Source organism: Onychostoma macrolepis, chromosome 11 (genome assembly GCF_012432095.1).
Source record: "Onychostoma macrolepis isolate SWU-2019 chromosome 11, ASM1243209v1, whole genome shotgun sequence".
Lineage (NCBI taxonomy): Eukaryota > Metazoa > Chordata > Actinopteri > Cypriniformes > Cyprinidae > Onychostoma > Onychostoma macrolepis.
Window position 1 is genome coordinate 7,670,685 of NC_081165.1, and position 124,761 is coordinate 7,795,445.

Genomic DNA, 124,761 nt, shown 5'->3' on the forward strand with positions numbered 1-124,761 from the left:
TACACAGCATGAGGCAAGGGATTGTTGTGTGTTTGTTTTCACTGAAACATGGCTAAACGACAACATCCCGGACTCCGCCATTCAGCTGCATGGGCTAACCTGCTACCGGCGGACAGAGATTCATCACTGTCTGGTAAGACTCATGGCGGTGGCTTGTGTGTGTATATCAACAAAGAATGGTGTAACAATGCTGCGTTAGTATCAAAACACTGTTCATCGCTGGTGGAGTTTATGGTTGTGAAGTGTCGAGCGTTCTATCTGCCGCGGGAGTTCACGGCCACTGTTATTGTCGCGGTTTACATTCCCCCGTGTGCAAACGCTAAGGACGCGCTTCGCGAACTGCACAGTGCCATCAGCGAACAACAAACAAATAACCCCGACGGCTTTTCCATCATAGCCGGTGACTTCAACCACGCAAACTTAAAGACAGTTTTGCCAAAGTTCTACCAACATGTGAACTTTGCAACAAGGGGAAATAACACACTGGACTTTGTTTACACAACAGAAAAGAACGCTTACAAAGCCGAACCCCGCCCCCACCTCGGGTACTCCGACCACATCTCTGTTATGCTAATCCCAGCATACAGACCACTTCTCAAACTTGCCAAACCGGTTCAAAAACAGATCACGGTATGGCCAGAAAATGCTACCTCAGCACTGCAGGACTGCTTCCAGGACACAGACTGGAACATGTTTAAAGAGGCGGCCACCTACAACAACCACACAGACCTGCAGGAGTACACTGAAACTGTGACTGCTTACATCAAAAAGTGCACTGATGATGTGACAGTCACCAAGACCATCACCACACGCGCCAACCAGAAGCCATGGATGACAGCTGAGGTTCGTGGGCTGCTAAAGACCAGAGATGAAGCTTTCAGATCAGGAGATAAAGCAGCCCTCAAAACAGCAAGAGCCAATCTGTCCCGCAGCATCAAAAATGGAAAACGGTCATATGCTCAAAAAATCAATAATCACTTCACAGACAGCAGAGACACACGGAGTCTGTGGAAAGCCATTCAGACCATCACAGACTACAAGCCCCGCCACAGGCCTGTGATGACACATCCCTCCCAGATACACTCAACCACTTTTATTCACGGTTTGAAATGCAGAATGACACACCTGCACAAAACTGCCCACACCTCCCAACGACCAGGCGCTCTGTCTGTCTCCAGCTGACGTAAGGAAGACCCTATCTAGGATCAACCCACGCAAGGCTGCGGGTCCCGACAACATACCTGGCCGTGTACTGAAAGACTGTGCTGAACAGCTGACAGATGTCCTAACAGATATCTTCAACACCTCGCTGAGCCAGGCAGTCGTCCCACATGTCTCAAATCCACAACAATCATACCGGTACCAAAGAAATCACCTGTGTCCTGTCTAAATGACTACCGTCCCATAGCACTGACTCAATCATAATGAAGTGCTTTGAGAGGTTAGTCATGCACAACATCAAAACCAGCCTCCCCAACACACTCGACCCGCTCCAGTTTGCATACCGTCCAAACCGCTCTACGGACGATGCAATCTCCTCCACCCTCCACCTGGCTCTTACCCACCTAGAAAACAAAGACTGTTATGTTAGAATGCTGTTCATTGACTTCAGCTCAGCATTCAACACAATAATTCCACAACAGCTCATAAATAAACTAAACCTGCTGGGCCTTAACAACTCCCTCTGTAATTGGATTCTGGACTTTCTAACCGGAAGACCTCAGTCAGTCCGTGTCGGCCACAACACCTCGAGCACTACCACACTGAGCACAGGTGCCCCACAAGGCTGTGTGCTCAGCCCGCTGCTCTTCACGCTGCTGACCCACGACTGCACTGCCAAGTCCAGCTACAACCACATCATCAAGTTTGCTGACGACACAACAGTGGTAGGTCTCATCAGCAACAATGATGAAACGCACTACAGAGAGGAAGTGGCACAGCTGGCTGAATGGTGTGGCACTAACAACCTGTCCCTCAATGTGAGTAAGACAAAGGAGGTTGTGATGGACTTCAGAAGGAACTCCAGTGATCACCCCCACTGACCATCGACAGCTCGCCTGTGGAGAGTCAGCAGCACTAAATTCCTGGGGTGCACATCACAGAGGATCTCACCTGGACCACCAACACCATGTCACTCTCAAGAAGGCACAACAGCGCCTACACTTCCTCCGCCGGCTGAAAAGAGCAAGTCTCCCTCCACCCATCCTCACCACTTTCTACAGGGGCACCATTGAGAGTGTGCTGACCAGCTGCATCACTGTCTGGTACGGAACTGTACCGCAGCAGACCGCAAGACCCTCCAGCGGACAGTGAACACAGCTGCAAGGATCATCGGTGCCCCTCTCCCTCCATCCTGGACATTTTCCTTACACGATGCTCCAGCAAAGCAAATAGTATCGTGAAGGACTCCACATCCCTCCCACAGTCTCTTCCAGCTCCTACCATCAGGAAGGCGGTGAGCATCAGAGCCCGCTCTGCCAGACTGCTCAACAGCTTTTTCCCCAGGCTGTAGAGCCCTGAACTCAAATCACCCGCCCCTCTCTGAACCCCCATACAAACCCCTACCTCCTGAAACATGGACCATCTGAAACTTATGGAACTTTTTTTTGTGCAATCGAAGTGTGCTACACACAGGTGAGTGGGCCTGTACAAACCACCTGTAGTAGCACACTCTCCTCCTCTATGCGCACTAGTGTAGTGAATGTGACATACATAATTCACCTTTGTTGTTAAGCGTAGGTCTACACACTGTTGATTATAAACGCAGCACTTTGTTCTTAGTGTGTTTATTCATGACTACTGGGATCGCGGTCCCTTTAAATTGCGTGATGACGTGAACGCGGTTCGGCGCCATTGGTTTTACCTGCTAAATAAATGACACACGCATTCGTGTGCTCAAAGTGAGAAGTTGTCACTTGCGAATTATTGCAATTTCCACACTGGTGACCCCGACATTAGTCTGCTGGACGTATCCAGAGACACGACACGACCATGACCGTGAACGCTGTCACCTTCAAACTCCCCGAATTCTGGGAATCGTCAGCATCGGCATGGTTCGCCCAGACTGAAGCGCAGTTCGCGTTGCGTGAGATCACCGCGGATACAACAAAATTCTACTATGTTGTGTCGGCTCTCGGAAATTCAACGGCATCCAGAGTGGTGAGCCTTCTAACAAATCCTCCAGCAACTGAGAAGTATACAGCGCTCAAAGCCCACCTGTTAAAAACGTTTGAACTGTCGGACGCTGAGAGAGCCAGCAGGCTTTTTTCACTTCAGGGACTGGGTGACAGCAAACCGTCCGAGCTCATGGACCGTATGCTGGATCTTCTGGGCGAGCACAGACCAGATTTTCTTTTCATCCAGCTTTTCCTGCGTCAGCTGCCTTCTCAAGTGAGAGCTGCATTGGCCAACACCACAATCACTGACTGTCGGAGCCTGGCTGAAGAGGCTGATAAATTTTTCCTGGCGAGTCAGGAACATTGTGCGGCCGCGCTTTTTCCCGCGCACATCGCTATGGCGACGCGGGACGACTCCACACTGGTCGCGGCAACCACTTCTCGTCGGCAGCAGCCTTCTGGCCCCCAACAGCCTTCAGGCTTGTGTTTCTACCATGCAAAGTTTGGAACCACAGCTACCAAATGCCGTTCACCATGCAGTTTCGGCGGTTCAGGAAATGTCAGGGCCGGCGCTCAGCAGTGGCCATGAGCGTCGCCCGCGTAGGCAGGCTGCTTTTCATCCGCGACAGCATCTCCGGACGCCGTTTTCTGTGCGACACGGGGGCACAAAGGAGCGTCCTGCCTGCATCCCGTTTGGACATGGTGACCGACAGCCACGGCCCCCCTATGGAAGCTGCCAATGGTAGCCCCATCCGCACATATGGAACAAGGTATGTCGAATTGTGTTTCGGAGGACAGCAGTTCGGCTGGGACTTTGTTACAGCAAAGGTCGCCGTCCCCTTCCTCGGCGCTGATTTATGTGCACATGGACTGTTGGTGGATGTAAAGAACCGCCTTCTGATTGACGCCGTCACGTTTTGTTCTTATATGTGCACGCTCAGCGAGGCCGATCCCATACGACTGTCTAGCATGCTCTCAACGTCCGATGATTTCCACCGTCTACTTGCCATGTTCCCAGCCCTCACACAGCCCACTTTCTCGGCATCTGCCGTGAAGCATGGTGTGGAGCACTATCTCGCCACTACTGGTCCTCCTGTCTTCGCCCGAGCTCGGCGCCTCAACCCAACCAAGCTTGCCGTGGCAAAGGCTGAGTTTGCCAACATGGAACGCCTGGGCATAGTACGCCGATCCGACAGCCCGTGGGCATCACCCCTCCACATCGTCCCCAAACCTGGCGGCGGCTGGCGCCCGTGTGGTGACTACCGGCGGCTTAATGAGGCAATGGCACCTGACAGATACCCTGTCCCAAACCTGGCTGGCAAGGTGATTTTTTCCAAGGTGGACCTCGTCCGGGGATATCATCAGGTGCCGGTACACCCACTGGACATTCCCAAAACGGCAGTGATTACGCCGTTTGGTCTATTTGAGTTTCTGCGTATGCCGTTCGGCCTGAAAAACACCGCCCAATCTTTTCAACGCCTCATGGACTCTGTTTTGCGGGAGCTGCCTTTCCTTTTTCTGTACTTGGATGACATCCTTGTAGCGAGCATGTCCAAGTCTCAGCACCTGGTGCACCTTCGAACACTTTTTGAGCGGCTTAGCCAACATGGCTTAATTTTCAACCCCGCCAAGTGCCAGTTCGGTCTCTCCACTATTGACTTCTTAGGACACAGAGTCACTAAGGATGGGGCAGTCCCTCTCCCATCAAAGGTGGAGGCAGTCACACAGTTCCCACGCCCGCTCACTGTCAAATCCTGCAGGAATTCCTCGGCATGGTGAATTTTTACCACCGCTTCATCCCTCGAGCCGCTCAGCTCATGCTGCCCTTGCACAAGGCTTTGAAAGGTAAACCCAAGCACGCTGTGGACTGGACTGAGAGCAGAGTCGAGGCTTTTGCTGCCACTAAGGCAGCCCTAGCGAACGCCACCATGCTGGCGCATCCTTCTCCTACAGCCCCCATCGGCATCACCTCGGACACCTCGGACTACGCTGTCGGTGCTGTCTACGAGCAGTGGGTAGGCGGGGCCTGGCAGCCGCTGGCTTTCTTTAGCCGTCAGTTGTGCCCCTGTGAGCGGAAGTACAGCACTTTCGACCGGGAGCTGCTGGGTCTCTACCTTGCCATCAGACACTTTCGTTCCCTGCTGGAAGGCCGACACTTCACTGCTTTTGTGGACCACAAGCCGCTGACTTTTGCCATGGCCAAAGTGGCTGAGCCGTGGTCCGCCCGCCAACAGCGGCATCTGTCCTACATTTCAGAGTTCACCACGGACTTGCAGCACGTTGCCGGTAAGAACAACCGCGTGGCGGACTGCCTATCACGGGCTGTGGCAGGGGCAGTCCATCTGGGTTTGGATTACAACCGCATGGCAGCGACTCAGACCACAGACCCGGATGTTCAACTCCTGAAGACCTCGACTACAGGGCTGCAGATCGAGAACGTGGTTTTTGGCGACGCCGGCACCACGCTCCTGTGTGACATCTCCACAGATAGTCCTTGGCCGGTTGTTCCCTCAGGATGGAGACGACAAATTTTTGATGCCATCCATGGTCTCTCCCACCCAGGTTCGAAAGCGTCACAGAGACTGGTTGCAGCGAAGTTTGTTTGGCACGGCCTCAAGAAGGACGTCAGGGACTGGGCTAACACGTGTGTTGAGTGCCAACGGGCCAAAGTACACCGCCACACTAAAGCCCCATTAGAGTTGTTCTCTGTTCCTGAGAGGCGTTTTGACCATGTAAACGTGGACCTGGTCGGTCCTCTGCCTTCCTCTCACGGTTTCACATATCTGTTAACCATGGTTGACAGGACCACCCGCTGGCCTGAGGCTGTGCCGCTGACGTCAGTGGCATCTGTCGAAATGATACGGGCATTTATTGGCACCTGGGTTGCCCGTTTCGGCACCCCTTTGGACATATCCTCTGACCGAGGCGCGCAGTTTACATCTGAGCTATGGAATGCCGTCGCTCAGAGCCTCGGAGTGAAACTCCACCGCACAACCGCATATCATCCGCAGGCTAACGGACTCTGTGAACGTTTTCATAGGTCAATGAAGGCTGCCCTGCGTGCCAGCCTCAAAGACGGTAACTGGGTCGACAAGCTCCCATGGGTGATGCTGGGCATCAGGACTGCACCAAATGAGGATCTTCAATCCTCATCCGCGGACCTGGTTTAAGGACAGCCGCTGCGGGTTCCGGGGGATTTTGTCCCTAGCATTACGGTTCCCTGGTCTGCTACTCTCCAGCGTTCTGCTCTACTGGACAATGCGAGGCTTTTCGCACCTGTCCCTACTTCCCGTCATGGCCTCCCTCAGTCGCACATCCCCACTGGTCTTCAGGCGGCTGACTATGTTTTCATTCGCCACGACGCCCACAGGGGGCCGCTACACCCGCCCTATGAGGGCCCATTTCGGGTTCTGGAGACAGGGGACAAACATTTTGTGGTGGACAGGGGCGGCAAACCGGAGCGACTCTCCATTGACCGCCTTAAACCGGCTCACTTGGACGTGGCTAGGCCTATTGACCTGGCTCAGCCCCCACGACGCGGACGACCTCCTTCTCTGCGCCCACCCCTTGCCCCCCTCACTCCCAAGCCATCCACACTCCATGCCCCACACACGTGTAATGACGGGACTCCGCCTGCAGTGGGGTCTCCTCGACCTCCGGTACAGCGCAGCCGTTGTGGCCGACTGATACGCCCACCTCCCCGTTGACTTTTTATTTTATTTTAATTTTTTCTCTCTTCTGATATGGTGAATTCTGGGGGGACGTGTGTAGTGAATGTGACATACATAATTCACCTTTGTTGTTAAGCGTAGGTCTACACACTGTTGATTATAAACGCAGCACTTTGTTCTTAGTGTGTTTATTCATGACTACAGGGATCGCGGTCCCTTTAAATTGCGTGATGACGTGAATGCGGTTCAGCGCCATTGGTTTTACCTGCTAAATAAATGACACACGCATTCGTGTGCTCAAAGTGAGAAGTTGTCACTTGCGAATTATTGCAATTTCCATACTAGTCACTTTTCACACACACTGCTGTGTGTATACAAATCCCACAAAAAGACTCAGAAATATACATATGTTTACATGCTCATGCACTACAAATCATCCTGCACTGTTCCCCAGCCAGCTGCTGACTCACAATGTTTCTCTTCGCACATGTACAGTATTTATCTGAAGCACTCGTATAGTTTGTATTGTTTGTATTTTTTAGTTTATGTATAGGTAAAAAATTATTTTATATATAGCATATTTATAGTCAAATCTATCAGTAGGATAGTTGTGTATAGGTTTATATTGTTTTACTTCACTGCTGTATTCCTGTATTTATGTAGCACCGTGGTCCTGTGAGGCACGACATTTCGTTCCACTGTATGCCCCCGCATGTAGCGGAATCACAATAAAGCTCAACTTGACTTGACTTGACTTGAAATACCTCAAAATTATGCACCATTTATCATCTGTAATACCGTTGTGGAAACTGCTTTCAGTCATAATTATTTGTATGCATTAGGTTTTGCATTTGGATATACATTTAGGCATTATTAAAGAGTACTTTTTGTCAAAGTTTGTTTGTTTTTCACCCCGAAATGTTCATCTGAAGTGACCATTTTTTCTTTATTATTAGTCAAATCTGGACACAGAAAAAGCATGGTAAAAGGCTTTACATTGCCAAAGTTGACAGCACAGTGATTGACACCGCGATTGTAAAATAGCATCGTCATTGTCAGATACAGTACATTTAGGACTGTATATTACTCTATGTGCTGGGGGGAAATATGATCTAATTGAAGGCTGTAACTGTATGTAGATAACGAGGTCCAGTAATGATTGGACTAAATCAAGACGACTTACCATGAGTATCCTGATAAGGACGATGAATGATGATAATGATGATGATATCATTCGTCTGTGCTATTCCTAAGAAACCATCTCAACAATATAGTGTAGCAGCAGATAACTACTGATAAAATAATAATAATAATAATAATAATAATAATAATCCTTATATATCATTTTGTATCATATCAAACTTCAAAAGCGTAAACGAAAACTTTAGAAGCGTAAATTAAAATTCTGGAAGTGCATTTGTAAGTACAGATCAGCGAATGAGAGAGGAGAAAACAGTTGCAAAACATGCAGTGTATTAAAAACGAAGTCAAAGATTTTGCATGCAATTTATTTATTTTTTTCACTTTCAAAGATATTTTATTCAGTTTCAATTTATATTTTCATAAGTTTCTTGAAAAATTACATTCATTTTAATTGGCGCATAGGTAATTCCATAAAAATCCGTATTAAAAAATTATAATTATAAAGTGTGACCAGGGGCGTAAATTTCATCTAACAGTAGGGGGGGACAATAAACATAAAAAGAGCAATTTTTGAAGGGGACACAAATAATACAGCCAAAATTGTACTTGTAAGGATAGATGTGTAGCATATGTACATAGCATGGAGACTGTGTTTAAATATGAGTTCGGTTCATATGGTTCACCACGCGGTCATATTATAATTATTATTTTGCGTCCTCCATAGTATTTTAGGTTTCGTCTGGAACCGTATGTCTCTTTATATATTCAACCGCATTAAGCCCACTGATCTGCCACTTTACATCATATTGAGCAAAACCCAACACATCGGTAGGTCTACAATACTAGCCTAATATCAATTCACACACAGGCTTATCGCTGTAATTGTAGTGGGTGACGAGCTACAGTATTAAGCTTGGTAACCTTATAATAACTCATAGAAAATACATCGGATATCATAATTTTTTGTCATTACTAATTTATTAATGATCCAGCATCATTTGTATTAAAGAGAAAGAATCATTTCACCCGATGTTTAAAGAGAATAAAATTGCTCTCTCCCACCGGACTCTGTGTGTATCGGTAAAGAAACCAAACCACTGTGAGGCAAGGAAGGGGAGAATCAAAACATTTCTGAACTTAAAACGCTTTTTTGCGTTTATTTATTTTACTACTCACACAGTTATTTTAAGTATATGTCCATTATATTATTTTCAATACACAGAGTCGCTTTGTAATGATATTTTTAGGGGGGACAACCCTCAGATGGGGGGGGGTCATGTCCCCCCGTCCCCCCCGGGATTTACGCCTATGAGTGTGACTTCACTAAAATCCCTCCAAGTTGTTGCGGAGGACTGATTAGCAGTTACTGGAAACTTAGTTATGGTCATTGCTGCACAAGGCGGGGGCACACCGAATACTGTATATGTAATTCTGGATCCTTTTTCTAAATAAATAAATGACCAAGTATAAAATTGTATAAAAAGTACTGTATAAAATCACTTGTTTTTCGGTTTTTCTTTAGCCCTATTCAGATGGGACTAGTTTTCTAAACTGTGTTTGAGTTTCGATTCTTATCACCCGATGTCTGCGATTGTCATGTACCAATTTGGACGGGACTAACATCTCCATGGATGCTTCTCAATATCCCTCCTTGTTTCTTCGCTCCTCTGTCCTCCATCCTATGACCCGGAAACTGATCGAGCTCAGCCATCTTGTAGGACATTTCAATTCTCTAATTGCACTGCAAAGAGGCAAGGATCGAGGAGGGTTCCTGAGGAGTCATGAGCGAGGATACACAGTTGAATCCTTTGCGGAAGTGTTTTATCGACTAAATGTGATGCATGTATAAATTCTCCTCCCCCTTCACATCTGCACATGGCAGAAAATACAAACACACTTAAATGTGAGTATTAAGCATGAACTTATTGTAAATGTGGGTTATGTTTTGACGGTGCCTTTAATTTTAATGTATAACGTGTACTTTTTAGCAGAGTTTTAATTGTGTTAATTTACATCTCTTGATTTTAATGGATTATTGTTTTTAATTTTTTAATTAATGCCTCTTATATTGGCTAATAGATAATAGAGAATGACTTTAATGTAGGCCTATAGTTAATTCCTTTTGATGTGTTGTTTACACGGTATTTGTAGTTGAGGCCTGCAGGGGCTGTGTCAAATTACAACAACTGTAGTAGGACAGTTGCAGAATTATATCAAAGCACAAGAAAATGAAATAAAATTAAACAAACCATAAACTATACAACAAATAAAAAGCTGTTAATAACTGGGAATAATGCATTGTTAATAATAACTGGTAATATTAAAAAAAGGGACAAATGTGGTATTTTGTGGAGGTTGAAACTATTATCATGCCTGTTTTGGGTTTTGTTTCATGTACATGTTTTCATGTCTTTTATTTTGATATTTTGCCTTGTTTCATGTTCTAGCCATGTGATTTCCTTGCCCCTCGTGATCATGTCATGTGCTACTCTTGTCAAGTCAAGTCACCTTTATTTATATAGCGCTTTTACAATACAGATTGTGTCAAAGCACTTAACAGTATCAAATTGGAGGATAGAGTGTCAGTAATGTATAATGATAAGATTAAACACTCAATTTTCAATTTTCAGTTAAAGGCATTTCATTATTGAATTCAGAGATGTCATTGTCTAGCTCAGTTTAGTTTAAATAGTATCTGTGCAATCAAATCGGCGATAATCGCTAGAAATTAAGTGTCCCCAACTGAGCATGCCAGAGGCGACAGCGGTACACTCTTGTCTGTGTGTCATGTTGTGATTGGTTGTCTTAGTCATGTGCCTTGTTTCCCATTGGTTGGTTTGTGTCATGTGTCCCTCATTGTTTGATATACAGTAGGTAGTCAACCAGAATGCCTATTACCGCCGCGCTAGCCGCCGCGGTAATGCCGCAGCGGCAAATACAAATCACTCAGATGTGAAAGTCGTTCGCGAAATCACCACCAGGTGGCGCAAAGGGGCGGTTGACACGCTGGGGTTTTTTTGTCCTTCACCCACCTGCTCCCGCTATTCACTCTTTGTTCACCCGCTGTCCGCTTAATTAGAATAATTTCTTCCTGACCTGACCGTTCTCACTAAATTTAGATCTCGTTTCCAGAATCTCACATTTAAATTTCCGCTACTGAAAGAGAGATATAGGCTAACGAATAAAAGTGTAGCCTGCACAAAATTGTATTTGTTATTTTATTTGTCTTATCATTCGTTTAATATTTACAACACAATAGGAAAAAGTGTCGCAGAGAGAGAAAAAAAGTTTGTACAAAAAAAGTTGTACAACTTACTTTTTGTAGTAAGTTGAACAAAAATAGCCTTTTAAAATACTAAATTCGTTTGACATTTTTCCATTAACACGGTAGGAAAAGTGTCGCAGATAAAAATAAATAAATAGGACATCTGTCATTTAAAATGATAGGTTAAGCAAAATATAAACAAAACCGAGTTGATCGTCCTTCAAGGACAGCGCATCATCCACACTTTGCTCCGTCCTTACTCCACATATCTCCTCACTGGACGCGCCTTTAGAGAGAAATGCATCTTCATGGATTACATAGGCTAATGAAAGACTTTTTAATTTTCGATTTGAATTATTTCGTTGTAAAGTAGTATTTTATAGCATTCTATAAATATATTTATTATGTCAGTGAGGCAAGTATTTGCTGAGTTTCGGTTCAATTTTTGTGAAGTGTTCCTGCTCAAGATCAAGAGCTTGTTTGTTTTCTTTATTTTAAAAAGCAACACATTTTTTTTAATATTGTGAGTGCACACAAATAAAACTATTTGCAGCTTTTAATGATGTATACTCTTACCTTTATGAGGAAAAATTACAGCGCATTTTAATTTTCCATTCTTAAGAAAAACAAAAGCATAAGTGATCTCGCTTAGCGCCTCCATGTCCTTCAAAGCGCACTTCAGCTTCCACCTTTAGCACAAACGATTTTAGATTTATCACACATTTATCTGACATTTTTAAATGTATATTGTGAAATGCATGACGTTTTTTTTATGCCCCATATCTTGTTTATTTGAGAAGGCTAAACTGATCAAACATATGCTCAACTCACTGTCTGGCGCTGACCGCATGGTATTTAAAAAGATAATAAATACAACTTGAAATTAACAAACATAAAATGTTCCAATCATGTTTCTAAATTAACTTAATAAAGAAACGAAACGAAATATAATCACTTTGCCATTAAAAACCAAAACTGAACTCTTTTTAATGGCTGCAACAGCAGCTGTGTAAAGGAGAAGAGAGAGAGAAAGTTTGTCTCGGGTAGCAAGCAGCATTTTATAGACCTGCTTCAACACACCGGTCTGTAATTATCAAGCACTGAACACCTTGGATTCACCTTGGTTTCACATGGGCTACAGAGTGGGCATGGGCTCAAAATAGGCATTTTATCTGGGGCCCACATGGGTGAACCCATGAACAACTTTCTCACGAAATCCCATCCCCCACGACATCAAACTACCGCGAGATGCAGCCCTGCCTCGAGCTGCAAGCAGGGTGGATCCCGCGAGAATTCATTCAGCATTTCCCATCCCCCACGCGGCACGCACTGCGTCGCGCCGACGCCATTACTGCTCACTGACTTGTCACGTTTTATTTAATCTGTTCGTAAACAATGACGTGTGCAAACAGAGAGAGTTCAGTGCGCTGGCGTCCAGGTGCGGGTTAACAAATTAAACATTGATTTAATGTTATACACAGTAATTGTTATGGTTACATATACATAAACGTAATTTTTTGAGGTGCATTAGGCCTTTATTATTATTATGAAGTGAAATTAATGACTAACCATTCTCTTGCTTTGCGGACACAAAACCAAAGTTAATTCGTCCAGTTGTGGTCAGCAGGATCACTGGCACGGAAAAACTTGAAATAAGATCTTTATCAGACGTGTGTGTATTCTGCAGCTGAAAACACACTGCTTAATGTTACACATTATAATTATTTTTGTTTTAGATAGAACATGTCTATATTATGTTAAGCAAAAATAAAAATAGCCTCCAGCAGTGTGACTGAATTTTCATTTGTGTAATTCCAGTTGGGGTTTGGGAGAGTTGAGCTCCGAAGTAGGGGCTGCAAAGTAGATCTGCATTAACTGCATTAACGCAATAACTGCGGGACCGACCAGATTTCTTGCGCTGCGGGAATAACGCGGTAGCGGTCGGTAACATGTATTTTGTTTGCGGGGTCTGTGCGCAGTGATGCTCAGAGCAGGCTACCGATGGTGATATACGGCCCTCAGACAGAACAGGAAGGTCGATCAGTGACAGCAGAATAAGGATGGAGCAAAGCATGGATGATGCGCTGTCCTTGAAGGACGGACTCGGTTTTGTTTATATTTTGCTTAACCTATAATTTTAAATGACAGATGTCCTATTTATTTATTTTTCTCGACACTTTTCCTACTGTATTAACAGAAAAATGTCAAACGAATTTATAGTATTTTGACAAGACGAATAAAAATAGCAAACAGGCTTTTTTGTACAACTCTTTTTCTCTCTCTGCAATACTTTTTCCTATTGTGTTTTAAATGTTTTGTTAAAAACGAAAATTCGTTGTTAAAAACGAATTGTATCCTGACGAATAAAAATAAATACAATTTGGTACCCTTTATTAATTTTTATATTACAAATACTATTTCGTTATATAATGTATTTGTTGAATAATGAAAGAACTTGTGAGTTTAAAATTACAGACGTTTTATTAATTTGTCCGTATAGGCTATTTTGTTTAATTGTTTTGGCTAAATCCTGGCCAGGTTTTATTTATTCGTTTCTTGTTTAATAATGGGAATTAAATAATACAATGTGCTCACATTTTCACTAAAATTAAGGAAGGAATTAATTCTACGATTTCCTAATTTGGGCATGTCATGTGCAGGAGTTGTCTAATGTAGCTAGTTCCTGTTAAATAAGGACAGATAACAAAGTAGGTCCGTGACATGTAGAAACTGTAACGTTTATTGTACGAATTAAATGTAGATTTTAAACATTTGTATTTGTGAGAAGTAATGTGACACTGACATTTACTATGCTGCTTGAGTTCGTTCTGAATAACAAACGCACTAAAGTACAAAATTTCCTTCTGTGAATATGAATTATTTTAACTAGTTTATCTTAGATTATAGACCAACTGCAACCAATTTCGGCAGAGTGCTATGCAAAACGCGAGGGAATGTGCTCCAACGCGTTCAAATTCTTACTTTTCAAAGTCTGTGGTTAAAGCGCCACTTAGCGGTAAAAGGCAGCAAATACACTTCTTAAATGTTACACCAAGGAACGGCGGCAGTAGAAGTATTATTCTGGATGAGTAACATCTGTAAATAGCCCTCATGTTGCCTTTGTCCTGTGTCGAGTATTGATGTTGTAACCCTGCTGTCGGTTCATGCCAAGTCAAATCTGTTCAAGTCAAGTCTGTTCAAGTCAAGTCAAGTCTTTTGGATTATGTTTTGTCTTTGTTTAAATAAAACTGCACTTGGGTTCATCACTATGCTCACCTTCAGTGGACACTTGTTACAACAATATAAATAATTATCTCTAATTTTCAAAAATCCTGACGTGCAATCTAAATCCAGTGGTGTAGAGTAATCATTAATTAACGATCCTTTGAAGGGACGCTAAAGGGAGAGAGGATATCATGTTGCCTTTGTCCTGTGTCGAGTATTGATGTTGTAACCCTGCTGTCGGTGAGTCTGTTTATGCCAAGTCAAGTCTGTTCGATTCAAGTCTGTTCATGCCAAGTCAATTCAAGTCAAGTCAAATCTTTCGGATTATGTTCTTTGTTTAAATAAACTGCACTTGGGTTCATCACTACGCTCACCTTCAGTAGACTTTTGTTACAGAAGACTCAACTGCTACCATGAACCCAGCAGTTTCACACCTCCTCTGCCTTCGCCTAGGCAAAAACCATAAGGCAATTTGCTCTGGAATTATTACAGAGGGGCAACCTTAATTCAACCTTACCATGAAAAAATAAAGTTTTATCAAAAGAACATAACCCTGTTTAATGTTTACTATTCTGTCTGCCCTGCTTTACTGCCTTGCCTGTGTTCTGACATCTGCCTTTACGACCACGTTTCTAATAAAGTTGCAAATGGATCCCTGTCATTGTGATGAATCATTACAAAATGTATAAAAATGTTCTTTAAACTTTATTTTATTATTTTAATGTTAAAGTATTATACAGCACTGGTGAGGGTGAGTAAATGATCTTCACAGGTCTGCTTGTTCACTGCATCACTACACATTCACACACATTCATGTTAAAATTTATGATGTTATTCTCAAAATGTTACGACTTTATTCTCGTAATTTTGACTATTTTTGTTGATGATTCTTCATAATTTATTTTTCACTTGTGCTGAGATTTGAGTGAGTTTCAGTCTTGGGCAGCACTAGGGAGGGGCTAGCAGGTGCTTCAGCTCCCCCAAGAAAGACCAAAGCACCCCCATAACACCCCCACACACACACACACAAATGAAATGAAATAAAAACATTTGATTTGTTACGCATCCATGACATGACGTGATTTGCGCTGCACGTTTCGTAATGTCACAGCATTTTATTTAAAAAATAGTTCGGTTCTTTGTGCCAAGTAGACCTGCCCCCAATTAAAGATTTTCCTAGTCAACAAGTTTATAACTTTTACCGTTTATATTAAATTGATTAATATAATTACCTAATAAACCATCCTTTAATGTATAGGCATATGATCTAAGCATATATCCTATTCCGTGCTCAAGTGCACGCATAAAGCTTGAAGCAAAGCACCGACAAAAATCATGATTATGAATGTGTCAGGGAAAAATAAAACATTTTAATTATTTGTTATTTGTTGTCGAATTCCGACACTGACTCTGATCTCCACAGTAATGGATACGCCTTTAATAGAGAAATGTCAATGTCAAATGTATTTATATAGCACTATTAAAACAAGACATGTTGACCAATGTACTTTACATCATCTCAATATGAAAAACAATAATAAAAAAAAAAAATCACCTAAAACAGCAATAATAATAATTATAAAAAATTATCAACAAGAAGAATACCCCATGGCAAACAAATATGTCTTTAGCTGAACTTTAAAAACATGTACATAGTCAGCATCCCTGATATGTAAATTTAAGCTATTCCAAAGTCTTGGCGCAACTGCCACAAATGCACGATCCACTTTCTGGCTTAACTTAGTCCTTGGAATTGCACCTTTTCATACGGACTACATAATTAGAGAATATTTGTTTTTTATTTGAATTATTTAGCAGGCATTTCAAGCTTTCTATAGATTTATTTCTTATGTCTGTGTGAGGCAAGTAGCCGGTTCTTTGTTGTGACGCACTCCATTTCACAGAGACTGCATGAAACGGCAGAAAGCGCATCCTGTTTATTTTCTCCATTTTACAAAAGCAACGTTTTGATGTTATTGTGAGTGCACATAAATAAAAGCAATTTGTATAACATATTTTTATTGAATTTTAACAAAGTTTTTCAAAAAAAACAAAAACACATCATCCTTCCCCATAACTTACCCCAGATCGGTTAAAAAAAAAAAAAAAAAAATCCGTCAGTAATAAAATTCTATAACTTCACACATCTAAAGCATCTTCAATATCTCCATTTTTAACAAAGTCTAAAAACACCTCCCAGATATAAAAAAAAATCAAAGGGTTTCTTTCTAATTACATATGTAAGTTTTTCAAGAGCCAAATAAATATCCTTTTTTTTAGTTCTTTAAGTGGTGCTGAATATAAAAAGCTGTCAAGTGTCAAGCCTTTTGCGGCCAATTTTTCAACATGTAACCAAGACACAGCAGCTTCACTAGCAAACCAGAACAATGCAGCCCTCAACTGAGCAGCCCAATAATACCATAAGAAATTAGGTAGTTGGAGCCCTCCCCTTTCATAGGGCAGATATAGTAAAGAAAGTCTCAGTCTTGGCTTCCTGTTGTTCCAAATGAAATTAGAGAGAAGTTTTCTTATTCTTAGAAAAAATGTTGGGGGAGGGGGAAGCGGTAGTGATTGAAAAACATATAAAAATTTTGGAAGTATATTCATCTTAATCACGTTTATTCTTCCCATTAAAGAAAGAGGCAGTGTCATCCATCTAGTCGTATCTTCAGATAATTTAGTCATCAAAGGTTCATAATTAGCTGAACTAAGGAGGCTTATGTTTGGGGTTATTTTAATTCCTAGATAATCAAAACCATTTAGAGCATTTACAAATGGGTGGCTTACTTTAGGGTTTAATCTCTCTTGTTCATTGAGAAACATAATTGAGGACTTGTCTTTATTTACTTTAAATCCAGAAAAATTGCCAAACAGGCCAATAAGTTTTAAGAGGGAGGGGATAGATTTTCCAAGTTCTGATAGAAATACGATGGCATCATCAGCGTATAGAGCAATGCGGTGTTCTAAAGCTTCTGTAAAAATACCGTGAATGGTAGGATGTGATCTTATTGCTATTGCCAGAGGCTCCATAGCTAGTACAAACAATAGAGGTGAAAGTGGTGAGCCTTGCCTAGTACCCCGACTAAGTTTAAATGCAGGCGAAATTAGATTGTTAGTAAGTACCTTTGCAGAGGAATCAACTAAAAGTACTTCCATCCATCTACGGAAAAAGTCACCAAAACCAAATCTTGCCAGCACCTCCATTAAGTACGGCCATTCTAGTCTGTCAAATGCTTTTTCGGCATCGAGTGACAAAATGGCGTATCAGGGCTCCATCTCCTGCATGCACTAGATTAAGTACTCTCCTAACATTATGAAACCCTTGACGGTTTTAATAAAGCCATTTTGATCTATATGTATCAAATGAGGTAGAACCCTCTCGAGTCTCATTGCCAATGCTTTAGCGATAATTTTGGCATCTACATTTAAAAGCGAGATTGGCCTAAAGGAACCACATTCCACAGGTGACTTTCCTGGTTTTAAAATAAGAGTGATGAGGGCACCTCATCGACGGAGGAGATGACCTTGTCGAAAAGCTTCCACATACATTTCCAATAAAGGCGATATTAATTTCTCTTTAAATTCCTTATGAATGTCAATTGGAAGCCCATCCGGACCCGCCGCTTTACCACTCCTCATACTAAGAATGGCATTAGAAACCTCTTCCAATTCCAGTTCCCTATCGAGCTCAGATCTTGTTTCTTCAGTGATAGAGGAAAATCCAATCCATCTAAAAAGTTATTCTGATTGGAAAGGCTTGTAGGAATTTCAGATTGATATAAAGATTTATAAAATGAGATAAAAGTATCATTAATTTCAGCAGGATCTGTTGTAATTACCCTTTTCATTCCTAATTTCATTAATGGATCTTTCTGATATTAATTTCTTAAGCTGCCAAGCTAACAATTTGGTGGGTTTTTCACCCTGATCATAAAAAGTTTGCTTCAATCTTAATATACTATTTTCAGCTCTCAATGTGGAAAGTTCCTCATACTCCGCTTTAAGGGCTAATCATTTTTGTTTAAGTTGTTTGGATTTATCTATATTTATTAATTTCTCTAAATCTCTGATTTCGGTATCCAAATTAATCATCTTTTGTTTAAATTTATTAAATTTAGAGCTAGTATACCCAATCATTTGGCCCCTAATGTATGCCTTAAAGGCTTCCCATCTAATAGTCGAAGAAGTCTGATCAGTATTTGTAGCAAAGTACAAGTCTATTTGTTCACCAACAAACTTAATGAAATCAGGGTTCTGCAGCCAATTAGGGTGCAAGCGCCATCTAGGGGAGCCTTTTGTTAATTTTGAATCTATATAAAATAATGAAATGGGAGAATGATCTGACAAAACAGCACTATCATATACACAGCTGTCTATATTCGGAAGTAAAGAAAATGGAATTAAGAAATAATCTATTCGAGAAGAGGTTTTAGACAATGATGAAAAACATGAATATTCCTTTTTTGATGGATTTAGTGTTCTCCAGGGGTCACATAAATTTAAATCTTTCATAAACTGTTTAATTTTTTCCTGCTTTGAGAGTGAGAACTATCCAGTCGAAGAGCGGTCAAGCAGCGGGTCCAGAGTGCAATTAAAGTCACCTGCTATTATAACCATACCTGGAAGAGAGGCTAGCAATATAAAAAGTTTTTCAAAAAACGATGGGTTATCTTCATTTGGGCCATAAATATTAACCAGATTAATAACTTTACTCATATAGATTCCCTGTACTATCAAATGTCTACCGGCCTTGTCAGTAATACTATTATTTACTAAAAGGGTGCGGACTTATGAATCAACAACATAACCCCTCTGGAATGAGAAGAATAACATGAAGCCAAGACTTGACCAGGCCATCTTCTTTGCACCTTCAATAGCTCTTCTTTGAGTAAATGAGTCTCCTGTAAAAACACTATGGAAGATTCCAGTTGTTTAATCCTTGTCATAACTTGTTTAAGCTTAACCATTCTGATCATCCCCCTAACATTCCAAGAGGTGAACTTCAGCTTGTTTTGTGAGATTTTCTTTAACTTAGGTTAGATTGTACATCTTTATATACATCCATGTTAATCAAATAATATTTTGATGTGGAAGTTAACCAAAAGATCTGCACGACTAAGGTGTAATTATTAAAAAACAAGACCAAAATAATAACTCAAAACCTGCCATGAACAAATTACCTTAGCTGTCCACCCGAACAAGACAGCCTGACCCCTCCCTCCCCACTTTAACACCTTGGGATACAGTTATGTCCCAATACTGATCCAATATCAAAAAGGGAGCAGATAAATAAAACTAAGCGACTAGATAAAAGGAAAAGGAAAAACTTATTGGAATTGTGTGAAACTCCTGGCATCTCTAAAGATTTATGGGCATTCACCTCATAAAGGTTTTACAAATTATATAGTTGAACTTTTCAAAGAAAATAGACATTTACAATGCGTTTAGTTCTCTTATTCACTATCACATTGGCTACTGTCATTCCGGGAACAGTGAGAATAACCACCTTATACCCAGCAGAAAACAAGGCATATGTATATCAAACGTGAAAACTAATCATTTTGCTGGGCATTTTTAAACCGGGAAAACTGACAAACTTTCCTGTAAGTCCTTTATGCTTCGACTGCACTCTGTATTCCCTGTAGAAACTTTTCGGCATCAGATGGGTCTTCAAACTCACGGGTCTGTCCCTCAACTGTCAGACGTAGTTTGGCTGGGTAAACTAGACCATAGTTAATGTTCAAGGATCGCAGTCGCTGTTTAACACCGTCGAAACGTCTCCTCTGACGAAGCAGCTCTGCAGATAAATCCGGGAAGAACTTGACCTCTTGTTCCCCATACATAATTCTGCCTTTAGACCTGGCAGAACGCATCACTCGGACTTTATCTTGAAAGTTCAGAAACTTCATGATCAGCACTCTTGGAGATGATCGACTGGATTGTGGCCTACCAGGTAGCCTGTGCGCTCTCTCTATAATAGGCGGAGATGGGAAGGTTTCGGGACCCAGCGATTGTGCTTAGCTGCTTCTTCCAACTTGTTCTTTTCTGAATTAACCGCGTCTTCTACATTGCTAATGCGCTCTTCGGCCATATCCATGCGCCCAGAGAAGTCTCTTACATCCTTTTTAACCTCCTGTATCGCGTTTAGAACTCCATCGAGTTTTGTGGCGAAATCACTTCTCGTTAGATCCAGTTTTTGAATTATATCCAACTTTTGGGAAGCGTTGGCATTAGTTGCCCCTCCCTGAGGTACGCTGCATATGGTATCTGATGAGCTAGTGCTACTAGCATCCTCTTCAACGTCATGTTCCCCGGCTGGAGAAGAGTCCATTTTTGCCTTATCTTTCCGTTTTTTTGACGCCATCTTGATTCTTAAATCACCACAAAGAGTTAATAAAACAAAATAAAATCGTGTCGGTGAATAAAGAGGATGGTATTCAGGATTTTAAACGAACAACGCCAGGAGCTCACAGAAAAGCGTGCGCCTAGTTCGGAGTCATAACCACGCCCCAAATAAAAGCAATTTAAAAAAAAAAAAATATGAATGATGTAGCCTATTAGGCTACTCTTATCTGTATGACCAAAAATACCAGAATATTTTAAGTTCTTTCTGCAGGAAAAAAATGCACGGGATTACGCCAGCGCCTCCATTTGTCAGGCTTGTGTTGTGTTTTGTCTTGTGTTGTGCTCCCTCATGTGCCCATATATGGATTTTCCTGTTTCTGTCTTTATTAGTTAATTTGTTTCTAGCTGTGTTTGTTAATTTCTAGGTGTATTACGGTAAGGAAAGCTCTAGCGCATGTCCTGAATGAGTTACGGGACTTCCGGGTCTTTAGGGTGAGAATAGAAGACGATCAGCATAAATGGAAGGATCAGAGAAAATGTAGATCATATATAGATCATAGCCTATGTAGATCATGCTTTGACCATTTTGAATCTGATCGGGATGATGTAGTCAGTGAGAGAGATGCATTTACATACACAGAAACATCTGTAGTTGTAACCAATCCGTCAATCTGAATAGGGGTGTGTGTGTGTGTGTGTGAGCTCTATCTATCTATCTATCTATCTATCTATCTATCTATCTATCTATCTATCTATCTATCTATCTATATATCTATCTATCTGTATGTGTATGTGTATGTATGTATGTGTATGTGTATGTGTGTGTGCGTGTGTGTGTGTGTGTGTGTGTGTGTGTGTGCGCAGTATATGTATGCATATGTATGTATGTAGCCTGTGTGTGTGTGTATAATCATATGTATGTATATGTGTGTGTGTGTGTGTCTGTTTGTTCTGTTTATTGAATGCAATTTAAATTATTCATATAATTATTTACAGGTGAAAGAATATGACATCTGAATGTATTTTGCATGAAAATGCACTACTTTGATAAAAATGCATTTTTCTCAGTTTTTGTCCAAAATGTTGTATTTTTGATGGTACCCATCTGCATTCAAATGGTGATAAAACATGAACACATGAAGATGGAATAAAATAGTTTTTTTGTTTGTTTAAAAGCAGAGACTTTGTTCTTTATTTTGATATGTAATATATTCTTATATTCATAGCAGAAAATATTCTGAGGGCCGTCAAATTTAGGTGAAAATCATCAAAAATGCTGGCGGTGGCTGGCAACTTTTAAAAAAAAACGCTGACGGGAAAAGAGTTAAAGACTGTTTATGTTAAGTTTATCTTCGTCTCTGCGTTCCTTTGTTTGCCACAGAGCTCAACCGTGACACCATGTCATTCAGTAAGCGCGATAGGCTAGTACTCACTTTTCATACACTTTTCAAACACTTGTTATGCAAATATAGTGCATAATCATCTAAATTAACATCAGCATGAACCGCCGTATATATCTGGGAAACAGCTGTGGCAATGCCCGAAACAGCGGCTTGGCACATTTGGCCATCAATACAGAGAGTGAAGGCTCTGGTTTGAGATTTTAAATAACAAGTAAATATAGTGATGTTGATGTCGTATTGCCTTTGACTCCCATTCTGAAATGCTTGTTCAGTGAATTCTAGGCGGACTAAAAAATCTTTGGGAATTACTATTATTATTTACTATTAATTGCCCAGCTCCCTCTGTCAATGATCTAGCACCCCCTCAGTACCTGTGTACAAAAATTATCTGGCGCCGCCACTGGTTTCAGTGTTGAACTTCCTGAAGCGACACTTGCAGAAAACTGGCATGATCAGATCAGACCGATACTGAAAGTAAAAACATCAGCATTTCAGAGACTCAAACTGTCGTCAAACAAACACACACTTCACGGTAAGAACTTAACGATACACTTCACTTTAGTTTCTGATATAATGTCTTTATATCTTATCATGTTTTTATTACACTTGTTGTCATGTCAAATGATCTTAATGCTTATTTAAAACCGATGAGATGTTGAAGATCCAGACATAAGCTCGAGGATTATCATGAAATCAAACATCAAAGATTCTGCCTTTAGTTCACATCTGAAATAAATACATGTTAAAAGAGTTTATGTTGTTAAACTACAATATTAGGATTATTTACTTTGTTTTATTGTGTTATTGGGGAACTATTAACACAACACAGAAGTAAATCCACTATTTATACAGACACATTTACTTTCACTTTCACTCTATAGTGTGCACATGTCAGGACTCACATTAATACAGAAGAGAGACTAAAGAAATAAAAACACAGCAGACTGTCTATAGTCCTGATATAAAGTCATTTATTTCTGCTAAGGGCTAAAGGCTAGTCCCAGACTAAAATGAATGTTTAAGCTGTCTTAACTAAAAAATAACTTGCAATGACATATCTTAAAATATGTCAGTGCCATTGTTTTGTCTCAAGATGCACACCAGTAATGTATTTTTTCCCAAGGCAATTTAATAAAATCTACTTAAATATCCTAATTTAACTAAGGCATAGTCCTGGCTTAATCCAAGCCTTGTCTGTGAAACTGGGCCATAGTTGTTTGTTTGAGTGTTTTCTGTGTTTCTGTATACAGATCTGAGGTCAGTTTATCATTATGGAGAATGCAGAGAGCATTGATTCTGAAATGAAACAGAAGAAGAGAAAGAGTCAGAAAACATCCCCAGCATCTCCAGAACCCAGTATTGTGTCTATGAAGAGTAACCTATCGTTGCCTGTCCCACCTGAACTCAGTGATGGATCAGTAACATCTGAACCTCTGTGAGTATAAACATGAAGTTTTTGTATAAACTTTTTGTAATTCAGCCTGAGGGTGGCACTCTAATGTTGATCAGCAGGCTCTACAATCATATACACGTGTTTCAAATTATTATGCAAGTGACATATCAGTAGAATTTTTGTACAGTGTGGGAATATAATTGAAATCATTGTTTTCTTTTTATCTTTTATTGTATGTATAGGTATGCTTATTATAGTTGGGAACCAAATCAAGTAACAATGCCAGCCAAATGATAATGTAAGAGGATTCCTCCTAGTTCCTGTCTCATGGGCATAGAATACGCAGGGGATGCGGGGGACATGTCCCCCTACTTTCAGATAAAGATGCATCTGTCCCCCGCACTTTTTGACACACCACCGCCAACATTCCCACGAATATTCTCTGGTTTGTTACATAGATTTGAGTGAACTAACATTCAGCCAATCACAAGTGAGTGTTATGAGGCAAATCGTCTTTTGTGGACGCATATCTGCGTCAAACAGACGGAAACGGAACAGCGTACTGTTGTATTCTGTTGTAGTGGGGCGCTTGGCACTGATTAATAAAGGTATAGCCTATATACACATGTTAAAATCAAGCTGATATAGTACCGATATTGTATGCTAAGATTATGTGGAAGTAAGGGTACTATTTAGGCTGCAAATTTGCGTTTTACAGTATAAAAGTTACAAGCTGTCACTTTGCAGTTGAAGCAGGGAGAAGAACGGTGTCATCACTATAGTGATTGATTCATATGTTTACTTAGTGGCATAAACTTTTATCGCAGTTTGGGCATCTGTAACAAGAATGGACACATATTGTGCTTAAAAAGAGCATTTAAATTGCTGTATGTGCAATTGAAACCTGTCTGTTTAGCACGTCTTTCTAGCAATTAAAATTATATTAATAAATTTTAATGTTATTTCTCATAAATATCCTGGCTATACATTGTATTAGAAGGCAATCCACTGCTTTTAAAGTGGGGCCCTTTCAAAGGCTAACTGAATCAATCCTCTTTAATCCTCAACCAAACATCTTTAATATGTGATTGCTGGCAAATGACCATGGCATAAACGGGATAATCAACGGCTAGCTGTGCATTAAATGATTTGAATGAGGCGAAGAACCGCCCGACGTGCAGCGGAGGGTGGTTGTCTCCGCGAAGTGCATTCAAATCGTTTAATGCCCAGCTAGCCATTGATTATCCCTTACGTGACCAAGATGGATGTACATGTTTGCATTTTTTAGAAAAAAATATATTATTCGTAACCCTAACGTGGTTAGTAAGTTTTGGGGAAAAAAATGTAGCTGAAATAAGGCCATAAAACCCACACTAAATAGTTCTGAATAAGACTTTTGAGTAATCAGTCTTGTAGCCTAGAATATTTACTTCAAAATTATGTGAAAATCATTCTGCTTACTCATTCACAGAAAACAATAAATTGATTTAAATTTTTAAAGACATGTTTTGTGATCAAAAGTCTATATGCGAGGGAGTGGCAATGGCCTTGAATATTAATACACAGAGCCGTGGTTCACTGACAAGCTACGCAATATTACGTTCATAATCGAAGGCGATTCATCTGCGATTATGAATGCAATATTGCGTAGCTTGTCAGTGATCTACGGCTCTGTGTATTAAATGCCGCTCCATCTGAATGCACGTAATGGAGATTTGCTACTAATCACAGAACTGATTTTACTGACGAGATGCGCATGATATTTGATGCGATTTATCTTGCAGCCCTATGTCACAGGCAGTGGTACTGCAAGATGGCGGGGCCCTTGCTACAAAACCTATAACTTGAAACTACTGGAGTCTCAACATCCTCTCCATGCAGGCTGGCAGTTATGTGTAAATCTGTGTTTCAGCCGCCGCTAACCAAAACTCACACAGAGAACACAAAGAGTAGCTTCAAACACCAGTTTGCTGTTTAGCAGTGTTTTTTTTTTTTTACAGCTGCCCTTTTAATACATTTAATTAGTTGACAGAAGGGCAGTTCCATGCAAATGTCAACCTTACCATGAAGAAATAAAGTTTTTACAAAAGGTTTCTACTATACTTATAGCACAGATGTCAACATTTGGTGGTTCCAAATACATTTACATTTATGCATTTAGCAGACACTTTTATCCAAAGCGACTTACAGTGCATTCAGGCTATACATTTTCTTTTTATCAGTATGTGTGTTCCCTGGGGATTGAACCCACAACCTTTTGCGCTGCTAACGCAATGCTCTACCACTGAGCCACAGGAACAACATCTCTCTTAAAGTTTTTAAAGCATTTTTTTCGCAAAATATTGGTTGTTTTCATACCTTTTGCAAGACGTTGCATTGTTTCATGCTTTTTATCTTCAGAAAGATCTTTCTTCCTCATGAGAGAACTGAGAACTGCATGAGAACTGTGACTTGCTCAATAATGTGAACAACCTCTTTAAGTAGGTTTTTCATTTACCTAAGAAGGCCTGGCAAACTATTGAACAAACCTGTCTGAGACTGATATCAGTTATCTGAAAATATGTGAGAAATAAAACAAAAATGTGAGTGTTTATTGTACCAAAATCTTACTGATATGTTACTTGCATAATAATTTGGAATGCAGTGTAAAGAACATTATCTTAGAATGCATTTAATGAGTTGAAAAAACTCCAGGTTCATATAAACCCCCATACTGATCAAGGTATCGGAGCATCCCTAGCTTATAATAAAGACAGGCATATTGTGTTTTAAATGATTATGTTTTTATATGCTGAATTATTTCTAGACTAAAGCGTCAGAAAGGAGCTCATCCAGAACTCAGTGTTGTGTCTCTGAAGAGTAACACATCGTTGCCTGTCCCACCTGAACTCAGTGATGGATTAGTAACATCTGAACCTCTGTGAGTATAAACATGAAGTAGTTTATCAAACTGCTGTAGTAAAATAGGAATGAGACAGCCAAAAACAAACTTAATCTACACAGAAAGATTTGAGAGAGCTGAGATACTTTTTTATTTTTTGTACGTAAAATTCAAAAGAAAATTTGTAAAAGTCCAAAGGAATTCTTGAACGTTTTAACTTCACTAACGTGAAGTGAACCTATGGTGAGACATTGATAATACAGAAAATACACTTTTTACATTTACATTTTATTGATTTACTACATCCTTTACATTCACGTGTTTTTCTATCTGTTGTTTATTTTCTCTTGATAATTTATCCATAGATCAAACATTAGAGGTAAACATGATGTGAGTGCAGACGTGCAGCAGGATTCTCATCATGAATCAGTGGATGATGTTCTGCAGACAGTCGAAGACAAACACAAAACCATCATGAAGAACAAGTATGAGAGTTTATTTGAGGGAATCAAACAACAAGAAAATCAAACACTCCTGAACAGAATTTACACACAGCTGTACATCATAGAGGGAGAGAGTGAAGGAGTGAATGAAGAACATGAGGTTTTACACATGGAGAAAACAGCCAGAACACAACACTCACAAGACACTCTAATCTACTGCAATGACATCTTTAAAGCTCAACCATATCAAAGAGAGAAAATCAAGAGTGTTCTTACTAAAGGCATCGCTGGAATTGGAAAAACAGTCTCTGTGCAGAAGTTCATTCTGGACTGGGCCGAGGGAAAAGCCAATCAGGATGTAGATTTCATGTTTGTGCTTCCATTTCGAGAGCTGAACTTGATTCGAGATCATCGCTACAGCCTTCATGAACTTTTGCTGGTCTTTCATCCTGAACTTCAAGATCTGGACGCAAAGATTTATGAGGAGTGTAAAGTTGTGTTCATCTTTGATGGTCTGGATGAAAACAGAATTCCACTGATGTTTTCAGATGCTCAGAAAGTTTGTGATGTGACTGACACTTCATCAGTGGCTGTGTTGATGTCAAACCTCATCAAAGGAGAACTGCTTGCCTCTGCTCTCATCTGGATCACCTCCAGACCAGCAGCAGCCAATCAGATCCCCTTCAAATATTTCACGCGTGTGACAGAAATCCAGGGATTCGATGATGCTCAGAAGGAGGAATATTTCAGGAAGAGAATCAGTGATGAGCATCAGTCCAGCAGAATCATGTCACACATTAGAAGAGCGAGAAGCCTCCACATCATGTGTCACATACCAGTCTTCTGTTGGATCTCATCCACTGTGCTTCAAAAGCTCCTGAAAGATGACAATGAGAGAACAGAAATCCCTCAAACTCTGACTGAAATGTACATCCACTTCCTGCTGATTCAGATGAATATGAAGAATCAGAAGTATGATGCAGAGAGACTTCTGCAGTTCAACAGAGAAGTGATTGTGAAACTGGCTGAAGTGGCTTTCAAACAGTTGATAAAGGGCAATGTGATGTTCTATGAGGAGGATCTGAGAGAGTGTGGGATAGACATCACTGATGCCTCACTGTATTCTGGCATCTGTACTGAGATCTTTAAGGAGGAATATATCATTCATCAGAGGAAAATCTACTGCTTCATACATCTCAGCTTTCAGGAGTTTCTCGCTGCTTTCTATGTGTTTTACTATTATGTAATCAAAATTAAAGACACTTTACAGTTTTTTGATTTAGTTCATACTCTACATAAAGAAACAGTAGATAAAGCTCTTGAGAGTGAAACTGGTCATCTGGATCTTTTCTTGAGATTTTTGCTGGGCATCTCAATGGAGTCCAATCAGATACTCTTACAGGATCTATTGACACACACGGTGGACACCTCACAAACCATCAAGAGAACCACACAGTACATTAAAAATGAAATCAAGAATAATGATGATCTCTCAGCTGAAAGATGCATCAATCTGTTTCTATGTCTTCTTGAAGTGAATGATCAGACTCTCTACAGAGAGATTGAGGAGTTTGTGAGATCAGAAAAACACTCAGAGGAGAAACTCACTCCTGCTCACTGTTCAGCAATAGCCTACATGCTTCAGATGTCAGAGGAGGTGATGGATGAGTTTGATCTGAAGAAATACAACACAACACAGGAGGGTAGAAGAAGACTCATACCAGCTGTCATCAACTGCACAAGAGCTCTGTAAGTCTTTTGTTATATTACACTGAATGTTTCAACACACACAGTCAAGTTTATACACTTGTGAGGTTAACTTACTCTAATCACTATTAGAACAAAATGAACATGCATCAGAAAACTTGGTATAGAGTTGTTCCCTCACAAAACATTTATCAATATAGTTGTGAGCAGTCACAATCAAATCTTATATCAGAATTCAAGTCATGTATGCAGTTTTTTGAGTTTACGTGAAGATCTGTGTACATTTTACTAATTTGATATCCTATCTGAAAATGAATAAGAAATAGAAAGACAACTTGTGTTTAATTATATTTTAAGAAATGGAAAATGAGATTTTGTCATGATTTCTTATTTTTCCTCGCTTTAAAAAATATCATAGTATACTATACTTTCGTTTTTTATGTGTAGTTTCTAATTTGTAATATTTAAAGATTCTAAAACATCTGATAGAGTCATGCTGTAGTATAACTGTGTGAGTTCAGAGGAAGAGAGAGATGTGAACTCCAAACAGAGCCTTTATTAAAAGTGCTTTTATTGTGATAAGAGTAAAGACAGAGGGCCCTATCATACACCCAGTGCAAATGCGGCGCCAGGCGTGACGCAAGTGTTTTTTGCTAGTTTCAGCCCGACACAGTTATCATTTTCACGTCCTGCACCATGTTATTTAAATAGCAAATGCATTTGTGTCAATTTGTGCGCTCATGGGCATGCTTGTCTGAATACGAGGTGTGTTCAGGCACATTGTTGGCGCGTTAATATTTTGAGGAAACTGAAATAGACTGCGCCATTGACCAACTAAAACCTGGTCTAAAGTCAATGGCGCAGCATTTTTTGTTATTTAAAGAGCGCGTTAGTAATATGAGCCTATAGGCAGGTCCAGAACATGTGTACACTCTGTTTATGACACACACAGGGACGCGCAGCAGCACACAAACATGCCAAATATTAAAAATTAAAGGATTACAATGTAAAAGATTATTATTCTGTAGGGTACATGAATATAAAAATGCCTACATGTCATAATGGATAGTCATTGCATGTATCAGAATTAGGCTACCTATTTGCTTGCGCATGAACAGCTCTGTTTCCTCTCTGGAGATGTGTTCAGTCTTTGCGCTTGCAAATTCAACCGTGTAAATAGCAAATCTGCCATGGCGCAAGCGCAACTGGCTCTTAAAGGGAATGGTATGGAAGAAAAATAATGCCATATGTCTTTGAAACAAAAAAGCAAGTTGAATAGCGCTAACTGCAGGAATAGCAGTAGAGCACCGATGCATAATCTCCAGCTGCTGTCAGTCGCTCACCAGCAGGTGGTGCAAGCGGCTGTTGATGAAGACCAAAGCAACAGGTGGATTAAATCATTCATTCACAAAAACTGATCTGCAGAAATGGAGCAAGGTAAGTAGAAGTTTTGATTATCGGGACCAGTATAAAAGCTAACGTGGAAAAGCTGATTGTGTTTATGTTTCATTCAACATCTTCGCTGTTTCCTGTAGCCTACATGTAAGCAACTTTCTCTACCACAAAGGAGATTATAATGCTATTTTACCCAATGCTGAAGTACAGAACTAACATTACATCTGAGGAAGACATACAGTAGGTGGACAACCAAAATAACTACTTCCGCCGCCGCAGGGCCATGGCGTTAACTGCAAGTCAGTCACGTGCTGAAGTTGTTCACGAAACTACCGCCAGGTGGCGCAAAGAGAAAGTTTACAAACTGACTGAAATTACGATATTTCGTTTTGTAAATGGAGATCAAATAACGAAATAAAACAACAATAACATTATAATATAACATTATAACATCCTTAAAAATCATTTGAAAATTAGGGTTAATTTCAAAACGTGGGATAGTCGTAGGCTGCAGCCTAATAAACGCACACCAATAATAATAATAATTAAAATAATTAAATTTATACAAAGGCTCTTACTGCATGTTATGGTTATTAAACAGTTATTATGAAAGCCATTAAAATTACACAATTTACTTATGTCGTATTAAGGGCTTTCATTTTAATCTACAGGATAAAGTTTTTGAAAGAAAAATCCTGACCTTGGCCGTTTGTCCTCTGTACAAGGCTGCACGTGTCATGACTCGAAGGAAAAAGTCACGGATTCAATAGCAAGTGAGAACAGGTGTTTATTAAACACAATAGAAGAGGTAGTGCAGGTGAGAAACGAGGCAACAGTAGAATAACAGGCTCGGCAACGCAGGACTCCGTGGGCAGAACGCAACGGACGAACCGCAGACGATCCTCAGAACAGGCAGGCGAATCTCAGAACAGGAACACAGGAACTGGAGCGAGGGAGAGAAACTGTGAGTCGAACCTGAACCTCCACAACCATCTGACAAAGACAAGACGAGGTGACAAACAATATATAGGACATTCTCATTCAACACAGCTGGCGCTGATCAACTCATCAGCGATAACGAGCCGTGCTGATGAGCCGCGCCCATTCATACAACACGCACACACATAGCAAAGGCGAGTCAGTGAATCCATGAACCGTGACAGTACCCCCCCTCCTAGGAACGCCGCCTGGCGTTCCCAGACACCCTTACCTGTCGATTGTAATCATCGATAAGGGACTGGTCCAGGATGTCCCTAGCAGGAACCCAACTTCTCTCCTCCGGACCGTAACCTTCCCAGTCCACCAAGTACTGGAATCCGCGTCCCCTCCGCCTAGAGTCCAGTATACGATTGACCGAATAGGTAGGTTCCCCATCTACGAGTCGCGGCGGGGGAGGAACCGGGGCAGGCGGATTAAAGTGAGAACGAAATAGGTGTGTGTGTATGTGCACACACATACACACACACAAACAAACGTAAGCGCACACACAAGTGAGCACACTCCCACTCCTATTTGTAAATATTAAGCCGCAAAACGTCTATTTAAATATGACTTCTGCGTGTCTCTGTGTTAATGTATGGCGCAGACGCACGGGTTTGTTTACTCATACAGAAGCGCTTGCGGTGATATTAACGTCTGTCGTCTCACTAAATGAGGACATAAATACACGAACAACATCTCCAGAACTGCTCTGAGAGTTACTTCATGAGCATTCGAGCGTTTCATTTGAGAAAAACTATCCTCATATCATATACACAGAAATGTAAAGGTATTCAAGGCAACCCGTCAAAATAAAAGTTCGGTTTCACTTGAAGACATTGGGCAGAACGTAATAGACTACTACTACTAAAACTATTAAAACCTTATCTTTAAGGAATACAATGTCTTCAATGTTATTATCAATATTAAATCCCTTTATTTTTATGTAGGAAAAACGCATAAAAGCCTTTAGGTAGGCTACTTTATGTAATTTTAAATTACATAATTTAATTTAATTAATTAGCCTATTAATTACCACGACACCACGAATTACCACCATATTATGTTTGCTTCTTGATGACTGCTAGTTGTTTACATTTTTGCTCAAACAGATAAGACTAATAATTTATTCGGAACTGTAAATGGTCTACCCTTATTTTTGTGTGCACTCACAATATCAACAAAACGTTTTGCTTTTATAAAATAGAGAAAACAAACAGGATGCACTTTTTGCCATCTCTGTCTGCATGAACAGGGACGCGTTGAGCTCGGGCTGAAATGCCAAGCTCTAAAAGCAGGTGCAGTTTAACTTTGCCGTGTCCGAAACTGATGGTTTATATTCACAATAAGCTACAGAATACATGTAAGACTGGAACCATGAAGGGCTAATAATGACAGTAAGATGTTAATAATATATAATCGTGCTTTGGTTCATAGGAAATGACTTTTAAAAAGTCGTAGTTATTATTACAGCAAAAATGTGTTTTTGTTCCATTAATACTTTTTATGTGAGGTTGAAGAATAAACGGTGCTATAAGTCAGTTTTGCTGTAGGCTATTCATCAAAAGCAGAATCAAAAAGCAGCGTGCTCACCGGCAGTCCATTTCATTATGGAAAAGAAAATGATTAGGCCTATATAAAATCAGCATTTGAACACGGCTTCGTTGCACTATAATAAACACACAAGAATTATCTGCATGATGCCACTGTTATTTTTATTATTGCGAAGTGAGATGAATGAAGAGCAAAACACGCAATGGAAAAGGGAAGTTGGTTTATCAAGTTAATCCATAGTCCAGTGGTAAAAGGTTAGACAGTGATTTCAGGGACACAGGTTCAAATCCCGGATTGCTGTGTTTTTTTTAATACTAAAAAATAATATAGGCTATAAAATGATTAATACAGATGTGTGTATTCTGCAGTTCGCTGGTTTATGTTACACCATTTTTTTTTCTTTTTGATAGAGCATGTCTATTTTACACTGAGCAACCAGTTGTGTGACTTAATTCAGTCCAGCAGGAGGGGGGTTGGGGTTTGGGGGTTGTTCTGTATAGCTTCATCATGGGGGTTTGAAATAAATGTGTGAATCGCTTGCTCTTTCATATGGAGAGCGTCTGATGAGCGTTTCAAACTTGCAGAGCAGGTTTAGGCAAAGTGTCTGTTTTAGGATAAATGCCTCGTTTGGTTTGGCTTTTGCAATTTTTGCAACGGCAGAGTATTGTCACAGTGCACACAGCAGGGAGGAACGAGGAGACGAGGATGAACTCAAAACAGACAGGGCAATACAAGGCAAGGCTGGGACACACAGGAACACCGGGGAGTAACGAGTAGACCAGACAAAATCTAACTAAACAGGCAGGAACTAAATACACATGACAATAACAGATAATTACACACACACACACACACACCTGAACTGAATAAACTAATAATCACATAGAACAACGACAGGAACAAGACCAAATATGGACACAAGAGGGTGGGAAACACAAGACACACAACAGAGGACTGACATGACTCCCCCTTCCTGGAAGGCGCGTCCCGCGCCGTAACAGTACCACCGGGGAGGGGGGGTGGGCACTCTGGAGGCCCCTCAGGACAGACATGGACAGGAAGACAGGACGGGGACCTCCAGAGCGGAACACACAGAACGGTCCAAGGCGGAGCTGGGAGCTCTGGAGGCCATGGCAGGTGGTCTTCGTGGCCGTGGCCTCCTCCCTCGGGCCGGCCACTACAACCGGAACCTTTCTACCCCCACCAAAAAAATTCCATGGGGCAGTCAGGGGGTATCAGGAGCACTCAGGGGCGAAACAAACAGGATTAGGACAGCCCACAGGCCAAACACACAGGAACATGACAGCCCACAGGAACAGGAAGCCCTCCTGGACTAGCTTGGAAGCTGAGGCTTCTTCTGGGCATGACAAGGAGTCAGGGGCCCTCACAGGGTCCCTCAGCAACCGCCTCCACTTCCACGACAGGATGAAGCCCTCGACGAGTCTCAGTGGACAAGACATGACGTATGGATTAAAACAGTTCCTGTGGGCATGACAAGACTTAAAAATCCATGACTCCTGGAACATGGCACGGCACTCCTGGCCGTGATCTGTGGACTGGATCCACGGGAATGGGAACGGCACTCCTGGCCAAAAACTGGGGAACTGGATCCACGGGACCTGGGAACGGCACTCCTGGCCGAAACTGGTGAACTGGATCCACGGGACCTGGGAAGGAGTCAGCGGCGGCCAGTGGGCTTGAGCTCCAGGTGGGCTTGCCACATGCACTCCAGGCGGGCTTGGGTGAGCGGCGGACGGCGGCAGATCTCCTGTGAATGGCGGCAGACTGGAGGGGCTTGCGGCCAACAGACTCGCGGCACTCGTGGTGATCCCTCCGAACTCCCACGCCGACTTGCTGTGTGTCTGTCCAGCGGTGACTTCCATGGCGCGGGACAGACACACAAACAGGAACCAAAATAAAAACTTTCCAAAAAACGAAAAACAAAACGTGGTGAATGGGCACCGCTTACTTTGTAGGTCTGGTCTTCTGTCACGGTGCACACAGCAGGGAGGAACGAGGAGACGAGGATGAACTCAAAATACAACAGTCAAAACAGTGTCACAATGTCAAAACAGACAAGGCAAGACAAGGCAAGGCTGGGACACACAGGAACACCGGTGAGTAACGAGTAGACCAGACAAAATAAACTAATAATCACATAGAACAAGGACAGGAACAAGACCAAATATGGACACAAGAGGGCGGGAAACACAAGACACACGACAAGTCAAATCAAGTCAAGTCACCTTTATTTATATAACGCTTTTAACAATACAAATTGTGTCAAAGCAACTGCACAATATCAAAATAGTGTGTCAATAATGTAAAATGGCAAGATTAACCCTCGAAGCGCCAAAGTCGCAAAATTCCTAATATAGTGTAATATCTCATTTGTATTCCCTACCACTAGACATGTAGTACTTCGATTCTAGACCAAAATTGTTCGAGGAATTAGCAGAGCAAGTGAGCTATCGTGTCATTGATGTGGAAGCAGTTCAGTTCATAGCGTCTGAGTAAATTGTGAGAGTTGTCAGAGAAAATCGCCAAATGGCTAATAAAAAGTTGTACCGTGAGGATGTGTTGCAAATGTTATTTGCCTATTCTGACTCTGTAGGGGAATATTTGCCTTTTGGAAATGACGATCGGTCGTCTAATGTTCGCGCATCTCCCGGTACATCTTTGCAGCACATTGGTGCCGCCGTAAAAGGCGAGAGTGTTCACAAAGCACCATCAAGTGATCATTTAGACCCTTTGCCCAACGGGGATGGGGGTGGCAGGGGTGGACGTGGTCTTAGTGTCCATAGGAGAGGCATCACGTTGCTGATGATCAGTCGGATAGCGTCTTTCTGATCGCGCGCGCACGCTCAAAGGGCCGCCGGCAGACAGTACAGGTGCAGTCAGTGTGGGGTAGGTCTGTGTGCTGTGCCATGCAATGAGAGGTACCATACTCTCAAGAACTATAAACTGTCACCTAGATACCTGATTGGGCAGATAGCTGGTCAACTGATAAAAAATAGGCACATTTATTTTACTATGGCACAGTAATATAGTAATAATTTACTACTGTCTCCTGTTTTACTGTTGATTTCCTCTTTTCCTGATCATTTGGAATGAGGATAAAAAGACAAAAAAAAAACAAAAAAAAACATGCAAGTTCAAACATCCATTCAGTATCTATTATTTCCTGAATATTACTGATGAACTGATCAAAAAGTAGGCTACTGATCACATGCGTTTTACTACTATATAGTATAGTAATATAGTAATAATTTAGTACTTTCTCCTGTTTTATTGTTGGTTTCCTCTTTTCTGATCATTTGGAATGAGGATAAAAAGACAAAAAATATCAAATATCAATCCAATATCTACTATTTCCTGAATATTATAAAATTCAAGAGGGCCGCCCCCTGATGACATCATAATATGCAAATTAGATGAGTATATTTACACCCCACATAAACTTTAGGTCATGCCCAACATTTTTCTAATTTACAGAAGATCTGTACCTTTAAGCCCTTTCAAGCCACAAGCTTTTGAAATATTGATGTTAAAATCCAGAATTTTTCCAAAAAAACCCTGGCACCTAAAGGGTTAAACTCTCAATTTTTAGTTAAAGGCATTTCATTATTGAATTCAGTGATGTCATCGTCCAGCTCAGTTCAGTTTAAATAGTGTCAATCAGGTCAGCGATATCTCTGGAAATTAAGTGTCCGCAACTAAGCAAGCCAGAGGCGACAGCGGCAAGGAACCAAAACTCCATCAGTGACAGAATGGAGAAAAAAACCTTGGGAGAAACCAGACTCAGTCGGGGGGCCAGTTCTCCTCTGGCCAGACGAACCAGCAGTTTGTTCCAACTGCATCAAAGTCAGATTGTAAGGGCTCAACTGGTTCCAGTGGTCTTTTCCCGATGGATGTCTAGGTGGCGGGGTCCTCACCGGGGATCTGTCTCTGGGGCTCATCTAGGTGTCCTGGTCTCCGCTGACGTTCAGGGCTGTAGAGGTTGTCTCTGGGTGCTGATCCACCATCTGATCTGAATACGAACTGGATCTGATGACTGCAGTGACCATCTGGGCAGGATACGGACAATACTGCCTCCCGAACAGTGTCAGGTAGATTGTTCCAGAGTTTGGGTGCTAAATAGGAAAAGGATCTGCCGCCCGCAGTCGATTTTGATATTCTAGGTATTATCAAACAGACAGAGGACTGACCAGTATTATATACAATATAATTGTCACGATTATGTTTAGTTTAGTTAAGTTCTTGTCATGTTTGTTATGAGCTCTCATTAGTTACTATGGTTTCTGATTAGTTAATCCTTGACCAGCTGTTCCTGTTTAGTTCCCTCATTTACCATGTGTGTATTTATACTCCTTATTCGAGTTTCTCCAATGTCGGTGATTAGTTCATGTTATGTGTGTCAGGAGTCCGGGTCCTGCGTTTCTCCCTCTCACCACCAGAGGTCACTGTCTCCTGGATTCTATTCCCCAAACTCCACTCACCTCATTATTGATTAATTTGCCCCAGCTGTTTTCCTGATTGCCGTCCCTATTTAGGCTTCCTGTGTTTTCTGTTCGGGGCTCGTTTGTCTCACTTTTGTGCCAGGTATGCCTGTGACTTATGTCTGCCCTGTGCCTTGTGTATGTCTTGTTTTCAGTGGTTGTGTTTACTCTGGCTTTTTCCCCTTCGGGGTGGTTTCATTTGTGTTTTGGTTTATTTTGTAATTTGTAAATAAAGAAAATTCCTTTTGCCAGCATTTGAGTCTTCGTCTCTCCCGTCCCGTGACAGTACAAACGAGCCACTTGAAGACTCAGCGGCAATGGGAATTTTCTTAAAGAGGACAACTGTGTAGCCTGTTGATCAGTAAAATGTTGTTTTTGTAGGTTTTGCAATGATTGGATTTTATTTTCTAATTGTGTAAACTGGTGAGTTTTCGCTTTGGCAAGAGTAGAAGAGAAAGATATACAGAATCCTCGTATGACACACTTAGTCGATTCCCACATTATTTGAGGATCCACATCAGAGGGCATATTGATTTCAAGAAATTCCTTAATATATTCTTTTAGTGAAGTAATGAAAGTCTGATTACTTAATAATGATATGTTAAAGCGCCATCTAGGGACTTGGCTTTAACATCGGAGAGGAACACTGCACAACACAGCAGAATGATCAGATAATAAAATTGGTAATATAGAAATGGAGGAATTGACGAAATTAAAGATGGGCTGAGAAATATGTAGTCTATCCTAGAGAAAGTCTTATGTCTATTAGAAAAAAAGTGAAGTCCTTAGCTTTAGTATTCTGAATTCTCCAAAGATCGATTAAGTTGAGCTCCGTGATGAATTTATTCAGTAATTTAGAAGATGGATTGGCTGTTGTATCAGATTGAGATTTATCTAAAGCAGGATTTATGACAGCATTAAAATCACCACCCACAACTAATGGGCAGTCAGTCTGCTCAAGTAATGTTTTGGAAATCTCTGTAAGGAACGCACTGTCTGTCTCATTCGGACCGTAAATAGAGACCAATGCATCGACCAATATTTTGCATCGGATAAAACAAATCTACCCTTCTCATCACTACCAAGGTGTTCAATTGTTAAATTTAACTTTCGATTAACAAGGATAAGCACCCCCTTAGTTTTATTTTGAGCGCAGGAAAAAGCCGCTAATTTATAATATTTATTCTGAAAACGTGCCACGTCAGACTGTTTTAAATGCGTCTCTTGAATTAGGGCACAGGAAATAGACTTACGGTGTAAATATTCTAACACACGGGTTCGTTTAACAGCAGAATTTAAACCATTCACATTCAGTGATAAAATATTTAGAGTATGCATTGAATATTCATAATCCCAAAATTGTAATCAATAAATGAAAAACAGAAGCACTTCCATTCTGTAAGCATGTAAACGCTGATGTGCATTTTAGATACCAACCTCCTAGATGAAAAATCCCTTTAGAAATAAGATAAAATAAATAACAGTATAAATGTCTGTTGTAAAAAGTAAAAACAACATAAAAACCTGAACAACCAACAACCATAAACAAGGAACAACTCAGACCGCACATTACCGAGAACATAGGTCTGACTGAGCAACAAAAATAGTGATGGTTCGTGACTGCTCCACTCCAACGCAAGACATGTCTCCCGAAAGGCCCACACAGCCAAAAATATTTTTAATTAAACCTACTCTCAATTAGTCCCCTACAAAAAGAGAGAGAGAAAAAAGGAGTGTCAGTCTTACCAGCAACGAGATCGTTGTACCGGATATATAGGGACAATATCTCGGTAGTAGAGAGGAGAGAAGAAAAAGCAAAAAATTGAGTTAGCAAGCGTCCATGTCCATCCTACCACCATCCCCTACTGGGCAGCTAGGGCCATGTCCATCCCGGCCATCGAGTTCCTTCCGTTGGACCGGAGAGACAGCGGCCGCCGTTCCCCCGTCGCCGCCCCGCAGAGCCGTGGCATATGACTTCTGCTGAGAAAGGGAGTTGATAAAATCCTCCGCTTTCTGAGGGGAATCGAAGCTTTTCTGTTCCCCTTTGTGCCGTAGTTTAACCACCGCCGGATAGATGAGGAAGGGCTGGAGGCCAAGCGCTGTCATCTTCTTCAAAACCGGACCAAATGCCTTTCTCCTGATCGCTGTAGCTGGACTAAAGTCGGGAAAAATTAGTAGTGTGACATTGTTCTGTGCGCATTTCACCGGATAGGCCTGTCGAGCACCCTTCAGGATATCTGATCTGTCATGCCATCTCAGTACACGGAAGATGAGAGTGCGCGGCCGATCGGATCCTCTCCTCCGTCATACACGCGTGCGCCCGGTCAATCTCAATGTCACGGCCCCTCAAGGAAGGAATCCACTTGGGAAGATGAACTCTGAGGAAACCAGCCGTCGGATCCCTCAGCCCCTCTGGCAGCCCCACCAGTCGTACGTTGTTCCTCCTGCACCTGTCCTCCATATCCGTCATCTTCTCGGTGAGTCGCTCCAGCTGATTTCTTACGTCCGTGAGGGTATTTATTAATAAACAAATGTTTTCTTGTCGGCTGCAAGATTCACGGTGCTGACTATCATCTCCACAGTAGTCTACTGGACGCGCCTTTAGAGAGAAATGCAACCTTCATACAGATTACAAGATCAGGGAGTATTTGCTTTCTTTTGAATTGGTTTGTTTAAAAGTAGACATTTTAAGCTTTCTGTATATATATTTTTCATGTATGTGAGGTACCCCAATTTTAAGCTATTTCATTATCAGGAAAAAATTCAAGTGATCACTCGGGCGCCTCCCTGTCATGCATGCGCATTATTACTTTTGCGTACAAACACTTGAATATAAATAATAGAGCACATTTATTTTATGTTAACGCTACAGTATTGTCACACCCATGGACTGTTTTTGTTGTGTTTTCCCTCCCCATGTGCTCCATGATCCAGTTCTTCCCTGTCAAAGTAGTTGATTCCCCGCACCTGTCTGTTCCTCGTTATCCTGTGTTTAAAAGCCCCAGTCTGTTCAGTTAGTGTTTGTCGGGTCTACTTGTTGGACGTCGTGTGTTTCCCGTGTTCCTGTTGTGGATTTTCCCCTGTGATTCCAGTATTAAAGACTGTTAACGTTTCTCCGCATCTCCATCATTCCTCCCACAGCAAATCGTAACAGAAGACCCGACCAACACTGTAACCTCTTTGTTTTCCCCTCCGTTTGTTTTCTCATTTTATTCAGTGTTTTTTTTTTTTTTCGTTGCCCAGCAATCAGTGTTAATTTCATCGACGAAGACAAAGACGAAAAATATTCGTCAACGAATCGTCAAGACGAGACGTTGACGAGCTAAAATTAATATCTGATGATAAAAACTATGACGAAATTTATGCCGCGTCTTCATTAACAAGAAGAGACGGGACTAAAATGTTATTTGAGGACTACCGGACATTCAAAATACATCCTATAGGCTAAATTAACTGTATTGTCTTTCAAAATGTGCGTCTCTGTCATTGGATTGCAATCAGATGAGGGGCGTTTATATCTAGTCTCAGTATGGCAGCCGCAACGGACGGATAGGCTACCAAAACGCGAACTAGCGATCTGAAACCATGGCCTCAGCACCTGAAGGGTTTTTTTTAGGGATAGAGTGACCAGACGTCCCTTTTTCCCGGGAGTCACAGTTCGTTATCGATAAACTTAAAGTTAATGACGGCGGATCGGCGGAATCGCGCTGATAGAAGTGCTCTCTCTCGCGCACGCTCCACTTCTTCAGTTCTCATACAGCGCACGATCAGTTCTTAGCGCTCAAATACACACACAGCAGTTCAAATGTCTATTGTGTAGAGTCAGAGTATCTCACGTAAATACAGTCGGTTATGGCTTAAGTGAGCGTAAACAGGTGGGTGAAAACTGAATGTGTGTCAGTATTACATGCATGCCTTCCGTCTTAAAGGGACAGCATTCCTATCCATGTCATAAATGTTAACCAACAAAAGATGTTAAATAAATGTATAATTAAGTAAAGCTACTGTATCTGAAAAATTAGTTTAATTTGTATTTCTACCAAAAAATGAAAATGTATTCCAATTTTTCCAAATTCAATCCTTGATTCAAATTTCTCATAAGCTTAATTGATTTGGTCTGAAGAGAGAAGAATTGATGCCTATTTTTGTTTGAATGCTACATATAAAATAGCTACCAAAATAAATGTTGTTAACGGACTCTGACTAAAAGTAATGACTAAAAGTTGACAAAAAATACAATGAATTTTCGTCGACTAAAACTAGACTAAAACTATGAAAGACTCAAATGACTAAAATGTGACTAAGACTATTAAGCATTTTCATCTCAAGATAAAGACTAAGACTAAATCAAAAATGCCTGCCAAAATTAACACTGCCAGCAATCCAAGTTCAAGTACCTGAAATAATTTTTAAGCATGCTGTCACTATTAAGCCAAAACACTAAGATTGATCACACACACTATTTACTTATAACAGTAATTACAACCAGATCATAACTGAGACTGTTACCTACCACTTTTTATCTTGTTTCCAGACATGATTGAAGATCACTTTCCAAGGAAATTAAAGACCTTACGCCTTTAATTGGAAACCGTTTTGGACTTAAATGGTTAGATTCTGTGATGTCAAGAACATTGTTTGATTTGAGATCTTGCACCATCTTTATGATGTTCCTCTGCTGCTCCATAACAATTTTTTAGGGGTGTGGTGGCCTCCTCATCAGTGTCTCATTCATCCTGTAGGCGCTTGTTTCATCTTTAGATAAGGCAAGAAATTTAATGATTAATACATTTATAAAGCGAGGGTGTTATGTTCATGTGAATATACTATTCAGCAAAATATTCATTTTTTGCAGTTAAAAAAGAAATGTGCATGTCAATTTGTTAAATTGCACAATGATACAAAGACAGGTCTGTGTCAAGGAACTACATAATACACACAATCTTACTTTATTTTGCGTTTTGGTGGCATCAGTGAGTCTGACTGGAGATCGGTGTGTTCTGCAAGAGCTTCCAGCATGCTTCACTGTAATTATCTATGAAAGATAGAATGTAAAAATCAGAACAATCTGAAAAGTTTTCTACCATTTAGCCATTTAAATTAAACATACTGTATACAGAAAGGGTGTATACATACTTGCAGTATATATAATTTGAACTTTATATGCAGACAAACTGATTTAAGTGTTTGTATGGAGGCCATAAACACACACCATCCTTCACCCAGATTGTAGGCACAACCTCAACTTCTTCAGTGTCAACAAAGCTGACTGTGTGGCACATGATTTCTGCAAGCAAAACACAAATATGAATAAACAACTTATTTATAAAAAAAATAAAAAATAAAATATAATATAAAGGCCAATACAGAAAAGTAGTTATGAATGACTCTTAGTTGTCATACTTGTGTAGATTGTGTCCAAGCATAGCACACAATCTCCATTTGCAATACTTTTTAATTCCAATTAATTCCTTTTCCCCCAGATTCAAACATCTTATTGACTCTTTTAACAGCCCTTTTTCACGTTTTCTTCACTCACTGTAAGACCACGTGATGTTTTCCATTATGCACTGTAAATGGGGATTGAGAATAATTGTAGCACCTTAACATTAAAACAAATGAAATCCAATGACAGAAAAGAGTTAAATACGAACAAAAAGCCAATCAAGTGACGCACTGTAGAGGAATGGGTGAAATCTACATGTTAGTTGAGATTTTAAAAGAAGAATTAACTTTCCTTGATGTATTAAAACTCCAAAAGACCAAACCAAATCGCAAAAGTTCGAGCGGTAGTTTGAATTTCACCGCCAGACTGTGTCGGCAAATGTGATTGGCTGACTGACTGCTACGCAACTTCCGGGTCCTCTGGTAGGCGGGGTGTGCGCGTCTTCTTGTCTCGAGGTGTGCTCTGGGAAAAGTAGTCCTTTTTGTGAAGTGGATTTAACGCCGTAGATATAAATCAACTACTATTTCCAAGATGCATTTCAAACTACGTCATCGCATTTTAATTATAAAATTAGGAAGACATCTTACACAAGTCTGTTTTACTCTAAATCACATTCATGCCAGAGATCTTTTATTTACTCTTCGGCTAACCAAAACCCATTGAGATCTCAGCCGAATATTTTCCTTTTTCTGGCGGACCAAAATCCAGCCACAGCTCAGCCAAATAGACACAATTTGCTTAGTTTCTTTTGGTTGGCCAGACTCCAGCCAGAGCTCAGCCAAATGCTGTTTCACACCAGACTGTGATAAAAAAAAACTGCCAGAATTAAGACAAAAGTGCCGAATGTAAGCCAGATTTGTCCCACACTCTGTTGCTATCTGGGTAGCTCCCTCGACGGTGCGGATATCCAGATCTCCGCCTCCGCCTCGGTCGACAGAGCCCTCGGCTCCACCCTGGCCCCCCAGATCCGCGGCATCCCCCTGGCATCTGCCTCGAGCTCCCCCACCACCTGCTCCGCCACCGTTGGTCGGCACCCTGGAGTCGGCGGCCATTCCTCCTCCATGGCTCCTCACTCCGTCGGCTCCACCGTGGGTCGACATTATGGCTGGCCTGGGTCCAGTTGGGCTCCTCCTGCTCCGGGCCCCTCCTGTTTCCTCCCTGGCTCCTTCCTATTTCATCACCACCCTGGACTATGTCTGCCTGTTCCCCCCTCCCCGGTGGAATTGTTACGGCGCGGGACGCACCTTCTGGGAGGGGGGAGTAAAGTCACGCCTCTGGACTGTTTTTGTTGTCTTTTCCCTCCCCATGTGCTCCATGACTCCAGTACCCTGTTAAATTAGTTGATTCCCAGCACCTGTCTATTCCTCGTTATCCTGTGTTTAAAAGCCCCAGTCTTTTCAGTTAGTATTCATCAGGTCTACTGGTTAGATGTTGTGTGTTTCCCGTGTTCCTGTTGTGGATTTTCCCCTGTGATTCCAGTAGTCAAGTCAAGTCACGTCACTATTATTTGTATAGCGCTTTTAACAATGCAAATTTATATCAGCTTGATATAAAGCTGGGTGGCTTTATATCAGCTTTACAGTATTTAGACGGGGAAATTGTGTGTCGAAATAGTGTCATTCTCCTCTGGCCAGACAAAATCGGCAGTTTAAATCTAGGCTAAAGTAGAGTCAGATTGTGCAGAGGACTCATCTGGTTCCTGTGGACTTGTCCCGATGGCCGTCTAGGAGACAAGGTCCTCATTGGGGATCAGTCTCTAGGGCTCATCTAGGTGTCCTGGTCTATGTTGATGTTCAGGGCTGTAGAGGTCATCTCTAGGTGCTGATCCACCATCTGATCTGAATACGGACTGGATCCGGGTGGCTGCAGTGACCATCTGATCTGGATACAGTCTGGATCTGGGTGGTTACGGTGACCTCGGAATAAGAAAGAAATAGACTAATATTAGCGTAGATGCCATTCTTCTAACGATGTAACAAGTACATCGGGTGTTTTGGGAAGTGTTCCCAGTTCTGGTTGACCTAATTAATGCAGCCTAACAATCCTTTAACAGATTTGAGTTATAGAAATGCAATAGTGTATTATGTGTAAGCCAGGTTAAAGAGATGGGTCTTTAATCTAGATTTAAACTGACAGAGTGTGTCTGCTTCCCGAACAGTGTTAGGTAGATTGTTCCAGAGTTTGGGCTCTAAATAGGAAAACTATCTCCCGCCCGCAGTTGATTTTGATATTCTAGGTATTATCAAATGGCCAGAATTTTGAGATCGCAGCGGATGTGAACGACTATAGTGTAATAAGAGCTCACTCAAATACTGAGGTGCCAAACCATTCAGGACCTTATAGGTAATTAGTAAGATCTTAAAATGTATACGATGTTTAATAGGGAGCCAGTGCAGTGTTGACAGAACCGGGCTAATGTGGTCATACTTCCTGGTTCTAGTAAGAACTCTAGCTGCTGCATTTTGAACCATCTGGAGTTTGTTTATTAAACCTGCAGAAAAACCACCCAATAAAGCATTACAATAATCTAGCTTCGAGGTCATGAAAGCATGAATTAATCTTTCTGCATTTGACATTGAGAGCATAGGTCGTAATTTAGATATATATTTTTAAGATGGAAAAATGCAGTTTTACAAATGCTAGAAACATGTTTTTCAAAGGAAAGTTTGCTATCAAAAAGTACGCATAGGTTCCTAGCTGATGACAAAGAATTTACAGAGCAGCCATCAAGTATTAAACAGTGATCTAGGTTATTACATGCAAAAGTTTTTTGGTCCAATAATTAACCCCTCTGTTTTTTCAGAATTTAGTAGTAAGAAATTGCTAGTCATCCAGTTTTTGATATCAACTATACATTCTGTTAGTTTTGAAAATTGGTAAGTTAGCTAACACCATGTTTCCTAATGATATCTCCCAAGGGTAACATGTAAAGCGTGAAAAGTAAGGGGCCAAGTACTGAGCCTTGAGGTACTCCATACTGCACTTGTGATTGGTATGATACCTCTTCATTTACTGCCACGAATTGATGGCAGTCAGATAAGTACGATTTGAACCATGCCAGTGCACTTCCTCTAATGCCAACATAATTTTCTAGTCTATTTAAAAGAATGTTGTGGTCGATAGTGTCAAACGCGGTGCTAAGATCCAGTAGCACTAATAGAGAGATACAATCACAATCAGATGATAAAAGCAGGTCATTTGTAACTCTAATGAGAGCAGTCTCAGTACTATGATATGTTCTAAAACCTGACTGGAAATCCTCACATATATAATTTTTCTCTAAGAAGGAACATAGTTGTGATGATATTACCTTTTCTAATATCTTTGACAGAAAAGGGAGATTCGAAATCAGTCTGTAATTAATTAATTCTTTGGGGTCAAGTTCTGTTTTTTTTAATGAGAGGCTTAACCCCCTGGGGTTGAAGCCCGCACCAGTGCGGTCTGTCTCGTATTTTCTTTGTGACCACAAAAAGAGCTAAAAATATTCCATGAGTTTTGATCGTACAGATAAGAATGAGGTATCGTTTGAAACTGCAAAGGGTCTACTTTTATTTGTGTATAGTCATAATAACAACAAAACAATGTGCTTTTAAAAATACAGAAAATAAACAGGGTGCGTTCTCTGCCGGCTCTGTCTCTGTCAGCTCTCTTCACAGACACGTAAATGAAACAACATGAATCTCCGCAAATACTCGTCTCAAATACATGAGAAATATATGCATAGAAAGCTTGAAATGTCTATTTTTCAATGAAGTAAGTAATGTCCAAAACAAATATTCTCAGTTAAAGTAATCCGTATGAAACCAGCGCAATGTCCAGTTTTCCCGTCTCAACTCATTATATTTAATGCGGTCACGCCCACGCGCCGATCACGCTTTTCAAATTCAAAACATTCACGTGAGGCGTGCGCCAATGTAAACGCCCACATCACCTCTGCATGAACAAACAAAGTCCTTCCAAACAAAGTTCATCCCGGCTACTTTCTGTTTCTGGAAGAAGATCTGCTGAGAGAAATAACCCAGAATTTCTAAATGTTTTAATTTAATTTAATTTTTTTCTTCAGAGCACATAAACAATATACACTATGGAAATGCCAGGTAGCCTGTGTGATGTTCATCGTTGACCTAGTTTCCTTAGTTCCCTGATTAGTTAATTAGCTCACCTGTTTCTGTTTCCCCTTGATTACTTTGAGTATTTAAAGCCTGTGTTCTCCCCTGATTCCTTGTCTGCTATTATTTTATCTGTGTGTTTGCTACCCCTCGTTCCTGGATTGTTTCTGTTTCTTGTATGGATTATTATTAAAAAGACTCTGTTTGGACTTTACTCCTCGTCGTGTGCCTCATTAGTATAGCACACCGTAACAGAATAGCAGACCTTTAAAGTGAGTAATTAAGCGGCGTTTTTCTTTCTGTTTTTTTTTTTGTTTGTTTGTTTTTTGTTTCCTCTCCCGGAATGGCCTTGTCAGCCATCCAAGTCCTGTGCCTGGAGCAGATGGACCGTTTGCTGGAGGACCATGCCAGGGACTTCCTCGATCTGGCGTGCCTTACCCACTTCCCGGACCGCTCGCTCTGTGTTTTCTACATCTCCAGTTTGAGTGAGCGGTGTAAGGCACGCCTGCCAGTGAACGGTCCCAAAGAGGATTTCGCCGCTTGTGTGGAGTAGGTGCTGGAGAATAATGGACTGTTTTTCTCCGTCAGCCCCTCAGAGGAGGATATCTCCAACCCCACTCCCGAACCAGAGATCAGCCAGCCGTCACCCCGCTATACGGAGATACTGCCTGAGCCCACTGCAGACGGAGAGCCTGAGCCCGCTGCGACTGAGCCTCAAACATCCTCTAACCAAGTGCGTGAGCCGGCAACATCATCCGTCTTCGAGGGAGTTTTGGTGGTGTACGAGGGCATGGAGGGAAGCCTCGCCCACACTCCTACGACTGAGGGTGAGCTGCATCTGGTTTCTGGGAGTTATAAAGAGGAACTCCTGGACATCTTCCAGATGGACCTGATAGGCTGGTTTGGAGAAGTACTAACCTGTGCTCCTGAATCTCCTGCGTCTCCGCTGGTTCCGTCCAGCCCTGAATCTCCTGCGTCTCCGCTGGTTCCGTCCAGCCCTGAATCTCCTGCGTCTCCACTGGTTCCGTCCAGCCCTGAATCTCCTGTGTCTCCACTGGTTCCGTCCAGCTCAAGTCCTCCTGTGTTCCCTCCCAGTCTCCCTCTCCTGCCTCCTCTCAAACCAGCTGGTTCCTTGCCTCCAGCTCCACTGATGCCTGTCAGTCCCTCAGCTCACCCTCAGTCAGCGCCTGCCATGCGCTCTTTTCTGCCGCCTCGGGACTTCCAGTCTCTAGCTCCGCCTAGACATGCGGATCCCCTGTCTCCACTTCCAGCCTCCGAGCCTTGGACTACACTTCGGTCCTCCGACCTATCAGCTCCACCTCGGCTCCTAGCTCCCTCGTCTCCACCGTTGCCCGTCATCCCACTGGCTCCACCAGGCTCCCTCGTCCCTCCGGCTCCGCCTTGGTCAGTCGTCGACCATCCACTGCCTCGGGACTCCACTCCTCTGGCTTTGCCTCATCACTCCATTCCTCCGGCTCTGTCAGGCTCCTCCTTCCCTCCAGCTCCACCTTCATCCTCTGTCGCACCGGCTTCACCGCGGTCTTCCAGATCCCCGCCTCTGCCTCAGTCACCTGAGCCTTCAGCTCTGCCTCGGCCCTCCGGATCCTCAGTTTCGCCCCGGCTTTCCGTCTGATCCATTCCACCTGGGTCTCCACCTCCAGCAGCTCAGTCTCCGTCAGTTGGCCCCCAGGTGTCGTCGGCCCCTTCTCCACCATGGCTCCTCCCACCGTCAGCTCCACCGTGGGCCGCCATCCTGGCTGGCCTCTGGATTGTCACCTGGCTCCTCCTGCTCCGGGCTCCTCCCTGGCTCCTCCCGCCCTCCACTCCCCCATGGACTTATGTATTGTACGCCTATTGCTTTTGTCCCTTCCCCATTGCCTGCCCTTCTCCAGCTCCTCGGCCACCTCCAGAACCCCCACCCTCCCTCCTCTGTTGGACTGCCTTTGTCCGGGAGGGGGCGATATGTTACGTTGACCTAGTTTCCTTAGTTCCATGATTAGTTAATTAGCTCCCCTGTTTCTGTTCCCCCTTGATTACTTTGAGTATTTAAAGCCTGTGTTCTCCCCTGATTCTTTGTCTGCTATTATTTTATCTGTGTGTTTGCTACCCCTCGTTCCTGGATTGTTTCTGTTTCTTGTATGGATTATTATTAAAAAGACTTTGTTTGGACTTTACTCCTCGTCGTGCGCCTCATTAGTATAGCACACCGTAACAGTTCATTTATATATTTCAACATGACACACTACCAGTCAAACGTTTTTGAACGGTAAGATTTTTAATGTTTTTGTAAAGAATTGTCTCATGCTCACCAAACCTGCATTTATTTGATCCAAAATACATAAAGTTGTATTTGCTTTATGATAGCTAAATATATTCTAAATACACTACAAACAAAAAATATATAAATTTATTTTGTCCTCAAATTCTTTCTTGCAACTCTTCCCACTCAGTCACACACCTGACTAAATGGCTCATTATGGAGTTCATTATGCGGGCCTTTGTCTTCTCAGGTGAGAATCACAGCATTATCCAGGATAGTTCACACCCTCTCGCATAGACCCTTTCTACTCAAAAAGTGACTAAGAAAATTTAAATCAATATATTGTTTTTTTCTGAATGAGTGAGTAAGATTATATTCAGATCATTCTGAAGCAAAAATTCTAGGCTACAAGATAGTTTTCAAAAGTCTTGTGAACAAATGTTCTGTATGTTTTTTATGGCCTTATTTCAGTAACTTCAAAATTTTAGTTTTTCACTAACGACGTTGCTTTCTCAAAAACACAATCATGTACATAAATGCTGCTAACATATTATTGTAGCCTAGTTTGTGCTGATTACAGTATTATTAGACTTTAGCCATTTATATGTTTATAAGCAACTGAAAAAAGCACAAATGTCAGGGCATGTCAAAACTTCTCCGGGGCCCCCAAAACACCCTCAGACCCCAGAGGGTTAATAACAGTCAGTTTGAAGGTTTTTGGGACATATCCTAATGACAATGATGAGTTAATAATATTCAGAACAGGATCTATTACTTCTGAAAGCACCTCTTTTAGGAGCTTAGATGGAACAGGGTTTTTTATTTTTTGTTAATTTAGCCACTGTTTTGAACAAATATTTGGGGTTGTGTTTGTTTTCTTCTAAAAGAGACGTAAAGTAAGCAGATCTAGCAGTTTTTAAGCTTTTCTTGTAGGAGAGAGTATTTTCCCGCCAATACGAAATACCTCTAATTTAGTTTTTGTCCAGCTGCGCTCCATTTTCCGGGCTGTTCTCTTTAAGGCCCGAGTGTGCTCATTATACCACGGTGTTGGACTCTTTTCCTTAATCTTCTTTAAGCATAAAGGAGCAACCGTATCTAAAGTGCTAGAAAAGAGAGAGTCCATAGTTTCTGTTACATCATCAAGTTGTTCTGAGCTATTCGAAATGCTGAGGAACTGAGATAAGTCAGGAAGAATGTTTATAAAGCAGTCTTTTGTGGCAGAAGTGATGGTTCTACCATATTTGTAACAAGGAGTTGGCTTTACAGCTCTAGCTATATGGAATATACACAAATATCTGAGATATCATTGCTCTGCTGCAAAATTTCAATGCCACTGACATCAATTCCATGTGACAATATTAAATCTAGAGTATGATTTCGACAGTGAGTAGGTCCTGACACATGTTGTTTAACACCAATAGAGTTTAGAATGTCTATAAATGCAGATCCCAACTAATCTTTTTCATTATGAACATTATCAACATGAATATTAAAATCACCAGCAATTAGGACTTTATCTGCAGCCAGCACTAACTCAAATAGAAAATCAGCAAATTCTTTAATAAAGTCTGTATGGTGCCCTGATGGCCTGTATATAGTAGCCAGTACAAACATCACAGGGGATTTATCATTAACACTTGTTTCTTTGGATAATGTTATATGAAGTACCATTACTTCAAATGAATTATACTTGAAACCCGACCTCTGAGAAATACTGAAGATATTGCTATAAATTGTAGCAACACCTCCCCCTTTACTTTTTGGACACGGTTCATGAATGAATGAATGAATGAAGCATTTATATAGCGCTTTATTGTGTATTGCTGTACACCCAAAGTGCTTTACAATTATGTGGGGGGGGGAGGGGGGCTCTTCTCAACCACCACCAGTGTGCAGCATCCACATGGATGATGCGATGGCAGCCACAGGACAATGGCACCAGTGTGCTCACCACACACCAGCTACAGGTGGAGAGGAGAGAGAGTGATAGAGCCAATCAAGTGGATGGGGATTATTAGGAGGCCATGATTGACAAGGGCCAGAGGAGGGAATTTGGCAAGGACACCGGGGTTACACCCCTACTCTTTACGATGAGTGTCTTGGGATTTTTAATGACCACAGAGAGTCAGGACCTCGGTTTATCGTCTCAACCGAAAAAGAAGACTCTTTGCCCCCCACTGCCAGCAGCTTGCATTCCGGAGACGGGAAAACACAGCCGTTTACATTCAAACAGACGAGAGAAAATGCCTCTTGTGGAATCTACTTGCTGCATGAACTGCCACAGACTTCTACAAAGAATTGTGGTTCTTGAAACAAAGTTATTTGCTGGACTTCCAAAACAGGCGGAACACACAGCAGACGGTAGTCATGAACCCCCTCAGCATACAGCCGGTGAGTCCTATGAATCTCAACAGTTAATACCAAGTGACCGAGTCATCGTCCATGTGGGGAAGAATGATATTCGGAAATGTGTTCCTGTGGCTCAGTGGTAGAGCATTGTGTTAGCAGCGCAAAAGGTTGTGGGTTCAGTTCCCAGGGAACACACATACTGATAAAATAAAAATAAAAAAATGTATAGCCTGAATGCACTGTAAGTCGCTTTGGATAAAAGCGTCTGCTAAATGCATAAATGGAAATGGAAAGAGCAGTCAGCACTCCTTAAGAAGGATTTCAGTCAACTCTTTGAAAGACTTGAAGTTCAGTCGTTCATCAGTGGACCACTCCCAGCAAGGAGAACTAACATGTTTTCACGGCTGCTTGGGCTGAATGCATGGCTACAAAGAACCTGCAGTATAAAAGGAGTCAACTTCATCGACAACTTCAATCTTTTCTGGGGCCATAGACAACTGTTCAAACTGGATGCCCTCCACCCAAATAAACTTGGTGAAAGAGCGCTAAAGGACATTAGCCCCTTTCGCACCGCTTTAGTTCCAGAACTAAAAGTACAGTACTAAAGTACTGGGACGATTTTGCACGAACTATTTCTTCAATTCAATTCAAATGACTATAGCCCCATTGACTCCCTCTGCCAATGCATTGATGAAATTAACAGTTGGATGTGCCAGAACTTTCTTCAGTTAAACAAGGAGAAAACTGAAGTCATTGCATTTGGAAACAAAGATGAAGTTATCAAGGTGAATGCACACCTTGACTCTAGAGGTCAAACGACTAAAAATCAAGTAAAAAATCTTGGGGTAATTCTGGAGGCAGACCATAGTTTTAGTAGTCATGTCAAAGCAGTAACTAAATCAGCATACTATCATCTCAAAAACATTGCAAGAATTAGATGTTTTGTGTCCAGTCAAGACTTGGAGAAACTTGTTCATGCCTTTATCACCAGCAGAGTGGACTATTGTAATGGTCTCCTCACTGGCCTTCCGTTAGACAGCTGCAGCTCATCCAGAACGCTGCTGCCAGGATTCTGACTAGAACCAGAAAATATGAGCATATCACACCAGTCCTCAGGTCCTTACACTGGCTTCCAGTTACATTTAGGATTGATTTTAAAATACTTTTACTCATGTATAAATCACTCAATGGCCTAGGACCTAAATACATTGCAGATATTCTCACAGAATATAAACCTAACAGACCACTCAGATCATTAGGATCGAGTCAGTTAGAAATACCAAGGGTTCACACAAAACAAGGGGAGTCCGCTTTTAGCTATTATGCCGCCCGCTGTTGGAACCAGCTTCCAGAAGAGATCAGATGTGCAAAAACATTAGCCACATTTAAATCCAGACTCAAAACTCATCTGTTTAGCTGTGTATTTGTTAAATGAGCACTGTGCTATGTCCGAACTGATTGCACTATGTATAATCATTTTCTATTCTTAACCATTTTAAATTATTTTTAAATCAGTATTTGTTGTGATTATTATTATTTTTCACATCCTTTTATGTAAAGCACTTTGAATTACCACTGTATATGAAATGTGCTATATAAATAAACTTGCCTTGCCTTGCACTCAGCAACATGCGTGCCGAACAACCAAATCTTGCACTCTGCATGAATGCAGCGCAGATAGCGACACAATTAATTTAGGCTATGGGAAACACAAACGGTTTAAATGAGATAATGTTGACAATGAACATTATATGACATTTAAAATAGTTTTGACGATTTGTCTTTCAGTCCGCCTGTGCCCTGCACAGCAAATGCAGACTTGGGCTAAATCTCTGCGATGTTCTCGTTGAGAATGCAATTTCTAAAATGTTATTAGAATGAATTCATTTCTAAAATGTTATGATACAGAAAGTTTCTTGTTTTAGTTAGGCCTAAATAATGGGAGCGAAATTATACAGTGCCTCACGTTTTACTAAACTAAAGGAAACAATTCATAAAATATGCAACAATTTCTTAATTAGTGAACAGATATATTTTCCCCACCTAGTTCTCTGTCAAAATAAAGGACAGGTAACGAATAACAAAGTAGGCCTATGTGCATGACAAAAATGCATGCTGTTTTATTAAAGGAATTTAAAAATATAAATTTAAAATGTATTTGTGACAAATATTAACTCTTGTAATAGTACAAAGCATGTGTGAGTCTATGGCTACAGAATTATATCAACGGCTACTATAAAATCATACATTAAAACAAACAGGGTGCGCTCTCTGTCTTCTCTGTCTCCGCGAACTGCTTTTAGAAATGCGTCACTAAAATGAACTGTAACTCAACAAATACTCAACATAGAGACATGGGAGTTATATCTATAGAAAGCTTGAAGTGTCATATCGAAAACAAATATTCTGTGATGAAGTAATCTTCAGTCTTTGCCGTCTAACTCATTATCTCTAATACGATCCCGCCTCATGCTCGCGCCATTCATATGTAAATAACCACGTGAGCCGCGTGCGCATGTAAACGCCCAACATAAATAAAGAGTGAGGAGATCACTCATCGCGGCTACTGTTCGTTTCTGGAAGAAGACGCGCTGAGTAAAGGCAGGATTTCCCTCACAAGAAGAACACGATTTCATCCAGTAGAGGAGATCAATCTGATGAGTAAGTAATTTTTCTTTTTTGCAGATTGTGACATAAACCTGAACACATTTACTAGTTGGGTTGTTCCCAAACTACAACATGATGAATGCTATGCATCTAAGAATGTTTAGACCATGTTTATTATTAATACTCTGTTCACAAATAGATTTTAATAGCGTGCTAAACAATAATAATTAGTTTCTCAGATATAAAATATCCTTTTTATAGTACAAAGTACATCCTTTTACAGTACAAAACATGCGTGATTCTATACAGAATCATATCATAAGCTACTATAAAATCATACATACTAGGCTATATGACTACAAAATCACAGTTGGGTTTTTCCCAAACTATAATTCCTGACTACAATGTTTGAAATCGAGTAAAACATTTTGAATATGATAGGCAATTCATTGTATTAAAATTTCTTACGGCACAATGATGTTTTCATGCTGTATATAAAACAATAAAAGTAATATGAGTGTACACTGTAACCTGATGAATGCTACAAGTCTATGTTTAGAACATGTTTATTATTAATAGCCTACTCTGTTCAGAAATAGATTTTAATAACATGCTAAACTTATAATAATTAGTTTCTCAGATATAAAATGTCTTTTTTTATGATAGTATAAAGCATGCTTGAGTCTATGGCTACAAAACCTATATATATATATATATATATATATATATATATTATATACAGATGCTCCTGATATTAACTTTTTTTTTTTTTTTGGTTGTTTGTATTTTATTGAATCAGATACCTGCACCACAGATGAATCCTGATATATCTTCAAACTGTTTTCCTCTGAGAGCACTGTACCAACATCAGATGTTCAACTTCACAGATATTCTATGTTAAAACAAGCCCCTTGACTACTGATTATGCTTTTTTTCTTCTTGAATCCATGGAAAGAAGTAGAAACACTTAAATAAGACACGTAAATATCAGGTATGATTTACTTGTTGCACTTGTTGAACAGAATCTGTTGCAGGAATGACTCAAAGTCTGTTCACATCTCTGTGGTTAGATCAGTGTGCACAATAATGTGTATTTGACCTTCATTATGTATGTTTTGATTATACTGTGTTGTAAATAAAATACAAATACTTAAAAAAAAAAAAAAAAAAAAAAATTTCACATTCTCTCTTACTTGCCTCAAAGTCACAGTCACACTGATGGGCCATTAGCGGCCATTAGGGGAGTAGCCCTTTGTCTCTTTGGAGAGAATCACTTAATATTCAAGGCCATTGCCACTCCCTTGCATATTGGCTTTCATCACAAAAGATGTCTTTAAAAATTTAAATCAATATATTGTTTTCTGTGAATGAGTAAGCAGAATGATTTTCACATAATTGTGAAGTAAATATTCTAGCCTACAAGACTGATTACTCAAAAGTCTTATTCAGAACTATTTAGTGTGAGTTTTATGGCCTTATTTCAGCTAAAACAATTTCCCCAAAACTTATAACCACACATAATTATTTTTTTCCAAAAGATGCAAACATGTACATCCATCTTGGTCACATATTATTGTAGCACAGTTTGTGCTGAATACAAAAAATTACATGTTGGTCAATAGTATGTTTTAAGTAGCTGAAATAAGCACAAATATCAGGGCATGTCAAAACATCTCAAGGGCCCCAAAATGACCTCAGACCCCAGAGGGTTAAGTAATGTGAGAATATTGACATTTAGCCTATTAATCCATGTATATAGCCTAGCTTACTGAAATAGGCTACCACTTTTAATGCTCCGATGCAAAGTAAACAACCATTTATTTAAGGTAATATAACACATTCATATATGAATCATGTATTATATATTATTATATATTAGCTTAGTGTAAATATAAGCACAGGCTCATAGACTTGACATTTATCCTGCTTGAATTTGTTCTAAATAAGAAGCGTAAATAACTTCATAAGTAGCTACTAAATTTGCATCTGTGAATATGAAATATTTCAACTACAGTGTTTTTTTTTCATTTTCCGCCGACTGCAGCCATCAAATGTAACACATCGGTGAGACAAAGCTGACGGCTATTTGTGAAAATGTGCTTTGAAGCGTTTGCTTGATAACTTGTGGTTAAAGCGTCACTCAGCGGTCAAAAGCTGCAAATGTATTTTGCAGACGCGGCGGCACCCACAGCGGTAGAATGCACTTTCTGGTTGTCCACCTTCTGTATATTGCTTTTGGTTGCTTAGTTTCCATAACTTTGTATGATGGCTTGTGTGGCGCTGTGCTGTAATGCTGGGGTTCCCCTCATACGTCACAATCCAGGATTCCCCAACGACACGTAATGTGCCTCAGTGAACTAATACAGTGATATAAGGCCTCAGATCTCAGAATACATTTTATTGATGATTATGCGAACTATATACAGGCAAGCAAAAGAGGTCAGAAAAACGCAACGCGCTGCATTTTCTTTATAAATGCTTTCCCACTGATCTATAGAGTCGACAGTCCTACAAAGATATCAATATCACGATTAGTTTTAACAATATGCACCCACTTCATATCGATATAAAAAAAGGAGTTAAAAACCGCCTAGGTGTATTGTTGCTGCTGAAACCAGAGAAAGCATTGTTGCGCTATCGCACCCAAGGGACCGTCTGACAATTCCACTGACTGTGTTAAAATGTCCAATGTATTTTAATTAAAATTACTTTTAACATTTAAAATAGCACACTGTCAAATTGTTAAGCTTGTATTGCTCATAGTGATTTACTACCAGTGAGATTTTGCCAATACCTCCAATGATATATGTACAGTACACAATTACTTACATATAAAAGATCCCTGGAAAGGGTTTTTTGTCATGTTCCAACAGTTGTAGTATAAAATATTGATGTACTTTATGTACAGTAAGGGAGGTATTAGCAAAATTTCACCTATAGTAAGTCAGTCTAGTCACTAGGAAGGTACTACAACCTTTGGAACTTAAAAAAAAAACCTTTATGTGAATTACAGTAATTTCTTAAGAATAATTATATACTGTATATATACAGTGAGGAAGATGTTGGCAAAATTTCTACTGTATTAAGTCAGTCTGGTCACTAGTAGCAAACTAGTAACATATAACATTTGGAACACGAAAAACCCATTTTGGTGAATTACTGTAGTTTATTTCTAATAAAAAAAATATTTGTGTAATCTACATACTTAGGGAAAGTATTGTCTAAGGCGAGTTATTGCCAATGTATATTTAGTAATTTTGAGTAAATTATTCATTTACTGTTAACATTAATTGTATGAATAAATTATTGGACTTCGTTTTGTACTGTGAGGTAAATTTGCAGACAGTCCCTAATGCAGCCTAGGCGAATATGCAGTGAATATTAAACCTAAAACTGACGCGCTTGGTTTTCTATGGGAGAAAAAATGCTTAGTGCACTAAGCCGCGTAATGCGTTTTCTTTCACAGATTTCTGAGGGAAACAGTGTGAAATCTTGCGCGTTCGTTCATATTCTACATCTGCTTAACTGTCAATATAGTTCACATCATCAGTAATGCGTTTTCTGAGATATGAGGTCTTTTATCACTGTATTAGTTCATTGAGGTGTGTTATGCGTCGTTGGGGAATCCTGGAGTGTGACATATGAGGGGAAACCCAGCATTGCAGCACAGTGTCACACAAGCCATGATACAAAGTTACGGAAACTAAGCAACCGAAACCAATATATGTCTTCCTCAGATGTAATGTTAGTTCTGTACTTCAGCGTTGGGTAAAATAGCATTATAATCTCCTTTGTGGTAGAGAAAGCTGCTTACATGTAGGCTACGGGAACCAGCGAAGATGTTGAATGAATCTTAAACACAATCTGCTTTTCCACATGTTTATACTGGTCCCGATAATCAAAACTTCTACTTAGCGCTTGCTCCATTTCTGCAGATCAGTTTTTGTGAATGAATGACTTAATCCACCTGTTGCTTTGGTCTTCATCAACAGCCGCTCACCACCTGCTGGCGAGCAACTGACAGCAGCTGGAGATCATGCATCAGTGCCCTACTGCTATTCCAGCAGCTCCTGGATGTGCAATGCCGAATTTTCTGCCGAATTTTAACCAATGAATTTGTGGAAGCGAATTTGCAAAGTGAATTAAAATGAACCGAAATTTGCCTGTCAAATATTACACATCGCATTTTTATACAGATTGAATATTTTGGAAGTTAATTCTGGAAGGTGAATATGAATTATTGAATTTTTAATTGTGAAAATGTGTGTGAAATATTTAGAATTGAAATATTCACAGCTTAAATAAGCAACTATGTTAAATTTCAGGACCTAAAAATGCAAGCCCTGGAAATACAAGGCATTAAAATGCAAGCTCTGTTAATGCAATGCATTATTTTTTTCAGTTGCTATTCAACATGCTTTTTTGTTTTAAAGACATATTGCATTATTTTTTTTCCATAGAATGAGAGATGAGACTTGATTTATTGCACGTAATGCCCAAAACACGCCCATTACTCATTAAAGGGATAGTTCACCCAAAATGAAAATTACACCATGTTTTACTCACACTCAAGGCATCCTAGGTGTATATGACTTTCTTCTTTCAGACGAATCCAATCAGAGTTATATTAAAAATTGTCCTGGCTCTTCCAAGCATTAGAATGGGGGTAGGCGGGTGTTTTTGTTCAACAGTCCAATAGTCAAATAAAATGCAAATAAAGGTCTCCTGTAGCAAATCGATGCGTTTTTGTAAAAAAAAAAATATATATATCCATATGTAAAACGATATAAACAGTTTTGTGTAACTTCCGCTGACTGTTGTAAGTGCATTCACGAGAGACTGCCTTTCCGGCAGATGACGTAGGACATAGGCGTAGGGCATGCACGTGTCAAGTCAAGTCACCTTTATTTATATAGCGCTTTTAACAATACAGATTGTGTCAAAGCACTTAACAGTATCAAATTGGAAGATAGAGTGTCAGTAATGTATAATGATAAGATTAAACACTCAATTTTCAGTTAAAGGCATTTCATTATTGAATTCAGAGATGTCATTGTCTAGCTCATTTTAGTTTAAATAGTATTTGTGCAACCAAATCAGCGATAATCGCTAGAAATTAAGTGTCCCCAACTGAGCAAGCCAGAGGCGACACGTATGAGTCTCACGAAAACCAATGTTTGTTTACAGGAGTAAAGGAAGCAAAGTTTCCTTACTTTAGCAAAGGAAAACCAGTCTCCTCTTGGCTTATATTAAAATCCTCTGACATTTTTCTTTACAAATCCTGGTTTTGTGCTTCTAATTCGTGACTGGTGTTTTGTTTTGTTCTCCACAGTGTTAATTTCGTTAACAAGCTTTTTTCCTATGACTAAGACGAGACAAAGACGAGACAATAACAATAAACGATAACTATGACTATATCAATATGCAATTTTGTCGACGAAATAAGACGAGACTAAAATGTATTCAAAAAAATAAAAACTTTACCAAAAACCTCTTTTTATTCAAAAAAAGGAGACAAAATGTTATTGCAGACTGCTGTACACGCCTCTACTACGCGAGCTTCCATGAGTGCGGTTGCCAGATAATAAGAGTTCAAATCCCCGAATCAGAGCTTCGCTGTTACATGTATACATTTTCTGCCCAGTGTTTTGCTTATTTTAAGCAATCTGGCAACCATGAGTACGCGCTCGCTCTTCATTGCAGAAGCGCCTCCGCCGATGATCTGAAAACACTGACAAACAAGCTGGAGTTTAGCGATCTAAATTAAAGTGTCACTCAGTGTTCTGTCATGAGATCTCGACTATATTGTTTGCGATTGTGATCGCTGAATAAATGCACTTACTCAGCCGGCGTTGTTTAGAGAAATAGGGTAATAGAGAAATAGGCTATTGCAATTTGGAATGAGTGGAATTACTAGGAATTACTAGAATTACTATTTCACTGTTATAATATTTTTTCGTTTGTTTTAGCTGTTTTCATAATGTAGACAGAGAGATTGCATAAGTCTTTGGTATTCATTTATATCATAAAAAGCCTATAATAAATAAGTACACTAGATGAGGTAAAATACACCATGTAGCCTATGAGTCCACATTCTATTGATTTGTGCTTACTAGTGAAGCTGATTCACAATCACTGATTTCTCAAATGACAACAGTCATTACAATTATAATTTTGAGCAAAAATAATTTTTATCAGTTTAACCATTATACAGAATGTGACTAAGATTTCATTGACTAAAACCTGACTAAAATGCTCGTAGATTTCATTGACTTAAACTTGACTAAACAAAAACAGGACAAGGTTGTCTAAATATGATAACTAAAATGTACATTTGACTAAGACTAAGACTAAATAAAAAATGGCTGCCAAAATTAATACTGTATGGTTAATTAATAATAATCTTATTGCTAAAATGTCAAGTTTTCATTGACGAAAACTAGACTAAAATACATCAGGTTTTCTCTGACTAAAACTAGACTAAAATGTTGAAACTTTTAGTCGACTAAAACTTGACTAAAACTAAATAGGATAAGGTTGACTAAATATGATAAAAACTAACAAGGAGATTTTAACACGGGACTAAGACTAAGACTAAAATTAAAATAGCTGACAAAATTAACATTAGTTCTCTCTCCGTCGCGCTTCTCCGTTCATCACTAATCACCGCCACATGCGCTGCGCATACATCCTATGTCATCCGCTGTCATTTGTCTGTAAGAAGAAAGTCATATACACCTAGGATGCTTTGAGGGTGAGTAAAACATGGACTAATTTTCATTTTTGGGTGAACTAACCCTTTAAGAGAATAGGAACAACCCTTTTAGACTGTTTTTCCCATCATTAAACTAGCAAAAGTGGATTCAGACACACCCTGCGCCTTGCGCTTTAGACTATGTGCATAGATCATTAAAATAGGGCCCATAGAGTTACACCAGAGCTGTTATATTAAATATCAGAAATGTCATCAGAGGATCAAACTGTACTAAATAAGATATTAGTTGTGATCAATGTGAGACTCATTAAATCTGATTATTTTAGTTTTACTGCTGCTGTATGTTCACATGATTTGTGTGTATTGTGTGATTGTTGTCTATTACAGCATTAAAGTTAAAGGTTTAATGTAAATGCTTTCTGGTAATGAACGTTGGTTAGTGGTGCCTTCTTAAAAAGGCACTAAATCTTGGTCACGCTCCTTCTCCTGAACTGTTCCCCTCTGGTGTAAAAACCTGCCCATCTCTACCAGAGCAGCTGAATCCTTGGCTATTTTCAAGAATCAGTAAAGACTCACCTCTTTCGTCAACATCTGACACAACACTAGCACCTTAAATTCTGTTCTATCTTTTCCATTCTTATACATTATATAAAAAACTAGCGAATTATAGTGTGTTTTAGCATAATGAAGTCCAGTTTTTGATGCACTTATACATTTTGTCCTTTTGCTGATGTGATTGCTTCCATTGTTTGCACCATTACTCATTTTGTAAGTAGCTTTGGATAAAAGCGTCTTCTAAATAACTAAATGCAAATGTATTGTTTGTGATTTTCAGTCTACAGAGCTGTGATCTGACTGCTGAGTGTTGTAAAAGTTTGTCTTCGTGTCTACAATCATCAAACTCTTTGAGAGAGCTGGACCTGAGTAACAATGATCTGAAGGATTCAGGAGTGAAGCTGATCTCTGATGCTCTCAAGAGTCATAACTGTCAACTACAGACACTGAGGTCAGGCATTTCACCAAAATAATCAGTCGCTAAAACAATAAATGATAGTGAATGATAGTGTCAGCTGTTCTTCAGGACAACTGGAATTTGAAATTTAAAGCTACTTTAAGATAAACCCCCTATTGTATCTGTTCGTTTCTTCTTCCACTATAGAAGTCAATGGCAGCCCGTAGAATTTATGGTAAAAGTAGTGAAATTTGGTACACAGATAAGGGAAAGTCTGAAAAGTTACCATAACAGATTTTGTCTCTGTCTCAGCACCACCACTAATTCAATATTTAATTTATATTTATTCTTATAATTTTAATTCACAAGTCCTAGAATTAATAATAAATAAGTCCCAAAATTATTTAATTTCTTGTCTTTTGATGACTTTTTTTCTGCCTTTTATTACAAGTTTTGTCAGTTTTGAAAGAAACATACTGCCTGTCCACCTGTCAGTCCTCTGTCGTGTGTCTTGTGTTTCCCTCCCTCTTGTGCCCATATTTGGTCATGTTCTTGTCCTTGTTAAGTGTGATTATCAGTTCATTCTTGTCCAGCTGTGTTTGTCTAATTATCAGTTATTGTCATGTGTATTTAGTTCCTGCCTATTCAGTTAGTTTTCGTCTGGTCTACTCGTTACTCCCCGGTGTTCCTGTGTGTCCCAACCTTGCCGTGTCTTGCCCTGTCTGTTTTGAGTTCATTAAAGACTGTATTTGAGTTTATCCTCGTCTCCTCGTTCCTCCCTGCTGTGTGCACCGTGACAGAAGACCAGACCTACAAAGTAAGCGGCGCCCCTTGACCTCGTTTTGTTTTTAATTTTTTAAAGTTTTTTGTTTTCCTGTTTGTGTGTCCCGTGGCATGGAAGTCGCCGCTCGTCATCCCGCTCTAGCCCGCGGATGACGCGTGGGAGTTTGGCGGGATTACCGCGAGCATTGTGAGTCCGCCGGCCGCTCAACAGTCCAGTCTGCCGGCTATGGCTATCCCAAGCCCGCTGTTCCCAGGTCCCATGGATCCAGTTCCCCAGTTTTCAGCCAGGAGTGCCATTCCCATTCCCGTGGATCCAGTCTACAGATCACGGCCAGGAGTGCCGTGCCATGTCCCCAGAGTCATGGGTTTTAGTCTTGTCATGACCACAGGAACAGTTTTAAAGAATCACGTCATGTCTTGTCTTGTCTTGTCCATGGAGACTCGTCGAGGGCAGGCGGCTCCTTTAGTCGTGGCCGCCGAGGCCATTCCCATCCCTGCCCCTCCTGTCCCGTCCTGTCTTCCTGTCCATGTCTGTTCTGAGGGGCCTCCAGAGTGCCCACCCCCCTTCCGGGAGGGGGGAGTCATGTCGGTCCTCTGTCGTGTGTCTTGTGCCCACTTGTGTCCATATTTGGTCATGTTCCTGTCCAGCTGTGTTTGTCTAATTATCAGTTATTGTAATGTGTATTTAGTTCCTGCCTGTTCAGTTAGTTTTCATCTGGTCTACTCGTTACTGCTCCTGTGTGTCCCAGCCTTGCCGTGTCTTGCCCTCTCTGTTTTGAGTTCATTAACCTGTTAGCTAGCACCAGGACGCCAGCGTACTGAACATTCTCTGTTTGCACATGTCATTGTTTACCAACAGATTAAATGTAACGCGGCAAAATTAATCTTGACAAACTATATATGATTCTGAAGGTCTAAGCCTCAAGCATCGACGACAGATTGCTGTTTTTCGATGGAAAGTTTATAAGGAATGTATTTGCTAAATTTGTGTAAACAAAACATTAAAAATGCAGTACATACCATATTCATCTTGATAAGGAGTCACAAACGCATCCACTGCTGTAAATCCCGGTTTAGTTAGAGAGGTAAGGGTCCATGGAACAACATCCCATAGAGAACTTTAGTCCAACAAAACAATAACGTTGTAATATGGACTGCGTCTTGGTTGTAAAAAAACCACATGGTTTTGTAGCATACAGTGTTACACACAGAATGAGACCATCCCAAAAAAAAAAAAGTGAAAAAAAAAAGCGGAAAATTGTATATTTGAATTTGGCGCTCTCTTGCGATGGCTGTGACGGACCTGTCATCTGATGGGGGCAGAACTTAGCGATCGGCTTTTTGGACAAAATAATAATAATTTTTTTTTTTCTTCAACATTTTTCATATGTGTGTGTTTGTGTTTTGTGGGTAATGTGGCTGTATCTGTATGATTAGCATCTGTGTGGCTGATAATCAGCGTGTGATTACTCTGACTGAATGACAACTATCAGTATGAATGCGGATCGGCTATTATGGCCTATATGGCCCATATCTGTATGATTATCATCTGTATTACCGCACATCAGCGAGTGATTACTATTACCAACAATCAGTGTGAACGTCTGGCAATATCAGTGTATGTACTACATACAAAAGCAATTTGTTTCCCTCTTTCTTTCTTTTTATTACTCAAATTATTCTTATTATATTTTATAGTGGTCAAATAAATCACTTATATGATGTCTAAGATTCTGTCTATAACAATTTTATAATTGAAAATCATGCAGTGGTATGTATAATGACTAAAATAGTTTGTAGAACTCTTCAATACATTTGGTAAATATTTTTTATTTACCAAATGTATGGGGGTGGGGGGAATATAGTCTCAGAAAAATCAAATATTTCATGGTATCTTCTTCAGATTTGAAATATAAACTCATGAGACATGTGACTTTCAACCCATTACTTTTCTGGATTGCTCCAGGACTTATATTCTGTCCTAGAAGCGTGTTCCATCTACGCAACACTGACAGATAGCTAACAGTCAGAATTCAGAAAAGGGTCAGACGCAGAAGTAAAGTTGAACGTTTTACTGTTAGGTTCTTTCCTCTTCCGTTTCTTATTCTTTTCTTTTTTGTAAAACTGAAACATATAAAGATTACAAATGTCTTGTTACAGAGAGTTCACAAATAAATGTGAATGAATTTACATTATTTACAATGTTATCTGAACACACATAACAAAGGTATACATTCGTGCTTTGCTTAGTATTGTTATCACCGACGAGTAATAGTTTTAAACTCTAACTTATGAATTTCACACTTATAAGTGCATATACATACTTACAAACACTGAAGAAAAGTAATAGACTTACAGGCAAAGCCTTTCCAAGGCACTAAACGCAAAGGAAACAGAGTAAAGAACTTCTTGGACAACCGCATGGAGAGAATCTGGAACACTGCGATTATTTTCTGGTTAACCTCTAACCCAAGAGTCACATGGTCTAAATCAACCACTAAGAAAATAGCTCACAATTATCAATGTACTTGGTTGTTACACCAAACTGCCACAAGATGGTGCTAAAAAATAACAAACGAATACATGACATGACACTCCCCGCCTGGTATTGTTCAGATACCACTATATAATCAGCTGAGATACAGAGAATGTCCACACAAGAAGTCCTTACAAAGTTTCAGTCCTCTGCTGGCATGAGGAGAATTGTTTCGGATATAGGTCTAAGGAATGTCTTGATTGTCCCATTTCTTGCAACTCTTAGCTCAACTGTTCTCACCTTTTTGTCACTGCTGAAGAAAATCTTGGTTACAAGAGCCATAGGCCATTCATTACGCTTGGCTTGAGCATCCTTTAGAAGGACTACGTCACCCTCTTTTAAGTTTCGTCGTTCCTTTTGCCATTTGCTTCGGCTTTGGAGTGTTGTGAGGTATTCACGCCCATCTGTTCCAGAAAGTGTTGGCGAGATGTTGTACTGCCTCCACTGTTGTCTGTGGAGATTGGTTTCCTTAAATTCACCAGGAGGCGGGAGGAGTGTACGACCCTTTTGAGTTAGAAGCATAGCTGGCGTCAACAAGAAAGGTGAGTCTGGGTCTGTAGAAATAGGAGCAAGAGGTCTTGAGTTAACAATTCCTGTAACCTCTGCCATCAGAGTAGACAACACTTCATGTGTTAAGCAAGAAGGACTAATCTGTTGAAACATGGAATCCAGTATGCGCCTGGAGACTCCAATCATCCGCTCCCAGGCGCCTCCCATGTGGGATGCGTGAGGAGGATTGAAGACCCATGTACAACCTTCTCCACTAAGGTACCTCTTCACGTTAGGCTCTCGAGAGTCAGCTAGCCCAATTTCCAGCTCCTTACAGGCTCCTACAAAATTGGTCCCACAGTCAGAACGGATTTGTTTTGCAGGTCCTCGCAAAGCAAAAAACCTTCTCAAGGCGTTTATAAAGGTGGACGAATCCATGCAGTCAATCAGCTCGATGTGTATCGCACGAATGGTCATACAAGTGAAAAGAACAGCCCATCTTTTGCTCTGAGCTTGTCCTCCTCGCGGCGCCTTGCAACAACTGTCCACGGTCCAAAAACATCAAGACCAACGTAAGTGAATGGTGGTTCAGTGCTCAGGCGATCGATGGGTAGATCAGCCATCTTCTGCTCAGTTACCTTCCCACGAAGCTTGTTGCATATGACACACTTGTGTAGGATGCTGTTGATAAGCTTCCTGACACCCACAATCCAATACCCTGCGGTGCGGATAGCGGATTCGGTTAACACACGACCCTGATGTTTGACTCGATCATGATAATGCTCCACAAGTAATTTTGCGACATGACTGTGGCCTGGAATAATCAAAGGAAACTTCTCATTAAGATCCAGTGTTGCGTTCTTAAGCCGACCTCCTATCCTGAGAAGCCCTCCATTGTCCAGGTAAGGGTTCAGCTTTTGCAGAGGACTGTTTCTTGGAATGTCGTTTCTCTCAACAATGCAGTTAAGCTCTTCTTTGTAGGCTTCTCTCTGCACACTCTTTATTATGGCTGCTTCTGCTTGTAACAATTCTTCCACTGAGCGAGGCTTTGAGCAGTGGTGCCATGATCTACAGGTGTTGTGATGATCATTCGCCTTGTAAGCCTGGACGATGTGTATGAGGGAAGCTATGGCTCTGACTAGAGACCTCCAAGAAGAGAATCGCTCAAAGCGTTGACATCTGAGGTAAGAACCATCAGTGGATAGAGTGGTGACAAGAGAACGAACCTCTGTGTCTGAATCTGGCTCAATGAGATCAAACCTCTCCTCCTCCGATGATGAACTTTTTTTTGCTTGTAACAGGAAAGCAGGTCCTGTAAGCCAAGTGGTGGTGCTCAACAGATCTGCTGGTACAGAACGAGTGGCGTGGTCTGCAGGGTTATGCTCAGAGATATAATGCCACTGTGTTGGGTTTGACACCTTCCTGATACGCTGCACTCTGTTGGCAACGTATACATAAAAACGCCTCGCCTGGTTATAGATATATCCCAGGACAACTCTGCTATCCGTGTAAAACTCCACAGCATCTAGAGAGAAGTCCAGCTCATCCATGATTGTCTCTGCTAACTCTGCAGCTAAAACTGCAGCTCCCAATTCCAATCTGGGAATCGTATGAGCAGCTTGTGGAGCTAACTTCGCCTTCCCTAGGACAAACCCAGTGTGACATGTACCTTCTTCACTGATGACACGAAGATATGCCACTGCTGCAATCGCTCTGACAGAAGCATCTGAGAAAACATGTAGTTCCTTTCTCAGGGCTGTAGAGAGGGTAATATCAACATATGGTCTTGGAATCTCCAGTTCTTTGAGCCCTTGTAAAGATTTCCTCCATGCCTCCCATGCTTCTTCTTTATCTCAGGTAGAGGAGAGTCCCAGTCAAGAGCTTCACTTGAGAGTTCTCTTAACAGGAATTTTCCTTCGATGATGATAGGGGCAACGAACCCAAGAGGGTCGAAGAGACTGTTCACAGTAGCAAGTATCCCTCTGCGAGTAAAAGGTTTCCTGATATCTGTTACCTGAAAGGTGAATGTGTCTCTCTTCACATCCCAGCTAAGTCCTAGACTACGTTGGATGGGAGTAGGATCAACATCCAAGTTGAGATCTTTAAACCCTTTTGCATGATCTTCAACCGGGAATGCGTTCATTACTTCCTTACTATTAGAGGCGAACTTGTGCAGTCTCAGATTCGAAGTGGCTAGCATCTCCTTAGTTCGTGTCAGCAGGTCAATGGCCCCTGCAGCTGTGGGCGTCGACAGAAGTCCATCATCAACGTAGAACTCTCTCACTACAAAATGTTTGGCATCTGTACCGTACTCTTTTTCACCATATGCTGCTGCACGTCGGAGTCCATAAATGGCTACAGCAGGAGATGGACTGTTTCCAAATACATGCACCCTCATGCGGTATTCGATGATATCTTTACTGGTGTCGTTATCCTTAAACCAGAAGAAACGAAGGAAATCTCTATCTTCCTCTTTCACAATGAAGCTGTGAAACATCTGTTCGATGTCCGCAGTTACAGCTACCAGTTCCCTTCTGAAACGCAGCAAGACACCTAAGAGACTATTATTTAAGTCTGGACCAGAAAGAAGAACATCGTTCAAGGAGGTGCCCTGTGTTTGCGCACTGGAGTCGAAGACAACTCGTATCTGACCGGGCTTCTGCGGGTGGTACACCCCAAAAATAGGTAAATACCAACATTCTTGACCTTCTCGAAGAGGAGGGACTACTTCAGCATGGCCACGATCAAAGATGTTCTGCATGAAGGTAACAAAATGAGACTTCATCTCAGGCTTCTTCTCTAATGTGCGCAATAGAGAGGTTAGGCGGGTTAATACCTGGTCTCTATTATTAAGGAGTCGCTGGCGGGGTGTCTTGAACGGGAGTGGTGCGACCCAACTATTGCTCTCATCCATAAACATCTCTCTATCCATGATTTCCAGAAAACGTCTGTCATCAATAGACAATCCAACTTTGTTATCATCCTTTGACCTCTCGAAGATAGTATCCCCTATGGCACAGTCATTGAAGATGAAGTTGTCACATGCCAGAGATATCTCAGGCAGAGGCCTGACATCAAACTTCTCTTTGACTCCAAGTTTGTTGGGACATGGAGGAAGTAGAGACGGACGTCCATTTTCAAGCACATGAGTGCGGTAGGTACTAAGTGATGCAGACCTGTGTACGGATCCCAAGCAGATGTCCCCTACTACAACCCAGCCCAGGTCCAGCCTTTGCGCATAGGGTGCATTACTAGGTCCGTTACGTTGTTCTCGCACTTTATGAACTTGAAGGATGTCACGACCCAAAAGAAGAAGAATTTGGGCTTCTGGATCCAAAGGAGGAATGCAATGGGCGATGGGCTTTAGATGAGTATGCCAGCGTGCTACGTCAGAGGTTGGTATCTCAGCCCTGTCATCCGGCATGTTGTTACATTCGATCAGGGTTGGCAATTTCGCCTTCATCGTCCCATCTAAAGACTCTATAACGAAACCTGTGGCTCTTCTCCCCGCCATCTCTGTCACACCCGCACATGTACGCAGGGTGTATGTTGAACGTTCTCCCTTAACATGCAGCAAGTTGAAGAACTCACTCCTGGCGAGCGATCTATTGCTCTGGTCGTCCAGGACCACATAAAGCCTGATTGCTTCTTCTGGATACCCTTCTGGGTAAACCTTGGCCAGACAAATTTTAGAGCAAGAGCGTGAGCTTCTACCATAACCACAGACCTCAGTACACTTGGAGGTGACATCAGGTTGAGCAGCCTCTATTTCTCTCTCCCCACCTTGCTCTGGTAAGGTTAAAGACGGTGGTCCTGGGTGAAGTGCTGCTACATGAGCCTCACTACCACATTCTTTACATTTAATAACTGCTTTACAGTCTCTGGCCAGATGAGTGGTAGTAGCACAACACCTGTAACAAACCCCTTTCTCTCTTAGGAAGGCCTTACGCTCGTCAAAGGTTTACTCCTAAAACCTCTGCAACGTTTGAGAGGGTGTGGCTTCTTATGAATCGGGCAGGTTTTATCCACATCCTCCAATTCACCACTTGAGTGCAATTCAGCACCACTGCATGCCTGAAATGCAGCACCTGATAAGACTTCTGTCTTGTGAGTATAGATTGGGCTTTTCACTTGTATCTTCACAGGCTGCTCGAGCTTCAACACATTATGGATTCCGTAAGATAGAGCAAAACTTGGATCGCTATGCGTGTTCGAGCCTCTCTGCAGACGAAATCACAGAAAAATGAGAATGGAGGAAAAGCAACTTGATGTGTAGTTTTATACTGGGAACCTTGAGTCATCCACTTCTCTTGCAAACTATAAGGTAACTTATCCACTATGGGAGCTACACCACGAGCAGTATCAAGATAGAGAAGTCCAGGTAGATAGCCTTCTTGTTTTGCAGACACGACTTCCTGTAGAAGATCACCAAGTTCTCTGAGCTTTTTCACATCTCTATTACCAATCTTAGGAAAGCTGTCAATTCTGTCAAAAAGAGATTTCTCTATAATCTCTGGAGAGCCAAAACAATCTTCCAAGCGCTCCCAAGCCCTTCTCAAGCCCATGTCTGGGTTACTTGTATGCACAGCTCTGATTCTTCGCACATGATGTGACGACTGTTCTCCCAACCATCTCGAAAGAAGGTCTAACTGTTCAGTGGCTGACAGCTGCAACTCTTCAATCGCGTTGACGAAAGATGACTTCCACGCCCAATAATTCTCAGGACGATCGTCAAACTTGAAAAGACCTGAATTAACAAGCTCTCTGCGTGCTAAATACCTAGCTATCTCACTCACATTAGCTTCGTTGTTGAATGATGGCTGTGGTGCTGTCTTATATGGTGAAGAGGTGAAGGCGGCACTTGGAATTTATGGCAAGATGTTTGCACTGACCTCTGAGACTTCTGCGTCTTGTTCTCAGTATCAGGCTTATTGTAGGAATCTCTGACATCACTAGCCTTAAGGCGATGCTGCCTTGGTGGTGTTTCAGACTCCAATACATGGACAATAGGCTCTAGAGGTAATTGATGTGGTTCATCCCCAAGAGGTGGCGATAACTCCAGTTGAGACTGACGATGACGTACTCACGGGTGCGATCAGAAATCTGTCTTACATCAGAAATCCTTTCTCCGAGCTCACTTTCTGCTGCTGCCTCCAACACTTTTGCCTCAGCGAGGGCTGCTGCTACCTCACTCTCTTGCTTTATTGTTGCTAGGGTTGCTTCCATGCGAGCCTCTGTCACTTTCAGTTGAGCTTTTTCGATCAAGATTTCAGATTCTTTTTAAGGAATTCGGCCTTGGCCCGTCGGCTTCCAACTTAGCGCGAGCTTTGGCAGCAGCTATACTAGCTGATGAGCTTCTTGATCTATTAGTCGAAGCAGAGGCTATAGATCTTGTTTCCAATGCTTGGCTTTGCTCTGTAGTTTCCTCGACCTCCGTAGCTTTCTCAGCCATCATGTATCGTCGATACTGTCTAGGAGTGCAGGACGTGATGATGAGTCAGGAATAATGGAGGTGGAGCTTACTTTCCTTGAACTGTAATGCCCGCCTTATGGATGCCTTTTTACTATTCTGTCCTAGAAGCGTGTTCCATCTACGCAACACTGACAGATAGCTAACAGTCAGAATTCAGAAAAGGGTCAGACGCAGAAGTAAAGTTGAACGTTTTACTGTTAGGTTCTTTCCTCTTCCGTTTCTTATTCTTTTCTTTTTTGTAAAACTGAAACATATAAAGATTACAAATGTCTTGTTACAGAGAGTTCACAAATAAATGTGAATGAATTTACATTATTTACAATGTTATCTGAACACACATAACAAAGGTATACATTCGTGCTTTGCTTAGTATTGTTATCACCGACGAGTAATAGTTTTAAACTCTAACTTATGAATTTCACACTTATAAGTGCATATACATACTTACAAACACTGAAGAAAAGTAATAGACTTACAGGCAAAGCCTTTCCAAGGCACTAAACGCAAAGGAAACAGAGTAAAGAACTTCTTGGACAACCGCATGGAGAGAATCTGGAACACTGCGATTATTTTCTGGTTAACCTCTAACCCAAGAGTCACATGGTCTAAATCAACCACTAAGAAAATAGCTCACAATTATCAATGTACTTGGTTGTTACACCAAACTGCCACAAGATGGTGCTAAAAAATAACAAACGAATACATGACATGACAACTTATATAATGTATTTTTATATGATACCAAAGATACCAAAATTGTGTGTTTAGCACACTGAAGTCAGCAACTGTTATAATTTAAAGTTAGGTTGGTCATTTTCAGCTGTGAGTCCCAATATGGGGAGAGCTAGCTAACAGGTTAAAGACTGTATTTGAGTTTATCCTCGTCTCCTCGTTCCTCCCTGCTGTGTCTACTCCCAACAGAAATGTATGGAAATCGTATTAATTCTTGTCTGCCTTACTGTAACATGGTTTTGGGTTTTGTTTCATGTTCTTGTGTTCAAGTCTCTTATTTTGTAGTTTGTTCATAGTCATGTTCTCTGTTAGTCATGTAATTCCCTGTTCCCTCATGTGTCTTGTTTCTATTGGTTGCCTAGTGCAGTGGTCCTGCAAGCACCCCTGCCCTGCACATTTTGTATGTCTCCCTTGCAGAGACGTGCACAGACATTTTGAGGGGCTCAAGTGGAAAAAAGGGCACTTCTCATATTTATTTAATTTTTTTCTAAACAAAACGTTAAATATATTAGGGGTGTGCGATATTTACAAAAAAATATATCAATTTTTTTATGGGATTTTATCGATAACGATAGATAATATTTTGCTGAGAGTGTTATTGTGCTGATATCTTAAGGACTACCGTGGACAGCTGACTCCTAAAGTTTTTGATATTCTGCATATTCTGTGGTGATCAGTTCACAGCAGTGATAGAAATTAATATTTTTCAATAAGTTTAAATTGATTTTTTTTTACCTTTTATGGGCATTTTTACCTTTATAAAGCCCTGCATGAGTGTGCATCATATTTTCAGTCAAATTCTTCAATTGAATCAATCAATTAGAATAAGTCATTTAAGCTGTTACCAAGCAAATGAAATCAGTATTGACAAAATTAATCTTTGCACTACAGAGAAAACACAGAAGCTGCATTAGAAGGGGCATTTAGATGCATTTACACACTGTTTAATGCAGGACCTGCAGTTACAAATGCATTAATTCTGTTTTGATATTTTAAACATAAAAAGTTGAATACTGATATTTGAAATTATATTTAAAAAAAATTAAAATAAAAAAAGTTACTTTAAATGTGAAATTAAAACTGCCAGTAGGTGGCAGCAAATCACTGTTAATAAGTGAGTCATTGCGACTGAACCGAATCATTTAAACGGTTGATTCATTCAGGAACAAAACAGCTGTTGCTCAGAGACGCAAATTGAAATTATATTTGTTGGCGAAATAGAGCAAAAACAGTCAATATTGAGTCTAAAACGTAAGTGTGTTAATATTAAATTCTTGTTTATTGAACTGCTGTATAAAATCAATATCACATTTGTAATCATGTTGCTTTTTGGTGTGAAAAAAAAAAAGTCAGTCTTCGCGTGATACTGATTAACTATATGAAATGATATAAATATATACATTTCTGCCCCCATATCTTGAATATTGTGATCTTTCTTCATCTAAATGCATCTTAATAAACTGAATCATGCAGTGAAAGAATGGGCACTGGTCTAACCTACTAGACTTCCTGTTGCCTCAGCTAAACTTCAGCTAACTTACATGGTAGCTCTCTCATGAGTCACGAATGTTAGCCCCAGAGGCCTCTCCAGTCCATGAATCCGCTCCAGAGCCTGCTCAAGTCCTTGAGTCTGCTGCAGAACCTACCGAGGAGGTGGCGTCCATTGCAAAACCTTCCATGGCGGTGGCGTCTGCTGTAGAGCCTCCAGAGGTGGCGGCTTCTGCTGCAGAACCTCCCGAGGCGGCAGTTGCTGCTTTAGCTCCTCTCAGGGCGGTGGCACCCATCTCTGAACTCACAGTCTGTCCTGTTATGGCCATGGAAGCCTTTCCTGAACTCTCTGCCTGTCATGCTATGGCCATTGAAGCCATTCAAGGATATTTTTCCTGTCATGTTGCGGCTATGGAGGCTGCTCAAGAGCTCTCTGCCTGTTCTGTCACGGTCAAGTAGTCTGTCCATGTCTCTGCTCCACCATGGCCTCCTAATCTGAGGTGGTTTTCTGCTCCGCCTTAGCTCCCTGCTCTGCCTCTGCTCCATGGCCCAGGCCCTCCACTGCACCACAGTCCTTTGCTCCATGGCTCAGGCCCACCTCTGCTCCATGGCCCAGGCCTGCCTCCTCTCCAAGGCAGTCCATCTCAGATGAGCTCGGGCCCAGAGAAACCGGCAGTGTTTCTGGGTGTTGTTGATGTAGAGTTTTAACTTGCACTTGTAGATGTAGATGAACTGTGTTTCCGAAGTGTTCTTGGGCCCACGTGGTAATATCAGAATGAATTTCAGAATATAAAGAATGATGTCTGTTTTTTATTCAGTGCCACCTGAGGGAACGAACGTCACAGGCATTCAGTGTTGGTTTACGTCCTTGCCACTTACATGCAGAGATTTCTCCGGATTCTCTGAATCTTTTCATGATATAATGGACTGTAGATGATGAAATACCTAAATTCCTTGCAATTGTGCATTGAGAAACGTTGTTCTTAAATTGTTGGACTATTTGCTCACGCAGTTGTTCACAAAGTGGTGAACCGCACCCCATCCTTGCTTGTGAATGACAGCCTTTTGGGATGCTCCTTTTATACCCAATCATGACGCTCACCTGTTTCCGATAAACTTGTTCACCTGTGGAATGTTCCAAACATTTGTTTTTGAACATTCCTCAACTTTTCCAGTTTTTTGTTGCCCCTGTCGCAGCTCTTTTGGAATGTGTTGAAGGCATCAAATTCAAAATGAGTGAATATTTGCAAAAAACAATAAAGTTGATCAGTTTGAACATTAAAGGGCACCTATTATGAGTCAAGTCAAGTCACTATTATTTGTATAGCGCTTTTAACAATGCAAATTGTATCAAAGCAGCTTTACATCAGCTTCATATAAAGCTGGGTGGCTTTACATCAGCTTTACAGTATTTAGATGGGGAAATAGTGTCAATTTCCTCTGTCCAGACAAAATCAGCAGTTTAAATCTAGGCTGCAGAAGAGTCAGATTGTGCAAAGGACTCATCTGGTTCCTGTGGTCTTGTCCCGATGGCCGTCTAGGAGACAGGGTCTTCACTGAAGATCAGTGATCCTTTTCACAAGATGTAATATTGGCCTTGGGTGTCCTCAGAATGTGTCTGTGAAGTTTCAGCTCAAAATACCCCACAGATCATTTATTATAACAGCTGGAAATGTCATTTTTGGGTGTGTCTAAAAAAGAGCTGTTTTGGTGTGTATCACTTTAAATGCAAATGAGATGCATATTTACGCCCTGTCTCCAAAAGAGGGCGTCGCATATACATCTCTCTGCTTTGTATACCTACTGCAATAAACAGCCGGTAGAAGCAACATGACTGAGAGCGAGAAAACCAGTGTTCAGCCGTACATATGGGAAGCCAAATGCACTAAAAGTGGGATGAAACAGCGCAATGTTACAGAACTAATCTCACAAGCGTAGCGCTGATACTTTAAAGTACACTAACAAATACACTAAGCACTTTAACGACATGACATTCACAAAGGAGTGAAATTATTTGCGCAGACAGAAACATATTTAGGTAGATTTTAAGGCGCATTACCTTGAAAAAATGAAAGTAATCCACTGCGTCCTCGGCAGCTCAGATGTTGGGAGAAAATTAAGACTCTAATGTTCGGTCTTACATCCAAACACAGAGCACCGGGATTGCTTACTAGACATTGTTGATGTTACATCTCAAGAAACGGAGAAAATGGAGGACAGTGTACAACCGCTGAGGACGTAAACTATAGCAATGCAGGGCTGTCAATCAGCCGCCATGACCCGGCCCTATGCAATGTGATGTCACATTGCATAGAGAATCAAAATGGCATGCTCAGTGAGACTGATTTGGTTTAAAGTGGATTAAAAAATGAGGACTGGGCGGATTTTTATCATTGTAGGGTGGTTGTGTTCACACTGTTACGGATCAACCAGGCTCTGTCACCAGCCAGTCACAACGCACTCTCTCACCCGAGTTCTAATCAGCCACACCTGCACATCATTTGGTCACCAATCAACACTGGCATAAAAGCACACACCTCACAACATCTCATTGTCTGGTCTCATTCATACGACGTAGACTCCTTATGATATCACAGCGACTTACCTCCCAGATAGCAAAAATCATTTGGGCCAGATCTGGTCCAGACCCATCAGACGTTCTGGACCAGATCCGTGTAACGGACTCGGGCCGGTGTCTTTTGGCACAACAGGCCAATACCGGCATGGATCCGGTTTTTCCGGATCTGGACCAGAACTGGGCCAGCTCCAGACCAGATGTGGATTCCTTTATGGTGATTTGGCCCAAATGTGGGCAGGATCTGGTCCAGTACCATGCCGGATCTGGGCCAGCTCATTTTGTGTATTTTATATATATATATATATATATATATATATATATATATTGTGACGGGGTGGAAGAATCACGCGACAAGGAGAGCTCAAATAAATACCCCGGAGGGTGGATTTATTTATAAAGAGAGGTGTGCGATGAGTGCAGGGTGCTGGTGGCAGTCTTGCGGTGTTCTCCGTGAGTGATTCCGTGAGTGAGGTGGGAGATCCGTCCAAGCTGGGTCGGTCAGTCGCTCGCTTCTGGAATTGGAGAAGAGATCACACATTAGCCTTGATGTGGAGGAAGTTCGTTTCTCACCCTCATCCTGCCGCGTCTGGCTTATATGGCCGTGTTGTGATTGGGCGCAGATGTGACCGACCCAGCCGTGATGAGCAGGTGCAGGTGTTTCGTGTTTGTCTCCAGGGCAACGCTGATGAGAGACCGGGACGCTCGTCACAATATATATATATGCCTTCATACACACACACACAAATAAGTTGTATACATATCTAAAATTCAAACACATTTAGTTTATTTGTACAGTGCTTTTCACAATACATATTCCAATGCAGCTTTACAGAAAATGCATTTAAAAAAAAAAAGAGTATTGCATTTAAAAGTTACAAATAAAAAGAGTAATGTCCATATGCCACAGTATTTGTACAGTTCCCGGATAATACAAATCATACAAGTAGATAATGACTATTTAAGTAGAAATGATAAATACCTTTAAAGCAATGATTACAAGCATCTTACCCAGACAGCAAGGAGTGTCGGCCCAGATCCGCCCACAACTGGATTTCACACGGGCCAGATGTGGGCTGGATCTGGGCCAGAACTATGTTGCTGTCTGGGTACATAATACATAATTAAATATCTTTTTTTTTTCTTAAGGTATAATACGAAGGTCTTAGACAACAAAAAGTTTAAAGAACTGATTTAGATGTACAGACAATTACTGTCCTGAACACTATTAAAACAATATTCATATTAAAACAATTGAATTACTACTAAAAAACATGTTTTACTACACTACATCTTTTCTTTTGATAATTTTTGCATCAAAAGCAAAATTGTATAACATATTTTTATTGAATTTTAACAAAGTTTTTCAAAAAAAAAAACAAAAAAAACACATCATCCTTCCCCATAACTTACCCCAGATCGGTTAAATAAAAAAAAAAAAAAAAAATTTAATAAAAAAAAAAAAAAAAAATCCGTCAGTAATAAAATTCTATAACTTCACACATCTAAAGCATCTTCAATATCTCCATTTTTAACAAAGTCTAAAAACACCTCCCAGATATAAAAAAAATCAAAGGGTTTCTTTCTAATTACATATGTAAGTTTTTCAAGAGCCAAACATGTTATTAAGTTTTTTAGCCATAATCCGATGGAAGGGCAATTGGTATTTTTCTAGCACAGGGCAATGGAACGTCTTGCTTGTAACAGACACAAATCCACCAACTTTCTTTCTTTAGTGGGCAACGAGCAATCCTCTTCATACATACTCAATACACACAATACAGGACAAAGAGGAATTGGAGAGGAAGTAAATTGGGAAACATATTGAGTCACCGCTACCCAAAACTTCTGCACCTCCTCACATTCCCATACACAATGGTAAAATGTACCTTGAAATTTATTGCATTTAAAACACAAATCAGGGATATTAGGGTTAAATTTATTTAATCTTACTGGGGTTATATAAATTCTCATTACCCAATTATATTGTAAGAGTCTCAACCGAGAGTTCAAAGTTTGTGTTTGTGCATTTAAACAAATTGTATTCCAATCATCTAGTGAAATATCCATATTTAGATCTCGAATCCATGCTTGCCTTTTATTTTCAGAGCTTTCTTTATGATTTTCTCTTAATATGTTATATAACTGGGTAATCTGCCCTTTAATGTAGCAATCTTGCAATGTAAATGTTTCCAATATTGACATTGGGGAGTTGTGTAAAATTCTTTAAACGCCAGTAAAAATAAAACTTCTGAGTTGCAAATATTTAAAAAAGTGTTTCTGAGGTATGTGAAATTTCGTTACAAGATTATCAAATGACATTAATATATTGTCTTCATACAAATCTTTCAACCTAATCATGCCCTTATTCATCCATAATTTGAACCCCATATCTTTTTAGCTGGGCTGAAATGATCATTTCCCAGATAGGAGAAAACGGAAAGCACAGGAGGTCTCCAAGATATTTATGGACTTCGTACCAAATTACAATGGTATTTTTACAAATGGGTTATCGGTCCTTTTTAGTTCTTTAAGTGGTGCTGAATATAAAAAGCTGTCAAGTGTCAAGCCTTTGCGGCCAATTTTTCAACATGTAACCAAGACACAGCAGCTTCACTAGCAAACCAGAACAATGCAGCCCTCAACTGAGCAGCCCAATAATGCCGTAAGAAATTAGGTAGTTGGAGCCCTCCCTTTCATAGGGCAGATATAGTAAAGAAAGTCTCAATCTTGGCTTCCTGTTGTTCCAAATGAAATTAGAGAAGTTTTCTTATTCTTAGAAAAATGTTGGGGAGGGGAAGCGGTAGTGATTGAAAAACATATAAAAATTTTGGAAGTATATTCATCTTAATCACGTTTATTCTTCCCATTAAAGAAAGAGGCAGTGTCATCCATCTAGTCGTATCTTCAGATAATTTAGTCATCAAAGGTTCATAATTAGCTGAACTAAGGAGGCTTATGTTTGGGGTTATTTTAATTCCTAGATAATCAAAACCATTTAGAGCATTTACAAATGGGTGGCTTACTTTAGGTTTAATCTCTCTTGTTCATTGAGAAACATAATTGAGGACTTGTCTTTATTTACTTTAAATCCAGAAAAATTGCCAAACAGGCCAATAAGTTTTAAGAGGAGGATAGATTTTCCAAGTTCTGATAGAAATACGATGGCATCATCAGCGATAGAGCAATGCGGTGTTCTAAAGCTTCTGTAAAAATACCGTGAATGGTAGGATGTGATCTTATTGCTATTGCCAGAGGCTCCATAGCTAGTACAAACAATAGAGGTGAAAGTGGTGAGCCTTGCCTAGTACCCCGACTAAGTTTAAATGCAGGCGAAATTAGATTGTTAGTAAGTACCTTTGCAGAGGAATCAACTAAAAGTACTTCCATCCATCTACGGAAAAAGTCACCAAAACCAAATCTTGCCAGCACCTCCATTAAGTACGGCCATTCTAGTCTGTCAAATGCTTTTTCGGCATCGAGTGACAAAATGGCCGTATCAGGGGCTCCATCTCCTGCATGCACTAGATTAAGTACTCTCCTAACATTATGAAACCCTTGACGGTTTTTAATAAAGCCATTTTGATCTATATGTATCAAATGAGGTAGAACCCTCTCGAGTCTCATTGCCAATGCTTTAGCGATAATTTTGGCATCTACATTTAAAAGCGAGATTGGCCTAAAGGAACCACATTCCACAGGTGACTTTCCTGGTTTTAAAATAAGAGTGATGAGGGCACTCCTCATCGACGGAGGGAGATGACCTTGTCGAAAAGCTTCCACATACATTTCCAATAAAGGCGATATTAATTTCTCTTTAAATTCCTTATGAATGTCAATTGAAGCCCATCCGGACCCGCCGCTTACCACTCCTCATACTAAGAATGGCATTAGAAACCTCTTCCAATTCCAGTTCCCTATCGAGCTCAGATCTTGTTTCTTCAGTGATAGAGGGAAAATCCAATCCATCTAAAAAGTTATTCTGATTGGAAAGGCTTGTAGGAATTTCAGATTGATATAAAGATTTATAAAATGAGATAAAAGTATCATTAATTTCAGCAGGATCTGTTGTAATTACCCCTTTTTCATTCCTAATTTCATTAATGGATCTTTCTGATATTAATTTCTTAAGCTGCCAAGCTAACAATTTGGTGGGTTTTTCACCCTGATCATAAAAAGTTTACTTCAATCTTAATATACTATTTTCAGCTCTCAATGTGGAAAGTTCCTCATACTCCGCTTTAAGGGCTAATAATTTTTGTTTAAGTTGTTTGGATTTATCTATATTTATTAATTTCTCTAAATCTCTGATTTCGGTATCCAAATTAATCATCTTTTGTTTAAATTTATTAAATTTAGAGCTAGTATACCCAATCATTTGGCCCCTAATGTATGCCTTAAAGGCTTCCCATCTAATAGTCGAAGAAGTCTGATCAGTATTTGTAGCAAAGTACAAGTCTATTTGTTCACCAACAAACTTAATGAAATCAGGGTTCTGCAGCCAATTAGGGTGCAAGCGCCATCTAGGGAGCCTTTTGTTAATTTTGAATCTATATAAAATAATGAAATGGGAGAATGATCTGACAAAACAGCACTATCATATACACAGCTGTCTATATTCGGAAGTAAAGAAAATGGAATTAAGAAATAATCTATTCGAGAAGAGGTTTTAGACAATGATGAAAAACATGAATATTCCTTTTTGATGGATTTAGTGTTCTCCAGGGGTCACATAAATTTAAATCTTTCATAAACTGTTTCATTTTTTTCCTGCTTTGAGAGTGAGAACTATCCAGTCCCGAAGAGCGGTCAAGCAGCGGGTCCAGAGTGCAATTAAAGTCACCTGCTATTATAACCATACCTGGAAGAGAGGCTAGCAATATAAAAAGATTTTCAAAAAACGATGGGTTACCTTCATTTGGGCCATAAATATTAACCAGATTAATAACTTTACTCATATAGATTCCCTGTACTATCAAATATCTACCGGCCTTGTCAGTAATACTATTATTTACTAAAAAGGGTGCGGACTTATGAATCAACAACATAACCCCTCTGGAATGAGAAGAATAACATGAAGCCAAGACTTGACCAGGCCATCTTCTTTGCACCTTCAATAGCTCTTCTTTGAGTAAATGAGTCTCCTGTAAAAACACTATGGAAGATTCCAGTTGTTTAATCCTTGTCATAACTTGTTTAAGCTTAACCATTCTGATCATCCCCCTAACATTCCAAGAGGTGAACTTCAGCTTGTTTTGTGAGATTTTCTTTAACTTAGGTTAGATTGTACATCTTTATATACATCCATGTTAATCAAATAATATTTTGATGTGGAAGTTAACCAAAAGATCTGCACGACTAAGGTGTAATTATTAAAAAAACAAGACCAAAATAATAACTCAAAAACCTGCCATGAACAAATTACCTTAGCTGTCCACCCGAACAAGACAGCCTGACCCCTCCCTCCCCACTTTAACACCTTGGGATACAGTTATGTCCCAATACTGATCCAATATCAAAAAGGGAGCAGATAAATAAAACTAAGCGACTAGATAAAAGGAAAAGGAAAAACTTATTGGAATTGTGTGAAACTCCTGGCATCTCTCTAAAGATTTATGGGCATTCACCTCATAAAGGTTTTACAAATTATACAGTTGAACTTTTCAAAGAAAATAGACATTTACAATGCGTTTAGTTCTCTTATTCACTATCACATTGGCTACTGTCATTCCGGGAACAGTGAGAATAACCACCTTATACCCAGCAGAAAACAAGGCATATATATATCAAACGTGAAAACTAATCATTTTGCTGGGCATTTTAAACCGGGAAAACTGACAAACTTTCCTGTAAGTCCTTTATGCTTCGACTGCACTCTGTATTCCTGTAGAAACTTTTCGGCATCAGATGGGTCTTCAAACTCACGGGTCTGTCCTCAACTGTCAGACGTAGTTTGGCTGGGTAAACTAGACCATAGTTAATGTTCAAGGATCGCAGTCGCTGTTTAACACCGTCAAACGTCTCCTCTGACGAAGCAGCTCTGCAGATAAATCCGGGAAGAACTTGACCTCTTGTTCCCCATACATAATTCTGCCTTTAGACCTGGCAGAACGCATCACTCGGACTTTATCTTGAAAGTTCAGAAACTTCATGATCAGCACTCTTGGAGATGATCGACTGGATTGTGGCCTACCAGGTAGCCTGTGCGCTCTCTATAATAGGCGGAGATGGGAAGGTTTCGGGACCCAGCGATTCAAGCAACCATTTTTCCAGGAAGGCAACTGCATCCGGATTTTCCACCTTTTCGGCAGATTAACCAACCTAAGGTTCGATCTCCAGCGGTTTTCAAGATCGTCAAGCTTGCGTGTAAGAAAAGTAATGTGCTTAGCTGCTTCTTCCAACTTGTTCTTTTCTGAATTAACCGTCTTCTACATTGCTAATGCGCTCTTGGCCATATCCATGCGCCCAGAGAAGTCTCTTACATCCTTTTAACCTCCTGTATCGCATTTAGAACTCCATCGAGTTTTGTGGCGAAATCACTTCTCGTTAGATCCAGTTTTTGAATTATATCCAACTTTTGGGAAGCGTTGGCATTAGTTGCCCCTCCCTGAGGTACGCTGCATATGGTATCTGATGAGCTAGTGCTACTAGCATCCTCTTCAACGTCATGTTCCCGGCTGGAGAAGAGTCCATTTTGCCTTATCTTTCCGTTTTTTGACGGCATCTTGATTCTTAAATCACCACAAAGAGTTAATAAAACAAAATAAAATCGTGTCGGTGAATAAAGAGGATGGTATTCAGGATTTTAAACGAACAACGCCAGGAGCTCACAGAAAAGCGTGCGCCTAGTTCGGAGTCATAACCACGCCCCCAAAAGCAAAATTAAAGTTAATTTAAAACACTACCCCAAGTAATATAAGTCTCTACTTCTAGTGCTTACTGTACATAATATTCAACAAGCTTAAAACAGTGTTACACAATGAGAATGAGAAGAATCTGAATAATTACCACAGGGAAATTTTATATCACAGGGAAAGGTCTTACAAATGTGTGTCACCATTGTGTGCTTGAGTTGGTTCTAGTTGTTCGAGTCTTCTGCAATGCCGTTTTTGAGGTAAATGCGAGCCCTCCATCTGACTCCACAACTTAAAGACAGTTCCCCCCTTTTCGTTGTCTCTAAAAAAAAAAAAAAAGATTAAATAACTTTTTAATATTAACATATTAATATATTAAATATATTATACACACACACATACATACATACAGTACATATATACACAAACACACACATAAGGTCAAAAGTTTACATACACCTTGCAGAATCTGCAAAATGTTAATTATTTTACCAAAATAAGAGGGATAAGACATTTACATATTGTCCACAAGAGAAAAAAAATTGTTGAATTTATAAAAATGACCCCGTTGTTTACATCCACTTGATTCTTAATACGGTGTTGTTCCCTGAATGATCCACAGCTGTGTGTTTTTGTTTAGTGATAGTTGCTCATGAGTCCCTTGTTTGTTCTGAACAGTTAAACTGTCTGCTGTTCTTCAGAAAAATCCTTCAGCTCCCACAAATGCTGTGCTTTTCCAGCATTTTTGTGTATTTTAACACTTTCCAGCAGTGACTGTATGATTTTGAGATCCATCTTTTCACACTGAGGACAACTGAGGGACTCATATGCAACTATTACAGAAGGTTTAAACACTCACTGATGCTCCAGAAGAAAAAATAATGCATTAAGGGGTGAAAACTTTTTGAATTTGAAGATCAGGGTAAATTGAGCTTATTTTGTCTTGTGGGAAACATGTAACCCAGACAGCAACATAGTGTTGGCTCAGATCCGGCCCACATCTGGCCCACATCTGGCCCGCGTGAAATCAATGCGGGCCAGATGCGGGCCACATGTGGGCCGGATCTGGGCCGACACTGCTTGCTGTCTGGGAAGTATCTTCTGTAGCTTCTGAAGGGCAGTACTAAATGAAAAAAATATTTAGGCAAAATAAGAAAAATGTACACCTTCATTCTGTTTAAAAGTTTTCACCCCCTTAATGTATTGTGTTTCCTTCTGGAGCATCAGTAAGCGTTTTTCACTTCCAGTTCTTGTTGATTATATAATTATAAAATGATCGTACACAAAATTAATAGTAGTTATTATGATTGATGTGGTTTGGAATTGGTAAAAGTGCTTAAAAAAATATGATCAGAATATTGAATCGCCTAATAATTATGCACGCACTGAATATGCTTTTCCACATCATAAATGTTATCCATGGTTAGCATTTTTTAATTTTCCTGTAATCGAGTAATTTTGACCTGCTTTGTGTGTAACAAAGATAATGTTCATTCTGCTTACTGTCCATAGGTGTAAAGTATAATAACTGATATAACAGAGAAGAAAAGCAAGGGGAAACTGTGCCACCTGTTTTATATATAAAAAAATACACAACTAATTGCATATTACACACATATGTTATGAATGTATTTGTTTCATTTAGTATTACAAAGCAAGGAAGGCAATGTTTAAGCCTTACACATAAGAGTCACAGTTTATTAACATGCTCCACTGTGGAAATTAGTGCATGGGACATCAGTGTCATACACACTTCCTTTAATCACCGACTTGAGATGAAAGAGGGTTTGTACCCAAATGACACACAGACTATAGCATTGCTATAGGACTATGACTGTTATAACAGGTATATTGTTCAGGATGAGAGTGAAGTTATTTGAAGGAGCATTTCTCCAGAAAGTTGCAAGCCTCAATCGGCCCTAACAAACAGTATGTTTTGAACAGCACAAGTTGTAACATTATCAGGCACTTATTATCATCAATACTCAATTATAAATTGTGGCATTCAAATAGCTTGAATAACTCAAACTCCACTGAAAACTTAAAATAAAAAAAATAAAAAAATAAATAAATGGACTCACCTTACTGTTTGACAGTCCCGGCTCTCAGGTGGAACCTGAAATTGAAACAGATCGTTATATAGTGTTGCTGGACAATTTCTCAGTTAATTTACCCAATTAACATGGAGCATACCGTTAACAGAAATAAAAGCCAAGCTTTTATAAATAAAAATCATACCAAACAATATAATGTAATACATGTATATTTCCTCAGTGCCCCTCTGTTTCTATCGTTCAGGATGTGCCTGAAAGCGTTCTGCCTGCTTAGTCAAGGCCACTGGGCTGGTCAAAAGTTTGGACACATTACTGTTTTTAATGTTCTTGAAATAAGTCTCTTATGCTCATCAAGCCAGCATTTATTTGATCAAAAATACAGAAAAAAAGAATATTGTGAAGTATTAAAAATAATGAAATGAAATAAAATAATGGTTTTCTATTTTAATATACTTCAAAATATAATTTATTTCTGCGATCAAAGCTGAATCTTCAGCATCATTAATCGTCTTCAGTGTCACATGATCCTTCAGAAATCATTATAATATACTAATTTGATACGTTGTTATCGATGTTGGAAACAGTTGTGCTGCTTAATTTTTTGGGAACCTGTGATACTTTTTCAGGATTTATTGATGAATAAAAAGTTAAAAAGAAAAGCATTTATTTATTCAGCTTTGCCATCACAGAAATAAATTATATTTTAATTACAATTTTAAAAGTAATTATCAGTTAAAATATGTTTTTTTATGAATATATTGTAAAACGTAATTTATTCCTGTGATCAAAGCTGTATTTTCAGCATCATTACTCCAGTCTTCAGTGTCACATGATCCTTCAGAAATCATTCTAATATTATTATTTGCTGCTCAAGAAACATTTCTGATTATTATCAGTTGAAAAACAATTATGCTCCTCAATATATGCAGAAACCATGACATACAACCATTCAAATGTTTGGTGTGTGTTCATAGAAATGACTGTTTTTATTTAGCAAATAGGCATTAAATTGATAAAAGTAAAAACATTTATAATGAAGCAAAAAATATATTTCAAATAAATGATGTTCTTTTGAACTGTCTATTCATCAAATAATCAAAAATGTTTCCAGAAAATGTTAAGCAGCAAAAACTTTTTTTTTTTTTACATCTAATAATAATAATAAGAAGAATCATTACTGATAACTGAGCACCAATAAAAATCCAGCACTAAATCAGCATGTTAGAATGATTTTGAACGATCATGCACTGAAGACTGCAGTAATGATGCTGAAAATTCACAGGAATAAATTACATTTTAAAAATATATTCAAATGATATTTCACAATATTACTTTTTTAATTTTATTTTTGATCAAATAAATGCATGCAGCCTTGAGGGTTAGCACTTAACATTGCTAGCCCACCATGACAGGCAGCAATATTAAACATTAAATTTTAATAGAAGCAGTCAAAATTACTAAAGTTTAAATTAAGTAATTAAGTTAAGATTCATTAATTACGTATAATTACATACCTCTGGACCATTTTCTTCATGTTAGCAAGTCCTCTGAATGATAATAGGCCTAAAGTGTTCGCCGGTCCAACACCGATCTAAGGAGCAATAAAACACCAAACCTTTAAGTTATCGAGTACAGAACAGTGTGATCACACGGTGTGACATACCTTAGTGAAGTTTTAACAGCGTACAGTCCGTGCCTCGATCTTCTTGACGTCTTCTTCTTCGACTAAGGTTTATTGGCGGTTGGCAAACAACTTTTTGGTGCATTACCGCCACCATCTGGTACTAGTGTGGACCAGAATGTTGTGTATAAGCATTGGTTAAAAACAAAAACTATATCCTTCCACTTAAATTGGTTTCTAAGATATTGAAACAGTATATTACAACACATTTTTTACTCTTTCCATGAAATGCTAATCAAGCCAGCATTGATAAAAAATACAGAAAAAAGTATTACAATTTAAAATAATGGTTTTCTATTTTAATTTACTTCAAAATACAATTTATTGCTTTGATCAAAGCAAATATCTTTGACGTCTTCTGTTCTGAACACGCGCTCGTTTCGGACACGGCCCGGATCTGCTCTGCGACAGTAGTTCCCGCTCACTGAAACCGGGCCCGGGCTGGATCCGTGTTACAGCACTGAAACGGATGTGACTGTAATACGGATTTGCCGGTTTGAAAACGGATCCGGCACAGAGTCAACTGCTGTCTGGGCTGCTACTTACCTCCTTGTGTACTTACCTCCAGTGTTCTCTCCAGCCTTGTGTCTCCGGTGTACCCCAGTCTGTCTGCTCCAGTGATCTGTTCCCAAAGTCTGTTACTCCGCCGGTGTGAGGTGTGTGCTCTGAACCGTGTTCCTAGTATTCCTGTCAAGACAAAGATCAACTTCTCATCAGCAGTCACCTAGTCAACTGGATATCATACTCACCACTTTCAGTCCATATTGCTCTGCTCAATCTAAAATAAACATCTGTTATCAATCTGATTCCCGGCTTAAGTCTGCTTCTGTAACAAACACACTGCCAACACACATTTATTTCCAAACACCTTGTAAAAGTGGATTTTGCATAATAGGTCCCATTTAAATATCTTGTCTTTGTGGTGTATTCAATTAGATACGGGTTAAAAAGTATTTGCAAGTCATTGTGTAAAACGTAAATAAAAACAGAATACAATGTCACAACTTAATTGGAACTGGGGTTTGTACCTTCTTGCCCTTGTTGGGTTGGAACCAGGGGTGTTGCTAGGGTTATTCATTCGTGGCTCGAGGCCTGAATGTTTTTAATCTAGCTTTGAATATTTTAGGCCAGAACTGCCCGAGAGGTTATTGAATATTATGATAGAAATTAATTAAATGTTTTTTGTTTTTTTTTAACTTAATTCAGTTCTGTCGCTGTTTAACACATACACACGGCCACGGACCTACAGACACAAACACACGTGATGCAGACGTGCTGCTGCATTCTGGATCATTTGCAGTGGCTTGACTGAATTGGTAGGAAGGCCGGCCAGTAGAGAATTGCAGTAGTCCAGTCTTGATATGACCAGAGCTTGGACTAGAAGCTGAGAGGCATGCTCAGACAGGAAAGGTCTGATTCTCCTGATATTGTAGAGCACATACCTGCATGTTTGAGTGGTTGCTGCGATGTGAGAGGTGAATTTCAGCTGTTCGTCAAACATCATCCCCAGGTTCCTTGCAGACTTGGGTGTTATAATTGAGGATCCGAGCTGAGTAATCACAGACTAATCATGGCATTAAAGTCATTAAAGACATCAAAGTAATTTTGTATTGCACAACAACATTTTGTTTTGTATTTGTCTACTTGTAGATTAGAGAGGTTTATATAAATGTGCTGTTCGTATGTAAAGTTACTAAGTTAAAAATGAAAATGCAATCTCTTTCTTTCTGTGTGTCTGTGTGTGTGAGAGAGAGGGAGCTTGCTGCTACATTACCTTAATGCCAGATGGGAGGTTTAGTGCCTCTTTAATGCCTTTTGTATTTGCACTCTTCATAAAAATGTGAAACATGAATACCCACAAATTTACTGTAAGTAACATTTCTACATACAAGTCAGCATTTAATTGTTTAAAAAACAAGTTGAGTTTGGTACAGTACAATATTTGTCTCCTATACTGTTCTTTATATTTCTATAAAAAATTAAGACTGTCCCCTATTAGTTGGAAACCCTAGCTTTCTATAGAACATACAGTAGTGCCACAATAAAGAAACCTATATTTCTTACACCTATATTCTTACTTGCTTTCTCTGTTTAGATTGGCCAGTTGCAATCTGACTGCTGAGTGTTGTGAAGTTGTGTCTTCATGTCTACAATCCTCAAACTCTCTGAGAGAGCTGGACCTGAGTAACAATGATCTGAAGGATTCAGGAGTGAAGCTGATCTCTGATGCTCTCAAGAGTCACAACTGTCAACTACACACACTGAGGTGTTTATCTCTATATACTGATTTCTGTACTGAAGAAACATTTGAGTATTATAAAAATGGACAAAGATACAATCAAGAGTGCGTTGACATGTTGATGTGTGCATTTGTAGGTTATCTGGTTGTATGGTGACAGATGAAGGATGTTGTTGTTTGGCTTCAGCTCTGAGTTCAAACCTGTCACACCTGAGAGAGCTTGACCTGAGCTACAATCACCCAGAACACTCAGCACTTCAGCTGCTCTCTGATAGACTCAATGATCCAAACAACACACTCAACAAACTCAAGTATGAACACACAACACTAATACAAAGAATTCAGACATTAATTGTATGTCAGAGGAGCAGAATATGACATCAAGTTTGTGTGTTTTATGTGTGTGGGTAGTGTGGATCATGGAGAAGAGTTCAGAATTACAGCAGGACCACGCAAGTGTAAGTCTACACACACACACACACACACACACACACACACACACACACACACACGTGTTTGTTTTTATGCATTGTGGGGTCTTTCCATTGACGTAATGATTATTATACTGTACAAACTGTATATTCTATCAAACTAGTTCTTTCCCAACACCAGAGACACAAGTCGTTCTTTCAAACAAGCGTTTATTTCTTAAACTTGTAGTGTCTATGCCATAAGAACTGTAAATGAACACAGGTATAAATACATCTGCAAAGCATACAACATAATATAGAAATAGATCAGAGACAAGATGTTGCTTTCATCACGTTGAATATACAGTACATGACAAATACCTCATTCACTGCTTTGTTCTGAAAGAGTTCTTCAATCTATCCGTTGTTTTTAGGCAGCAATAATAAACCTAAATGTACAATTTTAGCAGAGCCTCACAAGGCATCCGCTTCTCTTCAGTCGACTATGTAGTTCATCAGTTCCCCTCAATATGATGCATTCTTGATCTATGCATTTAAAGTGAAACAGTACATGTACAATACGTGTGTCAGTCTTGTGTCCCCGTGTCCAGTGTTTTTCTTCCCATTGTGCCTTCCATGTCCAGGCGATTGATATGCCACGTGAGATGGCGATCACTCCACAGACCGCGAGCAGGGTGGCCACTCATGACCGCTCCCCAACCAGTGAGGGACGCGTCCGTTGCTAGCGTCACATGGCGACAAGGAGCTCCCAACACCGGGCCCTGATACAAGAACCAAGGCTTCCTCCACATGTCTAAGGCACATAGGCATCGCCTCGGGGAAAACCCCTTGGTCTTGAGCCACCACTGTAGGGGTCTCATGTACAGCAGGCCAATAGGTATCACGTTGGACGCAGCTGCCATCAGACCCAGCAGTCTCTGAAACTGCTTCACAGTGAGTGACCGGCCTTCTTTCACCCTCGCGACTGCGGTGAGGATCGACTTGATCCGAGCAGGTGTTATACGAGCCTGCATCGTGAGCGAATCCCACACTATGCCCAGAAAAGTGTTTCTCTGAGCCGGAGAAAGCACACTTTTCTTGGCGTTCAGTCTTAACCGTAATTGAGTATGCGGATGCACTGCATCCACACACTTCGTGAAAGTGTGGGATGAGAGTGCTAGGCCAAACGGAAGAACCCAATACTGGTAAGCTTCGCCCCTGAAAGCAAATCTCAGGAAGTTCCTCTGAGTGGGAAGGATGGAGACATGGAAGTATGTGTCCTTTAGATAGATCGTGACAAACCAGTCCTCGGACCTGATCTAAGACCTGTTTGAGTATCAGCATCTTGAACTTCAGTCACATGACTGAGCGGTTCAACTGACGCAGATCTAAAATCGGACACAACCCCTCATACTTCTTTGGAACTATGAAGTACCGGCTGTAGAACCCGGACTCTCTTTCGTGGCGAGGGACCACCTCAATGGCCTCCTTCCTCAAGAGAGTGTCTACTTCTTGTTCCATTACCAGAGCCTGCTAATGTATAACAATAACACAATAACCCCGTTGAATCGATGCGGTGGAGAACCGAACTGGATTCTGCCCTGGAGCACCAGGGTTGGCAGACCGACCTCCTGAGGGCACTGGCAAGGAACAGGCACCGGGAACCGCGGCGAAAACCATCCCATCCAGCGGGGGCTACCCTCATAAGCCCTGGGCCATGGGCGTCAGGACTTCTTCAAGGCCTGAAGCATGGCTCGCAGGTCTGTCTTCGGCTTAGAAGGCCTCTAGAAGGGCAGGCCTCTTGCCACCTCGGTCCCGACTCGGAGAAGCGCGAGTGGCGACGCTCTGTCTCTGTGCCTCCCTTTACAAGGAGCTTGCACGCGGTTGGGGCTGCTCCCGTCCAGCAGCTGCCTGAGCTGGAGGGCGACGAGGCAAGAACCGCTGGAACTCCAGTCGCCGAACAGACCAAGAGGCCCAAGCGGGGCGTCCAGTAGTAAGACCCTGTCCTTCTCTCTGATGTCGGACAGGGTCAACCACAGATGCTTCTCCGCTGCCACCAGGGCTGCCACAGACCGCCCAATGCCACGTGCAGTCTCCTTGGTGGCGCGGAGAGCCAAATCAGCGGTTCGCATGAGCTCCGTGATGTCATCACCAATATGGTGTACAGACATGCACCAGCCTGACCTGCCGCCGCCTACCCCTTGCCTACCAGTGTTGAGGTTGTATGCAACGGCTTGGAAGGCAAGGACGGAGCCTTTAGAGATGACGCAGCATCGGGGGACAGATAGCTCACGAGCGTCTGTTCCACCCGAGGCATCGTTCTATAACCGCAATCATTCATTCCCCCCACATTAGCGTAATAATCTGAAGAGGGGATGAAGATGTGGGCCGAAAAGGGTCTTGCCCACGATCTCGACAACTCGTTGTGGAGATCGGGGAAGAACGGCAGGCTCCGTGTTGGAGGTGATCGCTTCACTCGCAGAAAGCGTTCATTCAGTCTGCTTGTCTGCAGCTCAGCTTGCTCCTCGGTTGGCCACTCGATTTTTAACTTGGCCACAGCACGAGTCATCACCTCTAACAGCTCCTCATACTGGGGCGACTGAGGGGGCGGAGCCTCGGCGCTCTCACATTCACCCTCCTCGGAGAATGAAAGGCGAAACGTCAAGCCCACTCCCCGGGGAGAAGTAACCGGAAAAAAAATCGCAATGCGGACAGCCGGCACCCTCAAGTGCCGAATGTGCATGCTCCGCTCCCAAGCAGAACGCACACAAGCTGTGTGTGTCACCTGCAGTGATGTAACGCTTGCAGGGAGGAACAGGTACTGCGAGCTGCTCTCGCCCTTATCGCGTAGATATCTTTTAGACATACTTCTTAGCTCGTATGCAAATGATATCAGGGAGCCTATAATAGTGAGGATAAACAACACTAAATAAGACTCACAACAGATAATATCAGACAGATACACACAGAGCGCTTTGCTGAATGACAAAAAGCTGATGCATCACACGTCGCACATGCTTTTATACCAGCTGGTCATTACATCACCCCGCCCGTGATGTCTCACCCATCATTTGGACTGCATTACTCATGCTGAAGGCGTTCCGAAAGCATCTTACGACGCAGCTCGAGTTCCTTATGAGGAACTTATGAGTATACTTGCTGTATAAAACTACTAAACTAGTAGTTTCCTGAGACTGTACTTAAAAGTAGGGATGCACGATATTATCGGACTGATATCGGAATCGGCCGATAATGGCTTTAAATGTAAATATCGGCATTGGCCCGATATGAAAAATTATGCCGATATGTCTTGCCGATAAGTGGAATACGTAAACTCACATGTGCTCAAGGTGTGCTAGTGATTAGATCACGTCAGCAGTGTGGCTCATTCTTAAAGCAAAGTTTTGTCTGAATGATGATTAGATTCACTCTTTTGGATTGCTGCATTTAATCTGTGAAAGCATGTACAGAATGACGCGTTTGGTGTGTGATAGAGTAAACAGTAATAGCACCTGCAGCGGCAGCCTCCCCCGGGTCCTAACACCTGTTCGGTAAGGAGTTTTAATCTGTAGGGGGCGCTGTTGGCCTACTTCCAATTAAATTAAAAGTAAAATAGCCTACACAAATAACATTTGTGACCCTGGACCACAAAACCAGTCATGAGGGTAAATGTTTCGAAATTGAGATTTGAATAAATAAGCTTTCCATTGATGTATGTGTTGCGGTCCTACTCGCCCCGCTCTAAGCGGGATTTGAACCGTGGTCTCCGGCATGGGAGGCGGGTGCTCTAACAAGGAGGCTAAAGGCCACAGTCAGTAGAGCACCACTTGAGATCTGGGAGTGAGGTTTTACCTGTACAGCACTTACCCGCTGTTTTGGGGGCCTGGAGAAGTTTTGACATGCCCTGACATTTGTGCTTTTTTCAGTTTCTTATAAATATAAATATATAAATGGCTAAAGTCTAATAACACTGTAAACAGCACAAACTGAGCTACAATAATATGTTAGCAGCATTTATGTACATGACTGTGTTTTTGAGAAAGAAACTTTATGCGTGGTTAGTGAAAAACTAAAATTTTGAATTCACTGAAATAAGGCCATAAAACACATACAGAACATTTGTTCACAACACTTTTGAGAACTGGATCTTGTACCCTAGTGTTTTTGCTTCAAAATGATATGAAAATCATCTTGGTTACTTGCTCACAGAAAACAATATATTGATTTAAATTTTCTAAGACACTTTTTGAGTAGAAAGGGTCTATGCGAGAAGGCGTCAACCTTCACATTCACACCTGAGGAGACAAAGGCCCGCATAATGAGCTGCATAATGAGCTTCATAATGAGCCATTCAAGGCAGGTATGTGACTGAGGGAAGAGTTACAAGAAACAATGAGGACAAAATAAATGTATATAATTTTTGTTTGCAGTTTATTAAGAATATATTTAGCTATCACACAAAATAACTTGAGATTCACTTGCGAGTGCAATTAAATAGTTTATTAGGAACAATCAAAGCTGACTTTTTAGCATCATTACTCCAGTCACATGATCCTTCAGAAATCATTCTAATATTCTGATTTGCTGCTCAAAAAACATTTATTATTATTATTATTATTATTGTTGAAAAGAGCTGAGGTTTTTCAGGTTTTTTTTTGATGAAAAGAAAGTTCAGAAGAACAGCATCGTTTGTAACATGATAAATGTTTTTATCATCACTTTTGTGCTAAATAAAAGTTTCAATTTCTGTATATACTGACTCCAAGCTTTTGAATGGTATAGTGTATATTGTTACACTTGGAGTAAAACTGAAGTAATGATGCTGAAAATGTAGCTTTGATCAAAGAAATAAATTACATTTTAAAATATATTCAAATAGAAAGCAGATTCAGATTCTGTCCAACAAGTGAAAGTAAATCAGACCTGATATTTATGTGTTTTACGGTTCCATGGATTCAAGAAGAAAAAAACATAATCAGTAGTCAAGGATCTTGTTTTACCATAGAATATCAGTGTAGTTGAACATCTGATGTTGGTACAGCGCTCTCAGAGGAAAACAGTTTGAAGAAAGTCATCAGGATTCATCTGTGGTGCAGGTATCTGATTCAATAAAATACAAACAACCAAAAAATAAAAATAAATAAATTTGTGAGCATGTTAATATCAGGAGCATCAGTATATATATATACAGTGTTGGGCAGTAACTAGTTACTAGTAATTTAGTTACTGTAATAATATTACTTTTTGCAGTAACTAGTAGTGTAACTAATTACTAATAAGATTTCAGTAATAATATTACAGTTACTTTCCATAAAACAGCTTAGTTACTTATTACTTTTGATGCCTCAACCCCGCTGATTTAAAATCTAACAATCAAATAATTCCTAGATTTATTTTCATAATTTTCATGACTCGCACATGCATGTGATGTCCCCAGTGCAGCAGGCAAGCTTGGAATATGGAAAAGCTTACATTCAGCAGATAGAAATTTTGCATTATATTGATTTTGTCAGGAAAAAAAGATCTGTTGTGTAAGTTGTGGCTTTACTTTACTCTGGCATTACATCTCTCTGATCGGCATGTTGTACATTATATTTATACAATTAAAAATATTGTTGGACAATTAAACAGTTTCTTACAAACTCATGTGATTTGGTAAAATACATAACGAAATTTAATCGCATATGGGTAACGGAAAAATTACTTCAAGCTACACATGACAATTAATGAGATGAATACAACACTTGAATGTCACAATCAATCACTATTGAGTGTTTGTAATAACTTCTGACTGCGATCCAATGTGGATTTTGGTCAAATGATGAGGCAGAAATATGTTGTTAGTAACATTCTAGAAGAATTTTATGTGTAAGATACACAGTTACAACTTCTGTGGGGCGTGAAGAAAAAGTAATGTAACTAGTAGTGTAACTAATTACTGTTGCCAGAAAGTAATAAGTCAAGTAACAATATTACTTTTGAAAGGAGTAACTAGTAATGAGTAATATATTACATTCTTTGAGTAACTAGCCCAACACTGTGTGTGTATATATATATATATATATATATATATATATATATATATATAGGTTTTGTAGCCATAGACTCACGCATGCCTTGTACTATCGAGAAAAAAAAGAAAATACATTTTATGTCTGAGAAACTAATCATTATTTGTTAGCACGTTATTCAAATTTTAGCCTATTTTTGAACAGAGTAGGCTAGGCTATTAACAATAAACATGTTCTAAACATACTTAGGCTCGTAGCATTGATCATGTTACAGTAGCCTATACGTTCATATTACTTTTATTGTTTTATATAGAGCATGAAAACATCATCGCACCGTAAGAAATTTAAATACAATGAATTGCCTTTCATATTCAAAATGTTTTACTCGATTTCAAACATTGTAGTCAGGAATTATAGTTTGGGAAAAACCCAACTATGATAGCCTAGTATGTATGATTTTATAGTAGCCTATGATATGATTCTGCAGCCATAGTCTCACAAATGCTTTGTACTATAAAAGGACGTAGCCTACTTTGTACAATAAAAAAAGGATATTTTATATCTGAGAAACTAATTGTTATTGTTTAGCACGCTATTAAAATATATTTGTGAACAGAGTATTAATAATAAACATGGTCTAAACATTCTTAGACGCGTAGCATTCATCATGTTGTAGTTTGAGAAAAACCCAACTAACTGCTAGTAAATGTGTTCAAGTTTATGTCACAATAACACGTTAACTAATGCAAAAAGAAACATTACTTACTCATCAGACTGATCTCCTCTACTGGATGAAATCTTGTTCTTCTTTTGAGGGAAATCCTGCCTTTACGCAGCACGTCGTCTTACAGAAACGAACAGTAGCCGCAATGAATGATCTCCTCACTCTTTGTTTGTGTTGGGCATTTACACGTGCGCGTGTCTCACGTGGATATTTACATATGAACGGCGCAAGCCGCAAGGGGGCGGGATTGCATTAGAGAAAATGAGTTAGACGGGAAAGATTGAACATCGTGTTGGTTTCATAAGGATTACTTCATCACAGAATATTTGTTTTTGACTTACTTAAAAGTAGACACTTCAAGCTTTCTGTAGATATAACTCCCATGTCTCTGTGTTCTTCACATCTTAACTGCCTTACAGGCCCTCTGATAGCAATGAACGTTCTATACGAATTCATGAAGGCATCTGTTACAGGTCAAGAAGGCTTTAACTGCTGTAAATTATTACGCTAGTTCAGGGTGTCACTTTTCTGAAGCTTGATTCTTTTAATGTCTTCAGAGAAGGCATCTTCTTGCACCAGCTTAATAATGATGATTTCCACTACCCTTATTTCTTCTAGACTAGTAGTTTTGTTCATTCTTTCCTGAACTCACCTGAACTCTCTAATGAACCTCTTGTGCCTGGCAACAGCTCTTACTACTCTAGACCAGTCAGAAAATTTAGTTAAGCGGTTTACCATTGGATTCACTACCTTTGTCTTGGCTGTGAAAACTTGGGCCTTCCGAAGCTCAGGGTCGGTCATTTCTATTTAAGGCCAAAGTTGGAGCAGCTGGGGGATGACATTGCTCCAAACAGATGTCATGTCAAGTCAAGTCACCTTTATTTATATAGCGCTTTTAACAATACAGATTGTGTCAAAGCACTTAACAGTATCAAATTGGAGGATAGAGTGTCAGTAATGTATAATGATAAGATTAAACACTCAATTTTCTCAATTTTCAGTTAAAGGCATTTCATTATTGAATTCAGAGATGTCATTGTCTGGCTCAGTTTAGTTTAAATAGTATCTGTGCAATCAAATCGATGATAATCGCTAGAAATTAAGATGTACCTTCATCCAATACACAGAGGGCTTGGAATCCAAAGTGCCTCCGTCCCACCAGAGAAATATTAGATACTCTTGGTGTTCCTTTGCAATGTGAAATTGATTCATTCATTCAGCGTTGCACATTATGGTGGTGTGGAACATACCAGGCTGGTTGGATATCAAGTTCATGAGGTGGAACTCTCTCAGGATCTCCTCAAGTAATTATTATGTTCATGAAGTTGACATAATTATTGTGATATTGTTGTCTCATTTCAGGCGTTGCTCTAATTAATAAAGTCTATGGACCACCGATTGCTAATTGTCTGGGAGATTAGGTTTGTCTGTCTTGAAAGAAAGTGGAAGCGTATAGTGGCCATTTTCCTTTTGCCTTATACCTTCTTTTACCTTAGACAAGAAAAGAATGTCTTCCTGAGAAAATGGGTTATCGTCTCTGCTATGATCAATGAAGTCGGATTCGAGAGCTTAATGTCTGTTGGAATAATTTCCTTGAGATGAGTTCTGCACAGAAAGTGCACTTCTCTTTTCAGGTTGATACAACAGACTTTACATCAGGCATAACTTGTCACACTAAGGTTATGTGGCTGATTCCAATTGCATCAGAGTAATTATTAGCTAGGTATGAACAGCCGACCATGCTCCAGCCAAAATCTGTTGCGCATATGGCTGATTTTTCCTCCCCAGACATGATCTCCTTGGGAAGAAGGGCTTTCTGGCAGTTGTAGCCAATTAAAAGGCCTACCTCACAATGATGTAATTTTGTCTGACAACTGTTTCAGATGAGGCTATTTATGAGCTGTTTCTGAAGTTTGGATATGTGGCCTATTCACAGGAACGAACTCTCGTGTAAAGAGTGAAAGTGAAGTGACCCATACTCGGAATTTGTGCTCTGCATTTAACCCATCCAAAGTGCACACACACCCAGAGCAGTGGGCAGCCATTTATGGTGCAGCACCCAGGGAGCAGTTGGGGGTTCGGTGCCTTGCTCAAGGGCACCTCAGTTGTGGTATTGAGGGTGGAGAGAGCACTGTACAATCATTCCCCCCACCTACAATTCCTGCCGGCCCCAGACTCAAAGTAAGCATGTAGGATGTCTTTTCTGACACCTTTCGCATGTGCTCCTGTTATCACATCTTCTTGAATGATGACCAGCCTGCAAACACCTAAATCAAAGCTTCTCCCAATGTCTTCTCGCCAAACCTATTACACTTGGCTAAGTCATTAAGAACTAAGTCCTGTTCTTTTACAAAAGGGGCATGGTGAGGTACTGCTCTGTGTTGTGTTTGTGTACAGTGTCTTTGTTTGAATAGGTTGGTTTGCCAAATGTTTTGGTTTCATGCTTTCGACACCTTTGAGCGCCTGTGGCGAAGATATAGGATTGCAAGCGAGATCCACTTCCTTTGACAGGAAGTCTACAAACTCTTTGAATTGTGGATAATCAGTTTTTGTTTGTCTGGCTTCCATCACCTTACAGTTCCATTGGGCCAATGAGCAATATGGCAGCCTCATCAGGATTTTTTTTATTCTCGATGCAATCATTATGAATTTCCAATGTCTTAAGGAGGGGCATTGCAGTTGCACAGCTCTTGAGGAAATCTGTAAACTCCCGTAGTTCACAACCAACTTTAGAGCTTATCTTTGGTCATCCTTGCTGCTTGTCTTTGATGAACTTCCTTATTATGAATGGGTCTCCAAGTCCTTGTTCCAACAGCTGCTAGGCAGAGTCATATGTCGCTTCGGTCCCTAGCAGACAGAATCCCTCAACAGTTTTGCCTGCTTTCAACCTCTAGCCTTTGAAATTCTGCTATTTTCCTCTCCTGTTTCTCTAACACAGCCAAAACTTCCTGAGATGAAGCCACTTTAGCCACAGACTCATTTCTTTTTGCAGAGTGAAACTAGAGTGAGCTGAACTACATTTTGATCGGTGGGACAATAATCTTGATACAGAGCTTGTTGAAGCTATGATTGATCCCACATCAGGCCAAGGGCCAAGGTTCTTTCTCCTCATCTGGTGCACATCCTTCAAGGTGTCTTTGTGCTCTTTGAATAATAAATTCTGAAAGCGATATGCAAGTGTTAACTCTGCGTAACAGATCTGTTTCAGGAGTTTGCACTCGACGTAACTCTTCACAGACAACCTTTACTTCAGAATAGGCATTTTCTATGTTCTCAATTAGCTCATTTAATTAATCTTGGAAGGTCTCATCAGACAATATTTCCTTGCTTATTCTCACATTAGACTTCCACTTCTCATAAATGATTCTGTATTGCCTCTGAAGAGCTTTTATCCTTTCTTCTTGAAGTTGTCTTCCCTTTTCAGTTAGGGTTCAAGTTTTCTCACTTCACAGCTTTTCTACTTCTGCAGATTTGGGGTTTGTAACTTCAGGCTGAGCAGGTGATTTAGTATTTTCTTGGCAAATAAGATTAATGCATAAAATAATGTATAGAGTGGAATGCATGAATGTAGCCACTAAGACTAAGGGTGAATCCCATTTCTCTGTCTTACCCCTTACCCTTAGTTTTGCGCGTTCACGTGAGAGTAAGGGCTATCCCAATTCTCATTTTGATCGAGGGTAGGGCTAAGGAAGGGTAGGTACCCTTAAAACCAAGCATTTTCGAGCTTACTTGAAACCAAGGGTACCCAGAACACACTGCGCAACCGCAACAATGGCGGCCAGATCATCAAGTATTCAAGTATTTTCAGCTTAAATAATTTATTTAAAAATTACGACAGTATTGTTTTGTGCTCTAGACAGTCCTGTACATACAGTGGGGCAAAAAAGTATTTAGTCAGCCACCAATTGTGCAAGTTCTCCCACTTAAAAAGATGAGAGAGGCCTGTAATTTTCATCATAGGTATACCTCAACTATGAGAGACAATATGAAAAAAAACAAATCCAGAAAATCACATTGTAGGATTTTTAAAGAATTTATTTGCAAATTATGGTGGAAAATAAGTATTTGGTCAATAACAAAATTTCATCTCAATAGTTTGTTATATACCCTTTGTTGGCAATGACAGAGGTCAAACGTTTTCTGTAAGTCTTCACAAGGTTTTCACACACTGTTGCTGGTATTTTGGCCCATTCCTCCATGCAGATCTCCTCTAGAGCAGTAATGTTTTGGGGCTGTCGCTGGGCAACACGGACTTTCAACTTTTGATGGGGTTGAGATCTGGAGACTGGCTAGGCCACTCCAGGACCTTGAAATGCTTCTTACGAAGCCACTCCTTCATTGCCCGGGCGGTGTGTTTGGGATCATTGTCATGCTGAAAGACCCAGCCACGTTTCATCTTCAATGCCCTTGTTGATGGAAGGAGGTTTTCACAAGTCTCACAATACATGGCCCCATTCATTCTTTCGTTTACACGGATCAGTCGTCCTGGTCCCTTTGCAGAAAAACAGCCCCAAAGCATGATGTTTCCACCCCCATGCTTCACAGTAGGTATGGTGTTCTTTGGATGCAACTCAGCATTCTTTCTCCTCCAAACACGACAAGTTGAGTTTTTACCAAAAAGTAAAAACTCAACTTTCAATCCTCTTCTGGATCATCCAAATGCTCTCTAGCAAACTTCAGATGGGCCTGGACATGTACTGGCTTAAGCAGGGGGACACGTCTGGAACTGCAGGATTTGAGTCCCTGGCGGCGTAGTGTGTTACTGATGGTAGCTTTGTTACTTTGGTCCCAGCTCTCTGCAGGTCATTCACTAGGTCCCCCCGTGTGGTTCTGGGATTTTTGCTCACAGTTCTTGTGATCATTTTGACCCCACGGGGTGAGATCTTGCGTGGAGCCCCAGATCGAGGGAGATTATCAGTGGTCTTGTATGTCTTCCATTTTCTAATAATTGCTCCCACAGTTGATTTTTTTCACACCAAGCTGGTAACCTATTGCAGATTCAGTCTTCCCAGCCTGGTGCAGGTCTACAATTTTGTTTCTGTGTCCTTTGACAGCTCTTTGGTCTTGGCCATGGTGGAATTTGGAGTTGGACTGTTTGAGGTTGTGGACAGGTGTCTTTTATACTGATAACGAGTTCAAACCGATACCATTAATACAGGTAACGAGTGGAGGACAGAGGAGCCTCTTAAAGAAGAAGTTACAGGTCTGTGAGAGCCAGAAATCTTGCTTGTTTGTAGGTGACCAAATACTTATTTTACCGAGGAATTTACCAATTAATTATTTAAAAATTCTACAATGTGATTTTCTGGATTTTTTTTTCTCATTTTGTCTCTCATAGTTGAGGTATACCTATGATGAAAATTACAGGCCTCTTTCATCTTTTTAAGTGGGAGAACTTGCACAATTGGTGGCTGACTAAATACTTTTTTGCCCCACTGTATATATTTGCAACCATGTTCTTAATTGAAACGTTTTAAAAAATCGCTAGTTTGCTACACTAACGTTACATTGCTGATTTGCACAACAGTCCCGCAGACTAGCCTTGAATGGACTCCATGCATGTCTACAGTTTTAACAAGTTTGTAAAACGATCCAAAGTTTGTGATCAACACTTGTCGGCTCTGGTGATGTAGCAGCCAGCTAGCGACGGTGTATGACGACGTAACCGTAACCAAGTGGTGTCTCATTTCATAGTCAAGTCAAGTCAAGTTACCTTTATTTATATAGCGCTTTTAACAATACAGATTGTGTCAAAGCACTTAACAGTATCAAATTGGAGGATAGAGTGTCAGTAATGTATAATGATAAGATTAAACACTCAATTTTCAATTTTCAGTTAAAGGCATTTCATTATTGAATTCAGAGATGTCATTGTCTAGCTCAGTTTAGTTTAAATATTATCTGCGCAATCAAATCGGCGATAAACGCTAGAAATTAAGTGTCCCCAACTGAGCAAGCCAGAGGCGACAGCGCAAGGAACCAAAACTCCTCTGTGACAGAATGGAGAAAACCTTGGGAGAAACCAGGCTCAGTCGGGGCCAGTTCTCCTCTGACCAGACGAAACCCGCAGTTCAAAAGTTTATATTTCTATTTGAATTTTGTTGTAATTTCTAACAATAATAGTATTATGTAGTTATTTATTTTATTATATTTTAGTTATATTTTTTTAGTTTTATTGTATTCAATCGAGGTTTTCACTGGGGATATGTCTCTGGGGCTCATCTGGGGGTCATCTGGGTGTCCTGGTCTCCGCTGACGATCAGGGCTGTAGACATCATCTCTTGGTGCTGATCCACCATCTGACCGGATACGGACTGAGAAACAGAATAGGAAAGAAACAGACAAATATTAGCGTAGATGCCATTCTACTTACGATGTAACGAGTACATTGTGTGTTATGGGGAGTGTTCCCGGTTCCGGTTGATCTAATTAATGCAGCCTAACAATCCTTTAACGGATTTGAATAATTGAAGCGTATTAGTGTGTTATGTGTAAGCCAGGCTAAAGAGATGGGTCTTTAATCTAGATTTAAACTAGAACAGTGTTAGGTAGATTGTTCCAGAGTTTGGGTGCTAAATAGGAATAGGATCTGCCGCCCGCAGTCGATTTTGATATTCTAGGTATTATCAAACGGCCAGAGTTTTGAGAACGCATTGGACGTGGAGGACTATAATGTGATAAGAGCTCGCTCAAGTACTGAGGAGCTAAACCATTCAGGGCTTTATAAGTAATTAACAAGATTTTAAAATCTATCCGATGTTTGATAGGGAGCCAATGCAGTGTTGACAGAACCGAGCTAATATGGTCATATTTCCTGGTTCTAGTAAGGACTCTAGCTGCTGCATTTTGACTAACTGTAGTTTGTTGATCAAGCGCAGAACAACCACCCAATAAAGCATTACAATAGTCTAACCTTGAGGTCATAAACGCATGAATTAACATTTCTGCATTTGACGTTGAGAGCATTGGTCGCAATTTAGATATGCTTTTGAGATGAAAAATGCAGTTTTACAGATGCTAGAAACATGGCTTTCAAATGAAAGATTGCTATCAAACAGCACACCTAGGTTCCTGACTGATGAAGAAGAATTGACAGAGCAGCCATCAAGTGTTAGATAATGTTCTAAGTTATTACATGTGGGGTTTTTAGGTCCGATAATTAACACCTCTGTTTTTTCAGAATTTAGCAGTAAAAAATTACTCGTCATCCAGTTTTTTATATCGACTATGCATTCCGTTAGTTTCTCAATTTGGTGTGTTTCACCAGGCCGCGAAGAAATATAGAGCTGAGTATCATCAGCATAACAGTGAAAGCTAACACCATGTCTCCTGATAATATCTCCCAAGGGTAACATGTAAAGCGTGAAAAGTAACGGCCCTAGTACTGAGCCTTGAGGTACTCCATACTGCACTTGTGATCGATATGATACCTCTTCATTCACTGCTACGAACTGATGGCGGTCAGATAAGTACGATTTGAACCATGCTAAGGCGCTTCCACTAATGCCAACAAAGTTTTCTAGTCTATTCAAAAGAACGTTGTGGTCGATAGTGTCGAACGCAGCGCTAAGATCTAGTAGAACTAATAAAGAGATACAACCATGATCAGATGATAGAAGCAGGTCATTTGTAACTCTAATGAGAGCAGTCTCAGTACTATGATACGATCTAAATCCTGACTGGAATTCCTCACAGATATCATTTTTCTCTAGGAAGGAATATAATTGTGAGGATACTACCTTAGATAGGATGAGGATACTACTATCATAGGGGTATGTTTTCACCCCTAGCGCTTACCACTCGGTTTCGAGGGACAAGGGCTAGGGGTAAGACGAAGGGGTAGGGGAAGGGGAAGCGGTAAGACAGAGAAATGGGATTCACCCTAAATTATGCTTGCAAGGCTATGTGTAAATGGAAACTAAAATGGGCCTAAATGTGAATAGTCAGAAGAGGGGATGAACTATGTTAATTCTATAATAACTGTAAGACTTAACACAGACTTAAATATTTCATTCAACCCTGTATCAACACTTAAACTTGTATAAACCTTAAACCGACTTCAATTTTAAAACAAGAAATTAAGCGTATAGCATTAGTTCTGGCAATTCACGTGTGTCAAGCTTGCATCAGCTGACTCTCAGCTGATCACATGTACCTATAGGAATATGACACCTATCATGGCATTCCTATATAAGCTCTATTCAGTATTATTCAGGAGCTTTTTTGCTTGCTCAGGAGCAGTGGTGGAAAGAGTACTAAGAAATTGTACTTAAGTAAAAGTACTGAAAAATAATATGACTCAAGTAAGAGTAAAAAAGTAGTTTGCTGAAAAACTACTCAAGTTACTGCATTACAAAGTACTTTAGTATTATTTTTCTATTTTTAATCAAAATGAGATAAAGTGAGCATTATGGAGTAGGGTTAACCCTAACACTCATGTACTGTAATGTCTGTTTCACAAGTGAGACCCAGGAAATCCCTTATTGTTATGGCAACAACGAGACTTGAGGCGTGCGGATCCATCTGCAGGATTTTATTCAAAGACATGGTCACAAATATAGGCAGGGTCGAAACAGGCAATGGCAAACAGGTATGGCATGGGCAAGACACAGAGCGTGGGTCTTCGATCAGCGAACAATATCCAACAGGGCAAGGCAGAGAGAGATAATCTAGGTACACGGGCAATAGTCCAAGCGAGGTGCAAACAGAGTCCGAATGGTAGGGCAAGGGTTAATCCAAAAAACACAGGCAGGAATGAGGGAACAGGAAACAAGGCAACACGAAATGCCAAACTAACTAGAACAAGAGACTAGACTCAGTAAAGCAGCTATCACTGATGAGTGATAAACGCAGAACAATACTGGTGATAAAACAGACACAGAATGGCATGGTAAGGCAGCTAGCGCTTGAAGAGAGCTATACGCATTTCAATACTTGGCCATCTGTGCAAGTAAGTCCATGGTGTATGTAAGCTGTGTGATCAGTGCAATCAGCTGAGTGAGTGTGTGTGTGTGTGTGTGTGTGTGAAGGGCAGGATTAATTAAGCCCCCCCCCAAAGAGCGGCTTCCAGACCCTCCTAGACAATCCAGGAGGGTGGTGGAGTGGAGGCGGAACAGTGGGAGGACAGAAGACCCCCACAGCGGAGCAGAAGACCACCAGACCAGAGCAGGAGGAACTATGGACCATGGCAGGGACTGGGGCCTAGAGAGAGCAGAGACAGACAACACAGGCAGTGTATTCACTGGGGGCTCCGGGACTGAGGCAGGGAACACAAAAAAATCATCAATAGGTTCACTGAGTAGGACTGGACAGAACGACAGTTCATAAACAAATGCATTGACTGGGGCAGGACTGATAGGTAACTCAAAATCTGGGGCATAGACAGACACAGAAGCAGATAGTTTAGTGACAGAAATGTGCAAAACAGACAGTTCAAAAACAGACTCCTTGAGGGTAACTGGGCTGACAGACATTTACTGGAACTGGACAGGAAGACAGTTTAAGACTTGACTTACTGACAGTGGCTGGACAGACAGGCAGTTCAAAATTAGACTCATTAGGGGAAATGGGACAGACAGACAATTCAAAACCTGATTCAGAACAGGACGAGAGTTCACAGACGGCCTCCTTGGCCGTGATAGGACAGGGCAAAAGTTCAGTGACGGCCTCCTTAGCCGTGACAGGACAGGGAAAAAGTTCAGTGACGGCCTCCTTAGCCATGAAAGGACAGGGCAAAAGTTCTGTGTCGGCCTACTTAGCCGGGACAGGACAGGGCAAAAGTTCAGTGTCGGCCTCCTCAGCCGTGACAGGACAGAGCAAGGATTCGCAGACGGCCTTCATGGCAGTAACAGCACAGGACAAGAATTCATAGGCTGATACCACTGACACCTCTGGAGGTTCTGCAGCAGATGCTGCCACCTCTGGAAGTTCTACAGCAGTACCATCAGGAAACAGGGGGAGCTCAGCAACAGCTCCTCTGACCGCTACATGACAGGCTGTAAGTGTATTGTTGGGCGCCACCACCTCGCAGGGAGCTGAAGCAAACACCGCTGCTTCGAAAGGTTCTGCAGCATGCACCGCCACCTCTGGAGAGACTGCAGCGGCCTCCATTGCTTCGGGGAACACAGTAGCGGGCGCCACTACCTCAAGAGGTTCTGCAGCATCAGCTGACCTCTGGAGACATCATAGTGGAAGCGGTTTGGGGATACCAGCTGCGCGTGCAGACACCAGCAGTGCATCCCTCACACTAGATATCAGACTAGGATTACGAGGAACTGACCTTGAATATCTGGATGTGTCAGCGGAGACGTGACGAGACTCTGGAAGGTCAGCGGAGGCGTGACGTGACTTTGGAAGGTCAGCGGAGACGTGACGTGACTCTGGACGATCAGCTGTGACGTGATGAGACTTGTGATGATCAACTGTGATTTGACTCGGCTCGTGAAGATCAGCTGTGACTTGACTCGGCTCGTGAAGATCAGCGGTGACTTGACTCGGCTCGTGAAGATCAGCTGTGACTTGACTGGACTCACGAAGATCAGCTGTGACATAACGGGGTGCTGTTGTGTCCGCCATTTTGCGATCAGGTTCTGTTGTTGCCGCCATTTCGTGAGCGTGATCTAGTGCGGCCGTCATGTCACGAATGAGTGCGGCGTCGCATTCCTCTTCCGCGACACCCACAGTAAACAAAGAGCTAACAGACAGTAAAGCAAAGTCCATAAAATTTCTTAAAGACAAACGGGGACCCTCACGAATTAGTCATGATTTGAGCAGCTGGTTAATGCCCTCGCAAAAGAAGTCTATGAGCACACAGTCCGGCAGATTTACATTTACATTTTACATTTATGCATTTAGCAGATGCTTTTATCCAAAGCGACTTACATTGCATTCAAGTTACAGTTTTTTTTTACATTTTATCAGCTCTTGCTTTCCCTGGGAATCAAACCCATGATCTTGGCGTTGCTAGCGCCATGCTCTACTATTTGAGCTACAGGAAAGCAGCTCAGAAAAATAGGCGAGATCTAAATACTCTTGTACATAATCCTCGAGCGATCACAATCCCTGCTCGAGGGTTAATAACAGTCTTGCAGTGTCCATACCTGGCCAATATCCACATAAAAAGCCGCTGGATCCTTGTGTGGCCGAGTATTCTGTTACGGGGCTGACGAGACGTGACACGTGCAGATCCATTTGCAGGCTTTTATTTAAAGACATGGTCATAAAAACAGGCAGGGTCGAACAATGGCAAACAGGTACAACATAGGCAAGACAAAGAGTAATCCTAGGGCAAGCGTGGGTCTACGATCGGCGAACAATATCCAATGGGGCAAGGCAGAGAGATAATCCAGGTATACGAGCTATAATCCAAGAGAGGTGCAAACAGAGTCCGAACGGCAAAGCAAAGGGTTAATCCAGGAAACACGGGCAGGAATCAAAACACAAGAAATCAGGCAAGGCAAGGCAAGGCAAGGCAAGGCTATGACAACTAAGAGGGCTCCGTAGAGTAGCTATCGCTAGGATAAACGCTATACAGTACCCGGCGATCTGACTGAGGAAATCCATGGCTTAAATAAGGGGTGCAATGGGAATCAGCTGTGGGATCAGAACCAGGTGTAAGCATGTGATTGGCTGCAGCTGCGTGTAATGAGTGTAATGGATTGTGGGAACTGAAGTACAGTGTAAGTGTAACAGTCAATCTGATAAATGAGCGACCTCTTATGGAGAGTGAGCAGAAGGGCAGGCACAGGATTTGTAACACTCATGACTGCTAGTTGACATGTAGTTGCAGAGTTAGTTATCAACAGCTGTCTAAAGGGTGCCATCAAAAAAAATCAAACTGATATTATAAAAAAAAAAAGTGTCATATTACACATTCATTTCATCTGATATCTGATCTTATGGCTGTTTGAGAGAAAAAAATATATATATATTATTGTTATTATTATTACTTATAAGTGGTCTTTGTCTGCTTTAAAGTAACATAAGTAACGTGGCAAGATATGAGACATAATACATTATAACTGAGAAATATAATCCATTGTAACTTAAGCAGATGGATCGTGTTCATTGTGTTATAAATCCTCATACTCTTAAAAGCTATAACCACATATAAGTAATTATTATAATACATTAACCCTCTGAGGGCTTGAGGGTGATATAGGCAGATTTAATTTCTAGGGTGAACTATTCCTTTAAGTGCTCTGCCTCAAGCATCAAGTTAAGCGTCTGGGGTCTGATTTTGGGGGCCTGGAGAAGTTTTGACATGCCCTAACATTTGTGCTTTTTTCAGTTGCTTATAAACATAAATGGCTAAAGTCTAATAACACTGTAATCAGCACAAACTGGGCTACAATAATAGCTACAATAATATGTTAGCAGCATTTATGTACATGATTGTGGTTTTGAGAAAGCAACGTTTATGCGTGGTTAGTGAAAAACAAAAATTTTTAAGGTCACTGAAATAAGGCCATAAAAAAACATACAGAACATTTGTTCACAAGACTTTTGAGAACTGGATCTTGTAGCCTGGAGTTTTTGCTTCAAAATGATGTGAAAATCATCTTTTACTCACTCACAGAAAACAATATATTGATTTAAATTTTTGTAAGTCACTTTTTGAGTAGAAAAGGTCTATGCGAGAGGGCGTGAACTATCTTGGATAATGCTGTGACTCACACCTGAGAAGACAAAGGCCCACATAATGAGCTGCATAATGAGCCATTCCGACAGGTATGTGACTGAGAGGGAATTTCTACAAGAAAGAATGTGAGGAAAAAAGAAATGTATTTCTTTATTGTTTGCAATTTATTTTAGAATATATTTAACTATCATGCAAAATAACTTGAGATTCACTTGCGAGTGCAGTTAAACAGTTTATTAGGAACAAACCAACAAACAACACAAGAGTCAAGATGTTGTGGGTGCAATATCCAAAAATATCCAAAACAGTGGCAGGAAATTGAATGCAGGACAACGGGAGACAGCAGAAACTGCATGAGAAAATAAATGGACATGAGTACCACAATGATCTGATAAAGACAGAGCAAACAGTGACTATATATATATATATATATATATATATATATATATATATATATATTTATATATATATATTTGTGTTGAAATAGTGAATACACACTTACTCTATAAGATTCTGAATGGAGATGAAAACTGAACGAGACCTGTGTCCCCTTCCTGTGTGAGATGCGGTGAAGGCGAGAGTGGTGTATTCACAGTCCTAAAATAATGTTGTAAACAATTGTTAGCATTTATTATTCAACTTACCTTAGTATATGCATGCTTGATGAGAAAATAGAATGCCAATAACAAAGAAACTGTATTGTAACACTATCAACCACAAATAATATTATCATAGGCATAACAAAAGTACAATTTCTATAAACCCATACAGGAAGATTCATAGAGCAGATATTCGCGAAAACAAGCTTAGCTGGTTATATTCCTTATTAAAAATAACCATGGTTTTACTAATTAAACACCATAGAAATGGTAGTCTATTCAATCTGCCAAAAACATATAGCCTACCACACTTTTACTATAGTAAAACCATGGTTAATTTTTGTAAGGGATATCATAGTATAATATCATATTTATGTTTATATAGCATAGTTTATAGGTGTTCCCGCTTATTACAACATTTAAAACTAAAAGTAGCCGGTAAGACATATTTCATATTTCAACCAATTTTACTCTGAATACCGACTGATTTTAGTCTGGAAATATAACCCTAACCAAAAATATGTAGCATTTTATAAATAGCTGAGCAACATCCAAAGTGCTTATTCACCCGTGTAGCGTGCATCATCCAAATGCACAGAAAAAGTAAGTAAATTCTATGATGAAGCTTGTCATTTATGCCATTTCTCGGGGGTGTGTACGTGACCTGGCTCACCTCAGTTCATTTCCATATGAACAGCGTGCTCAGTGGGAGGCGGGATCACATTAGCTATAATGAGTTGATGCAGGAGAATCCGTACCACTCCTTACTTTCATACGTTTTACATGAAAAGAGATTTTCAATTTGAATTGGTTTATTTAAAAAAATAGATATTTAAAGCTTTCTACACATATTTCTCATGTATTTGAGACAAGTATTCGCGGAGATTCATGTTGTTTTATTTACGTGTCTGTGAAGAGAGGTGACAGAGACAGAGCCAGCAGAGAACGCACCCTGTTTATTTCCTTTATTTTAGAAAAGCACATTGTTTTGTTGTTATTATGACTATACAGAAATAAAAGTAGACCCTTTGCAGTTTCAAACGATACCTTATTCTTATCTGTACGATCAAAACTGACGGAGCATTTTTAGTTCTTTTTGCGGTCATGAAGAAAATATGAGACAGACCGCACTGGTGCGGGCTTCGACCACAGGGGGTTAAAATTGTTATGAATATTCATGAGATGATACAACATATTATAAAGTTATTTATAATGCATTATGCATTCATTATAATGCCTTAAGAATACCTTTATAATGTATTATAAATACAGGCTTCATAGAAGGTGTTACCGATCTTTTTTATTGCATCGCCCTTTTTCTAAGTCAAAATCACTTCTCACGCCACTTTAACTGCCTGGGGTCAGCAAAGACACAGGTGGGAGCACTTGCATATTTTCCAATGACAGAGAAATGAACTTAAAATGCTCTGTCACTTTTGATCGGACACATAAAAGTAATACATCACTTGAAGGGTCTACTTTTATTTGTCTATGCTCACCATATCAACATAACTTTGTGCTTTTGTAAAATATAGAAAATAAACAGGGTGCACTCTCAGTCTACACTGTCTCTGCGAACTGCTTTTAGAAACGCGTCAATAAAATGAACATATATATATATATACACATATACACTGTCACCATGTCTTTGTCCGATCAATGTGTTACTCACGTCCATTTGTTTTCTCGTGCAGTTTCTGCTGTCTCCCATTTTCCTGCGTTCAAGTTTCCTGCCACTGTTTTGGATATTGCAGCCACGATGTCTTGACTTTTGTGGTGTTTATTTGTTTGTTTGTTCCTAATAAACTGTTTAACTGCACTCGCAATTTGGGGAACACATGAAGCGATTCATCTTGAAGAGGCAATCCGACAAATGAAGTGCTTGTAACACCAAGTCTCAGGCATTGTTTAAATAAGTACAAGCTAGCAAGGGAAGGAATAAATAAGGAGAAAGAGTTTTTTTTTTTTTTTTTTTTTATGTGTAGGTTGAAGTTAAGTAGTGTCGAAAGAGATGAGTTTTCAGCTGTTGCTTGAAGATTGACAGGGATCCAGTACTCCGAATATGGGTGGGAAGATCATTCCACCAGCCAGGAATGGTGAACGAGAATGTTCTGGAGAGTGATTTTGAGCCTCTTTGTGATGGTACCACGAGGCGTCGCTCACTAGCAGATCTCAGACTTCTGGAGGGGATGTAGATTCTTAATAGTGAGTGCATGTAGGCGGGTGCTGAGCCTGTGGTTGTTCTATGAGCAAGCATCAGTGTCTTGAACTTGATGCGAGCTGCGATTGGTAGCCAATGCAATGAGATAAAGAGAGGTGTAACATGGGCTCTTTTGGGTTCCTTGAAGACCAGTCGTGCCGCCGCATTCTGAATCATTTGTAGAGGTTTGACTGTGTTTGATGGAAGTCCAGCCAGAAGAGCAATGCAGTAGTCCAGCCTAGAAATGACAAGGGCCTGGACAAGAAGTTGTGCAACATGCTCCGTCAGAAAGGGCCTGATCTTTCTGATGTTGTGTAGTGCAAACCTGCAAGATCGAGCAGTCTTTGCAATGTGGTCTTTGAAGGTCAGCTGGTCATCAAAGATTACACCAAGATTTCTGACCGAAGTTCAGAATCAGAATCAGAATCAGAATTAGCTTTATTCGCCAGGTGTGCGCAAACACACGAGGAATTTGTTGTGGTTTTAAGGTGCTCCTGGTACATACATACATACATACATACATACATAAATACACATCTGACATGAGAACAGAAAAAAAACATTTAAATAGTAAGACTTAACAATGGATGATAATCATAATAATAATAAGTATGAATCTGGAACAGTAGATTTATGTACAGATTTGTGCATTATTTACTCTATATACAGCTGTATAGATAAACATATGTATGTGTATTTACATTATACTTGAGAGGGAGGCAATAATTAAAGATGGAGAATGAATTCCAGAATGAATTACAGAACACAGGTAATGATCCACGTGTTAGCTATTTAAGCTGGAGATGGCATGGGGGAAAAAACTGTTTTTATGCCTAGATGTTCTAGTGCACAGAGATCTGTAGCGTCTGCCTGAAGGGAGAAGTGCAAACAGGTTGTGTCCGGGGTGAGAGGGGTCTTTGATGATGTTACCTGCCCGTTTCTTCACTCTGGAGTTGTACAAGTCCTGAAGGCTGGGCAGGTGCACACCAATGATCTTTTCTGCTGTCCTAACAGTCCGTTGAAGTCTTCTTAAATCTGATTTGCTGGCTGACCCAAACCAGACAGTTATGGAGGAGCACAGAACCGACTCAATAACAGCTGAATAAAACTGTTTCAGCAGCTCCTGTGGCAGGTTGAACTTTTTCAGCTGACGAAGGAAGTACAACCTCTGCTGGGCCTTTTTCACGATGGAGTCAATGTGATTGTCCCACTTCAGGTCCTGAGAGATGGTGGTGCCCAGGAACCTGAATGACTCCACTGCAGCCACAGTGCTGTTCATGATGGTGAGTGGGGGGAGAGGAGGGGGGTTTCTCCTGAAGTCCACTATCATCTCCACAGTTTTGAGCGTGTTCAGCTCCAGGTTGTTGTGACTGCACCAGACAGCCAGCTGCTCAACCTCTTGTCTGTAAGCAGACTCGTCGCCGTCCTGGATGAGGCCGATGACTGTGGTGTCGTCTGCAAACTTCAGGAGTTTGACAGAGGGGTCTTTAGAGGTGCAGTCATTTGTGTAGAGGGAGAAGAGTAGTGGGGAGAGAACGCAGCCCTGAGGAGCTCCAGTGCTGATGGTGCGGGTGCTGGATGTGTGTTTTCCCAGCCTCACTAGCTGCTGCCTGTCTGTCAGGAAGCTGGTGATCCACTGACAGATGGAGGTGGGCACAGAGAGCTGAGTCAGCTTGTTCTGAAGGGTGTCTGGGATGATGGTGTTGAAAGCGGAGCTGAAGTCCACAAACAAGATCCTTGCATAAGTCCCTGGTTTGTCCAGATGTTGCAGGATGTAGTGCAGTCCCATATTAACTGCATCATCCACAGATCTGTTTGCTCGGTAAGCAAACTGTAGGGGGTCCAGCAAGGGTCCAGTAATGTCCTTCATGTGGGCTAACACCAGTCTCTCAAATGACTTCATGACCACAGACGTTAAGGCAACAGGTCTGTAGTCATTAAGTCCTGTGATTTTTGGTTTCTTGGGTACAGGGATGATGGTGGAACATTTGAAGCAGGAGGGGACTTCACACAGCTCCAGTGATCTGTTGAAGATCAATGTGAAGATGGATGATAGCTGGACAGCACAGGCTTTGAGGCAGGCTGGAGAGACACCGTCTGGGCCTTTGGCTTTCCTTATCTTCTGCTTTCTGAAGACTTTGCATACATCATCTTCACAGATCTTGAGTACAGGCTGATTAACAGTAGGGGGGAGGGAGGGTGAGGGTGTGAATGGCTGTGCTGTGAGACAGTCGGAGCGGGTGTGAGGTGTCAGACCAGTCTTTTCAAACCTGCAGTAAAACTCGTTCAGGTCTTCAGCCAGTTGTTGATTGGCCTCAGTGCTGGGGGATGGGGTCTTGTAGCTGGTGATGGCTTTCAGGCCTTTCCACACTGATGTAGAGTCATTGCTTGAAAGCTGTTTTTAGCTTTCCAGAGTAGTTTAATTTTGCTACTCTTATTTCCTATTCAGTGTGTATTTGGCCTGTTTGTACAAGGCTTTGTCCCCACTCCTGTAGGCGTCCTCTTTGGCCTGGCGAAGCTGTTTGAGTTTTGCACTGAACCAAGGTTTGTCATTGTTAAATGTTAAATAAGTCCTGGTGGGTACACACATGTCCTCACAGAAACTGATGTAGGACGTCACGGTGTCAGTGAGCTCGTCCAGATCAGTAGCTGCAGCCTCAAAACACTCCAATCAGTAAGTTCGAAGCAGGCCTGTAAAACCTGCTCTGCTTCAGAAGTCCATCTCTTTACAGTTTTTACTACAGGCTTAGCAGATTTGAGTTTCTGCCTGTAGGCTGGTAGGAGATGAACCAAACAGTGATCAGAGAGTCCCAGCGCTGCACGGGGACAGAGTGATATGCATCCTTTAAGACAGTGTAGCAGTGGTCCAGTATATTTCTGTCTCTGGTGGGGCATGTGATGTGCTGTCTATATTTAGGCAGTTCACGGGTGAGATTAGCTTTATTAAAATCACCGAGAATGATGATGAAAGAGTCCGGATAACGCTGCTCTGTGTGTGATTTGATCGGCCAGCAGTTCTAGCGCGCTCACGCTGGCGTCAGGAGGAATGTACACACTCACCAGAATAAACGAGGAAAACTCCGCGGTGAATAAAAAGGCTTGCAGTTAATAAAGAGAGCTTCCAAATTTGGGCAGCACATCTTCTTTAAAACTGTCACGCCTGTACACCAGCCTTCGTTGATATAAAACATAATCCACCGCCTCTCGTTTTCCCGAGGACTCGGTGACGCGTCTGCTCTGAACAGCTGGAAGCCCGTTAGATGAAGCGCGCTGTCCGGGATGGCTCCGTTCAGCCAGGTTTCCGTGAAGCAAAGCGCAGCGGAGTTTAAAAGTCCTTGTTTGTGCGGGTGAGGAGTTGTAGTTCGTCTGATTTATTTGCCAGGGAGCGGAGATTCGCCAGATGAATGCTCGGCAGCGGAGTCCTAAACCCGCGCTGTCGGAGTTTCACGAGCGCGCGCGCTTCCCTCGCCTGCGCCGGCTGGAGCGCTTGTATAGGAACGCAGCTCCTCCGATTAAAATGTCCAGTAAAAGGTCTGAATGCTCAAATGTTGGCAGAGAGTTATTTGGTGTGCCGTTTCTGATGTCCAGGAGTTCGTTTCTGGTAAAGCTGATCGGGAAAAAGTTGCTTAAGACAGGACAAACAAACAAAAAAAGAACAAGTACCAAGCAGCGACAAACCATGGCTGCCATCTGCGGCGCCATCTTGTCTTGGTTGATGGGGTAATTGTTGATGAACCTAACTGGATCGTGATGTCATGCTGTAGAGTTGGAGCGGCAGGAAAGACAAGAAGCTCAGTCTTTGCCAGGTTGAGCTGGAGGTGATGTTCTTTCATCCATGCCGAGATGTCCGCCAGGCAACCTGAGATCCTTGCAGCTACCGTTGGATCATCTGGTTGAAAAGATGTTCTCAAAAGTCTTGTGAACAAATGTTCGGTATGTGTTTTATGGCCTTATTCAAGTGATTTAAAAAAATCAGTATTTCACTAACCACGCAGAAACGTTGCTTTCTCAAAAACACAATCATGTACATACATGCTGCTCACATATTATCGTAGCCCGGTTTCTGCTGATACAGTGTTATTAGACTTTAGCCATTTATATGTTTATAAGCAACTGAAAAAAGCACAAATGTCAGGGCATGTCAAAAGTTCTCCAGGGCCCCAAAAACCAGACCCCAGAGGGTTAACTTGATGCTTGAGGCAGAGCACTTAAAGGAATAGTTCACCCCAGAAATTAAATCTGCCTATATCACCCTCAAGCTTTCCCAGGCGTATATGACATTCTTCTTTAAGCGGACCACAATCAAAGTTGTATTGAATAATATCCTGGCTCTTCCCAGCGTGGTAATGGTAGTAGATTGCGGACATGTTTTTGAAGCTTCAAAAGGCACACATGTTCCTCATAAAAATAGTCCATACAGCTCCAGGGGTTAACACAAGTCTTCTGACGCGGAATGATGTGTTTTTGTAACAAATACTTATATTTAAAAAATTAACTATAATCTATGGCTTCTGGCAACGGCATTATGCGCATTCATGAGAGAGTCGAGTTCCAGCTGAAGGCTGACCTCTGACCCTATGTATGAGGGAAGCCATAGATTATAGTTAATTTTGTGTTATCCACTACCATTACCAAAATGGAAAGAGCCAGGATATTATTCAATATAACCCTGATTGTGGTCTGCTTAAAGAAGAAGGTCATATACACCTGTGACAGCTTGAAGGTGAGTAAAATATAGGCTAATTTAATTTCTGGGGTGAACTGTTCCTTTAATGACTTCAGTTTGAAATGTTGCACTTTCAACAGTCTATTCACCGTAGCTTGCAATCGCTATGCCGTCAATGAGTAATGCGCCTTGCCTTTTTTTGATATGCTGGAACCTCGCCACATTGTTACCCACGACGGTCTCATTGTCTCTCCTACCTGTGTTAAGCAGGTGGGTTCTTACCCTAACTCTTTCCCAACACCACAGACACAAGTCATTCTTTCAAACGAGCATTTATTTCTTAAACTTGTAGTGTCTATGCCATAAGAACTGTAAACAAACACAAGTATGAATACATCCACAAAGCATACAACATCATATAAAAATAGACCAGATACAAGATGACGCTTTCATCACGTTGAATATACAGTGCATGACAAATACCTTGTTGGCTGCTTTGTTCTGAAAGAGATCTTTAAAATGTCCATTGATTTTAGGCAGCAATAATAAACCTAAATGTACAATATTAGCAGAGCCTCACGAGGCGTCCACTCCTCTTCAGTCAATCTTGCCAGCTCTGTAGTTCGTCATTTACCCTCAATATGACGCATTCTTGCGCCATGCATTTAACCCTCTGGGGTCTGAGGTCATTTTGGGGCCCTTGAGATGTTTTGACATGCCCTGATATTTGTGCTTATTTCATCTACTTAAAACATACTATTGACCAACATGTAATTTTTTTTGTATTTAGCACAAACTGTGCTACAATAATATGTGACCAAGATGGATGTACATGTTTGCATTTTTTAGAAAAAAAATATTATGCGTGGTTTGTAAGTTTTGGGGGAAAAAATGTAGCTGAAATAAGGCCATAAAACCCACACTAAATAGTCCTGAACAAGACTTTTGAGTAATCAGTCTTGTAGGCTAGAATATTTACTTCAAAATTATGTGAAAATCATTCTGCTTACTCATTCACAGAAAACAATATATTGATTTAAAATTTTCAAGACATGTTTTGTCAGAGGGTCTATATGCGAGGGAGTGGCAATGGCCATGAATATTAAGTGAGTCTCACCTGAGAGACAAAGGGCCCTCCCCTAATGGCCCCTAATGGCCCATCAGTGTGACTGTGAGGCAGGTAAGAGAGAATGTGAGGAGATTGAAAAAAAGGGTTTTTCAAATTATTTGTATTTTATTTACAACACAGTATAATCAAAACATACATAATGAAGGTCAAAGACACATTATTGTGCACACTGATCTAACCACAGAGACGTGAACTGAGTCATTCCTGCAACAGATTCTGTTCAACAAGTGAAACAAGTAAATTATACCTGATATTTACGTGTGTTATTTAAGTGTTTCTACTTCTTTCCATGGATTCAAGAAGAAAAAAACAATCAGTAGAAAAGGAGCTTGTTTTAACATAGAATATCAGTGTAGTTGAACATCTGATGTTGGTACAGCGCTCTCAGAGGAAAACAGTTTGAAGAGACATCAGGATTCATCTGGTGCTGGTATCTGATTCAATAAAATACAAACAAAAAAACATTTGTGAGCATGTTAATATCAGGAACATCTGTATATATATCATAAATATCATATATATCACTATCATAAAAAAGAGAAAGAAATCTTATATCTGAGAAACTAATTATTATTGTTTAGCACGTTATTAAAATCTATTTCTGAACAGAGTAGGCTATTAATAATAAACATGTACTAAACATACTTAGACTCGTAGCATTCATCATGTTACAGTGTACACTCATATTACTTTTATTGTTTTATATAGAGCATGAAAACATCATAGCTGTAAGAAATTTAAATACAATGAACTGCCTATCATATTCAAAATGTTTTACACGATTTCAAACATTGTAGTCAGGAATTATATTTTGGGAAAAACCCAACTATGATTTTGTAGTCATATAGTCTAGTATGTATGATTTTATAGTAGTCTATGATATGATTCTGTAGCCACAGACTCAAGCATGCTTTGTACAATAAAAGGATGTACTATAAAAAATTATATTTTATATCTGAGAAACTAATTATTATTGTTTAGCATGCTATTAAAATCTATTTGTGAACAGTATTAATAATAAACATGGTCTAAACATTCTTAGACGCGTAGCATTCATCATGTTGTCGTTTGGGGGAAACCCCAGCTAACTGTTAGTAAATCTGTTCAAGTTTATGTCACAATAAAACGTTAACTAATGTAAAAAAGAAACATTACTTACTCATCTCCTCTGCTGGATGAAATCGTGTTCTTCTTTCGAGGGAAATCCTGCCTTTACTCAGCGCGTCTTCTTCCAGAAACGAACAGAAGCCGCGATGCTTCTCTTCACTCTTTGTTTGTGTTGGGCGTTTGCACGCGCGCACTTACCACGTGGCTATTTACATATGAACAGCGCGAGTCGCGCGGGGGCGGGGTCACATTAGAGATGAGTCAGACGGGAAAGATTGAACATCGTGTTGGTTTCATACGGATTACTTCATCACAGAATGTTTGTTTTCGATAAGACTTGCTTCATTTCAAAGTAGACACTTCAAGTTTTCTATAGATATATTTCTCATGTCTCTGTGTTGAGTATTTGCTGAGTTAGTTCATTTTAGTGACGCGTTTCTAAAAACAGTTCGCGGAGACGAAGACAGAGAGCACACCCTGTTTGTTTTCTTTATTCTTGTCCCCAACTAAGCAAACCAGAGGCGACAGCGGCAAGGAACCAAAACTCCATCTGTGACAGCCTGGTTTCTCCCAAGGTTTTTTTCTCCATTCTCAGTCGGGGGGCCAGTTCTCCAGTTCACCTTCCCCTAACCCTCACACTAAACCTAACTATCACAGAAAACTTTCTGCATTTTTTACATCTTCAAATAAACATTTAGTATGTTGAATATTCAGTTTGTACAATGTAAGTGTGTAAGACTTTTCCTATCATTGTGAGGACATTTGCATCCCACAATGTATAAAAACAAAAACACACAGAGATTGATTTAGTGATTGTTGTTTTATTGTGTTATAAATTTGTCTTGTTTTCAGGGGTCTGTGATGTCACACTGGATCTAAACACAGCAAACACTGAACTCATACTTTCTGAAGAGAACAGAAATATCACACGTGTGAAAAAGTCTCAGTCGTATCCTGATCATCCAGACAGATTTGATAATGATCCTCAGATTTTGTGTCGAGAGAGTCTGACTGGACGCTGTTACTGGGAGGTTAAATGGAGTGGATCAGATGTTTATATATCAGTGTCATATAAAACCATCAGCAGGAAAGAAAGGAGTCATGACAGTTGGTTTGGATTCAATATAAGATCATGGAGCCTGTACTGCTCCGATTATAGGTTCACTGTACGGCACAATAAGAATAAAACAGATATAGATGTCTCTTCACCTCTCTCTAATAGAGTAGGAGTGTATGTGGACTGGTCGGCCGGCACTCTGTCCTTCTACAGCGTCTCTGACACAAACTCACTCACACACTTACACACATTCAATACAACATTCACTGAACCTCTACATGCTGGATTTAGACTTTATTATAACTCTTCAGTGTCTCTGTGTAACACACACAGTGAATGAGTGAAAGAAATAGTGTACAATAACTATGTATTGTTGAATACACTGTAAGTCACTTTGTCTGCTAAATGCATAAATGTAAATTTAAATATAGTCTCGTAAACTCTCTCACATGGTATTTTATCGTTTGAAGTATGTTTAAAAAAAAGTAAATTCTGTGTGATCATTTGAATGTCTAATGTATCTGCATTGATTTTTTGTTGTTCTAAATATCAACTTTTCTGCATTGTTTAACCTGTGTTTAACTTTCATTTATGAATGTTAACTTTTATTTCTAAAAGGTTTATTAAACGAGATTAAATGTAGATAAAACGGTTAGGGGATGAAAATCCAGTAATTGGGACAAAGCCCAATTACGGTTGTGCACGGTCCTTGAACAACAACTGGCCACCAATCCTCAGCTTCCAGGGGTCCAAGAATATATTTCTGTTGATGTAAAAAATCTCAAATAGGGTTTAGAGAACTAGTGGTTGTGTTTCTTAGGTTTGCACAGCAAATAGTGTTTGGTAGGTTTATGTGTGTGCTGTTCTGCACATTTCCTCAAAGAAAAAAAGCAGTGAACGTCATCTCAGTGTAGATGAAGGAAATACATTTTTTTGTGGCTCTCTACATCACCCAGACTCATGATGGAGGCCTAAAAATGTGTATCCAGGCCTTTGTGTGACGTTTTGGATTTTCTGATCCTTCTTCAGGCGAGCTCTGGACACAAAATGCCTGGAATTCTCTACAGCAGCCATATATATGCTGTTTCTAAGTTGTCGTGTCCTCACACACATGCCAAATCACACAATATCACATTTGTTGTGCTTCAAAAATAAACGAGTCGTTTTAAACTTGTTTTTAATATTTTTACATCAAGTAGGAATTGTGTGCGCTCAGAACAAACAAAAAGTTCTCAGGTGCGTAGAACAAAAAGAAGAAAGTTTTAGTTCAATAGGTAGCTGAATTTGTCCGCACACTACAAAAATTAGGGTTTGAATATCCAATAATCAGAACAAAGTCCAATTACGGTTGTGCACGGTCCTGGTACAGCATCTGGCCACCAATCCTCAGTTTCCAGGGATCCAAGAATATGTCTTTGTTAGGATTAGGGGATGAAAAATCCAGTGATCGGGCCGAAGCCCAATCACGATTTGTGCACGGCCCATGGACATCAACTGGCCACCAAACTTCAGCTTCCAGGAGTCCAAGAATATATTTCTGTTGATGTAAAAAATCCCAAATAGGGTTTAAAGAACTAGTGGTTGTGTACCTTAGGTTTTTACATCAAAGGGTTAGGGAATGAAAAATCCAGTGATTGCGGATGTACATTAAGCTTCTACCAGTTATTACCCCTAGAATAATTGCAAGAATCAGACCGACGTTATCCTTAGAGGAAAACCGCTGACTGCAAAAACTCCTAGGCTGTAATAGGTGAAGCTGGGCTGTGGAACCCCATTCTTTGGAACACTTGTCTCATTCATGGTGAGTAACCTGTTCAATCCCACAATCCCCTGCTCTTCCTGGTTTTTACTTCCTGGTCGAATTTTAATACAAAAAGCATGATTTCTACTGTTCTTTTCAAATCTTTCAACACTTCGATTTACACTTTTTTGATTTTTTGAAAACTCACCATCATGGAAACAAACGCGTACTTTAATTGGGTTAGTACAGTCCTGCAAGATTGAATTATCAAAGCTTTCACCCAAAGTTTTCCATATGGACAACTGAGAATGTCAGTGGTACTCAGTTGATTTGGATACAATAACAATTAGTTAATTTTTTTTTTTTTTTTGGTTGAGGTTGTAGGGCTTCTGTTGGTTCTGAGTGCTCTCAGGGGGTTAGGGTTAGATATATAGGCAAAAATGACTTTCATCCTCATTAATTCTACCCTCATTATAATATTGCATCTGATTGGCTAAAGCTTACTTGGGCATATCTGGTGAAGCGTAGGCCCGGCGTACATGTAAGTGGTATCACTGGATTCAGGAAGCTGTCATCTTTCAGGTCCAGAGTGGCCGTTATTATGTCCAGATAGATAGAGTCTGGTAAGTATTAGAAGTACAGGTCAAAGGTCACAGTCCACTTCAATGTAATGTTTCAAAATGTATCATGCTCAGGGGTTAGGGTTATATATATATATATATATATATATATAAAAATAAATGAAAAATAAAAACATATACATATATATATATATATATATATATATAAATAAATGTTTTTATTTTTCATTTATTTTATTTTTTTAATAGTTATAGAATATAAAAAGTATTGGTTACAATTTACATTAAGGTCTCTTTGGTTAACATAAGTTATTACATTAATTAACGAACTAGTTAACACTAACATTAAAAATATTAATTTTATGTTAATTCACAGAACATAAACTAATGTTAAGATACAACTTTAAATTTTAATAATGTATTAATACATTTTTAACTTAACATTAATTAACATTAAATATTATGTCATTATTATTCATGTTAACTAGTATAGTTCAAGAACATAGTTTTTAACATTAGTTAATTCAAAACTAACAAACTAAGTATGAACAACATGTTTTACTATATTTATTTGTGTTGGTAAAAAAATCTTTATGTTAGTTCATGGTACTGTAACTGATGTGCATTAACCAGAAATTTTAATGAATAATGTAGCAGTCAATTTTGAACATGTTCTTTGCATAGTTTTTGTGTCTGGCTGGTTGTGTTTTGTGTTTGTGCTGCCCTTTAGAGTCCATATGTGTGGCCTTGAAAAGTTTTATTAGATAGACAGATGGATAGATAGATCAAAATAAATGAAAACAGTTCAATAAACAGCTGGACACAGCTGAAGGATGGACTGTCTGTGAGTGAAGTCATCAGTCTGACAGCATCTTCCATATTATGATTTTCTGCTAACGTTCTTCAATCCGGAACAGTTTTTAACACATGCTATTCACAGTTTCGTCCAGGAGATGGCGACTTACGCACTCTTAATAAAAAGTATTCTACTGTTGTTGTATTTATTTAATTTTTTCTTTAACATTATAATGTTTTCCTTTGATGTCATATTTCTATTTTTTGTTTAATTGTTTCTAAAACCTTTCAACGGAAATGGGTGGATTTCAATCTTATAACTGTCCAGGCTTAGAAGATAAACTTTTGGGTTTTGAGGGCTATGGTTAGAGGGTTTAAGGGTTAAAGGTTATCTTGGGGTTAACTTGCAACTAGGTATATAGGTAAAAACGACTTTCATCCTCATTAATTCCACCCTCATTATAATATTGCATCTGATTGGCTAAAGCTTACCTGGGCATATCTGGTGAAGCGTAGGCCCGACGTACATGTAAGTGGTATCACTGGATTCAGGAAGCTGTCATCTTTCAGGTCCAGAGTGACCGTTATTATGTCCAGATAGATAGAGTCTGGTAAGTATTAGAAGTACAGGTCAAAGGTCACAGTCCACTTCAATGTAATGTTTCAAATGATTTGAATGATCTATAAGCATTTGTGAGATAATTCTATGAAATGATTTAATTGACTTATTCTACGTACTTATTTGAATCCTTTACACTTTTTAACACATGCTATTTACATTGTCATCCAGTAGATATAGATAATGAATATAACTGTTACTTGTTTGAATAACGTCTCATTGTATTTTTATCCAGGAGTACATCGTATAGGTCAGTGTGGCCTAAATGATTGTTGTGCTGCAAACATATAAGTCTTTCTATACACATATATACACACACACACATATATATACACATATATACATATATACATATATATATATATATATATATATATGTGTGCATATCTGATGATGATGATGTTGATGATGAAAATGTGAACGATTTATGATTGTATTTTAATGCAGGGTATATGCCGAGGTCTGTGTTGCCGAGGTGTGTGTGAGGTAGGCTTAGTCGGTGTGTGTGTTGCTGCCGAATTAGTAAAGTTTAAGTGTTTGGATAAGAGATGAAAACCATTAAAGATGTTCTTTGCATAGTTAGGATTAGAAAGAATCAAAGAGCTGAAGCAGCGTCCAGCTCTGGTTAATGCTCAGTCCTTCAATACTCCTTCTGGCCACTCTCGCCCGGCCGAGGCCCTCCCCCACGGCCTAAGCCCACCACACCATCACCGATATACTTCGTCTTTTTATTATTGAGCCACAGATAGTGAGATTTTTAAATGTGTGAACGAGTATTATTTTTTAATTATAACTGTTATTTATTAAGGTTTTTATAGGTATTATTTATTAATCCAACCCCCCTATTAAGGGTAGGTTTTAGGTATTTATTAATATTTATGGATAAAATTTCTCCAAGCAATTTATTCGGTGTAGAAAGAGTAGGTTTAGGTTGGATAGGGGTAAAGTTAGGATTAGAAAGAATCCAAGAGCTGAAGCAGCGTCCAGCTCTGGTAAATGCGCAGTCCTTCGTTCTCCTTCTGGCCGCTCTCTCGCCTTGGCCGAGGCCCGCCCCCACGGCATGAGCCCACCACCCCATAACCGATAAACTTGGTCTTTTTACTATTGAGCCACAGATAGTGAGATTTTTAAATGTATGAATGAGTATTATTTTTAATTATAAGTGTTACCTATTAATGTTTTTATAGGTATTATTTATTAATCCAACCTCCCTCCTAAGGGTAGGTTTTAATTAATATTTATGGATAAAATTTGTTCAGGTAATTTATTCGGGGTAGAAAGAGTAGGTTTAGGTTGGATAGGGGTAAAGTTATGTGTCTGGGGGGTTAGGGTTAGGATTAGAAAAAATCCAAGAGCTGAAACAGCGTCCAGCTCTGGTTAATGCTCAGTCCTTCGTACTCCTTCTGGCCGCTCTCTCGCCTCGGCCGAGGCCCTCCCCACGGCCTAAGCCCACCACACTGTAACCGATGTACTTGGCCTTTTTATTATTGAACCACAGATAGTGAGATTTTTAAATGTATGAACGAGTATTATTTTTAATTATAGGTGTTATTTATTAAGGTTTTTTATAGGTTAGGGTTAGGATTAGAAAGAATCCAAGAGTTGAAGCAGCGTCCAGCTCTGGTAAATGCGCAGTCCTTCGTACTCCTTCTGGCCGCTCTCGCCTCGGCTGAGGCCCGCCCCCACGGCATGAGCCCACCACCCCACAACCGATAAACTTGGTCTTTTTATTATTGAGCCACAGATAGTGAGATTTTTAAATGTATGAATGAGTATTATTTTTTAATTATAAGTGTTATTTATTAATGTTTTTATAGGTATTATTTATTAATCCAACCTCCCTACTAAGGGTAGGTTTTAGGTATTTATTAATATTTATGGATAAAATTTGTTTGGGTAATTTATTCGGGGTAGAAAGAGTAGGTTTAGGTTGGATAGGGGTAAAGTTATGTGTCTGGGGGGTAAAACGGGTAGGTTTAGGGATGGTGAAGGTGTCTCCATAAGGGGTAAAATGGGTAGGTTTAGGGATGGTGAAGTTGTCTCCATAAGGGGTAAAATGGGTAGGTTTTGGGTTAGGATTAGAAAGAATCCAAGAGTTGAAGCAGCGTCCAGCTCTGGTAAT

The 124,761-nt window shown here is 40.4% G+C and overlaps 1 protein-coding gene and 1 long non-coding RNA gene across 2 annotated transcripts; one reads left to right on the forward strand and one right to left on the reverse strand.

Moving 5' to 3' along the window:
- The first annotated feature begins 22,636 nt into the window (after nt 1-22,636).
- LOC131549240 (NACHT, LRR and PYD domains-containing protein 3-like) lies at nt 22,637-120,056 on the forward strand. Its single transcript, XM_058791240.1, has 9 exons — nt 22,637-22,700; nt 23,419-23,603; nt 26,368-26,481; nt 26,808-28,634; nt 61,340-61,510; nt 88,217-88,387; nt 88,498-88,671; nt 88,772-88,818; nt 118,699-120,056. Exons 2-9 carry the CDS (start codon nt 23,440-23,442, stop codon nt 119,241-119,243), a joined length of 3,213 nt encoding a protein of 1,070 aa, XP_058647223.1. The 5' UTR covers nt 22,637-22,700; nt 23,419-23,439; the 3' UTR covers nt 119,244-120,056.
- LOC131549270 (uncharacterized) lies at nt 82,287-86,266 on the reverse strand. The gene is made up of 3 exons (XR_009273373.1): nt 85,955-86,266; nt 84,468-84,502; nt 82,287-82,708 (listed from the first exon to the last, which is right to left on the reverse strand). It is a non-coding gene; the product is annotated as an uncharacterized LOC131549270 (long non-coding RNA).
- Nucleotides 120,057-124,761: the final 4,705 nt, after the last annotated feature.

Coding starts and splice junctions, on each gene's coding strand:
- LOC131549240 (XM_058791240.1), top strand. CDS start 23,440: ATGGAGAATGCAGAGAGCATTGATTCTGAAATGAAACAGAAGAAGAGA. Junction 26,482..26,807: donor TTAGTAACATCTGAACCTCT/GTGAGTATAAAC, acceptor ATTTATCCATAG/ATCAAACATTAGAGGTAAAC. Junction 88,819..118,698: donor TACAGCAGGACCACGCAAGT/GTAAGTCTACAC, acceptor TCTTGTTTTCAG/GGGTCTGTGATGTCACACTG.